This window comes from Argopecten irradians, chromosome 6 (genome assembly GCF_041381155.1).
Source record: "Argopecten irradians isolate NY chromosome 6, Ai_NY, whole genome shotgun sequence".
In the NCBI taxonomy this organism is placed as follows: Eukaryota; Metazoa; Mollusca; class Bivalvia; order Pectinida; family Pectinidae; genus Argopecten; species Argopecten irradians.
In genome coordinates, this window is record NC_091139.1 from 41,951,765 (window position 1) to 42,095,943 (window position 144,179).

The 144,179-nt window shown below is 35.8% G+C and overlaps 6 protein-coding genes and 1 long non-coding RNA gene across 7 annotated transcripts; 4 read left to right on the top strand and 3 right to left on the bottom strand.

The window, feature by feature from the left end:
• Positions 1-15,067: 15,067 nt before the first annotated feature.
• Positions 15,068-18,850, bottom strand: LOC138325932 (uncharacterized protein C6orf62 homolog). Its single transcript, XM_069271955.1, has 4 exons — positions 18,016-18,850; positions 17,075-17,161; positions 16,487-16,576; positions 15,068-15,963 (listed from the first exon to the last, which is right to left on the bottom strand). Exons 1-4 carry the CDS (start codon positions 18,142-18,144, stop codon positions 15,805-15,807), a joined length of 465 nt encoding a protein of 154 aa, XP_069128056.1. The 5' UTR covers positions 18,145-18,850; the 3' UTR covers positions 15,068-15,804.
• A 119-nt stretch (positions 18,851-18,969) lies between these two features.
• LOC138326524 (CXXC motif containing zinc binding protein-like) lies at positions 18,970-31,553 on the top strand. The gene is made up of 6 exons (XM_069272623.1): positions 18,970-19,105; positions 19,747-19,830; positions 20,510-20,566; positions 20,845-20,926; positions 21,281-21,419; positions 30,342-31,553. The coding sequence occupies exons 1-6, from the start codon at positions 19,100-19,102 to the stop codon at positions 30,589-30,591; spliced, it is 618 nt and encodes a 205-aa protein (XP_069128724.1). The 5' UTR covers positions 18,970-19,099; the 3' UTR covers positions 30,592-31,553.
• A 2,765-nt stretch (positions 31,554-34,318) lies between these two features.
• Positions 34,319-73,037, top strand: LOC138326525 (uncharacterized). The gene is made up of 25 exons (XM_069272625.1): positions 34,319-34,846; positions 35,826-35,926; positions 36,930-37,042; positions 37,420-37,505; positions 38,174-38,249; positions 38,554-38,764; positions 41,774-41,924; positions 42,936-43,040; positions 43,141-43,206; positions 60,439-60,554; positions 60,959-61,040; positions 61,312-61,343; positions 61,624-61,715; positions 62,096-62,228; positions 62,862-62,939; positions 63,545-63,678; positions 64,280-64,455; positions 64,784-64,867; positions 65,409-65,572; positions 66,325-66,440; positions 67,037-67,250; positions 67,653-67,806; positions 67,994-68,033; positions 68,690-68,763; positions 71,655-73,037. Exons 3-25 carry the CDS (start codon positions 36,939-36,941, stop codon positions 71,762-71,764), a joined length of 2,598 nt encoding a protein of 865 aa, XP_069128726.1. The 5' UTR covers positions 34,319-34,846; positions 35,826-35,926; positions 36,930-36,938; the 3' UTR covers positions 71,765-73,037.
• A 2,253-nt stretch (positions 73,038-75,290) lies between these two features.
• LOC138326526 (uncharacterized) lies at positions 75,291-81,677 on the bottom strand. The gene is made up of 4 exons (XM_069272626.1): positions 81,634-81,677; positions 79,515-81,376; positions 79,105-79,223; positions 75,291-76,984 (listed from the first exon to the last, which is right to left on the bottom strand). Exons 1-4 carry the CDS (start codon positions 81,675-81,677, stop codon positions 75,359-75,361), a joined length of 3,651 nt encoding a protein of 1,216 aa, XP_069128727.1. The 3' UTR covers positions 75,291-75,358.
• Positions 81,678-86,229: 4,552 nt separating this feature from the next.
• LOC138325934 (uncharacterized) lies at positions 86,230-95,154 on the top strand. The gene is made up of 2 exons (XM_069271957.1): positions 86,230-86,386; positions 93,798-95,154. The coding sequence occupies exon 2, from the start codon at positions 93,825-93,827 to the stop codon at positions 94,809-94,811; it is 987 nt and encodes a 328-aa protein (XP_069128058.1). The 5' UTR covers positions 86,230-86,386; positions 93,798-93,824; the 3' UTR covers positions 94,812-95,154.
• Positions 95,155-95,436: 282 nt separating this feature from the next.
• Positions 95,437-110,615, bottom strand: LOC138325933 (cobalamin binding intrinsic factor-like). Its single transcript, XM_069271956.1, has 10 exons — positions 110,192-110,615; positions 109,881-109,979; positions 107,391-107,583; positions 106,667-106,941; positions 105,496-105,635; positions 101,599-101,668; positions 100,788-100,898; positions 100,041-100,203; positions 96,271-96,392; positions 95,437-95,562 (listed from the first exon to the last, which is right to left on the bottom strand). Exons 1-10 carry the CDS (start codon positions 110,238-110,240, stop codon positions 95,501-95,503), a joined length of 1,284 nt encoding a protein of 427 aa, XP_069128057.1. The 5' UTR covers positions 110,241-110,615; the 3' UTR covers positions 95,437-95,500.
• Positions 100,794-110,121, top strand: LOC138325935 (uncharacterized). The gene is made up of 4 exons (XR_011208842.1): positions 100,794-100,937; positions 101,656-101,713; positions 106,749-106,884; positions 109,904-110,121. It is a non-coding gene; the product is annotated as an uncharacterized lncRNA (long non-coding RNA).
• Positions 110,616-144,179: the final 33,564 nt, after the last annotated feature.

Here is a 144,179-nt window from a genome sequence, read left to right on the forward strand (position 1 = left end):
ATAAATAGAAAGAAGTCGGGAATATGTAATCAATAAATTATTGATAAGAAAATTTACTAAATTACAGATTCTGAACAAGTTCCTCACCAACACTCTGTGATTAAAAGACGTCATCGAATCTGATCAGTATGTCTATAGTGACATAAACAGTGTACACCGTAAAAAGGAAAAAGACGTAAAATCCAACTTCAGGCATCAAACATCTTAGACCAGGAAATTTCAGATGATACAATCAGTGGTAATAATACAGTGCGCAAATGATTTTTTACTATATATTTTAAATGATTCTGCATGGTGTTTTATTTTCTAATTTTAATTTTAATTCCTGTCTGGAAATCAATTGCAAGCGGAAAATCTTCAACGTTTACAACATAAAATCTACTATTGAACATGCATATAAAATATTAAAACCCATTACCTTTCCGAAACGGCGTTTGATTTTTAAAATGTGAATTAAAAATGAATAAATAATTGGTAGAGTCGCAAAAGTTATTAGCTAAACGATGTCAATTTTCTTGGTTTTTAAGATGATTTTTTTTTGTCTCGGAATGGTAGTTAGTCCAGACTACATTGAATATAAAGACTATACATAAAACGTTTCATATCATAAATGAAAAAATTAAAACGCAATTTATATTTTGATAAAGCAGATGGAGTATTTCATCATAAATTTTTATGCCCATGAATACGTAGTAATCTGTAAAGGTAACGAGATGTCCTACACACAATGTAACAGATACAAACATTGTTCAAATTGAGGTGAATATACGTCACGGCAATCTATATAAGATAAGTAGCCGTTCAGTTATGTATATCTTACTGACGTAAGCTGCGTTCAGAAATACTGCTATTGGCAATTAATCACTTAACATTTGTGAAAAATATCTTCCAATGGCAAGTCAATGGTACAACAGTCGTTATGTGTTGGTGATAGTTAGTGTCAGTGATGACGTAACAGAGACTTTGTTGAATGAAAGTCTCAACTTCTATCAATAAATTACAAGTCATGTCAGAAAATTGATTTGGGACAGTATTTTTTTAAAAATTGGTTCAAACATGTATTAATTCAAACCTTAAAGATGCTCCACAGCTGACAAATGGTATTTTTTCATTATCAAAAATAGGAACAGACGATTTAGTATTTTTCTTCAGTTACAAAAGTTAAATACTTTACCTACGGTGGCTTGGAGCGGACATGAAATAAATAAAATTATTGCATGGGAATCCTAATTTTTCTGTACCTATATTTTCAGTGTTTCTGAATGCAAATATGAACATTACTATCTGATAAAAGCTGTAGGCCATCTTGTTTTTCAAAATTGCCGACATAAAAATGTTTATTTTTTCTAATATCTTGAAAACTAATTGCTATAGAACATTGCAATATTTTGGAAACTAATTGATATATAATCACAATGTTTGTTTATACCTATATTTTCAAGATTGCTGAATGCATATGTGAACATTAGTAATGATTGAAACTGTTATCGGCCATCTTGATTTTCTAAATGGCCGTAATAGAAATGTGTGAATTTTAATATCTTCATAATTAATTGATAAAGAATCCTAATTTTTGTTCTAATCCTATATTTCCAGGGTTACTGAATGCAATTATGAACGTTAGTAATTGGTAAAAGTTGTTGTCAGCCGTCTTATTTTTCAAAATGGCCGTCGTAGATATATACACTTTAATTCTAATACCTTAAAATTAATTGATGTAAAATCCTATGTGTATTGACATCAGTGTGTAAACCTATACATGTATATATATATGTATTGACATCAGTGTGTAAACCTATACATGTATATATTATGTATTGAACCATCAGTGTGTAAACTATACATGTATATTATTATGTATTTACATCCGTGTAAAAACCTATACATGTATATATCTATGTATTGACATCAGTGTGTAAACCTATACATGTATATATCTATGTATTGACATCAGTGTGTAAACCTATACATGTATATAGTCTATGTATAGACATCAGTGTGTGTAAACCTACACATGAATGAGTAGTCTATGTAGATGACATTCAGTGTGTAAACCTATACATGTATATATTATGTATTGACGATCAGTGTGTAAACCTATACATGTATATATTATGTATTGACATCAGTGTGTAAACCTACACATGTATATAAAATATGTCTTGACAATCAGTGGTGTAAACCTATACATGTATATATTTATGTATTGACATCAGTGTGTAAACCTATACATGTATATATTATGTATTGACATACAAGTGATGTAAACCTATACATGTAAATATTATGTATAGAGACATCAGTGTGTAAAACCATACCATGTAAATATTATATGACATCATGTGTACATATAGTATCTATGTATTGACATCAGTGTGTTAAACCTACACATGTATATATCTATGTATTGACATCAGTGTGTAAACCAATACATGTATATATACTATTGTATTGACATCAGTGTGTAAACCTATACATGTATATATTATGGTATTGGTGACATCAGTGTGTAAAACCTATTACATGTTATATATATGTATTGACATCAGTTGTGTGTGTAAAACCTATTACATGTAAATTAATATCTATGTATTGACACTCAGTGTGTAAACCTATACATGTATATATCTATGTAGATTGACATCAGTATGTGTAAACCTATACATGTATATATTATGTATTGACATCAGTGTGTAAACCTATACATTGTATATCATTATGTTATTGAACTCATAGTGTAAACCAAACATGTATAAACCTAGTTACATTGTGTATATATCTATGTATTGACATCATGTGTGTAAACCTATAACATGTATATATTATGTATTGACATCAGTGTGTAAACCTATACATGTATATATTATCTATGTATTGACATCAGTGTGTAAACCTATACGATGTATATAGTATGTAAATTGACATCAGTGTGTAAACCTATACACATGTATATATCTATGTATTGACATCAGTGTGTAAACCTATACATGTATATATTATGTATTGACATCAGTGTGTAAACCTATACATGTATATATTATGTATTGACATCAGTGTGTAAACCTATACATGTATATATCTATGTATTGACATCAGTGTGTAAACCTATACATGTATATATTATGTATTGACATCAGTGTGTAAACCTATACATGTATATATTATGTATTGACATCAGTGTGTAAAACTATACTATACATGTATCTGTGTTTAACCATTTATATATCGATGTAATACAGTGTGTAAACCTATACATGTGATATATATTATGTATTGACATCAGTGTGTAAACCTATACATGTATAATATATCTATGTATTGACATCAGTGTGTAAACCTATACATGTATATATTATGTATTGACATCAGTGTGTAAACCTATACATGTATATATCTATGTATTGACATCAGTGTGTAAACCTATACATGTATATATTATGTATTGACATCAGTGTGTAAACCTATACATGTATATATTATGTATTGACATCAGTGTGTAAACCTATACATGTATAATATCTTTGTATTGGGACATCAGTGGGTAAACCTATACATGTATATATTATGTATTGACATCAGTGTGTAAACCTATAACATGTCTATATCTATGTATTTTACATCAGTGTGTAAACCTATACTTGTATATATCTATGTATTGACATCTGTGTGTAAACCTATAACATGTATATATTATGTATTGACCAATCAGTGTGTATTAAGCCTATTACATTGTATATATCTATTATGTATTGACATCTGTGTGTAAACCTATACTATGTATACTATTATGTATTGACGATCAGTGTGTAAACCTATACATGTATAGATACTATGTTACTTGACAATCAGTGTGTAAACCTATTATACCTCATACTTGTATATATCTATGTATTGACATCAGTGTGTAAACCTATACATGTATATATCTATGAATTGACATCAGTGTGTGTAAAACCTATACATGTACTATATCTATGTATTGACATCTGTGTGTAAAACCTATACATGTATAATATTCTATGTATTGACAATCAGTGTGTAAACCTATACATGTATATATTATCTTTTGTATTGACAATCAGTGTGTAAACCTATACATGTATATATTATGTATTGACATCAGTGTGTAAACCTATACATGTATATATATCTATGTATGTGACATCAGTGTGTAAAACCTAATACATGTATATATCCTATGTATTGACACAGTGTGTAAACCTATACATGTATATATATATTATGTATTGTAAACCTACACAGGTATATATTATGTATTTGACATCAGTGTGTAAACCTATACATGTATATATTATGTATTGACATCAGTGTGTAAACCTATACATGTATTATAATCTATTGTATGTATTGACATCAGTGTGTAAACCTATACATGTATATATTATGTATTGACATCAGTGTGTAAACCTATACATGTGTATATACTTATTTGTATTGACATCAGTGTGTAAACCTATACATGTATATATCTAATGTATTGACATCAGTGTGTAAACCTATACATGTATATTTATGTATTGACATCAGTGTGTATAAACCTAGTACATGTAATATATTATGTATGTATCAAGAGTGTAAACCTATACATGTTATATATCTATGTATTGACATCAGTGTGTAAACCTATACATGTATATATCTATGTATTGACATCAGTGTATAAAACCTATACATGTATATATCTATGTATTGACATCAGTGTGTAAACCTATACATGTATATATTATGTATTGACATCAGTGTGTAAACCTATACATGTATATATTATGTATTGACATCAGTGTGTAAACCTATACATGTATATATTATGTATTGACATCAGTGTGTAAACCTATACATGTATATATTATGTATTGGGACATCAGTGTGTAAACCTATACATGTATATATTATGTATTGACATCAGTTGTGTAAACCTATACATGTATATAATATAATATGTATTGACATCAGTGTGTAAACCTATACATGTTATATATATGTATGTATTGACATCATTGTGTAAACCTATACATGTATATATGCTAATGTATTGACATCAGTGTGTAAACCTATACATGTATATATCTATGTATTGACATCAGTGTATAAAACCTATACATTGTATATATTAAGTATTGACATCAGTGTGTAAACCTATACTTTTACATGTATAATATGTATGACTCAGGGTGACATCAGTGTATAAACCAGTAGTAAACTATAACATGTATATATCTATGTATTGACATCATCAGTGTGTGTATAACCTATGACATGTATATATATTATGTATTGACATCAGTAGTGTACATGTAAACAATGTATACAATGTACCTATTACATGTTTATATATTGTTTTGTGTTAAACCTATACATGTATATAATCTATGTATTGACAATCAGTGTGTAAACCATCAGTGTATAAATCCATTATAAACCTATGTATATATCTATGTATTGACATCAGTGTGTAAACCTATACATGTATTAATATCTATGTAATTGACATCAGTGTGTGTAACCTAAACCTATACATGTATATATTATGTATTGACATCAGTGTGTAAACCTATACATGTATATATTACTTCTGTATATTGACATCAGTGTGTAAACCTATACATGTATATATTATGTATTGACATCAGTGTGTAAACCTATACATGTAAATAATAATGTATTGACATCAGTGTGTAAAACCTATACATGTATATATCTATGTATTGACATCAGTGTATAAACCCTATACATGTTATATACTATGTATTGACAATCAGTGTGTAAACCTATACATGTATATAAATTAATGTATTGACATCAGTGTGTAAACCTATACATTGTATATATTATGTATTGACATCAGTGTGTAAACCTATACATGTATATATATATGTATTGAGACATCAGTGTGTAAACCTATACATGTATATATCTTATGTATTGGACATCAGTGTGTAAACCTATACATGTATATATCTATGTATTGACATCAGTGTGTAAACCTATACATGTATAATATTATGTATTGACAACAGTGTCGTAAACCTATACATGTATATATTATGTATTGACATCAGTGTGTAACCATATACATGTATATATTATGTATTGACATCAGTGTTGTAAACCTATACATGTATATATTATGTGATATTGAGACATCAGTGTGTAAACCTATACATGTATATATCTATGTATTGACATCAGTGTGTAAACTATATACATGTATATATATTATGTATTGACATCAGTGTATAAAACCTATACATGTATATATCTATGTATTGACATCAGTGTACTAAAACCTATACATGAATACTATATATCTATTGTATTGACATCAGTGTGTAAACCTATACATGTATATAATCTATGTATTGGACATCAGTGTGTAAACCCGTATACATGTATATATCTATGTATTGACATCAGTGTGTAAACCTATACATGTATATATCTATGTATTGGAACCATCAGTGTAATCATATTATGTATATACATCAGTGTGTATACCATGTATATATTATGTGATTGACATCAGTGTGTAAACCTGTATACACATGTATATATCTATGTATTGACATCAGTGTGTAAACCTATACATGTATATAATTATGTAATGTGACATCCAGTCTAGTGTGTAAACCTATACATGTATATATTTATGTATTGACATCAGTGTTGTAAAACCTATACATGTATATATCTATGTATTGACATCAGTGTGTAAACCTATACATGTATATATCTATGTATTGACATCAGTGTGTAAACCTATACATGTATATATCTATGTATTGACATCATGTGTAACCTTATCCATGTATATATTAATGTATTGACATCAGTGTGTAAACCTATACATTGTATATATTATGTATTGACATCAGTGTGTGTAAACCTATACATTGTATCATATTATTATGTTGACATCAGTGTGTAAACCTAATACATGTATATATCTAATGTATTGACATCAGTGTGTAAACCTACACATGTATATATTATGTATTGACATCAGTGTGTAAACCTACATTACATGTATATATCTAATGTATTGACATCAGTGTGTAAACCTATACATGTATATATTATGTATTGACATCAGTGTGTAAACCTATACATGTTATAATATTATGTATTTGACATCAGTGTATAAACCTATACATAATGTATATATCTATGTATTGACATCAGTGTGTAAAAACTATACATGTATATATCTTATGTATTTGACATCAGTGTGTTAAACCTATACATGTATATATTATGTATTGACATCAGTGTGTAAACCCTATACATGTATATATTATGTATTGACATCAGTGAAATAAGTGTGTAACATGTATATATCAATGTATATACATCAGTGTGTAAATTATACATTTCATGATGTATTTGACATCAGTGTGAGTAAAACTATACATGTATATATCTATGTATTGACATCAGTGTGTAAATAAACCTATACATGTATATCTCGATGTATTGACATCAGTGTGTAAACCTAATACATGTATATATCTATGTATTGACATCAGTGTGTAAACCCTATACAATGTATATATTATGTATTGACATCAGTGTGTAAACCTATACATGTAATATATTATGTATTGACATCAGTGTGTCGTAAAACCTTATACATGTATATATTATATGTAATTGATAGACATCAAGTGTGTATTGACACAGTACATATAATACCTATACATGTATATATAACTAATGTGATTGACATCAGTGTGTAAACCTATACATTATATAACTATGTATAAATGTAAACCTTATGTACATCATGGGTTGTTTCAGTGTGTAAACCTATACATGTATATATATTGGACATCATGTATTGACATCATGTAGGTAAACCATAGTATACATGTATATATCTATGTATTGAGACATCAGTGTGTAAACCTATACATGTATATATTATGTATTGACATCAGTGTGTAAAACATATACATGTATATATCTATGTATTGACAGTCAGTGTGTAAACCTATACATGTATATCTTATGTGTAATTGACAACAGTGTGTAAACCTATACATGTATATATTATGTATTGACATCAGTGTGTATAACCCCTACCCATGTATATATCTATGTATTGACATCAGTGTGTAAACCTATACATGTATATATTATGTAATTGACATCAGTGTGTATAAACCTAATACATGTATATATACTATGTATTGACATCAGTGTGTAAACCTACACATGCTATGATATCTATGTATTGACATCAGTGTGTAAACCTATACACATCAGTGTATAAATTGACATCAGTGTGTAAACTCCTATAAATGTATATGTATGTATTGTATCAGCATCAGTGTGTAAAACCTATACATGTATAATATAATGTATAGTATTAGGACATCAGTGTGTAAAACCTATACATGTATATATTATGTATTGACATCAGTGTGGTAAACCTATACATGTATATATCTATGTATTGTGACATCAGTGTTGTAAAAACCTATACATGTATATATTATGTATTGACATCAGTGTGTTAAACCTATACATGTATATATTATGTATTGACATCAGTGTGTAAACCCTATACTTGTGTATATTATGTATTTGATATCAGTGTAAACCTATACATGTATATATTATGTATTTGACATCAGTAGTGTAAACCTATACATGTATATATCTATGTATTGACACATCAGTGTGTAAAACCCTATACATGTATATATTATGTATTGACATCAGTGTGTAAACCTATACACAGTATATATTATTGTATTGACATCAGTGTGTAAACCTATACATGTATATATCTATGTATTGACATCAGTGTTAAACCTATACATGTATATATTCTATGTATTGACATCAGTGTGTAAACTATATACATGTATATATTATGAATTGACATCAGTGTGTGAAACCTATACATGTATAATATTAATGTATTGACATCAGTGTGTAAAACCTACACATGTATATATATTATTTATGTATTGACATCAGTGTGTAAACCTATTAAACATGTATATATATTATGTATTTGACATCAGTGTAGTAAACCTATACATGTATATATCTATGTATTGACATCAGTGTGTAAACCTATACATGTATATATCTATGTATTGACATCAGTGTATAAACCTATACATGTATATATTATGTATTGACATCAGTGTGTAAACCTATACATGTATAGACTATCTATGTATTGACATCAGTGTGTAAACCTATAACATGTATACAATATTATGTATTGACATCAGTGTGTAAAACCTATACATGTATATATTATGTATTGACATCACATGTGTAAACCTGTATTGACACATGTATATATTATGTATTATGTACATCATCAGTGTGTAAACCTATACATGTATATATCTATGTAATTGACATCAGTGTGTATAAACCTATACATGTATATATCTATGTATTGACATCAGTGTATAAACCTATACATGTATATATTACATGTATTGACATCAGTGGATAGTTGACATCAGAGTGTGTAAACCTATATCTGTGTATATATTATGTATTGACATCAGTGTGTAAACCTATACATGTATATATTATGTATTGAAATCAGTGTGTAAACCTATACATGTATATAGTTATGTATTGACATCAGTGTGTAAACCTACACATGTATATATTATGTATTGACATCAGTGTGTAAACCTATACATGTATATATCTTATGTTATTGGACATCAGTGTGAAAACCTATTACATGTATATATCTATGTATTGACATCAGTGTGAAAACCTATAACATGTAAATATCATGTATTGACATCAGTGTGTAAACCTATGTACAGTGTGTAAACCTATATGTATATTATGTATTGACATCAGTGTGTAAACCTACCCACATGTATATATCAATGTATTGACGACATCAGTGTGTTAAACGTATACACTTGTATATATATTATGTATTGACCATCAGTGTGTAAACCTATACATGTTATATACGTTTATGTATTGACATCAGTGGGTAAAACCTATACATGTAATATCTAGGTATTGACATCATTGTGTAAACCTATACTTTGTATATTTCTATGGTATTGACATCAGTGTGTAAAACCTATACATGTATACTATATATGTGATTGACGATCGAGTGTGTAAACCTATACATGTAATATATTATGTATTGACATCAGTGTGAGTAAAACCTATACATGAATATATATATGTATTGACATCAGTGTGTTAAACCTATACATGTGTATAAATCTATGTATGGACATCAGTGTGTAAACCTATACATGTATATATCTATGTATTGACATCAGTGTGTGAAACCTATACATGTATATATCTATGTATTGACATCAGTGTGTTAAACCTATACATGTATATATCTATGTATTGACATCAGTGTGTAAACCTATACATGTATATATCTATGTATTGACATCAGTGTGTAAACCTATACATGTATATATTATGTATTGACATCAGTGTGTAAACCTATACATGTATATATTATGTATTGACATCAGTGTGTAAACCTATACATGTATATATTATGTATTGACATCAGTGTGTAAAGACCATACACATGTTATATATCTATGTATTTGACATACAGTGTGTAAACCTATACATTGTATATATCCTATGTATTGACATCCAGTGTTGTAAACCTATACATGTATATATCTATGTATTGACATCAGTGTGTAAACCTATACATGTATATTATCTATGTATTGACATCAGTGTGTAAACCTATACATGAATAAATATCTATGAATTATACATCAGTGTGTATAAACCTATACATGTATATTATCTATGAATATGGACATCAGTGTGTAAACCTATACATGTATATATATGTATTGACATCAGTGTGTAAACCTATACATGTATATATTATGGTATTGACATCAGTGTGTAAACCTATACATCGTATATATCTAATGTATTGACATCAGTTGTGTATAAACCTATACATGTATAGTATTATGTATTGACATCAGTGTGTAAACCTATACATGTATAATATTATGAAATTGACATCAGTGTGTAAACCTATTACATTGTGATATATACATGTATTGACCATCATGTGTACCCTAAAACCTATACATGTAATAATATTATGTATTGACATCAGTGTGTGAAAACCTATACATGTATATATCTATGTATTGACCATCAGTGTGTAAACCATATACATGTATATATTATGTATTGCCATACATCAGTGTGTAAACCTATACATGTATATATCCTATGTATGACATCAGTTGTGTAAACCTAATACATGTATATAATCTATGTATTGACATCAGTGTGGTAAACCTATACATTGTATATATTATGTATTGACATCAGTGTGTAAACCTATACATTATATATCTATGTAATTGACATCAGAGTGTGGTAAACCTATACATGTATATCTATGTTATGTATTGATATCAGTGTGTAAACCTATATCACATGTAATACCATCTATGTAATCTGACTCATCAGTGTGTAAACCTATACATGTACATGTCTATATGATGTGTGTAAATTGACATCAGTGTGTGTACCTATACATGTAATACACATGTACTATATGATGTTTTAGTGTGTAAACCTATACATTGTATATATATCTATGTATTGACATCAGTGTGTAAAACCTATACATGCATGTATATATATGTATTGTTTACGATTGACATCAGTGTGTAAACCTATATGTATATATCTATGTATTGTACATCAGTGTTTAAACCTATACATGCTATACCAGTGTAAAGTTATAATGAGTTTTAATTCCCATCATGTAATCTATACATGCATGTACTTTGTATGAATCCATGATGTATATATTTATGTCATACAGAGCCATAAATTGCCATGTATATATATATGTCCTTTCCATTATTGCAATGTGTGCTATGAGGATTAAACATAAATGTTTATTAAATAGCTTATAATGTTATTCATTTCTATTATTAATTTTATTTTTTCAGAAATGAATCATTGTAAAAGTACATGTATATGTTGTTTGAAGTTGCATCAAGTGTAGTAAAGTGTATATTAATATTGAGACACTGTGACTATGACTAATAACTATGAAGATAGTATATCTTAGAGGGTATCAGGTATATAAATGTTTGTACATGTATATTATTATCCCATTCATAAATGTATTACACCAAGTTATTCATGTTGTTCACTCTCTAAATGAAAACTATATTAGAATAGGGTTCCATATAACTAATGAATTTTACATGAAATATCTGTAAAACCTAAGAATTTTAGTAGGTTACCTACTGTATATTTGGACTGTATTGCAGTCTAACTCTTCTTCAGCACATTTGACTGAAGTCAGAAGACCATGGTACAGTTAAATATACCATTACTAGTAATGTGTTATGGAAAATTTGAATTATAATTTCGTATTGTTGGAACTTTTTAACATCAGGCAAAGTCATGAAATAATAGTAATGAAAATGATTAGTCAATTGAAAAACTGGAATTTGGGGATTTAATGACTATAATAGTGTATACATTTCCCTTCCAAACTTGCTGAGAAATAATGGTAACAGATAATAATTCTTAATTTGAATCAGATCTACAGTATATCTGTAGACAATGGTGCGTTAATGACTGGTAATGATTGTTCTCTTTAGGAAGAAGCCTATACATATGAAAGTTCTAAAGAGCTTTTAGAAAAAGATGTTGTACAATTACACGCACCGAGATGGCAGTCTATGAGAAGGGTAAGATTTTACTATAAAGCTTTATTGAAAATAAAATAAAACAATTACATACAGAGATGGCAGTCTACGAGAAGGGTAAGATTTTACTAAACATGCTATTTTTGGGGGAAAAAAATCTGTAAACCAGCTTTCCTTCGTGTGCAATATATTTTTGCGAATTTCATGATCAAGGTAAATTTTTGTGAAAGTTTTTATCCGCGAATTGAATTCTTCCACAATTCTTTGCACTATTAAATTGAAAGGTATTTCCATTCAATTTTAAATCTTTGAAGTTTGATTTCTGTGAAAATGCTATGAAAATGCACTATGGAAATAACTGAATTTGTTAGCTATGAAAGATATTTGGTTTACAATAGTAAGACTGCTTCAGAAGCAATCTAACAACAAGATCATGTGATATTGACATATTCTAATTCTAAAACTAATCAACTTCAACTGTCTACACTGTCACAAACTGTAAAAATCCATCTGTACATTGACGACTGTAATACATGGGTAATAAATAATTGTGTATTTCCCTACAGGATGTTTTGGGATGCACCACAGAAATGGACTTTTTTCTCTGGCCTCGCAGTGACATAGACAAAATAGAGTGTATGCTCTTCTCCAAGTGGAAGGGAGACGAGAGTCCATTCAAACCGATACAGGTATTAAATACTCCAGGTGTTGATGTCTATAAATAGAAGGCAAAATCATGTTACCATGGGAGCAAAATTTTTGTTCATGCGTAAAAGAGTGACAACAATGTTTTGAGAAAACTACTTTTTAAAGTAAAATCATCATTGCTTAAATTGCCATTATAATTTAATAAGTTATTAAAATGAGATAACTGTTAGGGCCCTTTAGCAAAAAAGCAGGTGTGTTTTATACAAATAAGGTAGCCCTATAATCATTTTCATCCTTTGGTTAAAGTTGATGAGAAAAGTTATCATTATGAATAAAATTAAAGCAATTCTTTTGAAATACATTTTTACAATCTATGATTATCACCTATGCTTTTACCATCTCAAATACAAAGGTCACTGTTACTAAGAATAGATTGTTTCACAAATTTTTCGGTTTCAGGACAATAACTTGAGAAAACTTCAACGGATTTTGATCAGATTTCACTCTATCGTAGCATATGAGAAAATACAGCTTGGGATTGAATTTGGGGTCAAAAGGTCAAATACAAAGGTCACTGTTGCTAAACCTAGTTTGTTTCACAAATTTTCATTTCCAGACAATAACTTGAGAACACATAAACAGAATTTGTTCAAATTTCATAGCATTACTAAGCAATAACATTTGCCATAGATTAGAAAATGTAATTGATGGCAGGGGACGTGTGTTGCTTGCAACACTTACATGTAAGCACAGGTGTTCGTTTCTAATATAAGTATAAGTATAATACTGGGTCAAGGTCTATAACTCGGCCGGCCATATAACACTACCCAATTTCAGAAAAAGTATGATTATTATCCAACCGTATAGGATATAATAATAGAAATACTCTCAATCGACAGCCAGATAATTTATCTTTAATTTGGTATATGATACAATATATATCATGCCGTATAAATGTCACTAGGTATCCAGAAACATCGGAAAACAGCCAGATTTCAACTGGTCGGACACTGTGGTGTCCTCCGATAAACACGCTAGGGCTCTAATGGGTAGTTCAAAAACCACTGCATGTCAACACTTCAGCTTCATAGGAATTAAAGTTTGGTAAAAAACAAACTTACCGGTATGTTAGTGTTTATCTATGTACCATCCATTTGCGCAATACAGCCTTTTGAAATTTCCGATTGAAAAAATGTGTGTCTCTAGCCGTCATGTTGATATGTGTAGTGTAGTACATTTGTTTTCTCGGCGTTGATTGGTCAATTAATTTTCGAGAGCCAATCAACGCCGACAAAACAAATCTACTGCACACATACTTACATGGCGGCTAGAGACATAATTTTTTTCAATCGGAAATTTCAAAGGGCTACGTTAGGCAAATGGATGGTATTTATCCAGGGATTTACTAACCGGTAAGTTTGTTTTCTACCAAACTTTCATTCTTATGACGCTGAAGTGTTGACATGCAGTGGTTTTTGAGCTACCCATTAGAGCCCTGGCGTGTTCATCGGAGGACACCACAGTGTCCGACCAGTTGAAATCTGGCTGTTTTCCGATGTTTTTGGATACCTAGTGACATTTATACGGCATGATATATATTGTATCGTATACCAAAATAAAGATAAATTATCTGGCTGTCGATTGAGAGTATTCCTATTATTATATCCTATACGGTTGGTTAATAATCATACTTTTTCTGAAATTGGGTAGTGTTATATGGCCGGCCGAGTTATAGACCTTGACCCAGTATTATACTTATACTTATATTAGAAACGAACACCTGTGCTTACAGTAAGTGTTGCAAGCAACACACGTCCCCTGCCATCAATTACATTTTCTAATGTATGGCAAATGTTATTGCTTAGTAATGCTATGAAGTTTGAACAAATTCTGTTGATGTGTTCTCAAGTTATTGTCTGGCAATGAAAATTTGTGAAACAAACTAGGTTTAGCAACAGTGACCTTTGTATTTGACCTTTTGACCCCAAATTCAATCCCAAGCTGTATTTTCTCATATGCTACGATAGAGTGAAATCTGATCAAAATCCGTTGAAGTTTTCTCAAGTTATTACCTGAAACCGAAAAATTTGTGAAACAATCTATTTTTAGTAACAGTGACCTTTGTATTTGAGATGGTAAAAGCATAGGTGATAATCACAGATTGTAAAAATGTATTTCAAAAGCATTGCTTTAATTTTATTCATAATGATAACTTTTCTCATCAACTTCAACCAAAGGATGAAAATGATTATAGGGCTACCTTATTTGTATAGAACACACCTGCTTTTTTGCCAAAGGGCCCTAACAGTTATCTCATTTTAATAACTTATTAAATTATAATGGCAATTTAAGCAATGATGATTTTACTTTAAAAAGTAGTTTTCTCAAAACATTGTTGTCACTCTTTTACGCATGAACAAAAATTGCTCCCATGGTAACATGATTTTGCCTTCTATTTATAGACATCAACACCTGGAGTATTTAATACCTGTATCGGTTTGAATGGACTCTCGTCTCCCTTCCACTTGGAGAAGAGCATACACTCTATTTTGTCTATGTCGCTGCGAGGCCAAAGAAAAAAGTCCATTTCTGTGGTGCATCCCAAAACATCCTGTAGGGAAATACACAATTATTATTACCCATGTATTACAGTCGTCAATGTACAGATGGATTTTTACAGTTTGTGACAGTGTAGACAGTTGAAGTTGATTAGTTTTAGAATTAGAATATGTCAATATCACATGATCTTGTTGTGAGATTGCTTCTGAAGCAGCCTTACTATTGTAAACCAAATATCTTTCATAGCTAACAAATTCAGTTATTTCCATAGTGCATTTCATAGCATTTTCACAGAAATCAAACTTCAAAGATTTAAAATTGAATGGAAATACCTTTCAATTTAATAGTGCAAGAATTGTGGAAGAATTCAATTCGCAGATAAAAACTTTCACAAAAATTTACCTTGATCATGAAATTTGCAAAAATATATTGCACACAAAGGAAAGCTGGTTTACAGATTTTTTTCCCCCAAAAATAGCATGTTTAGTAAAATCTTACCCTTCTCATAGACTGCCATCTCGGTGTATGTAATTGTTTTATTTTATTTCAATAACGCTTGTATAGTAAAATCTTACCCTTCTCATAGACTGCCATCTCGGTGCGTGTAATTGTACAACATCTTTTTCTAAAAGCTCTTTAGAACTTTCATATGTATAGGCTTCTTCCTAAAGAGAACAATCATTACCAGTCATTAACGCACCATTGTCTACAGATATACTGTAGATCTGATTCAAATTAAGAATTATTATCTGTTACCATTATTTCTCAGCAAGTTTGGAAGGGAAATGTATACACTATTATAGTCATTAAATCCCCAAATTCCAGTTTTTCAATTGACCAATCATTTTCATAACTATTATTTCATGACTTTGCCTGATGTTAAAAAGTTCCAACAATACGAAATTATAATTCAAATTTTCCATAACACATTACTAGTAATGGTATATTTAACTGTACCATGGTCTTCTGACTTCAGTCAAATGTGCTGAAGAAGAGTTAGACTGCAATACAGTCCAAATATACAGTAGGTAACCTACTGTTACTGGTAATGTAAAATTCTTAGTTATATGTAACATTTGAATTCTAATACAGTTTCATAGAGAGTGAACAACATCTCTTGGTGTAATATTGGAATGGGATTAATACAACAAACATTTATATACCTTTACCCCTCTAAGAATACTATCTTCATAGTTATTAGTCATAACTGGTACCACTTCAGCAACTTCAAACAAGGCACAATTCTTCTTCTGAAAAAATAAAATGAATAATCAGAAAATGAATAACATTATTAGCTTTTAATAAACATTTATGTTTTCCTCAATAGCACACAATAATGGAAAGGACTATACATGGCTATTTATGGCTCTGTAGACATTGCATCTGGGATTCTATACAAGTACATGCATGTATTAGATTGAAAGGGAATTAAAACTCTTTAACAACTTTCATGTGAGATTGACTATGTACAATGGATGACCTAAGAGAATTTTCAACTAACATAGACTGACTTTAAAGTGAACATAATAGCTGAAAGCAGAGCTCTTTCTAGGATCAAAAATCAAAATTCAAGTCAAATTTTAGTGTATACGTATTCGTAATTCCCCACACAAAAAAAAATATGAATTCCCCCCTCCCAACCTACATTTTTTTAGGAAAGTTCCCTCCCAACCTACATTTTTTTAGGAAAGTTAAGTTCAAACCTGGCCTATATACAGTCAATACCTGGCAACTGCCTCATGTGTGTTTCCCTGGTAAAAACATAGGTAAAGGGGTAATTGGTAATATATTGTATGTATGTTGGGACATCTTTACTACTAGTCACATAACAGGGAATGGAGGAGAGGGAAAGCGCTGGAACAGTGGGGCTTAACAAATAGTTCAGCTATTTCTATCCCTTTATCCTTCAACATTTTGAGAACCACCCGTCTTAACTACAGCTACATGCAACTATGTAATCCTCCATTTTCATTCTCGAGGCTTCAATATGAACTTTTAGTGGTGGTTACCAACTCATTTGGATACATGTTTGTATATCATAATGTATATGTATACAGATACAGTGTTATAATAGAAATATGCATGTTTGTTTCAATAAAATCACCTTTTCCTTGAAATGGAAAGCAATGTACATCTTGAAATCAAAGTGGTCTGCCAAAGATTCCCTCTTCTTTCTCAATTGATGCCTCAAACGGCTAACAGCAAGATTTTTCCTGTTGTGTGGATCACCCATGATCAATCTAACTTAGTAAGTATTGTATTCAAATTCACATTTTTGTTGTGATAATATAAATAACCAAATGTTGATCCAGTATAAAAGTTTTTTGTGGCAGTTTGTCACTTTCTAAAAATGTTTTCAATCTTTTAGCTTTGCTTGTTCTGTTTATAGCGGAACAGTAAACTACGAACTATCGACAAAATCTCCTCAGACTAAAAGCAAGTCATACGAAATACTTGCCGCCTTTACCATCACTACATACGTGCAACATACAGTTGTAGTTTTACAATTTCATTTTCGCGATAGTTTTCATAATTATCATATTAGAAAGTGGCTGGTTATCGTTATCATCGAAAATCTACATGGTTTTGGTACGGCATATCATCTAAGGGAGCCTTCAGGGGCTATTATAGGAGTCATAGCTATACAAGGAAGTATACGAATTATAATCGACAAGTGGCAGTTTCAGCTGGTCATCACAGCAGGATCCATGTCGGGCGTTCCAATTGGCATTGCGATTTGTTATGTATACACTGAAGATATGGAAGCAAATAGCTTTGTGTGTCCATTATGAGTCAATAACATATTTAGTGAAGCCATCTCGTATCTTCTTTTTCGCAGCACTGCAATGTAAGCACCAGAAACAGGCAGCAGCTTCCAGATGCATCTGTTGCAGGAAAATGGCGAATGCGGTCATATACTTTTCTTATCTCAAAACACACGAGAGTTCAGATAATGTGTGACACGTCGGGTAAACTGAAAGTAAATAAACACAGACGAACAAATCAGTACATTTTAACTTGTATCGATTACTTATTTGGAAAAATCAGTTATCAAAACGTCAAAATTCACACAAATTTAATCGTACAATTTAGAACTAATACACTCCGGGAAAATGGGGAAATGAAATTAAGGGGAGTAACTCTATCTTTATTTATGAACTGAAATACTTTTGATTAAGCTCGGAAGGATGGTGGTAAGCATTCATTGTAGTTCATGTTTTATGAAGACAGTGTAGGCTAAACCAAAAGCGTTGTCATTCATTAACAATTGAACTCAATCTTTGTACATAACGAAGCGATACGCTATCGACATGTTTACTGCAAGTTTAACAAGGATAGGGACATGTGCTTGTACATTTTTGCATCAGTAGAGTGAACTCGATCATAAAAACATATTATGTAATTGCTGTATTAAGAGTTAAAGTCAAAATATGACATTGTTTTCAAATTAATAAAAAATCAGATTCAGCTTTATATCAAATACTGTTATTAAATTCGCACACAATGATTATATATACAGAGTTATTGCCCCTTAATCAAAATTGTTTTTTTTTGGATGCAGTGATATGTATTTGAATAGGTGTCATTATTGTCTTATCAATACATGCCTTGAGACTGTGATTGGAATTATACCATTTAAAATCCCATAATATATAAATAATTTTATGTACACTAAGTAATTACATGTAAGTAAATTGTCACTGAAGATCTAATTGCTTTTTTTTTTGTGAAATAAAAACATGGTAATGTGCAGTTGCATATTTTACACATATCTATTTCATTGCAGTACAAATAAAATATTTAAGGTCTATAATAATATTCTTAATCCTGACAGAAAATTGGTCTTGAGTTAAAGGCAGATTTGGAGTTGGTTACCAATTTGCGACCAGACGGAGAAGATTTTAGATGGTATATCAAAGTAAGTAGCTTATCAGCCAATGATGATTGGTAACAAGCAATTAATATAATCATGTAAATACAGTACCATAAAGTAACAAATCTGTGTGTATGTTATAAATTACCACCAGCCAGCAATTAATATTGTCAATTGTAAGGTTGACAATATAAATGTACATGTGCTTGTAAAATATTACAACATACTATATCAAGAGCAATAAAATCGCTACAAGTCTGCAAGATGTATAAACATTGTATTGTTTGATTTTCAAGACATATTTCAGCAAATTTTGCTCCACCGCTGACAAATTGTATTTTTTCACTATCAAAAACAGGAGCAGACAATTTAGTATTTTTCTTCAGTTTCAAAAGTTACTTTCTTTACGCCATTACCACCATTGAAAAGTTTGAGCTTCTTATTCTACTTTTAAATAATTAATATTGCATCCCGAAAAAAATCCGTGGCACTATATCTTATATGGAATGAAGTCATGATTGCGCATGCACCAAAGGCGAAATAAATTATTTGATGTTATTTTTTGTGTTAATTAGGCATATATATACACGATTAAACACCAATTATTGTTCAAATGATGAATATCATTTATGCTCTGTCGGCAATGGAGCATCTTTAAAAAGAAGGAGTATGATATAATTCATACTGTTTATCACTGAGCCTGGTTTGGTTTGTTTTTTTACAGGTGAAATGTTTCAATTGTGGTGAATGTACAACTGAATATCAGTATCTTTCATTAGCAGTAAGTATTATTATTGTGACTGTGTTCCTCTCAACACACAAACATGTGACATCACCTAACCATACTAATGGCAGTAGAATTTACTTTAAAACTCCTAATTCACCCTCCCTTGATATGGTGCCTCAATAATTCAGGTAATTGTTTTGTGCCATCAATTTATCCCTTCATATACACAGGATGTTTGTCTGGATGTTTTCACCATTCTCAATCAATACTTTCAGGAATACATTTTATATATTAATCAACATATGCAAATTAAAGTTGTTTTTTCCTTATAGGAAAGCTCACCTTTAAAAGGTGGGAGAGGTTCAGCAAGTCTGGTAATGAAGTGTAAATTGTGTGGCAGAGAAAACTCGATAGGTAAATACATGAAAATTAAACTCAACGACCTTCCTCTAGTACTTTCGCCATTTCATGATGGCTCTTCAGGAAAATACATGTATATATATCTATACAGATACAAGGTGCTGCGTTGAAGAAAACATTAATTAGAAATAGACTTTGCATATGTGATTAAATAACAAAGTAACATATTCAGAAATTTCTAAATCACTGGCATAATAAAACAAAACAAAAATCTCCTAATAAAGCTTTCTTATGAATCACAACATATGCATAAATATAAGTGACTTTTAGTCTGTATGAGAATAAATGCTATATATCAACAATTACTTGAAATGAGAATTTTTGTGATCTTTATTTGTTTTGTTTCAGACATAATAGCAGATTCTATAAAACCTTATGACATAGACCACAGTGGAAAGTTCAAAACTATAGTTGTGTTTGATTGTCGAGGCATGGAACCTGTGGACTTCTCTCCTAGAGTAAGCCCAACCGCCATAGATATATACATGTATAGGTTTACACACTGATGTCAATACATAATATATACATGTATAGGTTTACACACTGATGTCAATACATAGATATATACATGTATAGGTTTACACACTGATGTCAATACATAATATATACATGTATAGGTTTACACACTGATGTCAATACATAGATATATACATGTATAGGTTTACACACTGATGTCAATACATAATATATACATGTATAGGTTTACACACTGATGTCAATACATAATATATACATGTATAGGTTTACACACTGATGTCAATACATAATATATACATGTATAGGTTTACACACTGATGTCAATACATAATATATACATGTATAGGTTTACACACTGATGTCAATACATAATATATACATGTATAGGTTTACACACTGATGTCAATACATAATATATACATGTATAGGTTTACACACTGATGTCAATACATAGATATATACATGTATAGGTTTACACACTGATGTCAATACATAGATATATACATGTATAGGTTTACACACTGATGTCAATACATAGATATATACATGTATAGGTTTACACACTGATGTCAATACATAATATATACATGTATAGGTTTACACACTGATGTCAATACATAATATATACATGTATAGGTTTACACACTGATGTCAATACATAATATATACATGTATAGGTTTACACACTGATGTCAATACATAGATATATACATGTATAGGTTTACACACTGATGTCAATACATAATATATACATGTATAGGTTTACACACTGATGTCAATACATAATATATACATGTATAGGTTTACACACTGATGTCAATACATAATATATACATGTATAGGTTTACACACTGATGTCAATACATAATATACATGTATAGGTTTACACACTGATGTCAATACATAATATATACATGTATAGGTTTACACACTGATGTCAATACATAATATATACATGTATAGGTTTTACACACTGATGTCAATACATAATATATACATGTATAGGTTTACACACTGATGTCAATACATAATATATACATGTATAGGTTTACACACTGATGTCAATACATAATATATACATGTATAGGTTTACACACTGATGTCAATACATAATATATACATGTATAGGTTTACACACTGATGTCAATACATAGATATATACATGTATAGGTTTACACACTGATGTCAATACATAATATATACATGTATAGGTTTACACACTGATGTCAATACATAGATATATACATGTATAGGTTTACACATGATGTCAATACATAATATATACATGTATAGGTTTACACACTGATGTCAATACATAGATATATACATGTATAGGTTTACACACTGATGTCAATACATAGATATATACATGTATAGGTTTACACACTGATGTCAATACATAGATATATACATGTATAGGTTTACACACTGATGTCAATACATAGATATATACATGTATAGGTTTACACACTGATGTCAATACATAGATATATACATGTATAGGTTTACACACTGATGTCAATACATAATATATACATGTATAGGTTTACACACTGATGTCAATACATAGATATATACATGTATAGGTTTACACACTGATGTCAATACATAATATATACATGTATAGGTTTACACACTGATGTCAATACATAGATATATACATGTATAGGTTTACACACTGATGTCAATACATAATATATACATGTATAGGTTTACACACTGATGTCAATACATAATATATACATGTATAGGTTTACACACTGATGTCAATACATAATATATACATGTATAGGTTTACACACTATGTCAATGAATAATATATACATGTATAGGTTTACACACTGATGTCAATACATAATATATACATGTATAGGTTTACACACTGATGTCAATACATAATATATACATGTATAGGTTTACACACTGATGTCAATACATAATATATACATGTATAGTTTACACACTGTGTCAATACACACTGATGTAATATTATACATGTATAGGTTTACACACTGATGTCAATACATAGATATATACATGTATAGGTTTACACACTGATGTCAATACATAATATATACATGTATAGGTTTACACACTGATGTCAATACATAATATATACATGTATAGGTTTACACACTGATGTCAATACATAGATATATACATGTATAGGTTTACACACTGATGTCAATACATAGATATATACATGTATAGGTTTACACACTGATGTCAATACATAATATATACATGTATAGGTTTACACACTGATGTCAATACATAATATATACATGTATAGGTTTACACACTGATGTCAATACATAATATATACATGTATAGGTTTACACACTGATGTCAATACATAATATATACATGTATAGGTTTACACACTGATGTCAATACATAATATATACATGTATAGGTTTACACACTGATGTCAATACATAATATATACATGTATAGGTTTACACACTGATGTCAATACATAATATATACATGTATAGGTTTACACACTGATGTCAATACATAATATATACATGTATAGGTTTACACACTGATGTCAATACATAGATATATACATGTATAGGTTTACACACTGATGTCAATACATAGATATATACATGTATAGGTTTACACACTGATGTCAATACATAATATATACATGTATAGGTTTACACACTGATGTCAATACATAATATATACATGTATAGGTTTACACACTGATGTCAATACATAATATATACATGTATAGGTTTACACACTGATGTCAATACATAGATATATACATGTGTATAGGTTTACACACTGATGTCAATACATAATATATACATGTATAGGTTTACACACTGATGTCAATACATAGATATATACATGTATAGGTTTACACACTGATGTCAATACATAGATATATACATGTATAGGTTTACACACTGATGTCAATACATAATATATACATGTATAGGTTTACACACTGATGTCAATACATAGATATATACATGTATAGGTTTACACACTGATGTCAATACATGATATATACATGTATAGGTTTACACACTGATGTCAATACATAGATATATACATGTATAGGTTTACACACTGATGTCAATACATAATATATACATGTAAAGGTTTACACACTGATGTCAATACATAATATATACATGTATAGGTTTACACACTGATGTCAATACATAAATATATACATGTATAGGTTTACACACTGATGTCAATACATAATATATACATGTATAGGTTTACACACTGATGTCAATACATAATATATACATGTATAGGTTTACACACTGATGTCAATACATAATATATACATGTATAGGTTTACACACTGATGTCAATACATAATATATACATGTATAGGTTTACACACTGATGTCAATACATAATATATACATGTATAGGTTTACACACTGATGTCAATACATAATATATACATGTATAGGTTTACACACTGATGTCAATACATAGATATATACATGTATAGGTTTACACACTGATGTCAATACATAATATATACATGTATAGGTTTACACACTGATGTCAATACATAATATATACATGTATAGGTTTACACACTGATGTCAATACATAATATATACATGTATAGGTTTACACACTGATGTCAATACATAGATATATACATGTATAGGTTTACACACTGATGTCAATACATAGATATATACATGTATAGGTTTACACACTGATGTCAATACATAATATATACATGTATAGGTTTACACACTGATGTCAATACATAATATATACATGTATAGGTTTACACACTGATGTCAATACATAATATATACATGTATAGGTTTACACACTGATGTCAATACATAGATATATACATGTATAGGTTTACACACTGATGTCAATACATAATATATACATGTATAGGTTTACACACTGATGTCAATACATATTACATGTATAGGTTTACACACTGATGTCAATACATAGATATTACATGTATAGGTTTACACACTGATGTCAATACATATAGATATACATGTATAGGTTTACACACTGATGTCAATACATAATATATACATGTATAGGTTTACACACTGATGTCAATACATAATATATACATGTATAGGTTTACACACTGATGTCAATACATAATATATACAATGTATAGGGTTTACACACTGATGTCAATACAATAATATATACATGTATAGGTTTACACACTGATGTCAATACATAATATATACATGTATAGGTTTACACACTGATGTCAATACATAATATATATACATGTATAGGTTTACACACTGATGTCAATACATAGATATATACATGTATAGGTTTATACACACTGATGTCAATACATAGATATATACATGTATAGGTTTACACACTGATGTCAATACATAATATATACATGTATAGGTTTACACACTGATGTCAATACATAGATATATACATGTATAGGTTTACACACTGATGTCAATACATAGATATATACATGTATAGGTTTACACACTGATGTCAATACATAATATATACATGTATAGGTTTATACACACTGATGTCAATACATAAATATATACATGTATAGGTTTACACACTGATGTCAATACATAATATATACATGTATAGGTTTACACACTGATGTCAATACATAATATATACATGTATAGGTTTACACACTGATGTCAATACATAATATATACATGTATAGGTTTACACACTGATGTCAATACATAGATATATACATGTATAGGTTTACACACTGATGTCAATACATAATATATACATGTATAGGGTTTACACACTGATGTCCAATACATAATATATACATGTATAGGTTTACACACTGATGTCAATACATAGATATATACATGTATAGGTTTACACACTGATGTCAATACATAATTTATACATGTATAGGTTTACACACTGATGTCAATACATAGATATATACATGTATAGGTTTACACACTGATGTCAATACATAGATATATACATGTATAGGTTTACACACTGATGTCAATACATAGATATATACATGTATAGGTTTACACACTGATGTCATTACATAGATATATACATGTATAGGTTTACACACTGATGTCAATACATAATATATACAATGTATAGGTTTACCACACTGATTCTCAATTCATATATATACATAGTTTATACTCTAGATGTGTCATACTTAGATATCTACATGTATTGGTTTTACACCCCTGATGTAAGGAGGTATTATGGTCTATACATTATAATCTGATTATGGTCTTATACACTGATTGTCTATACATGCTATAGCCATATGTACATGTTAGGTCTTATACACTATGTCTAATCATAGATATATTTCATGAGGAGGTTTTACATTACAATATTACACTGATGTCTTTCTGAGGTAGAGGAGGCTTATTGCCATATGAATACAGTACAATCTCATTATGTCTTTTTGAGGTAGAGGAGGCTTATTGCCCATTCTTATTAGTCTTTTGAAGACATTACAATACTCATTATGTCTTTTCTGAGGTGAGGAGGCTTATTGCCTATATGAACTACAGTACAATCTCATTTATGTCTTTCTGATGGTGAGGAGGCTTTTTGCATATGAGATACAGTACAAATCTCATATATGTCTTTTGAGGTGAGGAGGCTTATTGCCATATGATTGGTACAGTACAATCTCATTATGTCTTTCTGAGGTGAGGAAGAGGCTTAATGGCCATAGGAATACAGTACAATCTCATTATGTCCTTCTGAGGTTGAATACAGTTCAAATTCATTATGTCTTTTTGAGGAGGCTTATTGCCATATGGATACAGTACAATCTCATTATGTAGTCTTTCTGAGGTGAGGAGGCTTATTGCCATATGGAAATACATTCATTATGTCTTTGAGTTTTCTGAGGTAAGGAGGCTTATTGCCATATGAATACAGTACAATCTCATTATGTCAGTTTTTAGGTAAGGAGGCCTATGGAATACATTACAATCTCATTATGTCTTTCTATTGTAAGGAGGCTTATTGCCATATGAATACAGTACAATCTCATTATGTCTTTCTGAGGTAAGGAGGCATATTGCCATATGAATACAGTACAATCTCATTATGTCTTTCTGATTGTAAGGAGGCTTATTGCCATATGGATACAGTACAATCTTATTATGTCTTTCTGAGGTGAGGAGGCTTATTGCCATATGGATACAGTACAATCTTATTATGTCTTTCTGAGGTGAGGAGGCTTATTGCCATCATATGGATACAGTACAATCTTATTATGTCTTTCTGAGGTGAGGAGGCTTATTGCCATATGGATACAGTACAATCTCATTATGTCTTTCTGAGGTAAGGAGGCATATTGCCATATGAATACAGTACAATCTCATTATGTCTTTCTATTGTAAGGAGGCTTATTGCCATATGGATACAGTACAATCTTATTATGTCTTTCTGAGGTGAGGAGGCTTATTGCCATATGGATACAGTACAATCTTATTATGTCTTTCTGAGGTGAGGAGGCTTATTGCTATATGAATACATTACAATCTTATTTTGTCTTTTTGAGGTAAGGAGACTTATTGCCATATGAATACAGTACAATCTCATTATGTCTTTCTGAGGTGAGGAGGCTTATTGCCATATGAATACAGTACAATCTCATTATGTCTTTCTGAGGTGAGGAGGCTTATTGCCATATGAATACAGTACAATCTCATTATGTCTTTCTGAGGTAAGGAGGCTTATTGCCATATGAATACAGTACAATCTCATTATGTCTTTCTGAGGTAAGGAGGCTTATTGCCATATGAATACAGTACAATCTCATTATGTCTTTCTGAGGTAAGGAGGCATATTGTCATATGAATACAGTACAATCTCATTATGTCTTTCTGAGGTAAGGAGGCATATTGCCATATGAATACAGTACAATCTCATGTTCAACACTCACCAGTTATTAAAATTGATCATTTGGATGATACAACTTTGTTACTGGTGTATCCATACTGTGTTTGTTAATGCTAAAATACACAGAAACTGAAATTTGTTTCAGTAAGAGGACTGACTTAGGAAATCTCAGTTTAAGAGCCAAGGTGTAGGTTAACTTCTTCCCAAAATGTGTATTTGTTTTATTTGAGAAATTATGAAAGATGGTGGTCTGGTCTGTTATGGTCTGTTGTATTTCACCACAAAAAAAGAACCCTCCCTCATTATCATAAAGGTACACCTGTATGGTTAGACAAATGAATGCAGGTAATTGCTTTGTGAGACTTGTAGTTACTAGGATTGTTAGCTCACCTGGTCCAAAGGACCGAGGTGAGCTTATGGGATACTCCGGCGTCCGGCGTCCGTCAACAATCGACGTCCGATACTCCGGCGTCCGGCGTCCGTCAACAATCGACTTCTTCTTCATAACCGCTGGTCGGATTTCAACAAAATTTGACTGGTAGCATCCTTATGGGCTACTAACTGAAAATTGTACAAATGATGGGGCTGACCCCCGGGGGCCTGATTGGCGGGGCCAAAAGGGGTCAATTTGGCTATTTCCATATAAACAACTTCTTCTCTGAAACCAAGTATGGGATAGCACCCATAATGCAATGGTAGCATCCTTATAGGGTTGGGATTTAAAATTGTACAAATGATGGGGCTGACCCCCCGGGGGCCTGAGGGGCGGGGTCAAATGGAGTCAATTTGGCTATTTCCATATAAACGACTTCTTCTCTGAAACTAAGCATGAGATAGCACTCATAATGCAATTGTAGTATCGTTATAGGGTGGGGATTCAAAATTGTACAAATGATGGGGCTGACCCCCGGGGGGCCTGAGGGGCGGGGTCAAAAGGGGTCAATTTGGCTATTTCAATATAAACGACTTCTTCTCTGAAACCAAGCATGGTATAGCACCCATAATGCAATGGTAGCATCCTTATAGGGTGGGGATTCAAAATTGTGCAAATGATAGGGCTGACCCCCCCGGGGGCCTGAGGGGCGGGGTCAAAAGGGGTTAATTTGGCTATTTTCATATAAATGACTTCTTCTCTGCAACTAAGCATGGTATAGCACCCATTATGCAATGGTAGCATCCTTACGGGGTGTGGATTCCAAATTGAGCAAATGATGGGGCTTACCCCCTGGGGGCCCTGAGGGGCGGGGTCAAAAGGGGTCATTTTGGCTATTTCCATATAAACGACTTCTTCTCTGAAACTAAGCATGGTATAGCACCCATAATGCAATGGTAGCATCCTTATAGTGTGGGGATTCAAAATTGTGCAAATGATAGGGCTGACCCCCCGGGGGCCTGAGGGGCGGGGTCAAAAGGGGTCATTTTGGCTATTTCCATATAAATGACTTCTTCTCTGCAACTAAGCATGGTATAGCACCCATAATGCAATGGTAGCATTCTTGTAGGCTGGGGATTCCAAATTGAGCAAATGATAGGGCCTGAGGGGCGGGGTCAAAAGTGGTCAATTTCCATATAAATGACTTTTTCTCTGCAACTTAACATGGGATTGCGCTCATAATGCAATGGTTACATCCTTATAGGGTTTGGATTCAAAATTTTGCAAATGATAGGGCTGACCCCCCGGGGGCCTGAAGGGTGGGGTCAAAAGGGGTCAATTTGGCTATTTCCATATAAACGACTTCTTCTCTGCAACTAAGAATGGAAGAGCACTTATAATGCAATGGTAGCATCCTAATAGGGTTGGGATTTGAAATTGTACAAATGATAGGGCTGACCCCTGGGGCCTTAAACGGCAATAGATGCGAGGTCAAAAAGGTCAATTAGGCTACTATTTTCATATAAATTACTTTGTCTCTGAACCTATGTATTGGATAGCATATTTGTATGGTATCAATAGCATCATTGTATGGTTGTGATTCAAAATTAAACTTTGGGAGTCAATTTTGCTTATTTTTCTAATTGTCAGAGTCTTGTGATAATTACTAACAAAAAACCAGGTGAGTGTTACAGGCCCTCTGGGCCTCTTGTTAGTGAGTGTAGTTACTAAGATTGTTAGTGAGTGTTCTAGTCACCAGTCTGATAACATGACCCTGACTACTCATGCTCATGGAATGACTATTAAACCAACCTTTAGTACAGTTTTATTCCATCTTTTTCAGGACTGGGCTGACTATGATGAAAAGCAAAAAGAGGCTGTAGGAGTGTATAATATTGAACACAGGTTTAAAAAGGTTTAGTGGGAAAAGGATCTTAATTAAGGATAAGATAAAGAGTGGCTTCAGTGATTCCTGAATGTTTTTGTGAATGGAAGAAATCTATTGCCTGAATGCATAGGAACAATAATCTTTTTACAATCCAAATTTGAAGCATCATTGATCAGAATTAAGATACAGAGAAATGACATCTTGAAACTCTGAAGTTAATATTAAATGAGTATTCTTGCATTGTAACTGAACTGTTCACAACTAAATAGTGTTTTCTCATCAAATGATAAGACAGCCAGAGCTGTCATTTAGGTCACTGTGTATCATAAGCACAGTTTGTGTACACAGTTTACTTCAAGTTGTCTTTGGGAGCACCAAAATTTGAAAACTACACCAGGATTATTGTTTAAAACAGTGTGTTTGTTGCTTATTATAACCCACACTATAAACAATGTTAAATGTGTTTGTTGGTCATGTTAATCCTTTCTGCGATGGCTTTTTATAACAGAGAGTTTAGATTGAACAACACCAATATTAATGTACTAGCTTTGAAACTTTGTATTGAAGCTAAGAATGGCTAATTTATTATTTATTAATGCGATAGTGCTTTGACTTTACATACATGTATGGAGGCATTTCTCCCAAATTATATGATGTATATGTATCAGTTAATGCAATAAGACAATTTATCAGTTAATCTTTGATCTACATCCTGATCTGTCAGAGTTACTTCCCTTCTTCTCACTCTGTCAGTCGTTTTACCATATCAGGACAGTGAAACATACTAAAACAAGGGCAATGCTGAATTGCACATAACGTTATTTCCTATTTGAAATAATGATTCACTTCAGAAGACTGAACCATAAAAAATTACCTTATTTTGAACAGTGTAATAATGTGATATATTGTTCTTTTTCACGATTTTTTAAAAACATGTTGGCGATCATATTATGTCTTCTTGGTTTAGGAGAATAAAAAAAGTAGCCAATACCTTCTGTGAATGTTCATATTATTTTTCAAATGATAAATTAACAAAAAGTTTCTCCCACTAATTTCACTTTACTCTGAGTATTATCATTTGACATTTCTCTATGGGTTATATAATTACTGACCTACGATTGACCTGTGGTTGACCTGTCATTAACCTGTGACTGACCTATCTTGGATTGACCTGTGATCAATCTTTAGTTGATCATGACTTACATTAACCTTTGACATACTTTGGTGGACCAGTGATTGGTCGACATGTATCACCTGTGTTTGACCTTTGGTGGACCTATCAGTAACCTGTGACTGACCTTTGATTTGCCTGGGATTGACCTTTGGTGGACCTGTGGTTGACCAGTGCATGTGATTAACTTATCAGTTAATTATGAATGACTTTTGATTGACCTGTGATTGACTTTCTGTAATGTACTAGTTATTGTCAGTGGATGCCAACTTGATTCGGCATGACCTCAATTGGTTTATATTGTGATTACATAGTGATTCCATATTGGGATATACATCTAAATCTATGGTGTATTGTTACAACATTATTGAATGATAATCCTCCAATGTAATCAAAATTACAGACGGGGGGGGGGGGGGGGGAGTGTGTGTGTGTAAAAAGCTAGTTCAAGCGTACATCCTGCAAAAGCGCGCTCCCTTAAGCCTTTAGGAGTAAAAATCAACCTTAATATCATTTAAAGAAAAAGTGGCAGCAAATACTCATTGTTACGTTAAAATGGTGAGGTAATGTACATTTGTATATTATAGAACTTTCAGCGTGCTGGCAGTTTATTCCTGAGAAAGGCGTCCTCTAAACGGTCTTTTTGACTTGTCTTTACAGAAGATATGTCACAGTGTATGAACGGAAGTGTATAGTATAATCATTAGTTGCTTTTTGTATCGTCACTTGTGAGTATCGAAGCGGGATGAATGAAAAAGGCATGCAGAACAGGTCGGTAAAACACGAAATATCGGCATTTATTCGTAACTACAAATATGTTTAACATTATAGACGTCTTCATAACATGTATATATAAACAAATTCATGAACATGATTTTGAAAACAATACATCGACTATACAAGTGTCCTCGCAAACAACTATACATCGCCAGTTTAAAACAATGCAAGTGGCTATACAATTTCAACTGATCATCCTACAACTTCAAAATACGATTAAGTAAAAGATGTTGTGTCCATAAAGATGTAAGTTATGTGTTTTATATTGTTGGATTCATTTATAGACCTGTGATAGTGCTAGAAATAATGAAAGACAGACATAATACCTTAAAATAGTGCAAAATATTAGGCGGGTGTCTCAATTCTTCGATGATGAACAGCAGATCAACTCACAAAAAGTGTCTCAAATGTTAATGCTGGTTAACCCTCAACTTTTCATTAGTTACTGGTTGTTCAAATTCTATCCATAACGCCGTTTATAACCGAAGATTACAACAAAAACATATAGAATGAATAAAATTGGCAAAAATTATCCATGATCGATTGTTTCATTTGTCTTAGCAAGTGACCGAGTACCGCTATACAGACTCGCAACTACGAAATTTAATAAAATACTATACACTTCCGTTCATACACTGTGATAGTGGAGCCGTCAACATTAGTCATTACCTCACCGGCGGTATGTTTCAGTGTGATAGCACTATAACAAGGAAACTGTTGGCGTTATCGTTAACGTGTACGATAGTTACCAACAATACAGTCATATCAACACCTTAATGACATGCTCTAATTCACATTTACACACGGTGTGGCATGTCTTTCATTACCAAAGTTATACCGTGTACAATCAGCATTTCTTGATAAATATATAGTTGTAAATATCTAGTGTTTACCGGGTACTTTTTTCCCTTTTAAACGAAGTACCAGGGCGGATAAAAAACAAGCCGAGTTCTCCTTTATTCCTGGAGCATAGCGATACTGTGAGCGGATTTCTATCTACTCGTGTTGATTCCATTTCACAGCCACTCATTTTCGGTCGATTTCTTATCGCCATTGAAACACACGTATAAAAGCGTACACGCAAATAAGTTGGTCATATTAAATACATAGTTACTAGTAACATCGGATAAAAAAATATTCATTTATATAGTTGGTCAATCATATAGATAAGTAATTCCGGTATCCGTTTTTATATTTCTTACGTGACACGACATCTGATCTAGCTGGATTCTTAACTTATCTTGAAATAAATAGAAACTTTTCTTAAATCAGATATCTTATTATATCTCATAGATCTTTATTATTGTCTATTGTTTGGTTGTATCATATCTGATAATTATATGGGACAGATGTGTATATATATGTTTAATGACCAATTTATAATAAGACGAGAACAAGGTGAAAATTCTGCCGGGTTAGCTGGCTTATCTCTCGACAATTCCAACAATTCCTTTCAAGCGATTAAAACGGTATGCATGCACATATATAAAAATACATTTACCTTATTGAAATAATTAACAGATTTTGACCTTGAAGTCCGAATTATTCACCCTATTCAATGTACCGGGTCATATCAAAGACTGTAATCCTCTTTGTCACGGTGTGATGGATATCGCTATGTTTGTCTCGTCCTATGTCACACGCATTGTTTCAATATCCATGTGTGTTTTAGTCTGAATGGTATATATAAACATCATAGTCTGGAATGTATTGAACAACAAATGATGACTCCCACATATTTTTATCAGGGGACTAGATTTTGTTTGTATAGTGCCGCGGTATAAGACTATAAGACTCTTTCATATGTGGATATGAAGGATAGGGATATTCTACTCGAGGGTCACAAAATGTAGTAAAACCCGAGGCTTGCCGAGGGTTTTGCAATATTTTGTGATCCCGAGGGTAGAATATCCCTATCCTTCATATCCACTTATTAAAGAGTATTTTTCTTTCATACCTCGACGTTTTATTGCAATTTTACAACTATTATATCCCGCCATTTTGAAATAAATTCGAAGAAATCCACGGCTGAAAGTCAATTTTTCATACAAAAATTACGTGATATTTTAAACAAAAATTCCGTTGTTTGCATCTTTTATAGTAAAACCAGTTAAATTTGTGAAAAAAATGTTAAAATTTTACCGAGGAAATAGAAATTTTGTTGACGTCGTGACGTCACGAGGCTTTATTGCATGGGTAGCCATGCAATACTGTCTCAGGCGGCATGAGTGTATTGCCCTAGACCAGCCAGTATTACACCCGTAGGTATGAAAGAAAATACATTCTGACGGGAAAACCCCCAGAATCCAAGTAACGTAATGGATAAGCTCTGACGATTAGGTAAGATTGTTTTGCCTATTACGTTTATACTCACACTTATATATATATATATATATATATTTGTGTGTGTGTGCAAATTTTCTTTGTTCACGTAAATTAACATTATAAATATTGATCTCGTTAGGGTATAATTAAACCCCTCATTTATAACCCCCTTATCTTGTACAATGTCTTATTAACAAAGACACACACACACATAACATGCATACTAATACATATGAAACAATACTGTATTTGATAGTAATGACAAACGTTACCATGGCAACTGAAACAGAAAAACGCGGGAATATTTTTGCGACATTTGCTAGGTAACCATGGCAACTATAAATATGATATTTTCTGTTGTAATGTTACACATTAATGAGTTTTGAGATACTCGGATATTACTCCTTCAAATTTGACCAAAATAGTTCAAAAACAAAACAAAAATCTGAAAGGAATGAACCAAGCAAACATATATGGAATTACCTCCCATGAAACCATTTATACTGTTTACATTTATTGACCGCACATACACACATACATACATGTGTGTAATGTATATTGTATGATACTAAAATATGTGTTATACTGTTGAGTCAAAACCTGCTTACCTATGTACCAAGCACACTTGCATTTTGATATCTGATGAACGTAAGCAAGGTTTCGTTATGGGAAAAAAATCCGAGTAATTTGTTTTTTTAATGAAATAAAAAAAAAAATAAAAAAAAAAACAGAATCGGCACGGTAAACAAGCAAGACGTCACGTAAAAACAACTTGTTCTCACCTGTCAATGCCCGAATCAAAAAAACATTGGAATGAATTCTTGTGAAAAAGAAATAATAAAAGTAATGATAGTCGTGGATATATCCAGTATATTTATCTTACTGGTGGCAACAAACTACACACCTATTTGATAATTAAGAGAGCTATTCAAGTGATTGCAGTTTTACTGTAACTAATGATAAGATACCCTTTTATTTTTAACTTATGTTTCAGAGTAGAAGATGTAGAATTGTACACACAAACACCATGAATATGAGCAATAACAATTGCAGAATGGTGTATTTTGGAAAAGGAGAATAAAAATCATCCATTGGGTAAGTCCCGTTTTCATCAGGTGTCATTTTGAAGCGAAGTTCTAGGAACAGATATAACTAAATAAGCAAATCAACGAAGACGACATGATTAAAGATAAAAAATCGACCTTCCTCGCGGGTTCATCTTAGTGTATTTATTGTCTCTTGGCCCAAACCATACTCTTTCCCAACATATATTTGATCACATGTTATATTATTTGCCTACGGAAAGAAGACCCTGCTCTTACATATGCGGATGTTAAGGAAGAGAATGTTCTCCTCGGGGACAAAATTTAATGAAATTAACCGAGATTTACTGAGTGTTTAAATACAAACTGTTAAATTCATATCCACACACGAAAGAATAACTTTCTGTCATACCTAGATGTTATCATTAAAATCACCAAAACCTACAGACGATATACTGCGACTTTGAAAGCTATCCACTGTTAAAAAAACAATCCATGACAGGTAACGACAAAAGAAGGTTACGCAGTTTTTAACACACGATTCTTTATCTTAAAACCAGTCTGCTATTTGAAAATGACGCATTATTGCATTGGCAGCCTCTATCTTACAGCTTCAGACGAGTGTAAATTGCACGAGATAACCAGCACGTCACCATTTAGTATGAGAGAAAAATTGACATTGTGTATTTACATGTTTGGAGTAAAGAGTATCTACTTCATCTCTATTATACTGGAGATGGTAGTAATCAGAATAAGGATTGAGCATAGCCTATCGGCATTCATATGAAAGTAGGGCATTCTTTATTTATAATCTCCCACACGCTTTTACAGGTCAGAAAACAAAATGGAGAAATACTACTTTATGATTTTGCAGAAATTCGTCCTCCAGGAACGTAAAATATTTGGTTCTCAAGAAATTTGTTTTCAAGAAAATCTGCACTATACCACTTCTATTTTCAAAAGGAATACCACTAATATCAAGTGCTGAGTTCCTTAAGTTCGCGTATTTACGATAAAGAATGCACTAAAGAAATGTGATAATTGCATCCATACAGGACTCAAGAATGCCTAAAAACGGTAGGAGGAGAAAAGTGGGCCCTACCAGTACGGGCTTCGATGGAGTGATGGCTATACGGCACCAAAGTAGGGGCCTTCAACATCACAACAGGTAAGGGAATGTAATTTCTTAACCGATGGTTTAGCGTTGTCCCACTACCCTCCCCCAAACCTTTACTTTAACCACCGGTAACGTTTTTGAGCAAACATTTGTTCGCATCAAAATAGTTTGTGTGTTTGTTTTGTTTGTTTAAGTTTAACGGCTCATCGACATCTATGGTCATCTAAGTGCTACACTTAAATGTAAAAAAAAAACCCAAAAAAAACAACAACAACAACAACGACGAAAAACCGGAAAAAAACAGTGATATAACTTTTAAACGTAAAAGGTGAAGTAGGTTTGAAGTATTTAACTTTGTGATTTTTTAAAATAAAAATATTGCATATTCTTTAAGGGACGTGTCTGATTTATTGTGTTATACTTTACAGCATCACCAGTGATCTCTTAGCTGACTTTACGGAACAACCACACTGTGATGTGAGCAAGTACTGTGGCAAACGCTGGGAAGGTTATCGTACGTATTCAGGGCTCAAACATTCCAGATATTATATTTGTTCATTTCTTTGGAATCAGCTTTAATTATGTGAACTAGTTTGATAATCTAACCTATAAGTATTAAGAACTACAGCCGAAATACTTGCTATGTATGCTTGGGGTGACTGTGGTACAGTAGTTACGTTTTCTTTCTTTAAAAAGTATTGCATAGTTATGAGCGGGAGCATTGTTATTTATAGAATACGGACATGTTTAAAACCAGTGGCTGAGCGTCGTTTCTAGTAATACTTTTTTTCCATTTCTTGAGTACTACGTCTTTGTAGTACATTCCTTTTTTTATTCTGATGCTTTTGTCCTTTATCACCGGCACTTTCTTGCGACTCCTTCACCAAAGAAGATTGCATCTCAAAGAACGTTTTGCAATTATTGGGCGTTTGCTGTGTTTAGAGGCAATCACGTAACTTAAAATTCGTCATAGGAGTTAAGTAGCCTTCCGTAAAAACTATAATGCTTTCTTATGAAGATATTTCAAGTTAAGGGATTCCTTAAAGTTAAGGAACGTACTTCTGGACCCAGATCTTATTGCTAACCTTTCTCAAAATAATGAACCCATGTTTAAGCAATGTATTATGTTTATACTCGTACATGTGAAATGTCAACATTAACCATGCTGGTATATATACACAGGTCAGGATACCCAGTCCAAATTTTACGAGGACTCTGACTCCATTTCTAGTTGCTGTCTTCCGAACAGGAACAAGGGGTGAGAAGTTACATATTCTTCATTATAAATTAACCAAAGCTGCCAACCCGTAGAGATTGTTCTGTTCGTAAAGTAAAATACACATAGAATGTTATGTAATTCTTTTCATGATAATTTTAATCATTCCTTTAAAATTATTTAAGTATAATTTTTAGGGACGAAACAATTAATGTTATTTACTTTTCTTTTCAATTAGAAAATGATCCCACAAAAATAATTTGTACTTTATCCTAAAATGTCTTAAGATGTGACTGTCATTGAATTGCTTCGCCTTCATCACTGTGTATTTGACTATTGCTCACAGAAACCAACAGAATTCGACAGAAGACCTTATAGATGAATTCAGATATGAAGACGGGTACTCGTCCGATCTACATAAATTATTTATGCAATCAGACCAAACTAAAAGCCCCGACCAATGTGCAAGGATAGACCTACAATTAGCGGATACACTGATTCATTCTGGCACGAACGTCAATGTCGCCGATATACAAGGCGAAACCGTTCTACACAAGGTACTATATAGTTATGCTATGTTTGTTACGCTATGTGTTTTACTATTATTTTCGAGACCTCCACTCCTTTATTTACTTATCTGAACTGGATAAGAATATAAAGACACTACGTCGAGGAACGTCAAGTTGAAATGTTTTAAGCACTTTCTTAATTGCATCATCGGTTGCCATTTTGAAACTTTTTAGGTCACCTGAGACGAAGTCTCAAGTGACCTATTCTAATCGCCTTTCGTCCGTCGTCATGCGTCGTCCGTCGTATGTCCGTAAACAATTTACATTTTCGACTTCTTCTCCAAAACTGCTGAAGCAATTTCAATGAAATTTTGCACAAACCTCCAAGGCATAAGGCCAATCAAAATTGTGAATTATATGGTCCCCACCCCCCAGGGAGCTATGGGAGGGGCCAAAAGGGGTAAAATTGACTAAAATTTCAAAAATCTTCTTCTCCACTCACATATGTGATGGAATTAAATACTCTTCATAGATAGAAAGGTCCTAAGGTCCTTTACAAAAATTGTGAATAATATGACCCTGGGGTCTCAGGTTTCCCCCTGGGGAGGGGGTTAAGTTTACTATAGTTTATATAGGGAAAACACATTTTTGAGTATTATTTGATCATTTGTAATAGGAAATGAGTCAAATATTGTCAGAATTATCAGTACGAGATGGCCATTGAATCCTATTAACCAATTTTCCATGACTGACCCCCGGGGGCCTTAGGGGCGGGGTCAAAATTGGTCAAATAGGCTATAACTTCAAAAATCTTCTTCTGAAATTTTGGAAATGGTAGAATCACATACTCTTCATAGATGGAAAGGTCTTGAGGTCCTTTACAAAAATTGTGAATTATATGACCCAGGGGTCTCACGTTTCCCCCTGAGGAGGGGGTCAAGTTTACTATAGTTTATATAGGGAAAACACATTTATGAGCATTTTTTGCTCAATTTTCATAGAAAATTAGTCAAACTTGTTTGGAATTATTAGTCTGAGATAAAATTTTAATATCATATCTATATTGGTCCTGGTCAACTCCCTCGGGGCAGAGGGGCGGGGCCAAAAGGGGCAAATAGGCTCAAACTTTAAAAATCTTCTTCTTAAGTACTGGAAATGGTAGAATCAAATACTTTTCATAGATGGACAGGTCTTAAGGTGTTTATGAAAATTGTGAATTATATGACCCTTGGGTCTCAGGTTTCCCCCTGGAGAGGGGGTCAAGATTACTATAGTTTATATAGGGAAAACACATTTTTGAGCATTATTTAGTCATTATAATAGGAAATTAGTCAATTGTAGTCAGAATTATCCTATGTGATGGTCATTGAATCTTATTAACCAATTTTCCATGACTGACCCCCGGGGGCCTTAGGGGCGGGGTCAAAATTGGTCAAATAGGCTATAACTTCAAAAATCTTCTTCTGAAATTTTGGAAATGGTAGAATCACATACTCTTCATAGATGGAAAGGTCTTGAGGTCCTTTACAAAAAATTGTGAATTATATGACCCAGGGGTCTCACGTTTCCCCCTGAGGAGGGGGTCAAGTTTACTATAGTTTATATAGGGAAAACACATTTATGAGCATTTTTTGCTCAATTTTCATAGAAAATTAGTCAAACTTGTTTGGAATTATTAGTCTGAGATAAAATTTTAATATCATATCTATATTGGTCCTGGTCAACTCCCTCGGGGCAGAGGGGCGGGGCCAAAAGGGGCAAATAGGCTCAAACTTTAAAAATCTTCTTCTTAAGTACTGGAAATGGTAGAATCAAATACTTTTCATAGATGGACAGGTCTTAAGGTGTTTATGAAAATTGTGAATTATATGACCCTTGGGTCTCAGGTTTTCCCCTGGAGAGGGGGTCAAGATTACTATAGTTTATATAGGGAAAACACATTTTTGAGCATTATTTAGTCATTATAATAGGAAATTAGTCAATTGTAGTCAGAATTATTCCTATGTGATGGTCATTGAATCTTATTAACAAATTTTCCATGACTGATCCCCAGGGGCCTTGGGGGCGGAGCCAAAACAGGTCAAATAGGCTAAAACTTAAAAAATCTTCTTCTGAAATTCTGGAACTGGTAGAATCAAATACTCTACATTTATGGAAAGGTCTTAAAACCCTTTACAAAAAATGTGAATTATATGACCCTGGGGTCTCATGTTTCCCCCCGGGGAAGGGGTCAGGTTTACTTTAATTTATATAGGAAAAACACATTTATGAACATTATTTGCCTATTTTTCATAGGAAATTAATCAAACTGGGTTAGAATTGTAGCCTGAAATAGCATTTTAACATCATATCCATATTGGTCATGGCCGACCCCCAGGGGCCAGAGGGGCGGAGCCAAAAGGGGTCAAAATGGTAATTTCAAAAATCATCTTTTTGAATTCACAGATTTGATGAAACCAGATACTCTTGATAGATTGGAAGGTCTTAAGGCCCTTTACAAAAAATTGTGAATTTCATGGCCCTGGAATCTCAGATTTTCCCCTGGGGAGGGGGTCAAATTTACACTAGTTTGTATAGGAAAAACACATTTAGGAACATTATTTGCTTAGTTTTCATAGGAAATTAGTCAATCTGGGTTAGAACTATTAGCCTGAGATAGCATTTTAACATCATATCCATATTGGTCCTGGCCGACCTCCAGGGGCCAGAGGGGTGGGGCCAAAAGGGGTCAAAATGGATAACATTTCAAAAATCTTTCTTCTGAATTCACAGATTTGATGGAACCAAATAATCTTCATATATTAAAAAGTAAAATTTATTAAATCACTGACTGACTTCAAGGGCCTGATGGGCCAATATATAGTGTTTATATGCATGTCTTTGTTTCATTCTATATCTGAACTCAGGTGACAGTTAAGGCCCATGGGCCTCTTGTTTTTTTAATTTGTTTTTAATTTTTGCTCCTCCACTTTCTGGAAATCAAGTCCAGAGTCATAAAATTAATGTAATGGATAATTTTCCTGAACATTTGTTATCGGATGTATAATTACCTTTTAGGCTGCGAGGAAATGGCACAAGGATGTGGCGTTATTTCTGATAAACCATGGCGCCGATGTTAATGCTGCGGATGTGAATGGCTGTGTTCCACTACACGTGGCTGCTGCCAACGACTACACGGACATGGTGCATCTTCTCATCAAACATGGCGGTGATTCGTTTTACCTTACTATATTGATACAACACTTTCTATTTATATACCAATCAAAATAATTCGAATTAAGCATTAAAGGGCCTTCTTGGGGGATTTATGGTCCTATAATTCTTCCAGGGCTGCAGACAAATTGAATAACGCGCTATAAGCCCATCTGTAATGTACACTGTAATCGTAATTAGCAAATCAAATTCCTCGCTCTCCCCGTCAGTGGAGCCTCTTCTTGTGACGTCATAAGTACCCCCGACGTCATTTGCGAGAAAAAAAAGTCCATGGAAATAAACATAAAATCATCAGTACACTTCTAACATTTTAATCAATATGATCCATCTTTAGGATGTTCAACATTTTAAAATCTTAACTACATATATTGTTGCGAATAACATAGAAAAAAAATGGGGTTTTATTCCAGTAGCAGGCATGTACGCACAAAACGCGCATTGAGTCATTACGTCATGACGTCGTTCGGAACGACGTCACAATATATGTTTTACACATCAATACCCCAACGGAAGTTATAGCAGAATTGTGATCTCATAAATTCTCTTTTTGGTTGGTAAGGTTATATAGTGCCAGTCCCGAGCACATGGAAATATTGCAAATTAATTTGACATAGCATTGATCTGTTGACAACCTAATAAATTACAAAATGCAAGAGTAAAACACGTTTATAACGAGCATACTTACAACGAATTCATGATTATAACGTTCCAAGTTTCATCCTCCCTCATTATTCCTATACGATATCTGCATTTTGTATATAACGAACTATGTTTATAACAAAGAGATTTTGATGGCTCCACACAGGTTCATTATAACCGTGTTTTAGATATGTATTATGGCATGGACCTAAGACTAACCAAGATTATATTTCTGGTTTCTCGTAACGTCAACAAATGGTTGATCAGAGAATATTATCTACATCAAATAAACATGGTATTCCTACTTGTAGGACTTATTTTTAAGACTTTGATCTGCTTAACAACGAAATTGCTATTTACATTACAGCAAACATAGAGGCTAGAACACTGGGGGACAAACAAACACCACTTTTCTTCGCTGCCAGATATAATTGTTGTTGTGACGTCATAGATTGTTTAATCAATCATGGGTGTAATATGACGAATATTGGATTATAAAGACGATATTTAATCAGGACGATACCAACAGCTAGCGGCCGAACAAGGTGTAAATAGGACGATACCCAATACAGCTAGCGGCCGGATGTATAGATGTACCAATAAAGGACGATACCCAATACAGCTAGCGGCCGAACAAGGTATGTATAGATGTACCATATACAGGACGATACCCAATACAGCTAGCGGCCGAACAAGGTATGTATAGATGTACCATATACAGGACGATACCCAATACAGCTAGCGGCCGAACAAGGTATGTATAGATGTACCATATACAGGACGATACCAATACAGCTAGCGGCCGAACAAGGTATGTATAGATGTACCATATACAGACGAACCAATACAGCTAGCGGCCGAACAAGGTATGTATAGATGTACCATATACAGGACGATACCCAATACAGCTAGCGGCCGAACAAGGTATGTATAGATGTACCATATACAGGACGATACCAATACAGCTAGCGGCCGACAACAGGTATTATAGATGTACCATATACAGGACGATACCCAATACAGCTAGCGGCCGAACAAGGTATGTATAGATGTACCATATACAGGACGATACCCAATACAGCTAGCGGCCGAACAAGGTATGTATAGATGTACATCCCAATACAGCTAGCGGCCGAACAAGGTATGTATAGATGTACCATATACAGGACGATACCCAATACAGCTAGCGGCCGAACAAGGTATGTATAGATGTACCATATACAGGACGATACCCAATACAGCTAGCGGCCGAACAAGGTATGTATAGATGTACCATATACAGGACGATACCCAATACAGCTAGCGGCCGAACAAGGTATGTATAGATGTACCATATACAGGACGATACCCAATACAGCTAGCGGCCGAACAAGGTATGTATAGATGTACCATATACAGGACGATACCCAATACAGCTAGCGGCCGAACAAGGTATGTATAGATGTACCATATACAGGACGATACCCAATACAGCTAGCGGCCGAACAAGGTATGTATAGATGTACATTACCCAATACAGCTAGCGGCCGAACAGGTATGTATAGATGTACCATATACAGGACGATACCCAATACAGCTAGCGGCCGAACAAGGTATGTATAGATGTACCATATACAGGACGATACCCAATACAGCTAGCGGCCGAACAAGGTATGTATAGATGTACATAGTACCAAAAGGACGATACCCAATACAGCTAGCGGCCGAACAAGGTATGTATAGATGTACCAATACAGGACGATACCCAATACAGCTAGCGGCCGAACAAGGTATGTATAGATGTACCATATACAGGACATACCAATAACTAGCGCCGAACAAGATGTATAATGGACGATACCCAATACAGCTAGCGGCCGAACAAGGTATGTATAGATGTACCATATACAGGACGATACCCAATACAGCTAGCGGCCGAACAAGGTATGTATAGATGTACCATATACAGGACGATACCCAATACAGCTAGCGGCCGAACAAGGTATGTATAGATGTACCATATACAGGACGATACCCAATACAGCTAGCGGCCGAACAAGGTATGTATAGATGTACCATTTACTCAATACAGCTAGCGGCCGAACAAGGTATGTATAGATGTACCATATACAGGACGATACCCAATACAGCTAGCGGCCGAACAAGGTATGTATAGATGTACCATATACAGGACGATACCCAATACAGCTAGCGGCCGAACAAGGTATGTATAGATGTACCATACAGGAAGATACCCAATACAGCTAGCGGCCGAACAAGGTATGTATAGATGTACCATATACAGGACGATACCCAATACAGCTAGCGGCCGAACAAGGTATGTATAGATGTACCATATACAGGACGATACCCAATACAGCTAGCGGCCGAACAAGGTATGTATAGATGTACCATATACAGGACGATACCCAATACAGCTAGCGGCCGAACAAGGTATGTATAGATGTACCATATACAGGACGATACCCAATACAGCTAGCGGCCGAACAAGGTATGTATAGATGTACCATATACAGGACGATACCCAATACAGCTAGCGGCCGAACAAGGTATGTATAGATGTACCATATACAGGACGATACCCAATACAGCTAGCGGCCGAACAAGGTATGTATAGATGTACCATATACAGGACGATACCCAATACAGCTAGCGGCCGAACAAGGTATGTATAGATGTACCATATACAGGACGATACCCAATACAGCTAGCGGCCGAACAAGGTATGTATAGATGATACCAATCATACAGGACGATACCCAATACAGCTAGCGGCCGAACAAGGTATGTATAGATGTACCATATACAGGACGATACCCAATACAGCTAGCGGCCGAACAAGGTATGTATAGATGTACCATATACAGGACGATACCCAATACAGCTAGCGGCCGAACAAGGTATGTATAGATGTACCATATACAGGACGATACCCAATACAGCTAGCGGCCGAACAAGGTAGTATATGAGTACCACATACAGTATGTAGATGTACCATATACAGGACGATACCCAATACAGCTAGCGGCCGAACAAGGTATGTATAGATGTACCATATACAGGACGATACCCAATACAGCTAGCGGCCGAACAAGGTATGTATAGATGTACCATATACAGGACGATACCCAATACAGCTAGCGGACGAACAAGGTATGTATAATGTACCATATACAGGACGATACCCAATACAGCTAGCGGCCGAACAAGGTATGTATAGATGTACCATATACAGGACGATACCCAATACAGCTAGCGGCCGAACAAGGTATGTATAGATGTACCATATACAGGACGATACCCAATACAGCTAGCGGCCGAACAAGGTATGTATAGATGTACCATATACAGGACGATACCCAATACAGCTAGCGGCCGAACAAGGTATGTATAGATGTACCATTTACTCAATACAGCTAGCGGCCGAACAAGGTATGTATAGATGTACCATATACAGGACGATACCCAATACAGCTAGCGGCCGAACAAGGTATGTATAGATGTACCATATACAGGACGATACCCAATACAGCTAGCGGCCGAACAAGGTATGTATAGATGTACCATATACAGGACGATACCCAATACAGCTAGCGGCCCGAACAAGGTATGTATAGATGTACCATATACAGGACGATACCCAATACAGCTAGCGGCCGAACAAGGTATGTATAGATGTACCATATACAGGACGATACCCAATACAGCTAGCGGCCGAACAAGGTATGTATAGATGTACCATATACAGGACGATACCCAATACAGCTAGCGGCCGAACGTATAGATGTACCATATACAGACGATACCCAATACAGCTAGCGGCCGAACAAGGTATGTATAGATGTACCATATACAGGACGATACCCAATACAGCTAGCGGCCGAACAAGGTATGTATAGATGTACCATATACAGGACGATACCCAATACAGCTAGCGGCCGAACAAGGTATGTATAGATGTACCATATACAGGACGATACCCAATACAGCTAGCGGCCGAACAAGGTATGTATAGATGTACCATATACAGGACGATACCCAATACAGCTAGCGGCCGAACAAGGTATGTATAGATGTACCATATACAGGACGATACCCAATACAGCTAGCGGCCGAACAAGGTATGTATAGATGTACCATATACAGGACGATACCCAATACAGCTAGCGGCCGAACAAGGTATGTATAGATGTACCATATACAGGACGATACCCAATACAGCTAGCGGCCGAACAAGGTATGTATAGATGTACCATATACAGGACGATACCCAATACAGCTAGCGGCCGAACAAGGTATGTATAGATGTACCATATACAGGACGATACCCAATACAGCTAGCGGCCGAACAAGGTATGTATAGATGTACCATATACAGGACGATACCCAATACAGCTAGCGGCCGAACAAGGTATGTATAGATGTACCATATACAGGACGATACCCAATACAGCTAGCGGCCGAACAAGGTATGTATAGATGTACCATATACAGGACGATACCCAATACAGCTAGCGGCCGAACAAGGTATGTATAGATGTACCATATACAGGACGATACCCAATACAGCTAGCGGCCGAACAAGGTATGTATAGATGTACCATATACAGGACGATACCCAATACAGCTAGCGGCCGAACAAGGTATGTATAGATGTACCATATACAGGACGATACCCAATACAGCTAGCGGCCGAACAAGGTATGTATAGATGTACCATATACAGGACGATACCCAATACAGCTAGCGGCCGAACAAGGTATGTATAGATGTACCATATACAGGACGATACCCAATACAGCTAGCGGCCGAACAAGGTATGTATAGATGTACCATATAGGACGATACCCAATACAGCTAGCGGCCGAACAAGGTATGTATAGATGTACCATATACAGGACGATACCCAATACAGCTAGCGGCCGAACAAGGTATGTATAGATGTACCATATACAGGACGATACCCAATACAGCTAGCGGCCGAACAAGGTATGTATAGATGTACCATATACAGGACGATACCCAATACAGCTAGCGGCCGAACAAGGTATGTATAGATGTACCATATACAGGACGATACCCAATACAGCTAGCGGCCGAACAAGGTATGTATAGATGTACCATATACAGGACGATACCCAATACAGCTAGCGGCCGAACAAGGTATGTATAGATGTACCATATACAGGACGATACCCAATACAGCTAGCGGCCGAACAAGGTATGTATAGATGTACCATATACAGGACGATACCCAATACAGCTAGCGGCCGAACAAGGTATGTATAGATGTACCATATACAGGACGATACCCAATACAGCTAGCGGCCGAACAAGGTATGTATAGATGTACCATATACAGGACGATACCCAATACAGCTAGCGGCCGAACAAGGTATGTATAGATGTACCATATACAGGACGATACCCAATACAGCTAGCGGCCGAACAAGGTATGTATAGATGTACCATATACAGGACGATACCCAATACAGCTAGCGGCCGAACAAGGTATGTATAGATGTACCATATACAGGACGATACCCAATACAGCTAGCGGCCGAACAAGGTATGTATAGATGTACCATATACAGGACGATACCCAATACAGCTAGCGGCCGAACAAGGTATGTATAGATGTACCATATACAGGACGATACCCAATACAGCTAGCGGCCGAACAAGGTATGTATAGATGTACCATATACCCAATACAGCTAGCGGCCGAACAAGGTATGTATAGATGTACCATATACAGGACGATACCCAATACAGCTAGCGGCCGAACAAGGTATGTATAGATGTACCATATACAGGACGATACCCAATACAGCGCTAGCGGCCGAACAAGGTATGTATAGATGTACCATATACAGGACGATACCCAATACAGCTAGCGGCCGAACAAGGTATGTATAGATGTACCATATACAGGACGATACCCAATACAGCTAGCGGCCGAACAAGGTATGTATAGATGTACCATATACAGGACGATACCCAATACAGCTAGCGGCCGAACAAGGTATGTATAGATGTACCATATACAGGACGATACCCAATACAGCTAGCGGCCGAACAAGGTATGTATAGATGTACCATATACAGGACGATACCCAATACAGCTAGCGGCCGAACAAGGTATGTATAGATGTACCATATACAGGACGATACCCAATACAGCTAGCGGCCGAACAAGGTATGTATAGATGTACCATATACAGGACGATACCCAATACAGCTAGCGGCCGAACAAGGTATGTATAGATGTACCATATACAGGACGATACCCAATACAGCTAGCGGCCGAACAAGGTATGTATAGATGTACCATATACAGGACGATACCCAATACAGCTAGCGGCCGAACAAGGTATGTATAGATGTACCATATACAGGACGATACCCAATACAGCTAGCGGCCGAACAAGGTATGTATAGATGTACCATATACAGGACGATACCCAATACAGCTAGCGGCCGAACAAGGTATGTATAGATGTACCATATATACGATACCCAATACAGCTAGCGGCCGAACAAGGTATGTATAGATGTACATAGCGCGACAAGTTGTAAGACGCTATGACATACCATACAGCTAGCGGCCGAACAAGGTATGTATAGATGTACCATATACCCAATACAGCTAGCGGCCGAACAAGGTTTGTATAGAGGCGGCCGAACAAGGTATGTATAGATGTACCATATACAGGACGATACCCAATACAGCTAGCGGCCGAACAAGGTATGTATAGATGTACCATATAGACATACCCAATACAGCTAGCGGCCGAACAAGGTATGTATAGATGTACCATATACAGGACGATACCCAATACAGCTAGCGGCCGAACAAGGTATGTATAGATGTACCATATACAGGACGATACCCAATACAGCTAGCGGCCGAACAAGGTATGTATAGATGTACCATATACAGGACGATACCCAATACAGCTAGCGGCCGAACAAGGTATGTATAGATGTACCATATACAGGACGATACCCAATACAGCTAGCGGCCGAACAAGGTATGTATAGATGTACCATATACAGGACGATACCCAATACAGCTAGCGGCCGAACAAGGTATGTATAGATGTACCATATACAGGACGATACCCAATACAGCTAGCGGCCGAACAAGGTATGTATAGATGTACCACATAAAGGTAAATACCCAATACAGCTAGCGGCCGAACAAGGTATGTATAGATGTACCATATATAGGACGATACCCAATACAGCTAGCGGCCGAACAAGGTATGTATAGATGTACCACATACAGGACGATAACCAATACAGCTAGCGGCCGAACAAGGTATGTATAGATGTACCATATACAGGACGATACCCAATACAGCTAGCGGCCGAACAAGGTATGTATAGATGTACCACATACAGGACGATACCCAATACAGCTAGCGGCCGAACAAGGTATGTATAGATGTACCACATACAGGACGATACCCAATACAGCTAGCGGCCGAACAACAAGGTATGTATAGATGTACCACATACAGGACGATACCCAATACAGCTAGCGGCCGAACAAGGTATGTATAGATGTACCACATACAGGACGATACCCAATACAGCTAGCGGCCGAACAAGGTATGTATAGATGTACCATATACAGGACGATACCCAATACAGCTAGCGGCCGAACAAGGTATGTATAGATGTACCACATACAGGACGATACCCAATACAGCTAGCGGCCGAACAAGGTATGTATAGATGTACCACCCAATACAGTATAGATGTACCATATACAGGACGATACCCAATACAGCTAGCGGCCGAACAAGGTATGTATAGATGTACCATATACAGGACGATACCCAATACAGCTAGCGGCCGAACAAGGTATGTATAGATGTACCATATACAGGATGATATAGATGTACCATATACAGGACGATACCCAATACAGCTAGCGGCCGAACAAGGTATGTATAGATGTACCATATACAGGACGATACCCAATACAGCTAGCGGCCGAACAAGGTATGTATAGATGTACCATATACCCAATACAGCTAGCGGCCGAACAAGGTTTGTATAGAGCGGCCGAACAAGGTATGTATAGATGTACCATATACCCAATACAGCTAGCGGCCGAACAAGGTTTGTATAGAGCGGCCGAACAAGGTATGTATAGATGTACCATATACCCAATACAGCTAGCGGCCGAACAAGGTTTGTATAGAGCGGCCGAACAAGGTATGTATAGATGTACCATATACAGGACGATACCCAATACAGCTAGCGGCCGAACAAGGTATGTATAGATGTACCATATACTCAATACAGCTAGCGGCCGAACAAGGTATGTATAGATGTACCATATACAGGACGATACCCAATACAGCTAGCGGCCGAACAAGGTATGTATAGATGTACCATATACCCAATACAGCTAGCGGCCGAACAAGGTATGTGTTACCGATAAGTAACGGTAATTTAGTAAAATTCCGGTTTCGTCCCGGTACCCGGTCGGTGATTAGTAACGCCGCGGGGTAGTGACGTGTGAATATTATGGGATGGACGGCATGGCGTAACAGGAAAACAACGCTGAGAAGAGTAAAGATGGAGTTTGATAAGCTTCCTAACTATGGGACATAATCGTTGGTGCACAGGTTATTTGTACCTATAAGGCACAAACTGTTGATAACATCTAGTAATGAAGTAACACAGGTAGGCTCGTTATATTTGAATATTGATGTCGGTATTGGCCAAGCATTGTTGGCAGCCTGCGGTATGTACTACCTGGAATGTTACGGCGAACTGTTCAATAAATGTGTGCTTTTAGCGTTACATACCTTGTGCGTTATATATATATGTGTATGCTGTGTAATCACTGGCGACTAATGGTCCACCACATCTGTACAAATAACCTGCATGACCTACGCCTACGTAGTGATGAAAAATAATGTGAAACATTAACAATGAATGACATTTATTTTGAATGAACTGGTATGTTGAATCATATGTAAGCACGCTCGTCAGTGAGATATAGGATTCCCCCACTCACATAGAATTGAACTGTTAATACAAATACTAGCACTGATTACTATTCGTAACAGTGTGTGCTATGGCTATGGAAACAAAATCTAAGGGAGATAACCCTCGTGACACAGAATCGGGTAGGCAAAGGGTACCTAGCACGAAGATAAATTCTGATGATCATATACGCGAACAGCTTTTACATCTGTACAATTCTCGTGCCGGATATGCTGGTTCAGTTACTCGTAAACTGCATAAATTTGACTTGTCAATAAATAACAGTGATATTGACTTAGTATCTCTAGATGGTCATTTGGATAGTCTACAAGATGCATTCAACAAATTCGAAAACATACACCTTCAATTTGTGAACATGGCGGTTGATCATGATAAGGAAAAGGTAGATTCGAGTGAGAGACAGTTTGCTGAAGTGCTACAAAAGGTCCAGGGCGCACACGCAAAATTCCAGATAATAGCGCATCGCGAACATATGGAAACTAATGACCTAGTAAAACCTGAGGATAGTGTTTCTAAAGTATATTCAAAACGTTCGAAGGCTTCATCTGCATCTAGTGCCCTAGCAAAGGCCGCAGCAAAACAAGCCATGCTTGAGGCGAAGGCTGAGTTTATCAACGCAGAAATGGATCTAGAATATCAACAGTTTCAGGTTGAGCAGAAAATGAAAAGACTTAAACTCCAAGCCGATATTCAAGCTGCCAACGCAGAGAGAAACGCATTATCCAAGTACGCGAAATCATGCGACAGCCTAGGTACCGAATACTTTGCCGTTAAGCCAGATATCGCCGAATCAAATATGCTCAACCCTTCCGCACCGACATTCTACCCGGAAACGCGCCACGTCCAGGAAAGTTATTGCGATCAGACATCTGGCGGAGCCCAGCCTCAAGGCTTTAGCACTAGCTCAACTGTTCAACAAGGAAGTCATTACGATCGGACATCGGATGGAATGAGACCTCAAGACTCGAGACAAAGTGTACAAATTCAACAGCAAAGCGAATACGAATTACGATTGCTTGATGCCGTGAGTCTACCTAAGGCCAGCATTGTAACATTTGATGGTAATCCATTGGACTATTGGGTGTTCATAAACTCCCAAGTGTTGGGCTGTCTAGGGTCGGAGATGGTGTAAAGATGAACAGACTGTTCGAATATTGTACTGGAAAAGCTGCTCAAGTTATTAAGCCATGTTTAATGATGAAATCTAACGAAGGCTACAAGCAAGCCAGAAAACTGCTAAAGGAACGGTTCGGGAACAACTTCATGGTGGCCGAAGCCTGGATAAAGCAAATAACTGAAGGAGATCCTATCCGACCAAACAATCCTCAGGGAGTCCGCGATCTGGCTGATGATGTTAAAGCATGTGTGGAGGCACTAAGGGCTATGGACATGCTTGAGGAAATAGATTCTCGTTGTCGTATGGTGAAACTTGTTTGGCGATTACCGTTATACATTCAAGGAAGATGGCGTAAGGAAGCACAGCGAACGGTGGAGATTACAGGGAAATACCCGCACATCGTCAAGTTTACCTCCTTTCTAGAAACAGTTGCTAAGGAACTCTTTGACCCGGTGTTTGGAGTTATTGAACAGAAAGAGCGTAAGGACACGAAGTCAAAATCGAAACCAACAAAACGGGAAAGTACTAGTTTTAGTGTGCAGAGCACTGACAAGTCTTCGAAAACAACCGACAAGTCAACTGATTCTGGCACGAAGGAATATAACTGTTTTATATGCAGTGGTAATCATCAGATGAGCACCTGCAAAAGGTTTCTTGACATGACACCAGCAAAACGGCTAGACGTTGTGAAGGAACATAAACTGTGTTTTAACTGTCTGAACTATAGCAACCACTCTGCCAAGTTCTGCAAACAATCATCCAAGTGTAATATAGACAATTGTAAGATGAGACACTCAAAGTTGCTTCATACCTCATTTCTGGTGAAAAAGGTCACAAAAGTCAGAAACACAATCTCAACATTATGTCAACATGTTACCGACTTCTGAAAATAAGGTAGAAGCTAACAGTAGCGCATGCGGAGGGCTCGAAAATGGAACCTCGAAAGTGTCACTTCCTATTGTAACTGTCCTTGTTCGAGGTAAAGGCCAAAGCGACTTTGTAAGAACCAATGCATTATTGGATCCTGGCAGCAACAAGACTTTCTGTTCAGTTGAACTGGTGAACCAGCTTGGAATTAGTGGTCAACCTGCTTCTCTCAATTTGAAAACTCTTAATGACGGCAAGGACATGCTGGTAGAAGAAGTATGTCTAGAGGTAATGAGCACTGTGGGCAAACGTAAATGTCGCGAGATACTCTGTTTACCAAAAGTTTACGCCTTAAATGACTTTCCGGAATTACAAGGCAGTGTAGCAACATCGGCGGATGTGTATAGGTGGAACCACTTGAATGACGTCTCAGTGCCACACAGGCAAAATGTAAGTCTGCTCATCGGTCAAGATGTTCCCAAAGGATTGATGCCTATTGAAGTACGCCGCGGCAAGGATGGAGAGCCTTACGCTATAAAGACAGTGCTTGGATGGACTATTAATGGCCCGCTTGGTAACATTAGTGAGGACCTGCATATGGCATCAGCATGTCATTTTGTCTATGGCAAGTCAGATTCCGACATTAGTCTGGAGGCGAGAGTGGAACGGTTTTGGTCGATTGATACAGGCCAGGTCTTAGCAGGGAGCGTGCCAGAGTTGTCGGTCGACGATAGGAGAGTTTTGAAAGTATGGAATGACACCATTAAGCTAAATGAAGGACATTATGAGCTCAGCATTGCGTTTACTGACGAATGTCCCAACTTACCAGACAACAAATCATTGGCATTGAAACGGCTTCTTTACCTGAAGAAACGCCTATCTAAAGATACTGATCTACACAAGAGATATACTGAAGAGGTCAACAAACTATTTGATAAAGGCTACGCTGAATGTATTCCATCAACCTGCAATACGGAAGAAGGGAAATTATGGTATCTGCCCCACCATGCTGTTTCTAATCCTAACAAGCCCGACAAGCTTAGAGTCGTCTTCGATTGTGCCGCTGAATGTAAGAACACCTCGCTAAATAAGAACGTATCGCAAGGACCGGATTTGGCAAACAAGTTGCTTGGCGTTCTGCTAAGGTTTCGCGAGCGTAACATTGCGCTTATGGCAGACATTGAAGCAATGTTCTACCAAGTGAAAGTTCCTCCTCAGGACCGCGACGTGTTGAGGTTTCTGTGGTGGCAGAACGGGGACTTGACCCAAGAACCTACAGTATATCGAATGACTGTGCATCCTTTCGGAGGTGTTTGGAGTCCAAGTTGTACGAACTTTGCTTTGAGGCATACCGCTGAGGCAAATGCTGCATCCTTTGATCCCGAGACTGTACACACCGTGTTGAACAACTTTTACGTTGATGACTGTCTTAAGTCAGTTGATGGTGAGGAACGCGCAATAAAGCTTGTTCGTGAACTGATACATATCACCTCATTAGGAGGTTTTCGACTGACCAAGTGGGTGTCAAACAACGATGCAGTAATGGAAACTGTTCCATTAGGAGAACGAGTCTCGGAAAGGCGCAATATCGAATTGCATTGTGGATCATTGCCCATCGAAAGAGCACTTGGCGTTTTATGGAATATCGAATCCGACACTCTGGGAATCAAAATTGGAGAGAAAGATACAAACTACACAAGACGAAGCGTCCTAAGTGTTACTAGTTCTGTATATGATCCATTAGGTTTCGTCTGTCCATTCGTTCTTCAAGCGAAAAAGATTCTTCAGACAGAGTGTAGGATGAACAAAGACTGGGATGACGACTTGGAGGACAAAAGTAAGAAGTCTTGGTCAAAGTGGTTAAATGAGTTGCCGAAGCTCAAGGAGTTTGAGATGGATCGTTGTCTCGTGCCAGATAGTTTCAGCTATGCAGAAAGATTAGAACTACATCATTTCTGTGATGCGTCCCAGGAAGCTTATGGAGCGGTTTCTTACCTTCGTGTGGTAAACTGCAACCAGGAAATTCATTGTGCGTTTCTTCTTGGAAAGTCTCGGCTTGCTCCTATAAGGAAAATGACTATACCGCGACTGGAACTTTCGGCTGCCGTGCTGGCAGTACGCGTCAGTAGTATTTTAGGCGACGAACTGGGTCTTAGAATTGACAGAAACGTGTTCTGGTCAGATAGTATGATTGTTCTACAATACATCAAGAACAAGAAGAGACGTTTCCACACATTTGTTGCAAATCGCGTCGCGATCATACATGATGGATCTTCGCCTGAGAGTTGGAGACACGTTGACGGAAGTCTGAACCCCGCTGACGACGCTTCTAGAGGGCTGAACGTCTCAGAAATGGTTGCAAAGAAACGGTGGAAACAGGGGCCGGATTTCCTGTGGCAGGATGAGTCTGAATGGCCAGAACTTCCGACATGCTCAGATATCTCTCCCGATGATACGGAAGTTCGCGCTGAAGCTAAGTCTTGTGCTGTTGAAACGACAGTAGCGGATGGCCCAATAGGTAGATTTTTGACACACTACTCATCATGGCACCGTCTAAAGAAGGCTGTAGTTTGGCTTTTGAAGTACAAGGATTATCTTCGTAAGAAAACCGTAACAGGCTGTATTTCTGTGGAGGATCTCAGGGACGCCGAGATTGTGATATTTCGATACATGCAGCAACAAACGTTTGGCGAAGAACTGTCTGTTTTGAAATCTAGTCGAGGAAAGATTAGTAAAAAGAGCCGTATATATGCACTAGAGCCAGCCTTGGAACGTGATGGCCTTCTTCATGTAGGTGGAAGATTGTTATCTGCTCCTATTGCAGACTCCGCGCAGCATCCTGTAATTCTTCCAAGAGATCATTACGTCACTAAACTCATTGTTCGACATACCCATGAGATCGAGAGCAGACATTCTGGAAGGGAACATGTGCTCTCTGTTCTGAGGCAAAGGTATTGGATCCCAAAATGTCGTCCATTGATAAATGCCATCCTACGTAATTGCGTGACTTGCACAAGACTAAGAGCAGTGTCAGGATCTCAAAAAATGGCAGGACTTCCCCCTGATCGAGTACGTCCTGGTCAGGCACCATTCACATCTGTAGGAATAGACTGTTTCGGACCTTTTTACGTGAAAAGGGGCCGGAGCCAGGAAAAGAGATATGGATGTATCTTTACGTGTCTAGCAATGCGTGCGGTGCATATTGAAAAGCTACATTCCCTTGAAGCAGATTCCTTTATCAACGCGTTAATACGCTTCATGTCTCGACGGGGAGTTCCGGAACTTATTAGGTCAGACAACGGAACAAACTTTGTTGGCGGAGAAAAGGAGCTGAGAACTTCTATAAGACAGTGCACAGAACATGTAAACACAAAGGAATACCTTCTGTTACGGAACATCAAATGGGAATTTAACCCTCCAGCAGCTTCGCATATGGGCGGAGTATGGGAAAGACAAATACGCTCCGTGAGAAAGGTTCTTAATGTCATCTTGCGCAATCAGGTTCTTGATGATGAACGCTTGGACACCGTATTCTGTGAGGCGGAATCTATTGTTAATACGCGTCCTCTTACATATGTATCCGACAACCCAAATGACTTGGAGCCACTTACACCTAATCACTTGTTGCTGCTTCGCCCAAACAACGTAGTTCCATTGGGGATATTCAAACAGCAGGACCGTTACGGACGGCGTTGGAAGCAAGCGCAATATTTAGCTGACCAGTTCTGGGAAAGATGGCTCGCGGAGTATCTTCCAACGTTGCAGCTTCGGAAAAAGTGGAAAACCGAAAAGGAGAACTTTCGTATTGGAGACATCGTATTAGTGATGGACGAGTCTACACATCGTACGAACTGGCCTCTTGGCCGCGTGGTGGAGACATTTCCGGGAAAGGATGGTCTCGTTCGGAGTGTTAAACTAAAAACGAAGTCGACCGTTCTTATTCGTCCGGTACATAAGTTGTGCCACTTGGAGCTTTCCAGAACATAGACCACAACCGCTATTTGGTTGAACTTTCTGGTACTAACATTGAACATTTATCTTGTTAAGTTAAAGGACATGGAGATTTGCAACGTATGGGGTTAAAAGCCATAATAATGCTTCCCATTCGGGAGTGTACGACGTGCTCTGCTCTGCAAATCTTTTCATTCTTTTTGGATTTTATTTCTTGTATACTAAAAATAAGTAATTGTAGTATTATGTATGTATAGTATTTTGTTTGAAATGCTCATTGTTATAGTACTCGCATTTAGGGGCCGGTATGTTACCGATAAGTAACGGTAATTTAGTAAAATTCCGGTTTCGTCCCGGTACCCGGTCGGTGATTAGTAACGCCGCGGGGTAGTGACGTGTGAATATTATGGGATGGACGGCATGGCGTAACAGGAAAACAACGCTGAGAAGAGTAAAGATGGAGTTTGATAAGCTTCCTAACTATGGGACATAATCGTTGGTGCACAGGTTATTTGTACCTATAAGGCACAAACTGTTGATAACATCTAGTAATGAAGTAACACAGGTAGGCTCGTTATATTTGAATATTGATGTCGGTATTGGCCAAGCATTGTTGGCAGCCTGCGGTATGTACTACCTGGAATGTTACGGCGAACTGTTCAATAAATGTGTGCTTTTAGCGTTACATACCTTGTGCGTTATATATATGTGTATGCTGTGTAATCACTGGCGACTAATGGTCCACCACAGTATGTATAGATGTACCATATACAGGACGATACCCAATACAGCTAGCGGCCGAACAAGGTATGTATAGATGTACCAGATACAGGACGATACCCAATACAGCTAGCGGCCGAACAAGGTATGTATAGATGTACCATATACAGGACGATACCCAATACAGCTAGCGGCCGAACAAGGTATGTATAGATGTACCATATACAGGACGATACCCAATACAGCTAGCGGCCGAACAAGGTATGTATAGATGTACCATATACAGGACGATACCCAATACAGCTAGCGGCCGAACAAGGTATGTATAGATGTACCATATTACCCAATACAGCTAGCGGCCGAACAAGGTATGTATAGATGTACCATATACAGGACGATACCCAATACAGCTAGCGGCCGAACAAGGTATGTATAGATGTACCACATACAGGACGATACCCAATACAGCTAGCGGCCGAACAAGGTATGTATAGATCTACCATATACAGGACGATACCCAATACAGCTAGCGGCCGAACAAGGTATGTATAGATGTACCATATACTCAATACAGCTAGCGGCCGAACAAGGTATGTATAGATGTACCATATACAGGACGATACCCAATACAGCTAGCGGCCGAACAAGGTATGTATAGATGTACCATATACCCAATACAGCTAGCGGCCGAACAAGGTATGTATAGAGCGGCCGAACAAGGTATGTATAGATGTACCATATACAGGACGATACCCAATACAGCTAGCGGCCGAACAAGGTATGTATAGATGTACCATATACCCAATACAGCTAGCGGCCGAACAAGGTATGTATAGAGCGGCCGAACAAGGTATGTATAGATGTACCATATACAGGACGATACCCAATACAGCTAGCGGCCGAACAAGGTATGTATAGATGTACCATATACTCAATACAGCTAGCGGCCGAACAAGGTATGTATAGAGCGGCCGAACAAGGTATGTATAGATCTACCATATACAGGACGATACCCAATACAGCTAGCGCCGAACAAGGTATGTAAGATGTACCAATACAGGACGATACCAAACAGCTAGCGGCCGAACAAGGTATGTATAGATGTACCACATACAGGACGATACCCAATACAGCTAGCGGCCGAACAAGGTATGTATAGATGTACCACATACAGGACGATACCCAATACAGCTAGCGGCCGAACAAGGTATGTATAGATGTACCATATACTCAATACAGCTAGCGGCCGAACAAGGTATGTATAGATGTACCATATACAGGACGATAACCAATACAGCTAGCGGCCGAACAAGGTATGTATAGATGTACCATATACTCAATACAGCTAGCGGCCGAACAAGGTATGTATAGATGTACCATATACAGGACGATACCCAATACAGCTAGCGGCCGAACAAGGTATGTATAGATGTACCATATACCCAATACAGCTAGCGGCCGAACAAGGTATGTATAGAGCGGCCGAACAAGGTATGTATAGATCTACCATATACAGGACGATACCCAATACAGCTAGCGGCCGAACAAGGTATGTATAGATGTACCATATACTCAATACAGCTAGCGGCCGAACAAGGTATGTATAGAGCGGCCGAACAAGGTATGTATAGATCTACCATATACAGGACGATACCCAATACAGCTAGCGGCCGAACAAGGTATGTATAGATGTACCATTTACTCAATACAGCTAGCGGCCGAACAAGGTACCATATACCCAATACAGCTAGCGGCCGAATAAGGTTTGTATAGAGCGGCCGAACAAGGTATGTATAGATCTACCATATACAGGACGATACCCAATACAGCTAGCGGCCGAACAAGGTATGGATAGATGTACCATATACCCAATACAGCTAGCGGCCGAACAAGGTATGTATAGATGTACCATATACCCAATACAGCTAGCGGCCGAACAAGGTATGTATAGATTAACATATAAAGCCATTATCATATGGCTTTGAACACTTCAACAATGCCAATTTTACAATTTTCCGTCGACGTTAACTCTTTCTTTTCAGACAGAAGCTTGGCTACACGTTTACTATTGAAAATACATCATTATAACTATAATTTGATCGGCTGTTTTCAGACAGAAGCTTAGCTACACGTTTACTATTGAAAATACATCATTATAACTATAATTTGATCGGCTTTTTTTCAGACAGAAGCTTAGCTACACGTTTACTACTAAAGCGAGGCGCACGTGCGTGGATGAACCGGAACAATGTACCCGGATATGGGACGATCGGGTGGATGATAATCAATATGCCCACCGTAGTGAGTCCTGTACTTGTCATATAGATCTCTTACATCCTACTAATGTTATCCAATTTCTGCTACTAATCCCACATGTCTGCCTAGTGAATTTATATATTTTCTACATACATAATGTACTTTTCTACTCGTATCGCCATGATCATCATCGATGCTTCATGGGTTACAATTACTGTCGTTATATTTCATAACTGAAGTGCCTTTAGTTTTAATTTGTTATGAAATATTTCAGGGGTGGATATACCGACAGTAATAGTCACTCCTGAAGTATCCAGAATGCGCCAGATTACATATTCCATGGAGCTTAATTCAGTCCATAACACTGTTGAATTCTTTTTTTTTTTGTATGTTTTGTTTGCAAATTTCTGACATTATTTAAACTTAAACGTTGTCAGTAACACTTATAGGCGTATGAAGCCCTGACTGCCTATCATACGACAGCTCGAACGCACCGAAGTCAGAGCTTCTACCTATACCCACTAATGGCAGGTAAGTTGTCAAAACTATTATCCGTGCCTAATAATGGTAGGTTAGTCATCAAAACTATATGTGAGCCTTCATAATATCATCGGTACCAATTATTTTTTTAAAATTCTCAAAATTCTATTTCATAACCTCCCTACACAATTTAATGTGCCACATGAATGACTCTACTATGACGTCATGATAAGCGAGTTATTCATATTTTTGTTCATAGAAAAATGAAAAACTCATTGGAATACAGCCTACGCAAATGTATATTGTTTTATGTTTATTTCAGATGAAAAGAAAGAAACGTTTATCGATTTGCCTGTAAGTCTGCTTTGCGAAACTGAAATAACACAGAAATATAATTTGTTAGCGATAAATACATAATGATAAATGGATATTTTATCTGTTTTATAGCTACTCATCATAAAACATGCTACCCTTAAAACTGTTTCCCTGTGTATTAGTTATTTATTATAAAGCTGTTTTCCTGTGTATTAGTTATTTATTATAAAGCTGTTTCCCTATGTATTAGTAAATTGTCATTGAACGATATCCCTGTGTTACAGATCTACTCATTATAAAGCTGTTTCCCTGTTTGTAGCTACAAGTCGCAGTCAACAAACACCAGTACAACTTACTGTCACACCCTGTCTTCTCAACTCTAATTGGCTACATGTGGGATCAATACGCTAAGTAAGGCTACATTCTGTTCCTAAAAGTGGTTTTCAGGCAGGTGTATTTCGATGTGAATCCTCTACCTAAGTCGGTGGCACCCCAGTTTGGATTTGTCCGCCAAGTGTTACCATTATATATTACATTTGTTATGTGTTTGAGCTGAGTAATATTAGGAAAGAATCTTCACAGTTGTTTTTATACTTTCATCACCGTGGTCACAAAAAAAAAACCCAATAAAAAACATGAAAAAACGAAGAAAGATAAAAATTATAAAAATAGCTGATAATAGATCCATTGAAATATCGTTGACAATTTATCACATATGACATTTGATAGTCGGAGTTAAGCATATCATTTTAAATACAACCTGAAATAACTACTATATTATATTTATACAGACAGCGGGCCATACTGTGGTTCCTGTACAACATGTTCTACGTTGTTGTCTGGTCACTGATCGGGGTACTGATTCCTTACGAGCAGAAATACCACTATGACTTACCCAGTCAGTCGTGGAGAATCGTTCTGCATGTAAGTACGAGGGTACTAGCGAATTATTCAGTAACTATGTAGTGTATAATGCTGTCCACTGGTAGTATAACCGACGAGACATTTATACTGTTACATATCTTAAACCTATTGTAATGAAATACAACACACACACACACACACACACTCTCTCTCACACACACACACACACACACACACACAAACACACACACACAAAAAAAACCACACACAAACAAAAAAAAACTAGTCAGTTCTGAAAAAATAACCATACATGTATGACAAAATATTCGATGTCCAGCTATGGAATAACTATTCTTAGCGAATCGCTCCCAAATTAAAAATGTAACTGTATACTATTTTATGATGGTACAAATATAGTTTGGGACGAATGTTGTCTAATTGAAACATTACGCTTGGCCAAAGATTATAATTTATGTTTTAGGCCTATGTCACTTTAAATTTAACACGCGTATTTGTGTTTTAGGCCTATATCACTTAAAATGCAACACGCGTATTTGTGTTTTAGGCCTATATCACTTTAAATTTAACACGCGTATTTGTGTTTTAGGCCTATATCACTTTAATTTAGCACGCGTATTTGTGTTTTAGGCCTATATCACTTTAAATGTAAAACGTGTATTTGTGTTTTACAAGATCATCGGTATTGGTCTCACCATTTGGGAAATCATAGCAGAAATCCTAGAATATCGTAGATCGATTACCAAAAATGACGTAAGTAGATTGTGTGTACCTTCTATTTATAGACTCACGCGTTGTTAACTACTGTAAACAAACTTATTTACGTAGTGACTTTGTTTTTCGTTTTATATTTTTGCGGATGTGGATTTGGCGTTTTCTTATCACCCACGAAATACGCGACATTTGATCGCACGCGGAGATAAGTTGGTATTAGTACAATTCCATAGAGATACAGGTTGGTTCTGGCTAATTGTCGCGTGTTCAAAACATCATGGAAAATAATGAATTAAGTTTAGTTGTCATTTTCTATAGCGATGTCATGGCATCATTCCAGTGATTAACACGAGGGAAAAAAATCTAGAATAGCACACATTTTAAAATAAACGTTGCATAAACTTTATTTTTTGACTGGCTGAATGTGATTTATACTGAATTAGTCACTGCTCATTCACTTTATTTCCCAAAATATTCCATAAACATTTTGCTTCAAAATTGGTACCATAGTGTAATAAAATTATTTTCGCAGCTTTGATTATGTGTCATGTTTTCAATCATTACCTGGAATTATCCTTTTTGTATTTGTTATATACATGTACTTGATACACTCTTCGTACCGTGACACTACATTAACATTTCAGAAATGGAAGAAGTTCAGAGCGCGCGAACTGTACGCGGACATGAAACACTGCATTGACGTCTTTGACAAGCAATTTTTACAAGATGAGTTACATGAACTTGAGAAGCAAATCCCTCGATACTTCAAAGACTTCTGGTTGGTGTCATCTTCAGTCAACGGAATGTGTTTCACATATATTATGGAAAGAAGTGATACATGTAAACTTTCAAAAAAAAAATTTTCTGAGCCACAAAATTGTGCTGTTTGTTTAACGTTTCTTTTGTATCACATTAACTAATTTTTAATTATGTAGTGTTGATGAACCAAGTAAGTTTGACGTAAGGCAAAAGAAATAACTATGTAGCTGGTAAACTTTTCGTGGAAATCGGTATTTCACAGGACATTGATAAGATTGATAAATCATTTGTACACGATTTCACGGAACATTGGTTTAGTCGCGCAAAATTTTATACGCGAAATGACAAGATTCGATAAATCATTTGTACTCGATTTCACGGAACAAACATTGGTTTAGTCGCGCAAAATATAAACGTGATTAATACGAAATTGATAAATCATTTGTACTCTAACTGCCATATCTCTGAGATTTTTTAACAGAAATATAACCGTCTATATTGTGTATAATATATACTATATGTAATATCTTATTATATTCAGTATCTAGATTCTACAGATATATGCATCCATGATTATTCTTGTCGTTGTTATAAAATTAAATACTTCCACTTTTTAACAGGAATGTTTTTGACTGGGTGTGTTACGGTATGCAGGGTATATGTATGATATCACACCTGGCTGACGTCATCAGTCACAATGAGGTATCTGCCAGATTCCACATCGACTTCATGGCACTTACCCTCATATTTCTCTGGTTACGACTGGCCAAATGCGCGAGACCTTTTACAAAACTCGGTAAATATTGGAGAAAACAGAGTTCCCACTTTATTACCAACAATTGTTAAAACAAATGATACTTGTTATTGAAAATGTCGTTTTACCTATCGTTTTTTTAGAATTACAAGAAATCAACGTTAATTAGAATCTTGATTTTTTTTGTGTAATGAACATCATGTATTAATTGTGTATATTGTGAATTAAGGTCGCTTGACGAGAAATTCAAGTCAATTAGAACATGAATTTTATCAAACTACCCGGTGTGGAATGTATGTGTTTCACATGTTATATTTATAATGGGTTGATACGTGAACTGACTGACTTATCATTGTGTTTTATCATAAAGGTCCACTTATTGTAATCCTGGCCAAGGTGATTGAAGATTTCCTCCTGTTCGTTTGTCTGTACTTACAGTTCTTCCTTCCATTTGGTATGTCTATCGGTCAATGAATGTATGTGTAGATATTAGTAGTAATTTGTATTTTGATTCTATTTGCTATTTGTCTTACATATGTCAGCCAGTGAATGTTTAATGGTGATAACGTCACGTTTGTGTTTTAGAAGATTAATGTTCACATATATATTTTTGTGGTAATAATAATATTTCACACTCTTTGCGCCAGCCATTTTGCGCCAAATTATGATCGCGCTATTTCGGTTTCTGTATAACGTTAGCAACTGTTGTGTTTGTTCGAGTTAATTACTGCACATACATGTTAAAAATCAATGTTGCTTTAATATTTGCACCAAAATAAGACCGTTCACAGTTATAATGACCGTATTTCATAGTGACAGGTTTTTATCATCCTCGGTTACATGTGGCACTATATCGCTTTCGATAGCGCGACGTACACCTGGGACAGTGGACGGTTTGTTAACATGGTTAATGAAGAAAATGCTAAAAAAAGAAGTTCTTTCCAAACGATGCTTGATTAAAGGTTGATATATGATATTGTTTCCTCTTGTTTAAGTGTGTGCCTACTGGATGATATTTGGCGGTGAGAAAGTGACGTATGAGACGAGATACAAAGATAACAATACTGCTGAGTACGTTACTGTTGACGGCTACACAAGATTTAATGATGTCTTCTTCAGCCTTTTTAGGATAACACTTGTGGATGACTATGACTACCAAGTAAGTGTTTAACTTTATCAAGGAAGTGTTTTACTTAACCAAGTAAGTGTTTTATCTTACCAAGTAAGTGTTTAATTTTACCAAGTAAGTGTCTTATTTTACCAAGTAAGTGTTTTATTTTACCAAGTAATTGTTTTTTTACCAAGTAATTTTTTTTACCTAGTAATTGCTTTTTTACCAAATAAGTGTTTTATTTTACCAAGTAACTATTAAATAATGTTTATTTTGTTGTGTTTTATTCGTAACTATTAAAGCGTGATATGTACTTAAATGACAAACTTTTAAACTATAAGTAAAGTATGAGATTGTAATATGAACACTAGGAAGAAACACAAATATTATCGCGCGGTTACAAGCAACCAAAAAATCACACGCACACACATTTTAAGATTTTTCTGCTCTATCGTTCTGAAATTTAAGAGTTTTTAAAGTATTAAACATAATCTTGTATTTAGCAAATTTACCATATCTAACTTGATTTTGACGTAAGTCGTGACGTCATGACTACGCATTTACGTAACTACAGGAAGTATACACGATGAACAATGGGTCTTGCTCCTTTAGTGTTTTGACACACACAATTTTAATGTTCAAATCTCTCTTAAAATAAAGGGCTTTCTAATTATCTGATTATACGTTCTTTGCTAACTGATGTATTTTATGACGCTTGTCTATAAACTTGCATTTTGCTGCTCACCAACCCTTGTAAAATTAGGAACACGTATATTATACTAAGACATTTTGTTTCCTAGACGATGAAGACGGTTGATCCTATAATGACCGACATCCTAGTCGGTTCCTGGCTAACCCTTTCAGCCGTTGTTTGCCTCAACCTATTCATCGCTCTCCTCTCAGACTCATTTCAAAGGTAACAGTTCTACGCTTTTATGGTTGGACAGGCAAATTTCGAGTCTACTAATGATTTTTGTTCTCCGAAAAAGAAGCAAATGATGTTTTAAAACTGATTTCTGCCGATTTGAGGCTCGTCTATAATTTGTAAAATATGCATGTCGTCTCTCACCGTTTTGAAAATCTGTGACCAACAATTTAATAACAATGATTTAGACGTCAGACAATCTATTGTGTCATGGTTTCGCAGTTATTCCCGTTAAAGCTTTTTTGTCTGCGTGTTAGGTCCTGATATGGTCCATACTGTGTCTATGCTCTTAATTCCGGTTAAAAGTATATATGTATTGTTATTCCTAGTTAAGAGCATATATAGTATGTTAAAAATCCAGTTTTAATGTATTTATTCCAGACTATTTTGTACTTATTCCTTATATACTGTAATGCCATTTAAAGGGTGCCTGACTCTGACAGTACCTGTCAGTACTTATTCCTTATATACTGTAATGCCTTTGAAGGGTACCTGACGCTGACAGTACCTGTCAGTACTTATTCCTTGTATACTGTAATGCCATATGAAGGGTGCCTGACTCTGACAATACCTGTTCTCCTTTACAGAGTATACGATAACGCCCATAGTATCGCTCGGATGCAGAAGGCCATTGTATGTTTGGTGGACTGGGACCTGCTCAGTGACAGTAAACGGAAGGAGATCATCAACGACCTCAAGGAGAGATGTAATCCTCTACTTCAGTCCTACGACGACGACGATAAAGACGACCAAACAGACGGCAATGAAATTGAAATGCAGAGGGCCGTAATACAGCTTCGGGTAAAGTGATACCTATATATTTAAATAGAAATGTTCTCATCTAGGTTCGGGTCAAAGTGTCTGTTAATTTTGTGTACCGGCTATTGATCCAGAGTCATTTGGGGATAGGCAATATGCATGTATATGTAGAAAAAGGCTGGAATACTCGAAGAAATACCACCGACATACGGTCTTTTTTGATAATTGCCCCATGTTGGATTTGAACACGCAGTCCAGAGGATTCGGTCATCGCCTGACCGCTTCACCATACCTAGATACAAGTAACCACATATATGTTTTAAAGGTTTCCATAGGGTACGTGCTATAATTTCTTCCTACGTTAAAAATGTATCGCAGAAATTGGGATTCAAATATCTTAATTTTTAGTACATCTTATTATAAAAAATCCTTTTCATGTTGCAGGAAATCACAAAAATCCAAAAGCAAAATCAAGAAGAGTTAGTGGAAAGATTGGACCATGATATTAACAAAATTGAAAAAGACATATATGAAATGAAGAATATTGTAGCATTATTATATTCCGCATTACAACATCAGGGACCTTCTAACCAATCAGGTACACACTACATTATGTCTTTGATATGAAAAATTAGTAGATGATTATGCAAATTGTAGGCTTATTAATTCGTTTTTCAATGATGTTGAAACGATGATTTGAAAGATAAAATGACATGGCTTATAATGAAATCATCACATTTTAAATAATTTTATTTTAAATACCAATTGTATTTGTATCATTGCAGGATCAGGTGGTTTTACTCCAACTGATATTCCAGGATTAAGGTATTTTCATAAACCCCTTACAAATAAAGCATGGAGTACGCTGGAATCTGTTTGTTTCTCTGTCTGTTTGTAGGAAAATCCTAAACAACTAGAACCGTTTATTGAAAATGGGGACCATGTCGAGATATGCATACAAGGTTTTTTTGTTTTTAGGACAAATACTCCTAAACTACTGGGTTAATTTCATTTTGCTAAAATTTGGTTGACATGGTAATCGGATCACTATACATAAGTTTTGTAAAATGATCTTGTAGAGTTATTTTATGTGGTGCCAGCTTAGATCTACGTGTTCCTGATTGTTAGTAGTTTATGTAAAGATTTTCGCATTGCTGTCAGTGTCAAGTGAATCAAATTTTTATATGTTGATGTATGTCAGCTGTCGTAACCAGCGGTATTTGTTGACTCATTTACTTTAAAAAACATTTGCAACAGCTATTAAAATTAAATTGATTAAAACATTTTCTATTGTTATAAGAATAATTGTTATAAGTCAAGTTTCTCCGTGTTCTGTCGCAAGATTATATCGGCCCTTCACTATCAACATTAGTGTAACTTTATAATGGGGAAGTGTCTTTTAGAAGCTAATGTGATTGATGTAAACTTGTCGAATGTAACTTAACACACGTTTTCTTATCTGTCCCTTTTCTATTTATAAGATCGACATCCAAAAAGAAAAAGAAGAAGCGGAAGACGTCTTCAAGAGAGGACATGGATGAATGGGATGTCACAGGTTTGCAACCCATTCATACATATATAGATTGTTAGGTTGTCCATTCTTATGTAAGCAAAGCAATATTCAATTTGTTAAGAATGTAACATGCTGCGATGTTGTCGTTTATTGCGCATATTTGTATCAAGTAGATAGGGGATATTGGCCTTGAATTAGGTAGGGGGATATTGGCCGTTATTTAGGTAGGGAGATCTTGGCCGTCATTTAAGTAGGGGGATTTTGGCTGTCATTTAGGTAGGGGGATCTTGGCTGTCATTTAGGTAAGGGGGTTTTGGTCTTCATTTAGGTAGGGAGATCTTGGCTGTAATTTAGGAAGGGAGATCTTGGCCGTCATTTAGGTAGGGAGATCTTGGCTGTGATTTAGGTAGGGAGATCTTGGCTGTGATTTAGGTAAGGAGATCATGGCTGTGATTTAGGTAGGGGGATCTTTCCTATTATTTAGGTAGGGAGATCTTTGCCATGATTTAGGTAGGGGATCTTGGTCGTCATTTAAGTAGGGAGATGTTGGCCGTGATTTAGGTAGGGGGATCTTGGCTGTGGAACTTTTGCTTTGATCTTGGTAGGGAGATCTCGGCTGTGATTTAGGTAGTGAGATCTTGCAGTCAATTAGACAGAGAGATCTTGGTTATGATTTAGGGGGATCTTCGCAGTGATTTAGGTAGGGGGATCTTGGCCGTCATTTAGGTAGGGAGATCTTGGATGTCATTTAGGTAGGGAGATCTTGGTCTTCATTTAGGTAGGGAGATCTTAGCCGTCATTTAGGTAGGGAGATCTTGGCCGTGATGTAGTTAGGGAGATCTTAGCCGTGATGTAGTTAGGGAGATCTTAGCCGTGATTTAGGTATGGAGATCTTAGCCATGATTTAGGTAGGGGGATCTCGGCCGTCATCTAGGTAAGGGGATCTTGGTCTTCATTTAGGTAGGGAGATCTTGGCCGTCATTTAGGTAGGGAGATATTAGCCGTCATTTAGGTAGGGAGATCTTGGAAGTGATGTAGTTAGGGAGATCTTGGCCGTGATTTAGGTATTGAGATCTTAGCCATGATTTAGGTAGGGGATCTTTCCTATGATTTAGGTAGGGGGATCTTGAATGTGATTTAGGCAGGGGGATCTTTGCTATGATTTAGGTAGGGGGATCTTTGCTATGATTTAGGTAGGGAGATCTTTGTCATGATTTAGGTAGGGAGATTTTGACTGTGATTTAGGTAGGGTGATCTTGACTGTGATTTAGGTAGGGAGATCTTAGCCGTGATTTAGGTAGGGAGATTTTGACTGTGATTTAGGTAGGGGGATCTTTGCTATGATATAGGTAGGGAAATCTAAGCCGTGATTTAGGTAGGGGATCTTGACTGTGATTTAGGTAGGGGATCTTGACTGTGATTTAGGTAGGGAGATCTTTGTCATGATTTAGGTAGGGGGATTTTGGCTATGATTTAGGTAGGGAGATCTTAGCTATGATTTAGGTAGGGAGATCTTGGCCGTCATTAAGGTAGGGAGATCTTAGCTGTGATTTAGGTAGGGGATCTTGGCTGTTGTTTAGGTAGGGGGATCTTGACCGTGATTTAGGTAGGGGGATCTTGGCTGTGATTTAGGTAGGGGGATCTTTGCTATGATTTAGGTAGGGAGATTTTGGCTGTGATTTAGGTAGGGAGGATCTTGGCCGTGATTCAGGTAGGGGGATCTTGGCCGTGATTTAGGTAGGGAGATCTTAGCCGTGATTTAGGTAGGGGGATCTTAGCCGTGATTGAGATAGGGGGATCTTGGCTGTGATTTAGGTAGGGAGATCTTGGCTGTGATTTAGGTAGGGGGATCTTGGCTATGATTTAGGTAGGGGGATCTTGGCCGTGAATTAGGTAGGGGGATATTGGCTGTGATTTAGGTTGGGGGATCTTTGCTATGATTTAGGTAGGGAGATCATGGCTGTGATTTCGGTAGGGGGATCTTTGCTATGATTTATGTAGGGAGATCATAGCCAGTATTTAGGTAGGGGGATCTTGGCCGTGATTTAGGTAGGGAGATCTTAGCCGTTATTTAGGTAGGGAGATCTTTGCTATGATTTAGGTAGGGAGATTTTGGCTGTGATTTAGGTAGGGGGGATCATGGCCGTGATTTAGGTAGCGGGATCTCGGCCATGATTTAGGTAGTGGGATCTCGGTCATGATTTAGGTGGGGGGATCTCGGCCATGATTTAGGTAGCGGGATCTCGGCCATGATTTAGGTAGCGGGATCTCGGCCATGATTTAGGTAGCGGGATCTCGGCCATGATTTAGGTAGCGGGATCTCGCCATGATTTAGGTAGCGGGATCTCGGCCATGATTTAGGTAGCGGGAGGTTATAGCGGATCTCGGCATGTAGGTAGCGGGATCTCGGCCATGATTTAGGTAGCGGGATCTCGGCCATGATTTAGGTAGCGGATTGATCTCGGCCATGATTTAGATGGGGGGGATCTCGGCCATGATTTAGGTAGCGGGATCTCGGCCATGATTTAGGTAGCGGGATCTCGGCCATGATTGAGGTAGCGGGATCTCGGCCATGATTTAGGTAGCGGGATCTCGGCCATGATTTAGGTAGGGGGGATCTTGGTTGTGATTCAGGTAGGGGATCTTGGCCATCATTTAGGTGGGGGATCTCGGCCATGATTTAGGTAGCGGGATCTCGGCCATGATTGAGGTAGCGGGATCTCGGCCATGATTTAGGTAGTGGGATCTCGGTCATGATTGAGGTAGCGGGATCTTGGCCGTGATTTAGGTAGCGGGACCTTGGCCGTGATTTAGGTAGGGGGATCTCGGCTATGATTTAGGTATGTAGCCAAAAACAAATTACATGTATTCGGATTCCATTACCAAGTCTAATTAGTACTTAATTGACATAATTTCCCTTCTTATTTCGACAGCTACAGGCAAAAGTGACCAATATCAGCCGACAATGTCGTTGTCTTTTACGAGCCAGAACAAAGTAGCTGACATATCGTCATTAAACATGGACGATGATGAAAATGTGTGACACAGTTGTGATAATATTAAGACCTCATATAACTCAACATGCTTTACGTGAAGAATGTTATTAAAAGCTAGTACAAGCAATGTCATAGCAAACAGTTATTGTCTAAGAGATGCTAAACATTTCCGAACACATCGCCTGTGTAAATATATAGTGTAAGTACGAGGAAACGCACATAAAAACAAAACTCATCTCGTTACACATCAATTGAACCATCAGACTATTGATACATATGAGCGAAAAAAAGTGTGTTTGTCACAAAGCCAACCAAAAATAGTAACTATAATTTAATTTATTTCTCTGGTGTACGATTCTCCATTTGTCTATATTATAATGAAATCCTTGATTATGTTTTTAAATATTTTTTGACAGATGAAGATTATTGACGTTTCAATGCAATGTTTGTTGTTTGTCTCTAGTAATCATATTTTTATAACAAGTGCCATATTTCATCATTGTATCATTTATATACAACAATATTCGCCCAATGTTAACATGCTGATGCTTCGCAGAGATTGAATCAGTTGATCAGAAATTATTAAATTTTATGTATGGTTTTACAAATGATAGTCGAAGATTTTGTTTACACTCTTTAATGTAGATCGAAACCTTTTCAATACACTTTCAAACATCATATTGATATAAGCCGCTTCTATACAAGCATGTGTCCTTCTGCAAGGTACACAAGAATGTACCTCGTTAATGAATGTATTAAGTGAACGTGTGTTTGTCCTTTTGGTATAATGTATAATATTGTACCTGGTATAGCAGCGGCAAGAATTTCACTTATAAGGAGATACAATACGAATATACCACAGCCTCCCAAAACAAACATTTATAAAAAAAAACACATTGACCACAGGGTACGGCATCTTGATTAGGTCACCTAGTACTTAAAAATAGTCTAATAAATGAAAATGTTTATGAAATTTACTGTCTACAGTATATCATGTTGTGTGCATGTCATCTATAAACATTAAAAAATAAACATTGATGTTATCCTTGTCTATTTATATACATTTTATTATTTGTACATTTAATTTTATAAGCTGCTATTGATAGGATTTTTAAGCATGACTTACGGTAGCTGCTTCCAGAAAACCAACGAAACATAAAATATAACTGTAGTATGGTAAAAGGTGATAAAGATAGATAGTGAACATTTATCAAAACGTATACCCAGTAAATTATGTCCTACCAGTCCAATACATGTATACATTTTAAACTTTGTTTTGTTTAGTGTATTTATATGAATTAAATATATTTATTCAAAGTCTTTAAGTGTTTTGTTATTGATTATTGTCTCTGTAATTTATAATATCAGTAATGACAATCTCCTCCCAGTAAATTGTACAAATCTGCTTTATACAAACTCGTGAGGGGATAATGTCTGATTGTTGGATTACATTTTGCATTTTTTCACATTGATATCAAGTATCCTCGTCCTTGTGATATTTTTGAATACGCTACTCGGGTAATATAACCTTGGGCGCTTTGCATTGGCTGGGTATTCATTGTGACGTCATATCATGACGTCAATGGCGTCAGTAAACAATGACATTGAGATTCATGGAAATGTGGGTTGTTCTAAGGTATTTGTGCTCATTTCATATTAGATTTTAGGAAGGGGCCGCGGTGGCCGAGTGGTTAAGATGTCCCGACATATTACCACAAGCCCTCCACCTCTGGGATGCGAGTTCGAATCCCATGTGGGGCAGTTGCCAGGTACTGACCGCTGGTCGGTGGTTTTTCTCCGGGTACTCCGGCTTTCCTCCACCAACAAACCTGGAACGTCCTTTAATGACCCTGGCTGTTAATAGGTATTTGTGCTCATTTCATATTAGATTTTAGGAAATGAACTCTCATTTCAGATTCTATATGTCTCTTTAACCAGTATTGAAGGAAACTCTTCTTTGGAATTTTTTTTTATAAACTATGTTGTCCTTATTTACCACCGATATCTCATCATTCAAAATAAATATTCATCTTATAGGGCATCATGCATCCAGAAAATGATAAAAATAAAAGGCATGAAGGGCCTGAGAGGCATAGCGTATTGAAATGATAATTACATAAACACGCCCGATATCCACGGCATTGTTTGTTCAGTGAGGACAGAATGTGAATTTTCGATGAAGTGTGAATTAAAGATCAGATATGCATGATAGATGTCGGAGCCTTTCGAAGCAATGTAGATTTGTCATTGCAAAATATTTCATGACTCTCGATTTATTGTAGAAAAAATAATATTATTTTCACGTGTATAAATTTTGTGACTTCTGGGTTATTTTTTGAAAGTCATTGTTTTGAATCGTAATTCCAAGTCAGCTGGTAAGTTATTGTACACAATTCATGTACATTGAAGCTTTAGAGAAGCCAACATTCATGATGACAACCCGAAGTGCGTTCTGATATACATAGAATGTGGTAACCAAGCCGACCTTATTACAATTTACCCTGATAACAGTATTTAGTGAAACGAAAATTGTCTGCTAATGATACTATGGGGTTAACACCGTATACAAGACATTTTCCGTCTGCTAGCGTAGTAAAAATATCTATATAAGCTACAGAAAACTAAATTTCGTAGCGAATGGATAACCTTCATTGACTAAGAATATAGAGAAAACTCCAGGCTCTTCCTATTCGTCTTAGTAAATGCACCACGACGATCCCAAAGAGGCACTACACCTCAAAAAACTACTTCTTTATATTTATAATCGTCGCTTAACAAGGTATCGATATATTTAATAATGATCAAACAATTAAGGACAGTATCGATTGGATACAGTGTAGATCACATCAAAGGGTTTCTATCGGATGTCTCAGTAACACACCGTTCTCTCACACACTCACAATAGGGCATTATCGATCCAAGACACATGATACACTCTTAATCAACTAATTATATCAAATTCAGTGTAAGAACACAGAGTTTCTGATTATTTCTTCAATATTTAATTGTTACGACGTTTCAATGGTTCTGTCAGTACACTGTTTTTTTTGTTTGATTAATTAACGTCCAATTAACAGCCAGGGTCATGTAAGGACGGCCTCCCATGTATGCAGTATGTAGCGTGTTTGTAGTGTAAGGTGAGTGTTTTGGGAGACTGCGGTATACTAGTGTTATATCCTCTTGTACAATCAAACAAACTTGGCACACAAAGTAACACTCTATTGTTTACGATTGGATTGGAAGTGTTTAAATCGGTGATTTCTATTGTTTAACGTATCCAGGAGAGGGTTTTATAATGAAGATATTATTATCGTAAATGAAGAAAGAGTCCCATAATGAAGATATTATTATCGTAAATGAAGAAAGAGTCCCATAATGGCCTGAAAACCCGACGTTACCGCGATTTAACACTAGACATCGACCTTACGAAACGATCGGGAAAAATAATCCCTTGGAAAAACAATGAAATCGTACGTTTAAAAGTATTTTATTTTATCGAGTAATCTGGAAAATTGATAATTAGCATTGATGTCATTTTTTTCTAATTTCATAAATAAAGACTCAGTCGGCAAATGTCACCTATTAGTCGGTCTACAAATAACTGTAAATAATATCGAAATTCATCAGTTGTATCATTCAGTTCAAATAGAATTGGTCTCAGTTTCCTCAGATCGATTTGAATATTTCGTTGAAGGTCTTGATTGAAATTTCGTCTTACAGAAAAGTTTTCTGTAGAGTTTCAATACCCTTTGATTACACACAAAGCTGAAGAACACGAACAGACCCTGGCAGCCCGTCAGAATAGTGACAATGAAACTGAAGGCAGAAAGCGGGAATAAGGTATCTACAATGATAAGGATCCACGTGACTCCGGTGATGGTAAACAACTTTAGGTAGATAACGACATCCAGACGGTGGTCTTTCGTACTATCCACCTTAGGTGTAGCTTTGATCTTAATGGCGACTACGACAAACAGAAGCATATTGATAACACATATGGTTATAACAGGCGCGAGGAACGCTGCATAGAATGAAATAGGCTTAGAAATGAAACATATATCTCCGCCATACCCGATATCTGCTAAACCGGAAGTGACGTCATCGCCAGCAGAAATGACGTATGTCGTGATAATGTTAGCTGCAATGACTAACATAGGTATTCCATATGAGTATAACATGTATAATGCTATTCGTTTCCGGATATTCCTGGACCTACCCGTCAAAGTGTTGATAGCAAATACACTATACATATGATATGAGCAAACATTCATACAGGTGAATGTGACCAACCAGAAATAGTGAGTAAGGACACCCACGGACATGCATAAAGTAGGATTTGATGTCCTCTCCAATCCAAACTGGAAAAGTCCCTGTGAGAAAAACATCGCAAAAACCAGATTCATATTGTTGACCCCAGGGACAGAACGCAAGGTTCGGAATAAAGAATACGTTATAAGTGTCAAGAAGAGACAGAACAGAGAGATGACGGTGCAAGCTAATGTTGTTATAGACAGTACGTCTCGGAGTGGATCATGGCTGGGTCTGGCCATGTATTCAGATATGATGTCATCATAGTCATCCAAACAAACATGCACTTTATCATCGGGCATGCGCACATATTTGTCCTGATGAAACTTCCTGGAACTATATTTCACAGAGAGTTCTCGAGTCTCCAGTTGTATATTGTATTCGTCCCGATCCAGTACCACGTGACGACAAATTATGATATCCGACACGAGAGTCGCCCGGATGTCGGATAAAGCTTCCCACAATTTGTTCTGATATTGTGATTTCTGGTAGCAGAAATCGTCGAAATTCGAACCGTGAGCAGACGGTAGAAAATACGCTTCGTTGGAAGGTCTGGACCTAAATGATACATTCGATATCATCAAATCATCTTTTGTTAGGTTTAACAAAGCGATTTCGGAAGGAAGTCTCTCGATAACGTCTAAAATGATAAAGGTTGTTTGAACCATAAGATGATACGCGATAGGAGATGTCATATTTAGAACACTACAAGAAACGTTGGACATGATGTGAAAAGATTCTACGTGAATTCCCTTAAAATCAAGTTTGGTTTCTATTTCTGATAAAATCTCCTCTCTTGCGTCAGTAAACAAATCTTTGGCCTGATCGGCCGTACTTATGGTTCCCTCCATGGACAATGCCATTGTATACTTGAGGCGTGTTGTCGTCCGTAGGAGAGGGATACACTCGTCTCCTGAAACGATCTTACCGGGGTAGCAGGCTAAGAGACGAGGGCGGGACTGAAACAAAGAAAGGTGTTCATTTAGTTCTCGATTGCTATAACAGATTGATAGAAAGTTGACATATGCTAAAAAGTTCCCCTATGGAACAACATATCATTGTATGATTTGATCTTATGAATATATGGCATCATTCTATCAATATTTGATTTGTGACCTGTGTCGTAATACACGAGAGAAAATTTACAAACCGCCAGGGTCTACAACACCGAGAGTTTCAATGCCTCGTGCCATTTGTCGGCAGACACGAGACACAACACTATATATACAGAATCCAAAATAAGTAAATTTGGTTATTTGCAAAACGCAAACTTAAGATATTGTACATTTATTTTTTGAATGTGATATTGTCAGAAATATTCTGAACATTTGTTCTGTACATATATTTAAAACCATTCTTGGATCTAATGAAGACATACATGCTGACATTAAATGTTGTGATTTTGGGATTTCAAGCTAACGATAATCTGTCAGTTCTTCTCAATACCACATTATTGTCCTTCAAATGGTCGATTAAGTATGACAAAATAGAAATTGCTGTTGATCATATATATAGGAAAGTCCAATACATATTTCTAAGTAATTTAGAAATGTTTATAAAGTCAAATAAAAAGAAAATTATATCAATAAATTATGTTCAGAATATTTCAGATAAATTAAAGAATTGAGGAATTAGCTACAGAATGCGAGGATGAATTAAGAATGAATATATTAATGAATAATATCAAGAATGAGAAACTATAAGTGAATGATTGGAAGGTTAGAGAGAATATAGGGAAATGAATGTTGAATGAAAGCCCTCTTGCAAGAGGACAATTATGTACGGATGCTGAATCCAGGGTCCCAACCCTGGCAGTCATCTAAGCTTATCGTGTTTGGGGAATAAAGTATTGTTGTTGTTTTTATTACAGTGAAGATATATGTCGCTATTTCGCTGGGAAACATAATACGACCTGCGATATGAATATTTACGTTTTATTTACTTAAGTTGTTCAGAAGGTGTAATGGGTCTGCTCTGGGTTTATCTAATGACATTTTTTTGCAATAATTTCCCCACTGGTACCCCTTACACAAATGGAATCTTCATCAACACGTATCCAATCAACACACGTAAATCATTTTGGCTAACCAATCAAAGTGAACAGATTATTTATAACCATGTGAAATCCTAACAACATGGCAGGCAAAGCGACCGATTATAACCATCAAAAATTATATAATAATTTCACCAAATAAAACAATGATCGATGTAAATCAAATATATATATCACCGGGTCAAATAATGATGAAATCGATTGATATAGTGATAAAAGAAAATAATATCATAATAAATAAAATAAAATAATGGTAGAAGCAAATGATATAACGGTCAAATCAAATCAAATATTGATAAAATGATACCATATATTGATAAGACCAAATCATATAATGACAAACCATATGATATAATGAAAACACAAATTCATATAGTATATTTGAACCACACGATACAGTTTTGGCGTCCCATATTCACCTGTGAACTAATGAGTTTTATACACTGTTGAATAAGACAGGAAATGTCGTTGCATAATGAAGACAGATATCGGACGACATTTTTTGAACATTCCCTTTGTTTATAAATCATGGTTTATATAGGTCACGGTGTGTAACAAATAAATGTGTATGTGTTAAGTCACCAAAACTCCATAAACGTTCATTGCTGTTTAAAATAATCTTTTCATAAAGTTTATTATAACATTTATGATTTTAATTGAATTACATTTGACATGTCCTTCGTTGTTTGTCAACAAAGTACAATATTAATCAATATGACATATGATACGATTCAGTAAGCAGTAATGCATAACTAATATTATCAGAATTTATATGATTTATATATAATTTTCCGCCTTCTTTTATTTTAATATCAAAGCTTTCATCACCAAAAGAAAAATAAAATGTTATAGGAATGGTAATATTAGAAATAAAATGTTATAGGAAGGGTAAACATAATGTCAATGTTGTTAACATATTGAAAATAATATATATATAAATATAAATAATATGACAATAGGGAGATTTGATAATAAATTTGGACTTACTTCAAGCAAAGTCCCCTTACTTTCCCAACTTAAACATACCGTGATTGGGTCGAATACGTGAGAACCATTGACTTCCACTTCACCTGTTACCAACTTGCTGACAAATGGACTAAACAGATGATCTTGTAGAATCACTCCTCCAACGTCAGATCTCCAATCTTTATGGGATAAATAAAAATCATACATCTGAAACATAATGGGTCTTGGCATTGGGATTTTGGAATCATCTATACTACAATATTTGCAGAAAATGTTCTTCGCGGGATGCATTCCCGTCACTTCCGGTGCATCTAGGCATGCGCCTGATATATCAGTGCCATATATTTCATGCTCAGAGCTTGCGCAACTTCGAATGACTTCCGTCGAATTTACTGTTATCGTTGGATTGCATATAAAACAAAATGTATTTCTGTAAAAATCGTATTGATTTTCAAGCGAGGAATATTCACAGGCCCATTGGATGTCTTCATCGGATTCTTCCCACCCTCCGGTAGTGTTGCATTGTTTAGACAGTTTAGAGACGTAGAAATCTCTACAAGATTTATCTTGTTCAATCTCAGAGTTTGTTATCTCAATATCGCATCTATGTCTCTTTGCAGCGTCAACGATATCGTAAAACGTGGCATGAAACTGTAAATTTAAGTCTGTTTTACACTGGATGTCAACAGACCACGGCAAATAGCCATATGCGGCGTTTGTGACGTAGCCCGTGTTAGATAAGTCATTGTCCTGGTTACAGAGAAAACAATCAAAGCTTTTGTAAAGTAAACCAAGTCCTCCTACAACGGGCAACGTGGAGTATATATCGTCCTCTGAATATCGGCATCTAGTTTGGAAGACGTCAGTCCAAGAGGATTTATAACATCCGTCAATCAAATAATGGCTGGGTCCTTCTGTTGCTAGGAGAGGTCTTTGACAGGACAGAGGGAATTCGAGGACAAGGTCAAGGCAACATTCCAAGGCGACATCGAAAAAGCACGAAGGACTGCACGAACATTGGGACTGGCCGACAATGTAAGGTGTGACGTTTTTCTGACAGTAGCGGTAATGACCTGTTACACTGTAGTCGTATAGCAAGAGCTTCGTCACATTGACAGACCAATCAGAGAGCTTCGTCACATTGACGGACCAATCAGCGGTGTCCTCGTCTTCTGGGATGTTGTCTTTATTCTCGGAGTCAGTTAGTGTGTTATAAAATTCAAGATTGTATGAATCAATTGAAAATGAATAAAGAAAGACAGGCTTGCCATTTTCATACAACCGGTTCTGTGACATCTCGTTAATATACACATCCATGTATAGTGTTGTGTGGCTGTTATTCCTATTGCAAATAAAACAAAATACGTTTTTGTAAGGGCCGGTGGTTTTTGATTGGTCGTGAGAACGACACGCGTGTTCTATTGCTTCTGAACGTATATCCCACAATCCTGTGACGTTACATGTTGTTATAATGTCATGACCTTCAAAATGAGGAGGGTTACACATAAAACAGAATATGTTGTCATAGAAACCATACCCAACTTCGTACTCTGAGTTACAAGCCATATCGATATCGTGGTCATATGTAGCCCAGGTACCGGTCCTGTTGCATTTTGAGATCTCTCTGGTACCAACGTAGTCTTCGACACAGTAATTAATGTCCTCGTCTACGGTACCAAACCCCACACCACACCCAAACCAATCAGCTTTCTCGAGAATATCGTCAAAAGTGGAAAGGAAATTAAAGTCTGTAAACTCGGGACAGTACACGGACAAACTCCAATCGTTGTAATCGAACACGCCATTACATTCAGCACAGAATCTGTTTTTAAATGTTTGTCTGTAGTGTTTCGACGTTACAAGCGGATACTCGACATGGCCAGGTTTAAAAATTATTTCAGTTGCTGTACACTGTTTTGTGAGGTTTTTGTCCGTGTTTATCGGACATGAATTGATAATGAACACCTTATCCGGGGGAAATGGTAGTCCCAGATTGACGAACGGACTCACACAAACCGGAAGTGGTAAAGTGAAAATAACATCAACGCAACAGTTACCGTTTATCATACAGTCTCGGTCACATTTACAAGCTCCACAGATGTCAAGATGGCGTGTTCTGATGTCTTTAGATTCGAACCCTATTTTTTCTGGATGGCAGAAATAGTCCGCGCCACATAATAGAAAATATTCATACAATAGATTTGTAGCATTGTAAATATGTGTTTCTTTCCTATCCTCCGGAACAGGATCTTTTACTGACATGGAATGCGTCCAACCGACACAAATGTAGAACACAATCATCCAATAGTACATCGTCAGCATGGCGGAACACCTGGGAAGTATAAATATACATATTTTTACAAATACGTTACATACATATATTGTCATATATTCAACAACACACAAGCAGCTATCGGTTACGTTAACAACATAAGTGGCTATCCTGATCCAACACAGTCATTTTTGATAAAAAAAATGCTGAATTCTGTACATCGTGGTACGTACCAGGCTGACAATCGTTTGCCTATAACACCGGAAATCATTGCGAAACTGGTTGCTTCTTTGCGATATACTACATCCTCAGCTTACCAGTTCCAGCTACTGAAAGCTATGAATGTTTTGGCTTCATGCATTTTTACGAGTAGGCGAAATGACACTGAACAAATCAAAGGGCAATATCCTACAATTTGCGGATATAATGTTTTCCAAAAATCAGTATGGTGAGATGTTTCACATTAGCTACAGTACAAAAAAACATTTGTCAAGGTCATATTTAACCCAATAGGATGGAGATAGACCTTTGTACTTCAAATGATGGCATCCATGGAATTACCTTTTCTTTTATTTGATCGATGGTATTTATGATAGTTACTTTCTTATGTCCATCGCAACAATCGTGTTTTAAATCCTAAAGATGCTACACCGCTGACGAATGATATTTTTTCCATCAAAAAAGTGGCAGATTCATATCTTTCTTCTGTGACAAAAGTTATTTACTTTACACCATTACCTAATTAAGATAAAGATATTAAAAATAATGAATTGTGTCCCGAAAAAAGTCCATGGTACTATGCCATATACATGTATGATTGCGCATCCGCCAAAACCAAACGTTATTATATTATATCAATTTATTTGTGTTAATTAGACATACATTTACATGAGTAAACACCAATTATTGTTCAAATTATATGTATTGTTTATGCTCTGTCAGTAGTGGAGCATCTTTTAACTGTCGCAAACGAAAATGGATCGAAGTATTTTTTACATATTTTACATTCTACATACTAATGGTATCACCTATCATATCTAACACAAAAAATGTTTTACTTTTTACGAGTTAAACTTTCATTGAACACAATTAATGTTTCCTTCGAATCTTACCACTTGTTTTACTGGAATGACAATACCTTATCAGCGGAGCTCCTCGGTATGTCGCTATATACCCATCCACGCCCTGCACGCTATACGGATAGTGGCGCTAGTTTATCTTATATATGTGTGATTACTGATACCTCAATCAATAAAGATATTGTATTAGTATAGACGAAATATCAGTTAAAGAAATAAGAGAGAATTTGATCGATGATTTACCTCTGTGTTTTATGATTTAAATAAAGACACGAGTCTCTAATTACCAGAGAGTATTGTCACACGTCGATGTGGAGGTGATTGGTTAGTAAATAACATGAGAGGTTTAACAAGAACTAGTAGTCTAAGAATTAAATTCGAAGAACGTGAGACGCTTGATGAGTTGTAATGGTCTGTGAATAGGATATTATCATCTAAAAGCGTGGGAAAAGCAATAATGGTATCGTTATTACCGGTCTTGTGATTGACACATCTATGAAATAGTCATTGTGGAGGATATTTATGAATTTTGTTTCCAACAATAAAGGCATGGTAATAACACAGTATAAAAAACATAGAAAAATGTAATTCGATCAGTATCTTATTTGATGTCCAATCAAATATTTAAAAACTTTGTTTTCAACAAATAAGGTATAAATGGTAATAACACAGCATTAAAAAACCCAGAAAAATGTAATTCAATCAAAATGTTCCATCACAGGATCGATATAACAATTACTGAAGTGAAACATACATAGCGTTCTCATTTCCTCGAAATAATGCATAATGCATAATCAAAAATCATAATTTCCTTTCATATCATTCCATTTTATTTTTTGTAATCTAATTAATAATTTTATTACTATTAGTTAGAATTATTGAAAACTCGTTTACGTGGGTAGTTTACATAGCTTTATTAATGTATAAGCATCGATGTATTTATGGCATACAAGGCTTCATTAATATCTGTCATTTAAACACAAGTCGGACATATTTAATCTTCACCATTACGTTTTGAAAGAAAATTATAACAAAAAGCTGCAAGAGGATACTGAAATGTAGACTCTTTGTTTATAAGGGAATGCGATGTTATTCAATCTAAATATCTGATATATTTCAAATTCATATGTATACCATATATGTCTTGTTATAATTTATAGCGCGCATTAGAATAATCATTTAAAGGTGTTGCTCTTTGTTTATAAGGGAATGCTATTTGGGAACCATTTGCACCACCTATGACAAGCGGTCACGTTAAAAACAATTAAATATCGAGCTGAGGGAACTTTTAAATATTTGTCTGAGAGGAGACATCCAAAAGCCAAACATTGTTTTTGTCTTTGTCACAAGGAATGTAACAGGAGATTGGAGTTAGCAGCAGGTTCTTTTTCTTCTTGCATGTATCGGTTTAGAATTCGCCGAACTCTAACTTCAGCCCCCTAAATGGAACAATGTATGAGTAAACACGAGTTTCTATGAGGTATATCTAACTTCAAATGTAATTATCTTGTCACTGACACTTAACCCAAGTTACACCCAATTCCCATATTGCATTATAATAAAAATCGAGATGAAGTTGAAACTTTTTAATTATTTCCTAGTAACGGCCTTGGTTAGATGGTTGATTATGTGAAAAGCCCCTTTAAAAGCAAGGGTCATTCATGGACGGTTTTTTCTGGTTATTGAGATGAGTGTGATGCCGATTAAGTCGGAGATGCATCATACCCGAGTTATGTTGCCATGTAATTGTGTGATTCCTACCCACTTTATAATGCAGCTCAATGAAGCAAATTAAGGAGGACACCAAATAGCAAACTCAATCCGGAAATATACTGACAAAGTCCACTATCACCTGTTAAACAATTAGCAGTTTGTGCACCTTATCATAGAGACCAAAGCAACTGGGGGCTAAAATAATGAGGTACCGATGGAGACCTTATGAATAAAATTAAAACTTGGACAAGGAGGTGTAGAAAAAAAAATATATAAAAATAATTCGCCTTTGTACAATTTTAATGCTCATCTTGCTCAACAAACACTTCTTAATTTCTATTCCTCAGCTGATAGTTTACTCAGGGTTGTGCCCCCTGGTCTAACGCTGTTTACTGTATTGAAGTTTTTTTAGGTATTAGAGAGAACGATAACGGTTTCGTTTGTTGGAAAGTTGGGTTGTACACTCCAGTGAGGTAGTACTTGGAAAGTTGGGTTGTACACTCCAGTGAGGTAGTACTTGGAAAGTTGGGTTGTACACTCCAGTGAGGTAGTACTTGGAAAGTTGGGTTGTACACTCCAGTGAGGTAGTACTTGGAAAGTTGGGTTGTACACTCCAGTGAGGTAGTACTTGGAAAGTTGGGTTGTACACTCCAGTGAGGTAGTACTTGGAAAGTTGGGTTGTACACTCCAGTGAGGTAGTACTTGGAAAGTTGGGTTGTACACTCCAGTGAGGTAGTACTTGGAAAGTTGGGTTGTACACTCCAGTGAGGTAGTACTTGGAAAGTTGGGTTGTACACTCCAGTGAGGTAGTACTTGGAAAGTTGGGTTGTACACTCCAGTGAGGTAGTACTTGGAAAGTTGGGTTGTACACTCCAGTGAGGTAGTACTTGGAAAGTTGGGTTGTACACTCCAGTGAGGTAGTACTTGGAAAGTTGGGTTGTACACTCCAGTGAGGTAGTACTTGGAAAGTTGGGTTGTACACTCCAGTGAGGTAGTACTTGGAAAGTTGGGTTGTACACTCCAGTGAGGTAGTTGTACTTGGTAAAGTTGGGTTGTACACTCCAGTGAGGTAGTACTTGGAAAGTTGGGTTGTACACTCCAGTGAGGTAGTACTTGGAAAGTTGGGTTGTACACTCCAGTGAGGTAGTACTTGGAAAGTTGGGTTGTACACTCCAGTGAGGTAGTACTTGGAAAGTTGGGTTGTACACTCCAGTGAGGTAGTACTTGGAAAGTTGGGTTGTACACTCCAGTGAGGTAGTACTTGGAAAGTTGGGTTGTACACTCCAGTGAGGTAGTACTTGGAAAGTTGGGTTGTACACTCCAGTGAGGTAGTACTTGGAAAGTTGGGTTGTACACTCCAGTGAGGTAGTACTTGGAAAGTTGGGTTGTACACTCCAGTGAGGTAGTACTTGGAAAGTTGGGTTGTACACTCCAGTGAGGTAGTACTTGGAAAGTTGGGTTGTACACTCCAGTGAGGTAGTACTTGGAAAGTTGGGTTGTACACTCCAGTGAGGTAGTACTTGGAAAGTTGGGTTGTACACTCCAGTGAGGTAGTACTTGGAAAGTTGGGTTGTACACTCCAGTGAGGTAGTACTTGGAAAGTTGGGTTGTACACTCCAGTGAGGTAGTACTTGGAAAGTTGGGTTGTACACTCCAGTGAGGTAGTACTTGGAAAGTTGGGTTGTACACTCCAGTGAGGTAGTACTTGGAAAGTTGGGTTGTACACTCCAGTGAGGTAGTACTTGGAAAGTTGGGTTGTACACTCCAGTGAGGTAGTACTTGGAAAGTTGGGTTGTACACTCCAGTGAGGTAGTACTTTGAATATGGCGATAATTACAACAGGCCAACAACACGATTATGCTGCTGATTTATAAACAAAACTTGGAATCAATATACATACAACTTATCACATGCAGGGGACTGTCCTTTAAAGACATGTTTAAAGAACATCAAGCAAAAAAATAACAAAAAATATTGTATTTGTTGTTTAAGACTTTAATAAAACATGAGATATTTTATCATATATCCATTTATTGCACATCATTAACTAAGGACTTCCATATACATTGTATACGTGCTACCTGGTGAATACTGTTTCTATATATAGATGTTTATATCACCATATCTCCAACTACTAAGGTCGTTATTCAACTGGAACATGATATGAATTGATGCTACATCAAAGTACAATTCGATAAACTGCACAGCGATCAGTGTGACTGGGTCTACTATATCGGGTCAACCTCCTGAGACCGGACAAGAGGATTCACCGACCAGGGTAAGTACTTACTGTACCACCGGTAGGATGCTTCACTGTCCAGTTACATGTTTTACCTGTGTAGTATTTCACAAGGTAACCTTCGTGCCACGCCACATATACAAACCTAGGATTTACTATTATGGATTTTATGCAATCACTAGCTTTTAAATATTTGACCTCTTTTTGGCATTCCAATGATGTTTGACTGCCCAGTATCATGTTATTACTCGTTATCTGTATACTAATTAACTTGTAAACCTATTTAATCTGTCCAATAGCATATTACTCGTTACCTGTATAATAATTCACTTGTAAACCTACTAAATCTGCCCAATAGCATATTACTCGTTACCTGTATAATAATTCACTGGTTAACCTACAAAATCTGTCCAATAGCATGCTATTACTCGTTACCTGTATAATAATTCACTTGTAAACCTACTAAATCTGTCCAATAGCATATTGATCGTTACCCGTATAATAATTCACTGGAAATGTTTGAAATTTTGAACATAGGTTTCGAACATAATGTTTAAAAGAGATACTTTATATTTTTAGTGTACAAGAACCGGAAGTAGATAAACTACTTCCGTTAAAACTCAGTTCGGTTACAAATCTTCTATAGAAGTACCCTATCTTTTGGGGTTTTAGATTAAATATTTTTTTCTTAATGCGCTAATTAATGAGAACATATCATTTTAATAGAAATATAATAGTTTGCATCCTTTAATTATCATTATATGAGGCATATAAGGTTAAATGATTTTTCTTGAAAAAAATCTACCCCACAGTAATTTGTCTTTTAGATGACAACTTTATCCGTCATGGATTTTTTTGTTTTGAAATTTTGAACATAGTTTTCTAACATTATATGCTAGAGAGTTACCAAATATTTTTGGTGTACAAGAACTGGATGTGGGTATACCATTTTGGTGAAAATTTGATATTGCTGAAAATAGACATCCAAATATCTTAGGTATCTTACAGGTTCTCTGTCATAGTACTACAAAAAACACCTGGGTTTTGTTAAATTGGTTCGTGGGCAAAATTAAATGGTAGGTATAAGATGTCCAAACTAGTAAACCTACAAAATCTGTCCAATAGCACATTACTTGTTACCTGTATAACAATTCACTATTAAACCTACAAAATCTGTCCAATAGCATATTACTCGTTACCTGAATAATAATTCACTGGTTAACCAACAAAATATGTTCAATAGCACGCTATTGCTCGTTACCTGTATAATAATTCACTTATAAACCTACAAAATCTGTCCAATAGCGCGCTATTACTCGTTACCTGTATAATAATTCACTGGTTAACCTACAAAATCTGTTCAATAGCACGCTATTGCTCGTTACCTGTATAATAATTCACTTATAAACCTACAAAATCTGTCCAATAGCATGCTATTACTCGGTACCTGTATAATAATTCACTGGTTAACCAACAAAATATGTTCAATAGCACGCTATTGCTCGTTACCTGTATAATAATTCACTTATAAACCTACAAAATCTGTCCAATAGCGCGCTATTACTCGTTACCTGTATAATAATTCACTTGTAAACCTACTTAATCTGTCCAAGAGCATATTACTCGTTATCCTCGATACTCCAGGGGTTCCGATCACTTACGATCTCTACACCCCTGGACTATTTCATAGTGAACTTGAAGGCAGCTCAGCTGAAAATATTTGACCAATCACAGACCAGCAAAAATTTCCTTTGAAGACTACAGAGAGAGCGACGCCCAACTCCAAAGCCACATAGTCAACCACAGTGTACCGTTATACGGTTCTTTTGATGTACATCAAAGGACTAAATTACCTGTTCTGTTCTGTTGCCTCCAGTTTTACGATGAGATAGTCCAGGGGTGTAGAGATCGTAAGTGATCGGAACCCCTGGAGTATCGAGGATGATTACTCGTTACCCGTATCATAATTCATTGGCAAACCTACTAAATCTGACTAATAGCATGATTTTACTCGTTATCTGTATACAAATTTACTAGTAAACCTATAAAAAATTTCCAATAGCATATTACTCGTTACCTGTATAATAATTCACTAGTAAACCTACTAAATCTGTATAATAGTATATTACTCGTTACCTGTACAAAAACTCACTGGTAAACCTACTAAATATGTCCAATAGCATATTACTCGTTACCTGTATAATAATTCACTATCAAACCTACTAAATCTGTCTAATAGTATATTACTCGTTACCTGTACAAAAACTCACTGGTAAACCTACTAAATCTGTCTAATAGTATATTACTCGTTACCTGTACAAAAACTCACTGGTAAACCTACTAAATCTGTCCAATAGTATATTTCTCGTTACCTGTATAATAATTCACCATTAAACCTACTAAATCTGTCTAATAGTATATTACTCGTTACCTGTATAATAATTCACTGGTAAACCTACTAAATCTGTCCAATAGTATATTACTCGTTACCTGTATAATAATTCACCATTAAACCTACTAAATCTGTCCAATAGTATATTACTCGTTACCTGTATGATAATTCACCATTAAACCTACTAAATCTGTCCAATAGTATATTACTCGTTACCTGTATAATAATTCACCATTAAACCTACTAAATCTGTCCAATAGTATATTACTCGTTACCCGTATGATACACATTAAATACTAAATAATTCACCATTAAACCATTAAACTACTAAATCTGTCCAATAGTATATTACTCGTTACCTGTATAATAATTCACCATTAAACCTACTAAATCTGTCCAATAGTATATTACTCGTTACCTGTATAATAATTCACCATTAAACCTACTAAATCTGTCCAATAGTATATTACTCGTTACCTGTATAATAATTCACCATTAAACCTACTAAATCTGTCCAATAGTATATTACTCGTTACCCGTATAATAATTCACTGGTAAACCTACTAAATCTGTCCAATAGTATATTTCTCGTTACCTGTATAATAATTCACCATTAAACCTACTAAATCTGTCTAATAGTATATTACTCGTTACCTGTATGATAATTCACCATTAAACCTACTTATTCTGTCCAATAGTATATTTCTCGTTACCTGTATAATAATTCACCATTAAACCTACTAAATCTGTCCAATAGTATATTTCTCGTTACCTGTATCATAATTCACTGGTAAACCTACTAAATCTGTCCAATAGTATATTTCTCGTTACCTGTATAATAATTCACCATTAAACCTACTAAATCTGTCTAATAGTATATTACTCGTTACCTGTATAATAATTCACCATTAAACCTACTAAATCTGTCCAATAGTATATTTCTCGTTACCTGTATCATAATTCACCATTAAACCTACTAAATCTGTCCAATAGTATATTACTCGTTACCCGTATAATAATTCACCATTAAACCTACTAAATCTGTATAATAGTATATTACTCGTTACCTGTACAAAAACTCACTGGTAAACCTACTAAATCTGTCCAATAGTATATTACTCGTTACCTGTATAATAATTCACCATTAAACCTACAAAATCTGTCCAATAGCATGCTATTACTCGGTACCTGTATAATAATTCACTGGTTAACCAACAAAATCTGTTCAATAGCACGCTATTGCTCGTTACCTGTATACTAATTCACTTATAAACCTACAAAATCTGTCCAATAGCATGCTATTACTCGTTACCTGTATAATAATTCACTTGTAAACCTACTTAATCTGTCCAAGAGCATATTACTCGTCATCCTCGATACTCCAGGGGTTCCGATCACTTACGATCTCTACACCCCTGGACTATCTCATAGTGAAATTGAAGGCAGCTCAGCTGAAAATATTTGACCAATCACAGACCAGCAAAAATTTCCTTTGAAGACTACAGAGAGAGCGACGCCCAACTTCAAAGCCACATAGTCAACCACAGTGTACCGTTATACGGTTCTTTTGATGTACATCAAAGGACTAAATTACCTGTTCTGTTCTGTTGCCTCCAGTTTTACGATGAGATAGTCCAGGGGTGTAGAGATCGTAAGTGATCGGAACCCCTGGAGTATCGAGGATGAATTACTCGTTACCCGTATCATAATTCATTGGCAAACCTACTAAATCTGACCAATAGCATGATTTTACTCGTTACCTGTATACAAATTTACTAGTAAACCTATTAAATTTTTCCAATAGCATATTACTCGTTACCTGTATAATAATTCACTAGTAAACCTACTAAATCTGTATAATAGTATATTACTCGTTACCTGTACAAAAACTCACTGGTAAACCTACTAAATATGTCCAATAGCATATTACTCGATACCTGTATAATAATTCACTATCAAACCTACTAAATCTGTCCAATAGTATATTACTCGTTACCTGTACAAAAACTCACTGGTAAACCTACTAAATATGTCCAATAGCATATTACTCGTTACCTGTATAATAATTCACCATTAAACCTACTAATCTGTCTAATAGTATATTACTCGTTACCTGTACAAAAACTCACTGGTAAACCTACTAAATCTGTCCAATAGTATATTTCTCGTTACCTGTATAATAATTCACCATTAAACCTACTTATTCTGTCCAATAGTATATTACTCGTTACCTGTATAATAATTCACTATCAAACCTACTAAATCTGTCCAATAGTATATTACTCGTTACCTGTATAATAATTCACCATTAAACCTACTTATTCTGTCCAATAGTATATTACTCGTTACCTGTATAATAATTCACTATCAAACCTACTAAATCTGTCCAATAGTATATTACTCGTTACCTGTATGATAATTCACCATTAAACCTACTAAATCTGTCCAAAAGTATATTACTCGTTACCTGTATAATAATTCACCATTAAACCTACTAAATCTGTCCAATAGTATATTACTCGTTACCCGTATGATAATTCACCATTAAACCTACTAAATCTGTCCAATAGTATATTACTCGTTACCCGTATGATAATTCACCATTAAACCTACTAAATCTGTCCAATAGTATATTACTCGTTACCTGTATAAATAATTCACCATTAAACCTACTAAATCTGTCCAATAGTATATTACTCGTTACCTGTATGATAATTCACCATTAAACCTACTAAATCTGTCCAATAGTATATTACTCGTTACCTGTATAATAATTCACCATTAAACCTACTAAATCTGTCCAATAGTATATTACTCGTTACCCGTATGATAATTCACCATTAAACCTACTAAATCTGTCCAATAGTATATTACTCGTTACCCGTATGATAATTCACCATTAAACCTACTAAATCTGTCCAATAGTATATTACTCGTTACCTGTATAATAATTCACCATTAAACCTACTAAATCTGTCCAATAGTATATTTACTCGTTACCCGTATAATAATTCACCATTAAACCTACTAAATCTGTCCAATAGTATATTACTCGTTACCTGTATAATAATTCACCATTAAACCTACTAAATCTGTCCAATAGTATATTACTCGTTACCTGTATAATAATTCACCATTAAACCTACTAAATCTGTCCAATAGTATATTACTCGTTACCTGTATAATAATTCACCATTAAACCTACTAAATCTGTCCAATAGTATATTACTCGTTACCTGTATGATAATTCACCATTAAACCTACTAAATCTGTCCAATAGTATATTACTCGTTACCTGTATAATAATTCACCATTAAACCTACTAAATCTGTATAATAGTATATTACTCGTTACCTGTACAAAAATTCACCATTAAACCTACTAAATCTGTCCAATAGTATATTACTCGTTACCTGTATAATAATTCACCATTAAACCTACTAAATCTGTCCAATAGTATATTACTCGTTACCTGTATAATAATTCACCATTAAACCTACTAAATCTGTCCAATAGTATATTACTCGTTACCTGTATAATAATTCACCATTAAACCTACTAAATCTGTATAATAGTATATTACTCGTTACCTGTACAAAAACTCACTGGTAAACCTACTAAATCTGTCCAATAGTATATTACTCGTTACCTGTATAATAATTCACCATTAAACCTACTAAATCTGTCCAATAGTATATTACTCGTTACCTGTATAATAATTCACTATAAACCTACTAAATCTGTCCAATAGTATATTACTCGTTACCTGTATAATAATTCACCATTAAACCTACTAAATCTGTCCAATAGTATATTACTCGTTACCTGTATGATAATTCACCATTAAACCTACTATCTGTCCAATAGTATATTACTCGTTACCGTATGATAATTCACTGGTAAACCTACTAAATCTGTCCAATATATATATTACTCGTTACCTGTACAAAAACTCACTGGTAAACCTACTAAATCTGTCCAATAGTATATTTCTCGTTACCTGTATAATAATTCACCATTAAACCTACTAAATCTGTCTAATAGTATATTACTCGTTACCTGTACAAAAACTCACTGGTAAACCTACTAAATCTGTCCAATAGTATATTTCTCGTTACCTGTACAAAAATTCACTGGTAAACCTACTAAATCTGTCCAATAGTATATTTCTCGTTACCTGTATGATAATTCACCATTAAACCTACTTATTCTGTCCAATAGTATATTTCTCGTTACCTGTATAATAATTCACCATTAAACCTACTAAATCTGTCCAATAGTATATTTCTCGTTACCTGTATCATAATTCACTGGTAAACCTACAAAATCTGTATACTAGTGTTTTATTAAGTCAGGATGTACTGGTTAATATTAATCACCAAATGTGGCCTATATTCTCATTCACTATCGGTGTATTTACACCTACCTTTTGTTTAGCTTGTAAACGTCATGTATGTTATTGTTGTTGGTGGCATAGATTTTGAAGGTCAGTGTAAAAACGACTGACAGTTTTCTTTGGCCACATCTTGTGGGTTTAATACCTGGAACGTAGTTATCTAAATGTCGGTCACCAGTAGGACCTTTGATCCTATATCGGACTCTATTTCTATCTAAATCACTATTTATACTTTATTTCATCTGCAGAGTAAATAAATTAATACCATATGTAGGCTTTTATCAATCCGTTGAGTTTCCTCGTATGATAACGCTAACAGTACACCTCGTTAAATGTTACTTAATCTGATGTACTCTCTCGTCATCTCTCCATTCTAAAGGTATCACACAGATTGGGTAGAAACGAATTCGTTGATATTGAAAAAAGGAGCGATACCTCAACGTCTTCAGTAATTGTTAAGGGCCAGATTAGAAAATGGGCTGAATACGTGAAATTTAATGTATAAGGCATTATACGGAACATAAACGTCTAAAACAATGCGTAAGATATCTTTAACGTTTGTAAGTATATATTTATCTTTAGACTTTGTGACTTCAGATTATACCTGACATGTGTACCGTGTTGGTGTACTGTCGATTTCAAATAAGATTTTACATTTACAGGAAATCTAGACAGAGTTTGATTCGAAAATGTCCTTTAAGTTACCAATAGTGGACCTATCGAAGGCTCGCACTGACCGCGAGGCCTTAGCCAAGGTGATCGTGGATGCCTTGGAAAATACTGGCTTTCTCTTCATAGACAACATCGAGGGCCTAGACTTTGACCTCTGGTATCAGTGTTGTGAGTGGTTCTTTAAACAGCCAGAGGAATGCAAGAAAAAGCTATTAAGGAACTTTTGGAATCCAGAAAGCAAAAATGTTTATCGTGGCTATTTCCCAGTTCTACCCAATGAACCCAGTAGGAAGGAAGGGTTTGAGTTTGCGCGCGATGTCCCCCCAAACGATCCTACAGTCAAACCGAATAATTGGTTCTACGAGAACTCTGTTTGGCCTGAAGAAGACGGTTCATTTCCATTCAAAGCTAACATGAGGTCGCTATATGAAAAACTACACGAAACGGCCCTAGAGATTCTTCGTCTCACGGCGATAGGACTTGGTATTGAAGAAGATATCTTCACTCCGCTGTTTTCTGATAAGCCATGCACGACGTATCGGATCATGCATTATCCCCCTTGGGAAGGTTCTCCGCCTGATAACGCCAAGATTGAGGATGGTAAGGTAGTCATAACGCCAGAACACACAGATACTAACTTCCTCACACTGTTGGCCACATTTCACTACAAAGGACTCGAGGTCAAGATGCCAGATGGCACCTGGGCGGAAGTCGATCCTCGTCCAAAAAGCCTCGTTATGAATATAGGTGACACTTTCTCCAGAATGATGGGAGGGAGGTTGAAAGCCACTGCTCATCGCGTCATAGACATCGGTGTAGATAGATATACATCACCTTTCTTCTTTACGCCCGGTTATGACGCCGATATCGGCATTAACTTCATGTCCAAGGCGACAGGCCAGGGCCCTGATCACGTGTTCGAAAGATACGGCCCATGGGTGTTGAATGTTATCAAACATGTCAAAAAATACTTCGAATATCGGGTTTTACCAGATATCGAGTGATGGATATGTTAGGTCCGTGCATGATGAATGAAAATGATAGCAAGTTCAATGTACAGTGAACGACAAAACTGAGCATCAATATTTGTGTTGAAGGATGTTTATTTTTATCCTATAATTCATCTATAAATAAATGCTCCTACTGCACGGCTTCATTAGTGGTTATGATACCAAGGATTTTGTAGCTGAGCAAATTTGTGTAAATCCTATAATGCTGCAAGTGTGTTTATGTATTTTCATAAGATATGTTTGTAGTATCCTTCAATCCATTGCGGCTATATTGTTTATGTATTTTCTTTTATGTATCTAATTGAAATTATTAAAAACACAACGTGCACTTGCATTACCTCAAATGTGTTTATTGTATTGGCTTACTTTCCTTCAAATCATTCATACTCAGTTAAACAGTCATAACATTTTTATGTGTCGCACAATTATTATGACAATGCAACTATATACAAATAAGATAACCTTTTACAAAATGAAATATATCTATATATTTGAACTAGTACAATGGCCTAGAGTGGCATGCTAAGTTTCAGCCGTTACTATACACCCTATATGGTTTATTGTATCAAAGACATGACGACAAAGACATTACTACTATAAAGTACAACAGAAACAAGTCTTCAAGTATACATTTATTTTACAGTATTTATAATTTGAGGATAACAAGGCTATATTTTACAAACTCAGAACTTAGTTAAGCGTAAGGTAAAACTGTCTCCGTCTTTGGGTTTAGTCCTGCTCAAACCTGAAATATATACAAAATAAATGAGGGATTTGAGAATCTTGATAATATTTCAAACTATGAGGTAAGGAAATACTTAATTTCTCATACCCACGGGTGTCATACTAGTTGGTCAGATGCAATAAACTCGTGTTGTCCGAGGCTGTGTTAATGGTTACCTATGTAATAAAGCCTCGTGACATTACGGCGTCAACAAAATATCTATTTTCTTGGTAAAGTGTTAAAATATATTTTAATAAACTAGGCTGGTTTTACTATAAAACAATTAAACAATTGAAAATATGTTGCAATTTTCATGTATAAGAACTTGATTTGCAGTCACTTTTTTGTCGAACTTTCTACACAATAGCGGGATATCATAGTTGTAAAATTGCAATAAAATATCGAGATATAAGAGAAAAATACTCTCTCATATGTGGTTATGAAGGATAGGGATATTCTACCCTCGGAATCACAGAATGTTTTAAAACCCTCGTGTTTAAACATTTTGTGACCCTCGGATAGAATATCCCTATCCTTCATATCAACACATGACAGAGCCTTATTTTACATTTAACATATACTGGGTATAAATACAAATGTATATCATATACGTACAGGTAATACTTAATCGTGTAAAGGAATTACAGAAAATCCTCTTGTAGCTAGACAAAAGCATTTTATCGTTTAAATGTGGTTTAAGATATTCGACCGTACTGTCTTGACATTTACCGGTAGATAAAGGGGTGCCTTTCCGGTCCTCTATCCTCCAGAACATCTTATTTCCAATATCCTGTTCTATTCCGTTGATGGAGTTAATGGAGCGTCCAAACGACGTCTGGGTGGATTTAAACCTAAAACAGTAACACAATCAGTGTACTAGGTGAGATTTAATCACAGGTTGACTACCAACATTCCACGTAAAGTTTAAGATTCAGTTCAGCTGCATAAGATACTGTATAGAAAGTCAGTTAGACGTTACTTTCAATGAGTCATACATGCGTTTTTATTGATAAGATCTTGTGGAAATCTACATTTTTATGTTTTCATTAAAGCCCCATTATGTTTTGGAGTGAAAAAATATCGTCATAAAGTACCAAACTTTGCTGATTAGTAGAACATATATCCTTATGAAAATATCCGCTAATAAAAAATGCGCAACATTTCCATGTTTTTAAAAAAACAATAGAAAACCCCTCTTCGGAGAGGGGGAAATCCGTAGTTCCGCCCCAGAGCCAAAACAATCTAGTATGCATGCGTAGGCACAAAAAAGTGGAATTTCCCTAACAAACTTCAACATCGTGCATGGCGAACGCACTGAAGACTCGCCAAATACGTGTCAGCGAACACACATGGGTCCGTTCTTCACCACGTGCACGTTCCTTCAAACAACGACAATTTAGCGGTCAAGTTGCATTGCTCGATCTCGATCGACTGCACGTTACGATCCCGGCCACGGATTTCACGCATGGACTTACAAATACATGATGTACATGCATGTATTTACATGTAGTTTCTATATAAAACTAGGCTAAAACTATTCAAAAAGTGTTTGTTCTTGAATGGAAAGCAAGCAATTAACAAAATCATAATTACAATGGTATTTGCGGATCTTATGTATTTTGTAATAAAGATTTATAGATGCCTATAGGGTCTAATCTAGCTTTATTGAAATGTACATCAAAACTGAACACATAAAACCGAACACACGTACGTTTGTGTTACCTGATGAGGCATCCCACGGGATGACTCGCCAAACTCGTAAACAAATGTAAGTAAACACAAACACGCCATGTCGTTACCTGCTATATAGATATTACACTTTGCTTCTTTTTATAACAATACAGCGATGTATACATACATACATACGAAGTCTGGAAAGCCTACATGTTCTACTCCATCGAAGACCGGTCGCGAACATGTACATGAAACTTAGACCAGTGTTTGAGACAACAGGGTCAACGACGATATCGGCATTATCGGATATATCAATGACAAGATATCATGATCATGAATTACTAACTGAGTACAATCCACATTGTAGCATAAGATTATTATCATGAACTTTGTAATAACTACATGCAAACACATATATACATAATATATGTTTATGCTACATGTAAAGATACATGTATATGAACCACAGGTGTTTGGCTCTATAAACTTTTTGTTTTCTCTCTCTATATATATATACATGTACAAATGTATATGTAATACTGTGTCAATATATAAAGAGAGAAAAATGTCTATAGAGCCAAACACCAGTGCATGAACCACATGAAGGCCAATGTGATTCATTTTTATTTCATAATTCATTGCATGCACGGGACAGTAAAAGGAATGCATGTACAAAATGTAAAATAGTTTGGTTTGATTGAATAGAACTAAGAAATGGAGTATAAAAACAGTCCGTTAATGATTTCTATACATTTCATCAAGCGAAGAAGATCTGGAGGAAAAGTATACCAAAACAGCTAAAGATAACCTGGATCAGTCCTTCATTAAAAGAAGAGAAAATGGGGAAAATATCCGTTTAAATAAGACTGGTAAAGTCCTAGCAGGCATTACGAACTTATTTTTTCTCACATATTTCATTAGCGCATAAACTTTTAGACTTGCTCCATAAATCGAACTTTTCCTGTGAAAACAAATGGGCTGAATGCTAATAAACATAATTCACGTTCAGCGAAGAGAAATTTCAGTTTCAATTCCCTTTTACTTTTTACTACGTACATGTAAGAATTACGTACCGACGGCAAATGATAGTCCACCAGGTAGTATCAAGGGTCAAAATAATATATGTTGTGTCTTTTTAATGATGAAACTCCAATTGTCTGACAATATTTATATCCCCTTAGTTCACTCTAATATATACTGACGTTTGTACTAATATAAATGCGAGTCTTTGATTAGTTAATTCGCTCCGTGTACATAAAATTGTTGGCCTATATTTAAAAATGCCCATACGATAATTAAGACTCATGCACCTGGTAATCACTACTTGATGTATATACACGCATACTCTGATGAAATGTATAATTATCCTTTTATAAATACACGAAACGTAATCGAGAAACATTTAATCAGTTAATTATACAGAAATGAAATCTCGACAGGTATTGCATGGTATGTATGCACTATCACATATTTCATAGGCGAATAACGTTATAAAATACCCAAAGAATAAATAGAAAGCAGTTATAATACATGTATATAGTAATTAAGCTATTAGTCCACCTCTTTACGTATGTTCTAATTATTAAGTATTAAGATAAACTGTGCTCTCTTTACTCTCAAATTATGAATAAATTAGTAGTATCATGGTATTTATTTATCTATATATAGTTTTGGATTAATACTGTATTTATCTCAAATTATTACACGAGAGGAAAGAAAATCAATCGATGATCACCAAAATTGACACGGCCACGTGTATATATTTGTACGATAAAATACCCCATATGGTGCCCCATGTATGCATTTCACTATTTGCATCCACTATTTTGCGATTATACGTATTTTGTATTAAGCTTTATATAAACTATATGTAACCTTTGACAGGACACATTTATAATCTGTGAAATCTAATATGTATCATATACTAAAACAATTATAGAACATTGTATTGCTCACCGTTTCCTCAAAACTGCCCTCTGTCTCGGCCATGCTTGTTTTGTTTACTATATCCGGGTATCGAACATATACGTATACACGAGGTATTTTTAACTATGCAAATCAACCCGTTCTATTTTAAGAATTCTTTGCTAATTGATTATTGCGTAATTATCTTCATTGGAAAGAAACCAAATGAAGAACCTTTCATAAAGGATGTTTATGTATATTTTAGCCAAGTTTGATGAAAGCATAATGGGACTTTAATATTGCATTTTTTCAAATGTCATATTGGAAACAATATTCCATTCAGTGATCTAAAATGCACTTTTATCAAAATTGTTTTGTTGTGACACAAAGGTCCCATAAGATTGTTTTCCAAAACCCAAGAAAATAAAGTACATGTATGGCCTTGATGGAAATAAGAAATATTTAAACAACTTTGAAAAAATTAAAATTATTTAAAAATAAATATAAAAACTGAAATCTGATTGAAATAGAGATCCTTATAACCACTCCGTTCAGTAGAGGATATGACAACATCCCATAAGGGTTCATGTTCGAACGAACTTTATACCATGTATCAATTGACAACGCCATTTCGCCCCAACATACATAAACGATACACTTTCTTGTGCTTTTATGGCGATATGACTAAGTACGCGGAAATAATTCTGACAGATTTTCAAACTATTTCGTATTCCTGAAATACATTTGTACTTTAATTTTTCGGAACCAGTATGGAAGTCTAAGTGAAAAAGTAGTTTTATCGTGTTCTATTATTCCCCGAGAAAAAAAGAAAACCATTTTATCAGTGGACTGAAACCAGAGAAGGCGTTGGATGAATCACATGCTACAACATAATTTCGCATAAAGCAACCTTGAAATACCTAAATCTCTTGGATTTTTTCGCCAGGATTTGTAGAGTGGTGTAGAGGTCTGATTCCTGTGTCGTTGTTACGTTCCAGCTGTTTGTTTTATTTCGGATCAGATCATCCACCACCTGGATCCCCACGATGATCTTCGGGGCCTCCTTTGAAGGTAGGATTTCAGCTGTACAGAATTTTACATATATCAATAAGAATTTTGGGTAAAAGTTCAATATTGATTGATAAAATCGTTCTGGATCGGAAACGATCCGAGTCAAATAGATAATGTTGGAGTCCTAAGGAATTAAAAACACAATTCCTTTAGATATGTTTATTAACGTAACTTTTGGGGAAAATAAATCTCTTTAGATTTGAAATCCAGATGCTCAACACAAACAGTTAATTACTGTGGATAATGTTGAACTATTTTAATTAAAAAGGAAAACAAAAACAAAAAAACTATTTAAAAAATAACGTGTCAATTACTGAAGAACATATAGAATTAATGATGTTTTAATCAATAAGTGTCAATATTCTAAAATAATATAAAAGTTTTAGGACTGTGAACCTGAAAACTAGAAAATAAAAATGGTAACGTGATTTCGTGTCCACATTATGTTCAGAGCGTATCTACCTTTATAGAATGATATACAAGAACATGTAGCTAATAGGAATGGCTTAACATTAAATAGTATGAAAAGCTGATAAAATTCAGGTATGAACCAAACTGGTGTAAGTTGTTTTCTGATTCTGTATGTCTGATTCTACCTTCGCTCGGGCACACGACTTTACTGGCATCTAGAAAGGACTTTTTGGCTAGAGCCGGTAACACGTGAGAGGCGGCACCAGGGAGTTCCAGTAAGGTAGTACTCAGAATCGCTGGAACGAAAACGATACACAGCCAATAACACGTAAGATGTAGGTCCCCGTGTATATACGCTCAATTTTACTGCACACATATACTTATTTGTCTGGCTTATGCAAATTATGAATATTGCGTTGATGCCAAAGTACCTCAGGTAAAATGTGTATTATGAGTTTGAAATAATTCTGAGAATTTAAATCATAAGTTTTCCTTAGTAATTATACAAACGACTAAGATAATCGAGGTTTGAGTAAGATCTAGGAGATTGAAGATTACAGCAAACTTTAATTTATTCATGGTATACTGAACGTTTCTGTTAAATGTTATACACAATTGAAACGCATCAAACATTAATATTGCTTTAACAACTGTAATGAGCCTGTCATTAAGCCTGCAGAAATCTACTTCCGCGGTGCTAGGACATGTAAATTTATAGAAAAGCGCGATATTATCTCAGAATGAATTTTGAACTGAAATCTCAAAATGTAAATAAGCACATTTCAATATATTCCTCTCTCAAATGTTTGAGGAATCAAGAGTGATGTTGATGTGATGATGGTGGTGATAAAAACCCCCTTTATACAAAGACGGGGCTAAACTTGCGCCAACATATAACCCGGTAGTTAAAGATCCCTCTAATTTTCCGTTTAACTCCACCATCCACATCTTTGTATAAATCTAATGAAATGAGAGAAAGGTTTTTTAACAGTATACCTTGTCGAAGGTCAGAACGTAACATGTCGATGATGTCGTCCACTTTCTCCGTTTTAGCTGCTGTCAGCGCCTAGGTCAGTAAAGGTTAATACGGGGTCAACAAAGGTCAACAGAGGTAAGCAGAATGATCATCAAAATAGATACACCTGACCTCGATTTCCCGAAAAAAAGTGCAGACTGAGGTAAAATATCTATGACTTTTTATTTAAGTTTGTTTCGAGAAATCGGGGCCAGTACACCAATGATATCCAACTAGGAATGTTTATCCGACGCTAGTTTGACATTGATTACTGTATGTCCGTACAAAGTTAGATAAAGGTAACATACCAATACGTTTTACTTCTTTGATATACATTGTTTACTCAATATCACAGTTATGATATAGAATACGCCTAGGTAATTGTGATGATTGACAACGGATTCTAAACTGCAGAAAATCAGAATGTTTATCCATAAAGTTATCTAATTTTCAGCTTTAGATCGAAATCAGACTGATAATATATTCACTCGCCTCTGAATACTGTAAACCATCTTAGTGTCAACGAGGTGCACAATTTCGCGTTATTTTTGAACGCAATTTCAAATGTTTCGCGCATTATTACATAAACGCATATATGATCGCGACTACAATTGTATATGCATTAGTGAATATGTTGGAAATAATAAAAACACCCATAATAAGATTTCGTCAACAGCAATTAGTTTTGAAACATTTTGCTTTTATTGTTACTTACAAAATAAATACTGAGGGTCAGAGGACAGAACCTTCAGGAACGCCTGTACTTATTTTCTGTTACAGACGATTTGCTGTTTCACCTATTGTCTTCTGTTACTAGCATTATCACCTAACAATTGTTTACTCAATCAATAGGTACTGTGGCTAATTTTTGAATGTCGTCTTTTCGGGGCAAAAAGAGAAAATCTAACAAATCTTAAATTGCGTCTTTTCGTCTTTTCAAAAACAAACGTTAAATATCGTCTTTATGGGAAAGACAAAAATTAACAAACCTTAAATTACGTGTTTTTCGACCCGAAATTTAAGGTTTATTAATTTTTGTCTTTTCGGGGCGAAAAGAGAGAAACTAAGGTTTGTAAATTTCGTCTTTTCGGGTCGAAAAGACGAAATAGCACAAATCAGCCACCGTACATAGGTTTTATATACATTGTATTTTGTAACTTTACTCGTAAATACTAAATAGACATCTATAGATATCATTCCTTATGTCCGTAAATATGCTGGTTAATAACTTTATTGTGAGTATGTATTTTGTAAATGTTTTAAATAATTTGTGATAATTAAATAATAGAAAATGTACTCCTTGTTGACCAATATGGATATTGTACATTAACCTAGATGACGAGCGCTTACTCTGATGTGAATGACATTTGATTTAGGGCTTTCTCATTAGCTTTTCCAAACGCTAAATTTATGTTATACATTTTTTCAACTTGATATTGCTATCAATACAACACTTAAATAAAGAAATCCAAAATGCTGAAAGATAGGGTAATTAAAATGTCATTGCCGTGCATTGTTTGTCATAGTTTGAAACCGGACATTTTAACTGTCGATCTTGACCAACCTCGGATGAGTCGAATACCCCGTATTCCTCGAACTATTGACCTGGTCCCCTGCAGTTCGAGTTATAGGGGTTTTACTGTATATCACAAAAACTTTAACATGTTGGATTGGTACTAGGTGATAGTGTACTGAATTTGCCTACACCGGAATAACGTGATTAAATGTTTGCCTTACGGATATATTACACATGTATGGTTGATAAATCCACACATTAAAGACAATATCATTCCTACATTCTGTTCCAAACGTTTTTGACAAGACAAACGCGAAACTTACATATATATCTTCACCGATTGTATATGCTGGATTATCAATTACGTACTTCATCATATCCCACGACAATGATTTATGACTTTGACCCATAAACTTCCAACTTATAACACGGCGATGTCACAAACGCACCTACAATGACTTATTATTATGCAAAAACTACAAAATGAAAGAGTAATACTGAAATTAATAACGTTAAGGTTACATGCAAGGCTTCTGGTGATATTTCATAACATGTCCCGTTTTGAACTTTCGTGTCATAATTAATCGTCCTGCTTTTGAACATTATTAATCATCCAAATTATGTTGTTTTAATGATAGATTTAGAATTTCTATTTGCGTTAACAACTAAAAGATGTTGTCTTTTAGGTAACCGAGCTCGTGCAGTATCACCCAGTATCACCCAGTATCACCAATTTTTTCAGGATTGTATGAGTTGTGTAATTAAAATGGTAAATAGGTGGGAAACAGAATTATGCCATTATGACAAAATGCAGTTTTATAATAAATGCGTTACATGAACCAAATGGCTTAAATTAAAATATATACCATTTGGGGTAAAAAAACCTGGAATAAAGTATTTACAACGAACAAACCTAACTTATCGCACTGTTACATGTAAAAAGTCGGACACCGCCGATCATTTTGGTAACAGTCATTTTTATTGATATGAATCTACGACCACAGACGCAATTGTTAAGGACAAAAAAGTCAAACAATGCTCTGGTAAAAAGTAATTTTTTCTGATGACTATCTTTTTCTCATTTGGATTGTTGGAAAAAAAATATGGTGTTGTGCTTGATTTTAGGCTGTTGTGAATCAAAGATAATCATTGGACGCAAATCTTGATTTTTACTGGAATTTCACTGTTTTGATCATACACCAGACGCATTATTGTCTGATAAGTATGAATATTCGCATATTTGACAAAAAACAATGCTTTCCTTTAGGAAATAATATTATCACAATGTCAACCCAATTTTTTGCTCAGGCTAGTGTATATACAGGTCGGGACGATCACTACTTAAATAAATAAACAACAATTACGTAACTATCTACTGATCCATAATACTTGTCCAATCGACTTTTCTAATTTTTGCAGTTTAAAGTGGTTTCAGTTTCTAAGACCATCATAAAAATAGGGGATCAGTGTGCTTGATGTTTTGTCCTGTTACTTTTGTTATTCTTCAGCATTCCATTAACTACATTAAATGTAATAATAAAAACCAATAGATTATAATTTCACACTAAAGATTTCATCATAGTAAATTTGAATTGATTTACAGCATTTTTTTTTCAAAACGGCCACAAAATTGGTCATTTCTTAAAATTCGTGTATACAAATTGTACAAACAATAGAGTTAAATTTTTGACAGATTTATTATATGGTAATTTGCTACATAAAAATCTCTTGAGTAATGTTGAAACGATACTTCAACGAGACTGAAACCTCACTAGACCAGATCCTTAAAGTTTTACTTTGACTGAAGTTAGTGCTATTTGTTTTGAGAAATCGAGGCCTGAATGATGAACATCATTCCTAAAGGATATGAAGCATTTTGTTTTACCGATTTTTATAGATTACTCTAGCTTTACAAAATATTTTCCTTAAAACTATACGAAACCGCATGTTTTAAAATTTTTAAAGAATTATCTAACACGACAAATATTATCAGATACAGCCTGATAATGTTTGTTATTGAATTAAAAGTAATGTAAAATTTACTGTGTGTACTAATTACAAGTTGAATAAAAGTCTTTTGACGTGCATAGAGTCAATATGGAATCGTACAGGAGATGGGTGCTGTATAAACCAACGCCGTCTGAATATTGAGGCAATTAGTATTACCTCATTAGATTTCATGCTTTTGAGAACTTTCATGAACTTTGAGTAATCACGAGAGCATTGCTAAATTACCTATAATAATTATAATTCCAATAGGTTTCAATATTGACTCAAGGAAACCGTTTCCAGTGTGGAAATGTCACTTGAAGGTGTTGAAATCATTAACATAAAATATATCACGTATCAGCTGTGACATTACCTGCACGACAAGACCCTTCGTAAATTCATTGTACTGTGACATGTTGACTTTCATTTCATTTACGATGAACTCCTCCGCAGCCGTTTTAGCCTCTAGTTCCTTTAGACAGGTGGTGGCCATGAGTATCATGGAGGCTTCATCTGTAAAATCAGGAAAAGGATAGCTTAATCCTCTTATTTATACCTATTTGCCTTTACTTGTGACTTCTACTATATAAACTAACCAAGGCAAAGTGAAGTTTATGACGGTATAACTGACACCCAAAACTTGACTATAATGACGTCACTAATGTTGACGTGGTGACGTCAACTGATCACCGTCAAAACGGCTGTTGCATCTTGTGGATAAATTCGCTGTTACTGAATGGTTTCCCTGGTCTAGCTTAAACAATGTTGATAATGCAGAGACCCTAAAATGAGTTGATAATGTAAATATAAGCATTAAACTATCTTCTTATGGCATCTATGATATGACGTGAAGTGATTAATCGATAAGAGACAGCACAACATAATTTTTATTACGTTAGTTAATCAAACAAACAAACAAACTGTTCTATCACGCCTGATGTTCAATGTGTATGATAAAAACATCATACACATAAAAAAGAATTAAAAGAAAAAATCGGATAGAAGTTTTGAGTTATCCCGACAGAAAACTTGTTCCATATATTTTGGTTGAATTTTACACTCTTTTATATAGTTATACGTGCCGTATATTCCATACTCACGAATGAAAAAAAGCTTTAAAGAGTTTTTCATCACCTAAAGCTTACAACATTTTGAGAATAACAATACTTAAAAATGCATAAATTTTAGTTTCACAATTTCAAATAAATACTGAAAATAGTTGTTGGCATTACTGCCAAATATCATTATATTAACATTTTTATTTCAGTGAAATGAGTAGATACATACAGACCTCGAAGCCAGGTTGTGGTCTACAATTTTATTTTACATTTATACAGTGTTATAAGTATAATTAGTAAAGTGATTTCTGCATGGATGTGTTCATCTAATCACTCATAAGGCATAAAACAAGAAGTTTGCAGTGCATAAATTCTGTGGTGTAACTAATGTTGATAAGGCATTATTTTTTCTGTCCTTATGAATATGATTTTCAATAGAATCGACAATAGAAGAACACTTATTCAATTAAAACCCCGTTTACTTACCTACTCCGAATTTGTACTCCCCAGGGTGGTCGGTGAGTATTGCCAGCGACGAGTTACCTATGGGTTTATTGTTATTACACAGTGCTATGACAATCCAGGACAGAGCAAACCTGTTATTCCTGAAGGTGGGCTCGGATAACTTTAGATGCCCTGCCAGAGGTCTGAGAAGATTGTTGCGGTAGAATTTGGACGGATTTTGGCATATCAGCTGCAAGGCGGTAACATACTGTGCTAATTTCCCTTCTGCCCATTTCTTATCTTTAAACCTTTTGTCTCTGACAAGTGAAAAATAATATGAGAAAAATTGTAATACTATCTTTAAATAAGATAGTAGAAATTAGAAACACAAAATAACAGCGCAAGAATTAAAAAAAAATATCAAATATAAAAAATAACTTTTGTTTTACTAAATGTTATGACTGGAAAATATGCATAGGTAACAGGCTATCAAAATAGTATCTCTAAGAGAAAGGCAACATATAATTGGTCTCAAAAATAAGAAACATTCTCACATTATGAATCTCGACTTAAAGACATATCTTGACACAACAAATACAGCCAAACCTGTCTAAAGACCACCCAACGGAAAAGAAAATAAGGGCATGATATTGGTCTTTATGCACAAGTCAAATAGTATTGAAATGGGTCATTTGGGACTTCACAAAAGTGGTCTTATCGACCAGGTGGTGTTAATACAGAGGTTTTCGTGTATATAGATCCTTACACTGTGATTTGAGCTAGGATCTCCACTTCCATGGCCTTTATAGAAATGTATGTAGCTGCATTGTCTTTCTGATACCAGCGTTTGTTTGCTAGTGTAAGGCCTAAAATGGCCTCAGCATTGGTTCTTGGAGCCCACTCCCCCTCCGAACGAGCTCTGAGAAGTTGGTATGATCCAGTCTGAATAGCGGCTAAATCTGCATTAAAACAGGACAAAATCTTGCTCATATGTAGAAGCGAGTTCAGAAACACTATTGAAGTGTTTGTTTTTTTAATTGCTGGTTAATGTAAGTTTGTGAGGAATTCTTATTTAGAAGTGTTATATATACCTTACAAAAAAACGATAATGTATGCACTTTTGTGTTATGTTAAAGGGATAGTTCAGCGTAAAAATGCAGTAAAATTTGCACATATATCGGAAACAAACCAGATGTAACAGAACTTGGAGTATTTATTATTACTATTGATATATCAGAAAAGCCCACTGTGGTGAATTGTGTGTGAAACATTCAAACTCGCTCGCTGTTCGCCATTACACTTTGTGTTCGGACGTCTTGTACTTGTATGCCGAATCCTAACCGGTACCAGTGGTGAAAAGCATTTTATGTCTAGAACTATTTAAATCGCTCTTACATAAGTGTGTTTACCTTAATAGGTGCATGCAAATGTTTTTATCAACTTCTTGGAGGTTTTGCTTTGCATTTGTTTACATAACGTGGCATCGGTACGTCTATGGATACAACATATATATTGTACCTGGATTATTGTATCGCCACACGCTTTGAAATTTCAATTAAAATAGAATGTCATGGAATTTGTCAACATAATTTGTTTTATGTTTCATAAGGAATGTATAACAATACATTTATGCCATATTTTGCTTAGTGGTTATGTAACAGAATTAGCCTCACTGAATTGTCCCTTTAATGCGCTATAATTACAGATGTATAACATGTTATGGGATGCCATAACGTTGATGCTATTAGTATATGAATATAAACAACGTGTGTTATAAAAATGTTTTGGCATGGACTTAGACAAATGGTTTCCGTAATTGCAAATTACTTAAGTATAAAAGCATTAATAAACATTTGCTGTGTACGTAATGTTGTGTAAACACGGAGCTCCTGTGTCAACAGAACAGACATGTCACTACTGATTCATAAAACCCACGGACAACATGGCTAAATGTTCTGTGATATTCAGAGGATAGCGTGTGTGATATATTGGCGACAGCCATCTACATAAGGCCCGAATTAACTAAAACATTATAAACCCTGATTATGTAGATTAGGTAGACTCCGGACATAACGACAATCTGCTAATGACAATGTGAAATGCATTGTCTGGTTATGTCATATGTTAGTCAACATAATTATCCGCGATATTTCAACATATAAGGTAAACAATCCCATCAAAGCACATTACATCCTATAAAATATCAGTTTTATTATTTCTTATATAAAATGTAAAATAACAAACCCCTGATTGTTAGTGTTGTCTATATGCGGTATATGTAATTGTTCAGGCACATTGCACACTCCCAAAGGTAACCTGATCACCCCCAAAGCATACATTCATTTCTCAAGTGCTGTCTACATTCCAACAGGATGCACCGACTTGGTTCATTCGTTGAAATTCTCCACGGTGACATAATTGTGAGGTTTAAACCTCATGCATAAATACATTATTTTGAACAAGTGAAATAATTGTGAATTGATAAGCGTATAGAAGTTCATGAGGTTTTTTTTTATATCTTGTGAACTTTTTTTTAAATTATTTCTAAAATACAACAAGGATATAACTTACCTAAATATTGCTTGTTCTACTCTGTTTGATTTGCTTTATTTTTATAGAATTCAATAGTTTTGTTCCTTACTGAACAGTTGTTACACTAGATTAATAGGAGCGTAACAAGGTGCGGCCAGACCGGATTCGAACACGAGACCTGCGACCATTAGAACTACCGATTACGATAGCTGGTCGCGGACGATCAGCATGATCCAGTTTCGTTACAAATAGGACTTTTTATATGTGTATATACTTCTTGATAATAATTTGTTGTTATGTCATAATTTTATTTCAAACCAAAATATCACTTGTAGTACGAGTGGCGTTGTATCTGTAGTTACATATCTTACTTAAATATCGTTTATTGTTGTAGAACGTGTGACTATGTCTCAATAATTTCATTTCTTACCTAAATATCATTTGTTTTTGTAGTACGTGTGACTATGACTCTATAATTTAATTTCATGCCTAAATATCGTTTGTTTTTGTAGTACGTGTGACTATGACTCTATAAATTAATTTCTTACCTAATATCATTTGTTTTTGTAGCACAAGTGACTATGTCTCTATAATTTCATTTCTTACCTAAATATCGTTTGTTGTTGTTGTATAAGTGAAGATTGTTCTATAATTTAATTTCTTACCTAAATATCATTTGTTATTGTAGCACAAGTGACTATGTCTCTATTATTTAATTTCTTACCTAAATATTGTTTGTTGTTGTAGTATGAGTGACGACGATTGTAGAATGGCACGGCTCGATGTTTCGTATTGGCACTAGCCCTATTGCCAAATGCTGCTACTGAAAACAGAATACAAACTGCAATGCTTTCATGTTATTACAAAGTTTATCTTAATTCATGTTTTATACAATACAAACTTGTTAATAAACAGAATCAATATATTTGCTTATGCTTTCCCATTAGACCATAGAACAGAAAAGAAATTTGACACCTCAAAGTCAATTGATTTCATTGAAAGATTGTCATTATAATTAGTGAAAATGACACCTACCTCCGCCGATAACATGTAGAGCTATCAAAAATAAGTTAAATCCATCCATGTTATGAGGAATATTCACTGATCCTATCTCTATATTATAGTCCTCGCAGCCGACTTAGGTGTACCTGTACAGTTTGTACGGTTTCTCTTAATGTCACTGTCTTCCTACTCGACGAATTGTGTAGCGCCTTATGTATGCGTTTGACGGTTACACGTAATGCTGTAGACGCAGTGCAATGTTCTTCTGTTAATCACATCCAACGCGAAAAACGGGCGAATCTTAAACCTTCTTTGACCTTTCATCTTAATGCATCATCGCTATATCATGGTTCAATGTTTGGATGCGTTGTCTTTGTGTATGGACATTATCTACCTTTTACCTGGCCCGCCTACATATCCAGTAAACCGCTTCTGGTAGTGAACTACAGAGTGAGTTGTTACAAAATTTGTTCTAAAGCATTTTTTAGAGAAAAAAAAAACAATTTTGTAGAAACCGTGACTATAGGCAACAGACGCGGGACATAATGGAAAAAAATCGCATTTATTTTAATAAAGAAAAGTGGATAGAATTTGGATAAGATACCAAACCAATCCTTAATATAACACGGATAAAATGTTCGCAAACAAAACGATGACCATCAAAATCGTCATAATAACCAACAGTATTTACTGTTTCAATAATTATTTTACCAATATAGCATGTCAATATGTAACTCAAGCTTGTGATTACAACTCCTCAGATCTTTTTGTAAAGCTTAAGGAACTCACACAAAACAAATAAGTTGACAAAATCTGTTCACATTCCACTCGAAGATAATATTTTTATCTAATTTAGATTTCAGCAAAGCCACACGGCTTGATAATATAAGCGCAAAATTTTAAAAATTATTTTGCTAAGGCTATTTCACCAGTTGTCTGTAAATTACTAAATATATGCATGGACACAAGTTGTTTCCCTCAAAACTGAAAATACGCCAAAGTAAACCCTATTTTTTTTAAAAAGGGTAAGAAAGAAGTGACCAGTTTCGATACTGTTTGTTTTATCCAAGTGTTTAGATAAAAAAAACATATACATACTCATTTTTATAGCTTTTTGACTGAAAATAATTTAATTACAGATAGCCAGTCTGGTTTCAGACCCAAATGTTCTTGCCAGTCAACACTTACCAACAAAACGAATTCGTGGTTTGATGCAATTAATAAAGGAATGCTTTCTGGTGTACTATTTGTAGACTTTCGTAAAGCTTTCGATCTTGTTAATCACCAAATTTTACTTTAAAAAAACTTGAATTGTATGGTAATTCATCAAGGACAGCATTTTTTTTCAAAAGTGATCATGGCGGGAGATTTCAAGTTTTAAAATTAAAAAAAATACACTAAGTGATTCTCTCCCTCTAACAGTGGGGATCCCTCAGGAATCAATATTTGGATCAATTGATGTTTATTTTATACGTGAATAATCTCCCTTAGTAACCAACCACAGTGATATGTATATGTAGGCAGATGATACTGCAGCTCAAAATCATGCAATATATATTGATATTGTAAATACAAACCTAAACGAGTACGCCAAGTCAATGTCCTCATTGTGGATGTTTGTTTGTTTGTTTGATTATTTTAACGTCCTATTAACAGCCAGGGTCATGTAAGGACGACCTTCCATGTATGCAGTGTGTAGCATGTGTGAAGTGCGAGGTGCGTGTAAATAAAATATGTATAAATACTGAGAAAACAAAAGCTATGCTTGTTTCCGTCTCACAGATGAAAAGTTAACTAAAAGAGAAAATGTGTGTTATCATTAATGATGTAAATAATGACAATGTAACAAATGACAACTCTTTGGAGTTCAATGGATGATTGTATAACAAGGGATTATCAGTTCTCTTAATATATGTAGAAAAATATTCTGTCAAATTTTTCAAATGAAAAAATTAAGACCAAATTTAAGTCAGACCTCTTGTATCACTTTTTTTAACTGTTTTATTAATCCCCATTACTGTGCCAGAGTATGGATAACAGCACGAAGAAGAATGTTACTAAGTTGGAGCGGCTTCAGAAGAGAGCTGCCAGAATTCTTTTAAATTGTGATTTTTGAACACCTTCGTCAGAAATGTTTCAAAATAAATTGCTGCCTTTAAGCAAACGAATTTTACACACTCAGTCTGTTTTAATGTGCAATATTCTTAACAATCTAGCTCCACAAAATTTGAACTGTTTTTTTCGTATATCTGATATCCACAGCAGACGTACTAGATTTTCAAACTCGAATATTTTTGTTATTTACCAAATCATTGTACATTTAAACTATATTTTAAATATAAATGAGCTTATGTTTGGAACATTTTACCAGACCTCATAAGAAATTGCACATCTCATTTATCTTTTAAGAACGCAGCAAAGGATTTTTTTATGGAATAACTCTTTATTCGACCTGTAGATGTATTTTATATCCTCTTCATATATGCCAGATTTTTCATAAATGAATATGGATATTCCTTTATCCTGTAAATCTTGCATATCATATATTTATGTTGACCATGTGTAACACCACGTATTATTATTTTTGTTATTTGGTAAACAGTAATATTTGGACCTAGGGAATGTTGGGGGCAGGATCTAACAGAAAAAAAACGTGTAACTCTCTCTTTTGCTGTCAAAATTGGCAAAGTTATATAATTTGTTTGTACGTAAATTATAAAGAAACCGATTTCGGTTAGGACGTGATAAAATGAAGGATTTTTTGTTCATTATCTAAAACATTTTCCTGCGAAACCCGAGTAGATCCTTTTGTAGTCGGACGGTTGTCTTTGGCACTTGGTTTATATGGGCAAGAAGAACAATATAACAGTTTGAACAAGTTTTTCTTATTTATAATGTTTTGTTATTATAGTTAGCTATAGAAACACTATTTTTGTATAAAATTAAACTGCGGGCTGTGGAGATAGGTTTTTTTATTATTAATTATGTACAAATCGCAAATAAATCAAATGTTATTTTTTCAGAACTGGAGATCAATTTCTTAATCACATACTGTTTATGATTGTTTGTTCATCTATACCTTGTAAAATTAAAGCGTTTTTACAAACAAAATTGTAAACTTGGTTCAGATACATGTTTGAACGCATGCAGATTAGAATATTCGCTAGTACATGTAAAACGTATAGGACATTTCACGCGCAAGAGAATTGTTTAGTTATCTCACAAATTAAATTCATAACGCTTATACACTACAATTTGGTAGCATTTCATCGCTTATATCTACTTCTTGCAATAAAATACAATTAAAAGTCTATGATTAAGCACCTATTAGCAAATGACGTCAGCAAACGCAAATACCAGAACATCCAACAAACATGAAGTTCTTTCTGTCATCATTAACCACATGCATATGGATTGTTTTCGACATTTATTAAAAACATTTTGTTGCAGAATTGCTATTTGTTGAGAAATATCACAAAATAACTTTGCTCAACAACCTATATATATTTCAAAACTAGCTGTTAACGCGCAAAAATGCTCATTATTCCATAGTGATAAGGCATTTTGTATGGTACGTTTAATAGCGGGTATCATTTGTATTCAATAGCTCAATACATATAGTGCTGAAATGTTATATTTATAATTAAATAATCAAGTATTAAAATTATTTCATATAAAGAAAAAAATATCGATATATTTCGATAAAAACCAGTAACAGGTATGTCCCTGTATCTGTACAATGACTTTATGTAAATTGCAGTACATAGTCTCATATTTTTCATTGGTGTCTTCTTACGATATATGGACGAAACAGAATGTAAATATAATACAATACACAGAAGATAATGACTTCTCAGTAATGCTATAATGGCTGATCTTTTTTTATGAATGAGACATTTATGTAAAAGTTTCTGTCCTTAATGTAAATATAGAGAAACATACTAAAGCTGTCCGGAAAAGAAGTTAAGTATACAGCGCTTGCTAAACATCAACAGAAGAAGGATGAAGTTACCTTTATTTCCATTATATTAACATATTTCTAAATTGTCAACAAAATGTAAGAACATAGATTCAAACCCTTAAAATACGTTTCGAAAATAAATTTCATGATTGAAAAATGCCCTGTTGCGACCATGATGTAATATTGCTAAAAATAGACCTTGCCTCACTAGGACCTTTAAACGACAAAACGGGTCCACGAATTTTCTCAAATTTTCACCATATTTACTTCAGGTAATGAGCCAACTTCTAAGAAAATATTTTGGTGCGTTTAAACTGGAAGTGGGTGAATCCCCTTTGTTAATAATTGACATGGCCGAAAAAAGCAACCAAATTTTTTTCATTTTCTGTCTTAAAAATGTAGCCAAAATTTTATTTGTTTCATTTTGTCTACATATTTGTGATCATATAATGTAATTATTTATACTCTTCAGAAAATAATACAGTTTAACGACGTAAAACATGATTTTGATACGGTTTTGAATAAAAAAGGGAACCCTGTCTTACACTTCTACAGGGCAATTTTAATTTTAATTCTAACAATTATTTAAAACCATATGAAATGGTGTTGAATTGATTATGATAAAAAAGAAAAGCATTGGAAGACTTTCCGTTTTACGATTCCAAAAATAGCTAACTGCGAAATATAAGGTTTTTATCAGCATTCAAGTCCTGCATCTACTAAATTGGCCAAGTTAATATTCATTCTGTGATTTCTGTTTCATAGAAGGGGAGACAACTATTGATATTGTATAAGACTATAAATACAAATAGCACTTAGTATTGGCTCTGCTATAATAAATAATCTTATCAAGCATTGTGTTAATACTAATTATATCAAATAAAATATTTTTTGTTTGTTTAACATCAATTATAAAGACCAGCTAGATATTTTCATGCATCGATTATTTCAATAGTTTGTGTTAATCAAAATTACATTAAACATCAAAATATATTTACTTCTTGCCTGAAGTACAACCAAAGGACCTGTGTAAGAACTTACGTGATTCTGGCGTTCTATCAGTCTCCCATTGTGCATTGGTGGATATAACATTTTCTTTCATACCTACGGGTGTAATACTGACTGGTCTAGGGCAATACACTCATGTCGCCTGAGACTGTATTGCATGGCTACCCATGCAATAAAGCCTCGTGACGTCACGGCGTCAACAAAAATTATATTTCTTCGGTAAAATTTAAACATTTTTTTTTCACAATCTTGACTGGTTTTACAATAAAGATGCAAACAATGGAATTTTTGTTGAAAACATCACGTATTTTTTCATATATAAAAAATTGTTTTTCAGCCGTGGATTTCTTTGAATTTATTTCAAAATGGAGGGATAATACAGTTGTAAAATTGCAATAAAACGTCGAGGTATGAAAGAAAAATACTCTTTCATAAGTAGATATGAAAATGTTGCAAAACCCTCGGCAAGCCTCGGGTTTTACTACATTTTCTGACCCTCTGGTACAATATCCATATCCTTCATATCCACATATGAAAGAGTCTTATAGTCTAATGTAGCTTATATTCAGTCTCATGTTTCGGTGATTTCAAACTGTCCGGTCATCAAATCATTTGTTTCAAAAGATTCTAGTAATCAAGCATGCTGGCGACATGGATTGAATGAAATTGGTGTATTTGAATAATTATTTTGTAGACGGTTTTGTAAATCAACGTTTAATGTGGTTTTATTCTGGTCAGATGACAAGTTATTGAGAAAATACAAATAATCTTGAAATACATGTAAATATTTTGTTTTTATCATTTTCTTATTTTACTGCAATTAAACATCTCATCAATTTATATAGAGTATGTATAAAATAAACTGAGTACTATGATAATACTTAATCTAACTGAAGGATTGTCGTAATCATTAATGTAAAGATGCTCCACCGCCGACGAATACTATTTGTTCACTATCAAAAAGGAGCAGACAAATTATTATTTTTCTTCAGTTACAAAAGTCACTTACTTAACACCATTACCACCATTGAAAAGTTTGAATTTCTTATCTTAATTCAATATAAAAATATTAAAAATAATTAATTGCATACCGAAAAAATCCATGACACTACGCCCTATATGGAATTAAGTACTTATTGCGCATTCACCAAAAGAGAATTATCATTTATTTTATATACATTTTTGTGTTTGTTAGACACATATAAACACGATTGTACATAAGTTATTATTCAAATGATGGTTTATGCTCTGTCGGCGGTGGAGCATCTTTAAGGTAAACGAATATAAAGCATTAAAATTCATATGGATTTACCTATAATCTATGAATAAAAAAAATATAATCTACAGAAGTATATTTACTGCCGCAACAAGCAATGACAAATAAACAGCATATTCTCCAATTGTCGTTGCTATAGTAGAGCCTGCAAATAAAAAAAGACATTTGAAATTACACGAATGAAAATATGTTAATTTATCATATATGATCTATGTAAGTGTACTTTATGGCAACCTACCGGGGCTAAAACATAAAGGAATAGATAAGGTATGATATTATAAAGCTCTTTCAAAATGTCGGTATTATGTACTATTGTTTACGCAATATGGATATTTCAGTAAGCGATATATCATTAATCACTATCATAAATTGATCATCAGCTTAAACTAAAGTTAAAAAAAGGTAAAAGGACTAAATTAATCTGACTAGAGAAACATTCAACAGATGAACGCTCACCGCCGTTATTTCCAAAACTGTCGGTATCACAGAAACCGGAAGTACATGTTGAAGATTCTACAGATGTTTCTGTAGGGTTTGCTGTGGAAGTCGCTATTGTTTGTGATGTTACTCTAGGGGATGCTGTTGTGTCTGACACTGAGTTAGATGTCTGTATAGATGTACTTGGTGCTTGGACAGGAGCTGTTGTGTCTGACACTGGGGTAGATGTGTGTACAGATGTAATTGATGTCTCAGTGGGAGCTGGTGTTGTGTTTGACACTGGGGTAGATGTTTGTACAGATGTAATTGATGTATCAGTGGGAGCTGGTGTTGTGTTTGACACTGGGGTAGATGTTTGTACAGATGTAATTGATGTCTCAGTGGGAGCTGGTGTTGAGTTTGACACTGGTGTAGATGTTTGTACAGATGAACTTGATGTCTCAGTGGGAGCTGGTGTTGAGTTTGACACTGGTGTAGATGTTTGTACAGATGTACTTGATGTCTCAGTGGGAGCTGGTGTTGAGTTTGACACTGGTGTAGATGTTTGTACAGATGTAATTGATGTTTTAGAGGGAGTTGTTGCTGAGTCTGACACTGGGGTAGATGTTTGTACAGATGAACTTGATGTCTCAGTGGGAGCTGGTGTTGAGTTTGACACTGGTGTAGATGTTTGTACAGATGAACTTGATGTCTCAGTGGAAGCTGGTGTTGAGTTTGACACTGGTGTAGATGTTTGTACAGATGAACTTGATGTCTCAGTGGGAGCTGGTGTTGAGTTTGACACTTGTGTTGATGTTTGTACAGATGAACTTGATGTCTCAGTGGAGCTGGTGTGGATGTGAGTTTGACACTGTGTGTAGATTTTGTTAGATGTATTGATACTTGATGTTTTAGAGGGAGTTGTTGCTGAGTCTGACACTGGTGTAGATGTTTGTACAGATGAACTTGATGTCTCAGTGGGAGCTGGTGTTGAGTTTGACACTTGTGTAGATGTTTGTACAGATGAACTTGATGTCTCAGTAGGAGCTGGTGTTGAGTTTGACACTGGTGTAGATGTTTGTACAGATGTAATTGATGTTTTAGAGGGAGTTGTTGCTGAGTCTGACACTTGGGTAGATGTTTGTACAGATGAACTTGATGTCTCAGTGAGAGCTGGTGTTGACTTTGACACTGGTGTAGATGTTTGTACAGATGAACTTGATGTCTCAGTGAGAGCTGGTGTTGACTTTGACACTGGTGTAGATGTTTGTATAGATGTACTTGATGTCTCAGTGGAAGCTGGTGTTGAGTTTGACACTTGTGTAGATGTTTGTACAGATGAACTTGATGTCTCAGTGGGAGCTGGTGTTGAGTTTGACACTTGTGTAGATGTTTGTACAGATGTACTTGATGTACTTGATGTTTTAGAGGGAGTTGTTGCTGAGTCTGACATTTGTGTAGATGTTTGTACAGATGAACTTGATGTCTCAGTAGGAGCTGGTGTTGAGTTTGACACTTGTGTAGATGTTTGTACAGATGAACTTGATGTCTCAGTGGAAGCTGGTGTTGAGTTTGACACTTGTGTAGATGTTTGTACAGATGTAATTGATGTTTTAGAGGGAGTTGTTGCTGAGTCTGACACTGGGGTAGATGTTTGTACAGATGAACTTGATGTTTAAGAGGGAGTTGTTGCTGAGTCTGACACTGGGGTAGATGTTTGTACAGATGAACTTGATGTCTCAGTGAGAGCTGGTGTTGACTTTGACACTGGTGTAGATGTTTGTATAGATGTACTTGATGTCTCAGTGGAAGCTGGTGTTGAGTTTGACACTTGTGTAGATGTTTGTACAGATGAACTTGATGTCTCAGTGGGAGCTGGTGTTGAATTTGACACTTATGTAGATGTTTGTACAGATGTAATTGATGTTTTAGAGGGAGTTGTTGCTGAGTCTGACATTTGTGTAGATGTTTGTACAGATGAACTTGATGTCTCAGTGAGAGCTGGTGTTGAGTTTGACACTGGTGTAGATGTTTGTACAGATGAACTTGATGTCTCAGTGGAAGCTGGTGTTGAGTTTGACACTGGTGTAGATGTTTGTACAGATGTAATTGATGTCTCAGTGGGAGCTGGTGTTGAGTTTGACACTGGTGTAGATGTTTGTACAGATGAACTTGATGTCTCAGTGGGAGCTGGTGTTGACTTTGACACTGGTGTAGATGTTTGTACAGATGTAATTGATGTCTCAGTGGGAGCTGGTGTTGAGTTTGACACTTGTGTAGATGTTTGTACAGATGAACTTGATGTTTCAGAGGGAGCTGGTGTTGAGTTTGACACTGGTGTAGATGTTTGTACAGATGAACTTGATGTCTCAGTGGGAGCTGGTGTTGAGTTTGACACTGGTGTGTAGATGTTTGTACAGATGAACTTGATGTCTCAGTGAGAGCTGGTGTTGAGTTTGACACTTGTGTAGATGTTTGTACAGATGAACTTGATGTCTCAGTGGAAGCTGGTGTTGAGTTTGACACCGGTGTAGATGTTTGTACAGATGAACTTGATGTCTCGTGGGAGCTGGTGTTGAGTTTGACACTTGTGTAGATGTTTGTACAGATGTACTTGATGTCTCAGAGGGAGCTGGTGTTGAGTTTGACACTGGTGTAGATGTTTGTACAGATGTACTTGATGTCTCAGTGGGAGCTGGTGTTGAGTTTGACACTGGTGTAGATGTTTGTACAGATGAACTTGATGTCTCAGTGAGAGCTGGTGTTGACTTTGACACTGGTGTAGATGTTTGTACAGATGAACTTGATGTCTCAGTAGGAGCTGGTGTTGAGTTTGACACTGGTGTAGATGTTTGTATAGATGTACTTGATGTACTTGATGTTTTAGAGGGAGTTGTTGCTGAGTCTGACATTTGTGTAGATGTTTGTACAGATGAACTTGATGTCTCAGTAGGAGCTGGTGTTGAGTGTGACACTGGTGTAGATGTTTGTACAGATGAACTTGATGTCTCAGAGGGAGCTGGTGTTGAGTCTGACACTGGTGTAGATGTTTGTACAGATGAAATTGATGTCTCAGTAGGAGCTGGTGTTGAGTGTGACACTGGCGTAGATGTTTGTATAGATGTACTTTCATCTATACTACTGATGTTTCAGTAGTTGCTGTTGCAACCGACTGTACGGTTGACGAGGATGTCGATACGAGCGTTATAGGGGAATATATGGTCACGACAGAAGAAGAGGATGTCGACGGTATAGTGGTCACTACGCTAGATGCAGACATAAAGCTGATGGTTTGCTCTGATGATGATGGATGCGATTCGGTAATCGATGTAAAGCGATCAGAAACAGCACCACTTGATAAATTAGAGTGCGCTGTCTGTGATGTAGGAGAACCTGGAATAGGATGTAAAAGGTCAATTAAATGTTAACGACTTGATGATATTTGCATCATCGATTGACAAGATAGAATATGAATATCACCCTGTTATAATTACCACAGCTTGGGAAGACTATCTGATGGGTAATCACTGTTTCACCAGTTTGTCTAACCGTTGGTGTTGTTGTTGGTGCCCGAGTGGTCGGAGGCATGGCGGCGGGATAGTTACAGTTTGTTTTGGATTCGTCCCATAGAAGTCCTTGAGAGCAGCAATACCGGAAGTCAACCCCAGTGGATGAACACTGATAGTAGCAGTCAGGAGCGCATGGATCAGGAAGGAACTGATATGGCGGACAAACACTGTGGTCTAAAAAAGAAATGTGGTTGGTTACTTACGACATGCCGGGTGGTACTGTATTAGATTTGGAGGTGCTTACGACAGGTGGGGTCGTACTGTATAAGATGTGGGTGGTTAATACGACAGACTGGGTCGTACTGTATGAGATGTGGGGCTACTTACGACAGACTTGGTCGTACTGTATAAGATGTGGGGCTACTTACGACAGACTGGGTCGTACTGTATAAGGTGTGTGGTTACTTACGACAGGCCGGGTCGTACTGTATAAGATGTGGGTGGTTACAATCCTTTATATAATCGTCCCACAAACTTCCAGCAGCACAACAGACGTGGTGGGCAATACCATGGGCACAGTTGTAGTAGCACTGGGGATCACACTGGTCAGCGAGGAACTCTCCGTGAGTACAAGACGTAGGGACTGAAACATCATATATATAGTTAGTACTGGTCAGCGAGGAACTCTCCGTGAGTACAAGACGTAGGGACTGAAACAGATACATCATATATATAGTTAGTTTTGGTTAGCGAGGAATTCTCCGTGTGTACAGGACGTAGGGACTGAAACAGAAAACCATATAAATATAGTAAGTACTGGTCAGCGAGGAACTCTCCACGAGTACAGGACGTAGGGACTGAAACAGATACACCATATATATATGTAACGGGAGGGGTGAACTCACGCGTGCACCCGCTCCGCGCACATGTGTGTACTGATCAACCCAGGTTCGAATTGAGTTATGATGTTAAGTACGGTATTGGCTATTAGAAGAATGAACAAAGGCGTTTAAATACTGATATTGACGTTTATTACATAGACATAAACAAACTGACGTTTATTACATAGACATAAACAAACAAAAGTAAACAATTACCGCAGCGGTTCGACTACACATACATATTGACATGGCACTCTACACATGACGTACACAAATACTCTTTGAGACCGTCCCCCCCCCAACCCTCATACCGCTACATTCCTATAAACCCCCATGCATATAAAGCTTATCAACGACCACCCACCATAGTTATACCTAAATAAGAGAGGGAAAGAAATGTGACCGTCGGCTCACGAAGTCAATCGTAATAGCGGCGAACATACCTGCAAACACGGCGTGATAAATAAGTTCCGAGCACACAAATCCGAATAACCGTCCAATCAGAAGACCGAATCGAACGTACCTGACTAAATAATCTCGGACCCAAAGTACTCTCATTGGTAAACGAGGAAAGCGTGCAAAGTGTCGCAAGTCACCAGACAGAACAGGCGGCAAGTGCTAACTTTGGCTATAATTTGCATTACAATAATCTTAAACATCGCGAGACATATGCCTAACAACGAGAGGTAAACAAATAGGAAACGAACTGACAGAAATTTAAGAAACTAAAACCAATCCCGTTACACACCTCCCTTCTTTGAAAGGACCGAAGGTCAACCTAGGCCTTAAGAAGTCAGAAGCAGAAGACCGACGTAAAAATGTCTCTAGAGTACGGGCTACGAACAAGGTAAGTATTAACAATACGATAAAACATTTATAACAACTGCACCATAAGATTTAAACACAAATTACTGAAACAATAACAATAAACCAACTTCCGAAATATAATAACAACGATGCCAAATATCATATGATATCTCAACTTAGTTAACATCAGTCATAGCAACCTAAGGATTCAGAAGGCCTACCAGCTCCCATAAACACTGAACTGCCTGAACCGCTAAATGTATGCTAGTGATGTAGATATCTATATAAATCCACTTAATATCAAGGCATCAAATTCTAAATAACAGTGAAATATCAACAATATTAAACCAGCTTTATGAAGCCATAATCCACCACCACTATAGACAGCTGTAGAAATCTATGATCATCATCCAATTTCTGATAACTAAACTGGAATCTACAACTATCAACTAGAAACAAGTATAACAAAATATAATGATGAGCCACTACCATCATCCAACTATATACACAATCACCCATGGGCAGTTACGAGTATAACAACAACATAAATAAATTGTCAACAGCAATACAGGCATGTATATATAGAGTGCCACGTTTGATATACATCTGTAACATATAACCTAGTATATATACATTTAATTATCATAGCGAAATACAGACATTAATTGTCTGAACTAAATATTATCTTAACCACTGTTATCCTATATCCATTGATGTTTAAATGTCCAGTAATGGATAATTTTCTGGAAATTATAAAACTCAGAGCAAGGTGAGAGTATTAAAACCAAAATATGGTATAAAATAGACAGATATGATACTTTCTGATAAATTCACATAAAATTTTAGATTTTTTTTATTTTATTTTAACACACGCGAAATGTTGATAACCTGAAAATAAAAATACGGACAGTTCAGTCTATTCCACCATCTCACAGTTAGCACAGGCTTCTTAGAATTCCACAAACATCCTATATGTTGAAATAAACACTTATTATAATATTACAAACACTAACTGAATTTTCCTTTCAGAGGACACTTATCTTGAAACTCATCGAAACATTTATCCTCCGCGGATAGAGGCACCAACTCCCTCGAGTTCCCTCTGGCCTTGACCCTAACAAACCCCTCGGGCTGTCCATTCCTCTCCTGTAGGACTACCTCCTCGTCACGGGTTTGGTATACCAGGGGAGGGGTGATGTCATGGTCGAGCCGGTAGAGTGCTGCCGCTCTCGCCCTGGCCTGTCGGACCCTCTCCCGATAGGCGGCGGCCCTCGCACTGACCGGTGCAACGGGCATCAGCGCGTCCCCGGGCGATACATACTGGGTATTGGGGACCAGCTCACTTTTCTCAACTATATCCTTCATAGACGTCTGTGCCTCCTCCTTGGACTTCCCATGCTGCCGAGATAAATGTCGCTGTACCTGATGGGACTTTGGACTCTTGAAGCAACACAATCCACACTGGTACATGACCACTTCCGGAGAGTGTCGCTTCTTCCAGTGAAGCTTTAGGGCCTTCATGGTGGTATAGACTCTGGAGGTGCAGTTGGGGCCTGGACATGGCATGCCCCCCTCCCTCCAAACAGGGCGGATATCCGCATCTACACTCTGCAACTCAGTGTCACTGACGTCTAGTGTAAGGTAATCCATTGTTCTGCTAACAGGCAAAATTCGAGTTTAGAATATATTACCAGAATACATGAAATGTATGTTGTAAAACAAGCTTAAAGTACAAACTTGAAGAGTTATTATTTTGAAGTTACAAATTAGAACAGGTATTAAATAATGACATAATACCTTATAACAATACAGTTTATATATATTATACAGTGTAAGTCAAATTTTGAAAATTTATTATCCTAATCCTCCACTCCTCCCCCTTCTTAAAAAGAATATAATTTATTGGGGAGAAAATATTATTTTTGGTTTAATCGCTCTCCCTGCTCTGGTTTTTACAGGGGTCTTTACATGACCAGCCCCTGTGTCCTGTTGTTGAGTGTTCTGTCCATTAACAGGTGACCCACTGTCATGGTGTACTGCTGGACCTGAAACATCATCGTCGTCCAGGATTGAGTCGTCTCCCCTAGGTGTTGGGTCGCAGTCTGCTGGGGCGCTGCTGGTTTCGGGAACAGGTTCTCCAAGGTATGGCTTGGCATGATCTACATGTATAGTTACAGGACGCCGTTCTGGTGTTTTCTGTACTTCGTAAGTAAGGTCTGAAAGTTTATGCACCACTTTATATGGCCCTGACCAACCTGTACCTAATTTGTTTTGTAAACTAGGGGGATACCATCTCCAAATCAGGTCGCCTATGTTGTAACTACGTGCCTTTAATCCCTTATCATAGAAGTTTTTCTGTCGCTCAGCTGCAGATCCTAATCTAACTTTTACTGAACTAAATATCTCCCTCATTGTTGTCTGTAACCAATCTACGTACAGGTTGTGACACCCTTTATCTTCCCCTGGAGGCCCACCAACCACAATGTCTAGGGGTAGATTAGTTTCCCTCCCCAACATAACCAAATTAGGACTACAGCCAGTACTGACGTGGGGTGTAGCTCGGTATGCGGCCAATACATAGGGTAGGTGATCATCCCAATCATCGAGGTTATCATTTACGTACATTGACAGCATCTGGATCAGTGTTCTATTCAACCGCTCTACCAACCCGTCGGACTGGGGGTGAAAGGGAGTGGTCCTTGATTTTTGAATCCCCAAATAACTACAGACTAAGCTAAATAACTCGCTTTCAAACTCTGGTCCCCGATCAGTGTGGATTTGTTTTGGTGCCCCAAATCTAGCTATAAACTCTGTACACAGCTTATCTGCCACAGTCAATGCTGTGTGGTCAGCTACAGCATAGCCCTCAACCCATTTGGTAAAGTAATCACACACTACTATCACATAGCTATTCCCATTCCTAGTTTGTCTTAATCCACCAAGGATATCTATAGCTATACGATCCAGGGGCTGGGAGACTTGATCTAATGTAGAACGTAATGGAGATTTCCCTAATCCCGGACCAGGTTTACGTCTGGCACATGAAATACAAACCCTACACCATCGTCTGACATCTTCGGTAAGCCCTGGCCAGTAGAACCGGTTTTGTACCTGAGCTGTTGTTTTTTCCCTACCAAGCAAGGTGTCCCCCTAACCGATCATTATGTAGGTGTTTCATAACATTTGTACGAATGTTGGCTGGCGCAACTATCCTAAACTTATCCTGAGGAGCGCTAGGTTCCTGTACACACAATAACCCATCTCGGAAAACGAGCATATCCCACAGCTGACAATAGACTCGGACCTCGTATGGAAAGCCAGCCATCTGTTTCCTGCTTGGTTTATGTGTTAGTTGGGTTTTCAGACTCCTAACTTTATGGATATGTTCATCGTTTTCCTGCCATTCCTGTAGTTGTTTGGTTCCCCAGCTGTCAACCCAGTTACTTTCCTGTACCTGATTAACAATACCTATATTTTCCTGCTCTACCCCCACTCCATCACACAGTCTCCTGTCTTTGTGGAGGTCCCTAACAGAGCCCTCCCCGCTATGTTTTTCTATACTGGGTGAACAATCGGGACAGTCCTTCCTCCTGCATGAACGATGAGGTATCCGAGACAAGCTGTCTGCGTTCTGATGTGCGGACCCCGGTCGATGCTGGATTTCACAATCGTACATATCTATCACAGCAAGCCATCTCGCAAGTATTCCATCTGGGTCCCTAAAGTTTTTGAGCCATATGAGGGATGCATGGTCAGTCCTCACAAGGAACTTTCTACCATAGAGATAGTGCTTAAAATGTCTCAGTAGTGTGACGACGGCCAGTAACTCTCGGTTCGTTGTGCAATAGTTCCTCTGTGAACGGTTAAGTGACTTGCTTGCATAGGCAATCACTTTTTCATCCCCATTCTGCAGCTGAGATAGGACTCCCCCTATTCCTGTAGCGCTCGCATCACAATCTAGTATAAACTTGTCACCAGGGGTTGGGTAGGCGAGTATAGGTGCTTTAGTTAGATGAGACTTGATTTTCTCGAATACTTCTTCACATTTTGAATTCCACATGAATTTTTGATTTTTGCAGGTCAGCTTCGTCAAAGGGGAGACAATCGAGGAAAAGTCCGGAATGAAACGCCTATAATAGCCTGCGAGGCCTAGAAAACTACGGATTTCAGGGACATTTGATGGTTGTGGCCATTCTTGGACAGCTTTAATCTTTCCCGGATTACAACTTATACCATTCTCAGATACAATGTGTCCTAGATATTCAACGGAAGTTTGGAACAGACTACATTTCTTAGCTTTGAGTGATAGCTTGGCTCCCCTCAAACAATTAAAGACTTCCCTAAGATTGGTCAGTGCAGAATGAAATGAGGTTCCATAGACAATGACATCGTCTAAGTAACAAAGACAACGAGAATATTCCATATGACCAAAAACACGCGACATCATGCGAGAAAATGTCGCTGGCGCGTTACTCAAGCCAAATGGCATGACTCTAAACTGAAATAAACCCTTGTGGGTAGCAAAAGCTGTTTTTGGTTTATCTTCCTCACTCATACTGCACTGCCAATAGCCACTGGCAAGATCCAGTGTGCTAAACCATTTCGCACCATGTAATGCATCAAGGGCATCATCTATATAGGGTAGGGGATAAGCATCTTTCCTGGTGATATCATTAAGTTTCCGATAATCCACACAGAACCTGATTGACCCATCTTTCTTTGTGACTAACACAACAGGGGCTGCCCATGGACTGTTACTAGGCTCTATTATATTCCCTTTTAACATCTTCTCTAATTCTTCCTCTACTATCTTTTTCTGAGAGAGAGTTACACGTCTGGGGGGTATTTTAATTGGTCTAGCCTGCCCTGTATCTATATTGTGTTCAACAATCCCTGTTTGACTTAACATCTCCCCCGGGGCAGCGAAAATATCTTGATATTCATTTACCAAGTTTTCTACCTCACCCTGCTCTTGTTTAGTTAACTTGTCAGATGTTCTATCTACTACATTTTGTAAATGGGGAGGTAAATTGGGAGATTTGTCCGGTATGTTAACACTCTCGTCAAGGACTTTATCTACTGCCTCTACTCTACCCACATAGGTATTTTCTAGGATAGTAACAGGTTGTCCAGTTAAATTTAATATGGAAAGAGGTATTGATTTGCCTTCTTCAGGGGCGACAACTGTTTTAGCTAGCAGTAATTGTTTGTTAGTGATAAATTTAACAGGTTCTACTACCCCAACTCCACCATCCAAATGGCCCTCTACTCGCCCTGGAAAACACATCTCAGAGTTTTGAGGTATAGTCACTGTTTCACATACACGAACTCTAGCACATTGTGGCTTGACATGGGAGGATACGGGTACCTTACGACCACCTAACCGTAATGTCTGAGTACCAAAACTAATCTCACCATTATGTGCTGTGAGGAAATCTATCCCTATTATGCCTGCATGCTCTATTTTTGCAATGATAGTGTTCTGTTTTACAGTGTGACCACCTATTCTAAATTCCATGATGCTAGCACCTAAAACATCAAGGTTATCCCCAGAGGCTGTTGCTAACCGTAATCTACTGTTGTTTAACACAGGTTTATTCTTCAACTCTGTAAAGACCCTATCTGATATAATGGTAACAGAAGATCCGGAATCTAGCAAAAAGCTTATTTGTTTACCTCCTACGCTAGCCTCAACATATAAACTCGGTTGTACCATGTTTAGATATACCACTGGCCCTTTCTCAACCTCAATTTCCTTCCCAAGGACTGGACCTCCGGGCCCGAGCCCAGCCCTGACTAGTTTTCCTGGATGGGGTTAGGTTTATCATCATCTCCCCCCTTCCTATTTGGGCATGTATAGGTGATATGACCCAGCTCCCCACATATGAAGCATACTTTCTTTGACATGTCAATTCTCCCTTGTTTACGGTAAGTAGGGGCCTTCGCCTGACATTGTTCCATCTTTTGTTCTAACTTAGCTATCTGCTCCATCATCCAGGACTTAAAATCATCCCCCTTTGTACTATCTACTAGGGTCTCTACTTCTTTATTGACAGCACAGACCTGGGGTGTGGGGTTTAAGTCCCATTGTTGTGTTGGTTTTTTAGGAAGTCTACCATGTTTATTGCTAAACGCCTCAAATTCGATAGCGTTACTCACTGCTTCCTCTAATGTTTTAGGATGACTGAATTGGACATATCGCTTAACCTCCATACTACCAAGCCCCTCAATAAACTGCTCTATCGAGTTACTTTCTCTACTAGTTGCTGGCTCATCAGGATAGGCCTGTGAAGCTAGGGACCTAAGAGCACTCCCATATTCCTCAAGAGTTTCGTCCCCTTGCCTACACCTGCCTCTGAATACCTGTTTATGGGCATACTCCCTACCTGGAGGTGAAAATCTTGCCTTGAGACATTTCTTAAGTTCCCCATAATCATTGAGCTGTGTTATGGTAAGTTCCCTAAGTACCTTTAGAGCAGGACCCCTTAAGCATGCACTTAAATTAAAGGCTCTATCATACTCTCCCCAGCCATTGTAGGCCGCTACGGTCTCGAAATGTACCATAAAATCCTGGAAATCAGTATCCCCTTTTCCATCAAAGGTCATAACCTTTTCTTTTTTCCCACTCAACTGTATCCTTTCTGGACCCTGGGAATACCTTGACTGAGTTTCTGCACTAGGTATAGGTCTATAGGATTGACTTGGATATGGAGGAGGGGAAGGCCCTATCCCTGCAGGGTTACTGGTAGTTTGAGGGAATAGTTCTGATTGGATATTTCCCATTAGTGCACCCCGGTCAACCCTTTGTTCCTCAACAGGTGTATCTCTGACCCCTGGATTATGTTCTACCCTCCTGTTACTTGGAAGCCTAGTGTATTGCTGGCTAGTGTGTGTAGAACCACTATATTGTAGGGGTTGCGTAAACATAGACCTACTAGTCCCTGCCTGACTATCTGTAATAGGGGTCCCTGGGGGAATAACAGGAGTACTAGTACTTGTACTGTTCTCTACTTTCCTATTTGCTTGCCCACTATACTGGGAGGAATTACTGTAACTCTGCCGAAATTCTTCCCTAGGCACCCTATTGGAAGGTGTGGTTACTCTATGCATGGCCAGAAATTCCTCAATCTTTTCCCTATGAGTAGGAGAAATACCTATCTCATCCTGACCTGGGGCAACAGTAATAGTCTCAATACCAAATTTATTCTGCCCATTAGTAGGAGAGGTGTAATGACTAGCCTGGTTAGGGGCTGGAGTACTAGTTATCCAGTGATTTATCCTGAAAATGTCTGGGGACTCCTGAGAGAAAGATACAGACTTTCCCATGCCCTTTCCTATTACCCTACCAGAGTCTAATGACTTATACATATTGTAAGTGGACTCTCCTGGTGTTTCAGGTATAACCAAATTGAATTGGGCACGCCCACCGTCACCGTGTAATACAGTCTCTGGTGTGTCATGTACCAAAACTCTAGTTTCTAGCTCCTGTCCTAGCCCGGAGTTTATTCTAACAGTTTCCTGTCTCTGTACCCTACCAGGAACCATCGACAATTCTACAGGGTAACAATCCTCCCCTAGCTCTTCCTCACGGTCTACAATTTCTATGCTGGGACTATGGGCCGGTACATAATTAGGTGGGGTTGTTGGAACTACTACGTTACCTACTCTACTCTGCTCAGAACTCTTTCTTCTAAACTTATCCTTTAGACTGTTTAGGACCCTATCCATGTTTACAGTTTATTTAATACCTTGATACAACTTCAAAATAGCCAATATCCTGGTCCCACGCACCAATTTGTAACGGGAGGGGTGAACTCACGCGTGCACCCGCTCCGCGCACATGTGTGTACTGATCAACCCAGGTTCGAATTGAGTTATGATGTTAAGTACGGTATTGGCTATTAGAAGAATGAACAAAGGCGTTTAAATACTGATATTGACGTTTATTACATAGACATAAACAAACTGACGTTTATTAGATAGACATAAACAAACAAAAGTAAACAATTACCGCAGCGGTTCGACTACACATACATATTGACATGGCACTCTACACATGACGTACACAAATACTCTTTGAGACCGTCCCCCCAACCCTCATACCGCTACATTCCTATAAACCCCCATGCATATAAAGCTTATCAACGACCACCCACCATAGTTATACCTAAATAAGAGAGGGAAAGAAATGTGACCGTCGGCTCACGAAGTCAATCGTAATAGCGGCGAACATACCTGCAAACACGGCGTGATAAATAAGTTCCGAGCACACAAATCCGAATAACCGTCCAATCAGAAGACCGAATCGAACGTACCTGACTAAATAATCTCGGACCCAAAGTACTCTCATTGGTAAACGAGGAAAGCGTGCAAAGTGTCGCAAGTCACCAGACAGAACAGGCGGCAAGTGCTAACTTTGGCTATAATTTGCATTACAATAATCTTAAACATCGCGAGACATATACCTAACAACGAGAGGTAAACAAATAGGAAACGAACTGACAGAAATTTAAGAAACTAAAACCAATCCCGTTACATATATATAGTTAGTACTGGTCAGCGAGGAACTCTCCGTGAGTACAGGACGTATGGACTGAAACAGACACACCTTACATATAGTTAGTACTGGTCAGCGAGCAACTCTCCGTGAGTACAGGACGTAGGGACTGAAACATATAATCATATATATAGTTAGTACTGGTCAGCGAGGAACTCTTCGTGAGTACAGGACGTAGGGGCTGAAACAGATAACCATATATATAGTTAGTACTGGTCAGCGATGAACTCTCCGTGAGTAGAAGTCGTAGAAATTGAAACAGATTTCCTGTTCCGGTGGTGTCCGACACAAGGTGAATTTCTTGGGAAATTATGTGGAATTCTTGAATGGACTAACATTCGTATTTAACATCAGAGTGATAACTATGAACTGATTTGTATTTTGTGTGCTATCCGCGGACCCAGTGGATGAATTTACCATACCATTTTCACCATGCCTAAATTTGACAAATCCCATAGTTCTGATGCAGGGAAATAAAATAAAGCACCGAACACTGTATCTTCACCTCTTTCCCAACAATAAGCTAAATGTCCGCGCACTGACGATGAACAAGTCAATGATATATTTGACACCGTGTCCACCATTGATGACAGCACCATTATGGCTAAATTCGTGTCGAGACAACTATCCAATGAAATCTTGGTACAATCCATACAAGAATTCCTTGACATACCTACTCTCGTAGCCTCATCAGTTCAACCTCATATGAATAAAATTGACATGATGACTCACAGAATTGACGATCTTGAGCAGTACAGCAGGAGGAGTTGCCTGAAGGTCAACAAGAAGACACTGAACACTTAATAATTTACATCTACAAAATCCAGGCATTCCAAATGATATCATTGTACGATTTAACTCCTACAGAGCTAGGGAATCAGTATACAGGGCACGTTTTGCTCTACGATCACAGCATGATAATACTCCTTCTGGACGACGCATGTTTATCAACGAGGCGATCACTAGCCAACGGGCCTTCGTTTTCCGTGATGCAAGACTATTAGTAAAGCAAGGTCTAGACCTCAAGGTTGGCACCAGTGATTGTTCTATCCTAGTGACTGACAAAAACAATCGTAAACATAAATTCAAGCCTCTCAGATGATTTCTATATTTCAAAATGCATCTTATGCTTCAGTTTCCTCGTCTATTCCGAACAGTGGTGGAGCGTCAACAAACACTACCAACACAATAAACAAACTTCACATGTCTGTAATTCGTGACATATCTGGTACTCCTGTATCCGCTAGTAAAAAGCTGGCTATTGACTGATCTACTTGATTGTGGTCCTCGCATGCTGCACTTCCAAAATATAATCTTAAATTGTACCCAAAACACTTGAACTATGTCTTCAGCTGTCATTCGCCTTTATCAAGCGGTCGACTATCATCTTCATATTGAAAGTGTTATCTGGAACATTTCTGACTTATTACATACTCGAAATTCTTGATTGAACTAATGTCAACTTACATATTTTTTTCTTATATTTTGTCTTCTAGTTTTGGGGGTTATGTTAATTGCCTGTGTATATAATGTACTTTATGCTTGTAACCTCAAGTGAGAGCTAATGTCTAAGTGAGTAATTATATTACTCACATCTTGTTTTATATGTTTCTATGTTACCATGTTATCACCTAACATCACTTTTCATTTATCATAGAGATGAAATTAATCCATTCATTATTAAAAGATAACAATACTTTGTACTCTAAATATATAAGAGTTACTTCCCATTACTTGTTTTGCAACAATCATGGCTGATGATTTCATTCTTGCCACTACACTCTCCAGGTCGAGATTTATCCTCTCCCAGCTGTTTACAATCGTGTACATATGTTGATGACCACTCTGTGTTGGTAAATCACTGTTGTAAAATTTCTTTTTTCTTTACCTGTTTTTGATGTTTTGTTATTGATGTCTCGATCTTGTCAAACTTTTATGCAAGGAAAGAATGTATTTTGTGTGAAAGTGTATAAGCATGATTTTGCAGCTAGTGACAATCATCTATTCATTGTTAATATTAATTATGAATTAGTTATTCATTATTCATGTATCATGCTTTATGGTGATATAATCTAAACCCTGGTCCTATCAATTCTGAGCCTAGCCTTAACTTAAAAGATATCTCAATTCTACATATGAATATTCGTTCTATTAGAAATGAAATTGAACTACTTGAATCAGAATTTACAGAATATGGCATTCTTTGTTTTACTAAATCTCACCTTAGTAAAGACATTCATAATGACTCATTACATTTATCCTTCCCATCCCAACATCTTCAGATGCGACAAAGCTGATAGACCAGGTGTTGGAATTATTATTGATACAAAAATATAATATATAAGTCGATAGAATGAGTGATATTGAACATAATGAACTTGGAAATTTAGTACTACTGCATTTATAGGCTTCTGACTTTTGACTACTGGAGAAAACTTGATAAACTTATTGACAATCTTATTAATAAAATTATTTATCTAGTTATAACTGGTGATTTCACCTTGCCAGAATGTTTACTAAATATCATCTTAATAATACTGTAGTATCTCCTACACGCATTGAAAATACCACCTCAACCTGTTTTTTATGTAAATAATCCAGTTGTACAAAATGTAGACATTTTATCTCTACTATGTAGAGACCATTGCCTTATTGTTATTAATTTGAGTTTTAAAATTCTCAAAGCTAAATCTTTTAAAAAAATAATTTATAAAGTTAAAGATGCTAGATTGGACTTGGTAAATCAAAGTCTTCAAGATGAAGACTGGAAATCAATTATATGTGAAAATAATAATATTAATGAAGTAAATGGTCTGATCAATCACTAATAAAATTAAAGCGCCTACTGATATCCATGTATCATCTAAAACCATCAGAATATGTCTAAATGATAAGCCTTGGATGACAAACACAATCAGCTCTATGCTGAGGGTAAAAAACCGGTTATTTAGAAATGCTAAAAACACCGATAAGGAAAGTGATTGGTCTGAATTTAGAAATAAACGTAATGAAACTATTGATCTTATTAGGAATGCCAATTCTGACTATCAAAAAAAATCCAGAATTCTTTAGTAGATACATCGGCATCTCCAGATAAACTGTGGCGAATAGCTAAATCCTTAAGTGGTATATCTAATTCCAAAAATACTTCTCACCCCCTGCGAGTCAATAGTAACACGCTCTTACATTCAGTAGACAAACCTGAAGCTCTTAACGTTTTTTTCACTTCAATCTCAAACTCCACTGACATTACCAATGATACTTTAGAGACTGAATTACCCCCCTTGAGCCATCTAAATTTTGATGATATTAATATATTACAGAAGATGTACATGTACGTCATCAACTGTCAATTATAAACTCTAATAAACCAGCAGGACTGGACAATCTATCACCTATCATTGTAAAAATATAATGCCCTCACTCGTTAAACCCCTTCACTTACTCTAGATAAAACTTCAATTTCCTGGAAATATTGTGATATTTATGCTATATATAAAGGTAAAGGAGCAATGGAGAATCCACTTAATTATCGCCCAATCGCCGTTACGTCTTGTTTTATAAAACTTTTATAATTGTGTTTAAGTATATATTTAATCACTTAAGTAAAAATAGGTCAACACCGGTCAAGATTTCAGCAAGGAAACTCAACCGTAAACCAGTTACTTTCTTTATATAATATTGTTGCAAAAAAACAATTAGATGAAGGAAAAGATATTAGAATGGTATTTTGTGATTTATGTAAAGCATTTGATAGAGTATGGCATAAAGGGTTATTATATAAACTTTAATGTTTGGAGTTAAAGGGAATTTATATAACAGGTTTCAGAGCTACTTGTCTGATAGGAAACAAAGAGCAATTTATGAAGTCTATTCTTCCAACTACACATCCGTAACTGCAGGTGTACCTCAAGGTTCTATTCTGGTCCCATTTCTTTTTTAGTCTTCATTAATGATATAACTAATGAAATTCATATTAATGCTAAACTTTTTTGCAGATGATAATCACTTAATAAAATTTAGAAGATAATGTTGATGTCCCATGCTAGGATCTCAATAATGATTTAGATGCTATTAATAAATGGGTCTGGAAAATTAATTTTAATCCTAAAACTGTCTCGTTAATAATTACAAGAAAAAATAGAATCCATCCCTCATTTATTTTTAATAATCAAATTATAGATGAATTAGATTATAAATGAATTAAATTGTCACAAGCATCTTGGTCTCTTATTTTACTCTAAAGGTTCATGGAATAATCATATTGAAGACATTTATGATAAATCGTTTAAAAGATTTAATATGCTAAGAACTCTTAAACATAAGGTTGATAGAAACACATTAAAGGCCCACTACCTTTCCGAAACGGCTTTTAATTTTTAAAATAGGAATGTAAAACGAGATCAATAATTTTGTAGAGTCGCAGAAGTTATTAACTATACGTTTACTAGCACACTTATCATCACCTTCAGAACTGTTTAATTAGAATAAATAAAATGTTATTTTCATAACGCGGGTCGTTTTATGTTTCCCGCCGTGGTCCTAAATGCCGCGCGGTAGTTGACTATCACTGCGCCACACGGCAAAACAGCGAAATGAATCTCCACTGTTATCGTACATTAGACAGGAAATCTTGCATATGTTTGGTGTTGTAACCTCATCTTAAGCCATCGATATATATTTTCTTTTGGTATTAATGTTTTTAAGAAACCTTTAAATTTTGCTCCGGAAAAGTAGTGGGCCTTTAATAAAACTATATTGTTCTTATGTAAGACCGATATTTGAATTTGAAGATATTGTTTGGAGTAACTGTACTGATAATGAATCTTAATTACTTGACTCTGTTCAAATTGAAGTAATGGCATTAATTACAGGATTGCAAATTAGAAAATCTTTATTCTGAAACAGGTTTGGAACTTCTATTTTCTAGACGATACAAACATAAACTCATTTTAATGTACAAAATATTAAATCATATGACACCCATATACTTATATGACATAGTCGCACCATTGATTAATGATGATGTTCCACTTCATAATCTAATGCACCATAGTTTCTTTAATATTTCTCGTTTTACATCAAATCTTTTCGGTAAAGCTATTTTCCTGATGTCATGCTAATATGGACCTCACTTGATACTGATATAACTTTAGCGCGATTATAAGTTATATTTAAATGAAAATCATATAATGCAAATATGTATTTCTCTTCTTATTACTCCTACATTCTTAAAATGTAAGCCTAGAAAACTGAATATCATTCTTTGTCAGTTGAGGAATAATGCCAGTGATCTTAACTATGATAAATGTACTGATCACTTAATTCTGATCCATCATGCTCAAGTGGCTATCAAATTGAAGGCTCTACCCATTACGTTTTCTTCTGCCCCATTTATAGAAATTTAATCGATGGCATTCACACCTAAGTTTTTTCTATAAGTACAGATTTACTTACTTCTGGAGATATTGATTTACCCGTACATGTAGATATAAATTTATTTTAAAGTTATATGTGCCGTATTTTTCATACTCACGAATCAAGATGAGCTTTTAATATGTTATTCATCACCAAAAGTTACTAACTTTTTGAAAAGTACAGTACTTTCAATGCATAGGTTTTAAATCTACATGTACAAATAAGAGTTGAAAATGATTTTTGGCAGTACTGCCAAAAATCATTTATTTACATCAATAGAGAAGTGAAATGAGTACATACGGTCAGACCATGTGTGGTCTACAATTTCATTTCACATTTTGACAGTGTTATTAGTAATTGTAAAGTGATTTCTGCAGATATGTTTCCATCTAAACATATTTAAGGCATAAAAACAACAATTTTACAGTACAAAATTTCTGTGTTATAACTTACGTTTATAAGTCATCTGAAGCCATTTGAATGATTTTTACATATTTATTCATCAAACCTTATGGTTTTTGATAGATTAACGATGAAAAAATAGAATGTCAAAATTTTCGCCAAGTTACGGCACATATAATTTTAAACTAAGTCACTCAATATATTTGGCCAACGAAACGTTTTTGATGATGTAGTATAAAGGTCATCTGGACGTGACCCCTTATGGGATATTGTCAGATCCTCTTATCCAACGTAGTGATAATAAGGATCTGTATTTAATCAGATTGATGATATTTTCAATCTCTCTATGTAAGATTTCATGCTATTCAAATTTATCAAAATACTTGTACATTTTAATGCATTTGTTATCTGATGTTATCTACAATAATTCATATATAGATAAATATACATATATACAAATTCAGTCTTCATCACTAATTATGATCTTATACTTCTGTCTTAGTCACTAGCCTACTGGAATGAAAGTAGAATGAATGAGTGTTTGCGTGAGCAGTTAATAAACTAAAAGTATCCTTATACTTTAAGAAACACTTTCCCACCACTTTAAAGTGAACAGTCGGGCAAGTATGGCTAAAGTCGGACAAAATGGTTTGAATGTATCCGGTATAATTTCCTGTGAAATAGAAAAATGAAATCTCTCGTCAAAATCTGTCTGCGTACGAAGAAATTAATTTAAAGTATAGGAATCCTAAAACGTCCTCCCGGCTGACTATGTCCGTGGTTACATTTCCACGCAGCCTCGCTTTCAATGCTGTCAACTTTTCTTTATTTCAATGGTCAGAATTGGGAAACGTAAGCAGAACTTGACCGTCGTATTAATATGTGAGAACTTTTGGAATGCCAATGAACGCATTTAGACTGGTTTTCTTTGCCCGACTATTCACTTTAAGAAGCTGGAACAACTTAGATGCCAATGTTAAATCCTTACCTTTTTTCTTCCTTTAGACTAGCTCTTTCCCAACCTATTTCTACTAGTCTACCATGTTATTTTAATTATGGAGAAAGAAAATTTAATATTATACATACTAAATAATGACATCAGTGTAGTTCTCTTAAAGATGACCTTTTCCGTGTAAATTTGGCACCAAATTATATTTGTATTAATGGTGGCTACACTTGTGAAAATGCTAATCTTTTCTTTTTTTAATGTCAAAATTATGATGCTGCCCTTACAGATACAGCATGTATACTCCAAGTTTTAAATTATTTAAATATACAAGTAAATTTAAATTCATTACTTTACGGAAATGAAAACTTGGCTTTGGAAGTAAATTGTCATGTATTTGAACTTGTACAATCATTTATAAAGTCCAGCAGAAGATTTTGAACATTACATAATTTTATAATATATAGTATATCTTGTTATTATATGCTCTGATGAATTCAATAATTATTTATACCAAAACTGAATTTTGATAAAAAAAAAAAAAAAAAAACATGGAGTAGGAGAGTACTGACTCCGATAGGTAAAGTTTTCCTGATAAAATCCTAAATGATATCTCATTTTAACCATTTATTTACAGCATTACCAAATCCTGATGATCAGTTTATAAATAAACTAAATACTATTCTTTTAAAAAAAATTTTGAACAGTAAAAATGACAAGGTACAGTCATCAAAAATTACTGTGAAGGGGGCCTCAAAATGGTAAATATAAGGTGATTTATAGATGCGTTGAAATTGGGGTGGATTAGAAGATTACTCAAAAAGTCAGGCAAATGGCAAATTATTTTAAAAACAAACATTGATTTTAATATGCTTTCACACTGTGGTCCTGATTTTGTAGGGCTATGTAAAACCCGTTTTAAAAATAAATTCTGGAAAGATGTTTCTAGCATGGACACATCCTCGATACTCCAGGGCTTCCGATCACTTACGATCTCTACACCCCTGGACTATCTCATAGTGAAATTGAAGGCAGCTCAGCGGAAAACATTTGACCAATCACAGGCTAGCAAAGATTTCCTTTGAAGACTACAAGATTTCAAGATTTTCAAGATTTTTTATTTACTCATGACATATGTACATATGCAACAAGAGGTCAAAAGGAACAAAAATAATAATTATAAAAATGAAAATAAAGAAGGAAATAATAGATGGACACAGTCAGCAATAGGCAAATTTAAATACATTGAAACCAACAATTCTATTTTTCCTTATATAGTTTAAAGAAGCTTAATTACTCTCTGAATAAAACTACTTACTTTACTTCATAGAGCTGTATTGCATATAGTAAACATTCCTTTCATTTTGTGATAATTATGATTAGTAAAGTAGTATCTTGGCATATAAATTTCTCGTAATGCTACAACAGATTCATGATTACATACATATAGATAGTGGTACTCATCTCCAACACAATTTGTACAGAGAGGACATAACCTTTCCTCGCGAGGGATGTTGTTCCATCTGCCTGTCTCTATAGGGAATTTTAAATTAGAAGTTCTAAATTTACACAGATATTTACGTTGGTTATGATTCAGTTTCAAAAGGTATGGTTCAAAATTGAATTGAGACTTAAAAAAAGAATACATTTGTCCTCGCGAGGAACTGTCAATTTCATGATACCATTTTTGAATAAATTGATCTTGTAGTCTTTGTTTAATAATTCTTTTAAGATAATTTCTATTAACTAGAGAGAGCGAAGCCTAACATCAAAGTCACACAGTCAACCACAGTGTACCGTTATACGGCTCTTTTGATGTACATCAAATAACTAAATTACCTGTTCTATTCTGTTGCCTCCAGTTTTACTATGAGATAGTCCAGGGGTGTAGAGATCGTAAGTGATCGGAAGCCCTGGAGTATCGAGGATGGCATGGACAAGGTTTAATCTTAAGGATGATATTATAAATACACAGAAAAGGAACATCAGGAAATTTCCTCTGTGGTATAATGTTAATTTGACTATTGGTGGTAAAACTGTTTTTATAAGGCTTGGTTCAAGAAAAACATTACTGTAGTAAATGACTTAGTTAAGAATAGTGACACACTTACTTTTTACAGCTTTGATGAATTCATACAAATTTATCAGCTTAATACATTTTTTTAGAATATCGTTGTTTATTATCTGGCTGAATGAAGCGGACTCAGAAAAATGTCAGATAGAATATCCTTTTATTCCTACTAATATCGAATATTTCATGAGGAATGTATAAGGCTCAAAAGATCTGTACAATATAATGATAAAAATATTACTCCTACAGGGAGGAGAAAATGGGAAGACTTAGTTCAGTTAAATCATTTGAAATGGGTTGATATTTATAAATTCCCTTTACAGTAACGAGAAATTCTAAGCTTCAATGGTTTCAAAATAGATTAATACATCATTTCTTGACCACAAATTCTTCAATGTTTTAAATAGGATTGTCTGCCTCGCCTCTCTGTCCTCTCTGTAATCTTGAACAAGAAACAATAATTCACATTATGTGGGAATGTCAAGAAGTGCAGAATGTTTTTACAAAGTTTGGAAACTCTCTTCGACGCACTTATTATTCCATTTTCCTTTAATAAAGAAAAAATTCTCTTTGGTTTAATTTCGCAAAATCTCAATCAGATTTCATACAAAATAGACAATGTAATTCTCATTTTGATTAAATACTATATATATAAGTGTAGATGTCTCAATAAAAGATTCAATCCATATGTAGCAATCACGGAAATCAATGAATACTATAATACTCAGAACTATATAATTAATAGCCAAGGTGAACAAGAGCTGCAGATTTTTAAAAATGAATGGAAAAATGGATGACTCTGGTACAGCTAGCTGATTAAAGTTATCAATATATATATATATATCGATTTTTTTTACCCATGCAAAAAAATTCAAATCTTATAATAATTGGTATAATAATTATCTTATAATCTTTAAAATATTGCTCTTGCTAACCCAGCCGCACTTCCGCTCCTAGCATCCCCCCCGATCCCCCCCTTTTTTACCCACCTTTCCCGAAGTCCCTGTTTCCCAAACTTCTCTCGCTCTGTTTCTTCAACTCTTTCTTCTTCTATGTTTGTTTGTTATTGTGTCTTATGTGTAAGTTTGTATGGTTGTATGAAAATGGGTGTGTATGTATGTAATCTATAAGTCATGGTATGCGTCTGTGCGCGTAACTTAGTCTATAAATGTATATGAGAGTTAAACTACTTATTAGTGGAGGGAATTACTCATGTATTATAATGCATACAGATTAAACTTTATAATGGCCTACTCCTTTTTTGGCGATATAGTTAATTTCAAATTTATATGTCTCAATGTAAAACAAATTACATGCATAATATGTGTTAGGAATTAAAGTTGTATCTTCTTTATATGTTATATAACTGTCTGATAAAAATTTGGAAAAATAAAAGAAATACAAAAAAATATTTATACCTATTGTATGTATGTCATCACCTGTAAAAAATTCAGTTGATTGGAAAAGGCTTCTTAAGTTGAAATAGCTTGTGCCTAATCCATTTGTCCTTTTATGACAATAAAATATGTTTAAAGTCAAAAGTAAAAAAAAACTAAAATAATATTCTATTTAATTGAATTATATACACCACTATGGAGAAGACTTATATAGGCCTTGCCTGTTATCTCATCCATTTATATATATATCATAGGGTCAAATTAATGTACATGTGTATTTTTCTATGTTGTGCCGTAAAGTCTGTTTATGTGCGTTACTGTTTACAGTCAGTGTACTTGTTTACATTTACATTTACATGTGTTTGTCTAAATATAGTGTGTCCAGTCTATAAACTGTTCGTCCAGTTGTGTTCGAGTATGCAAGTGTGTGGATAGCATGCATGTGATCGGGTGTGTCTGTGAGTGCGTATATAAAATGTGACATACGAGTAGAGCGTGCTGTTAGCCAGGAAGGACGGCACTTAGAGCACCTTGCGAGGTCAGTCCTTTAAGACATATTTTTACCACTACCAGGCATTGTTTCACACTATATGGAGACATTATAGAAGAAGGTATGTACCTATGATATTTATCTATCACGCACGGTGTACAATTCACTCTCTAGCTGTCTATATTTGGTATGCTATAATCTGGCTTGTTTATTTGCAGGTTTTTTTCCTTCTGACCACTTATAACATGTGATGAAGTACAGTGCACTCCCGTAACGAATAAATAGCGGAAGAAACATCCACGAGTTGTTGTATCTATCCGTGACATGTATTTTCATATAATACTATTTGTTGAAATGGAAATGAAACAGATACATCCCGTATATAGTTTGATTTCAACTCTCTATTTACATTTTGGTAGTAATGCTTAAGAGGGCCCAAATGTTTTAAATACTGAAACTGCTTAACAAAATATATTTAGCATAGATACTGTAGTAAACCATGGGATATTGAAAGTTCCACATTGAAAATTTACCCCGATATGAACTATCTTACCGTCACATTTCGGTGATATTGTTGTTAGCACTGTAATTGTCTTCTGGCAGTTTTCTGAAGCATCGTTCCATGTGTAGCCAGATTGACAACAGTGGTGTGTGTTCCCTCCAGAACAACACTGGAACACACACGACGCGTTAAACAACGAGGGAAGTACTTGTCCGTCCGGGCAATGCTGGGGCTCTGTTAAAATCGGAAAATATCAGTATCATGTCTATCAAAACAAATGGAAGACGTCGAAAGTAGAGGGGATTGTGTTATAATATCTGTCAAAGACTACACCATAAGTCTTGAAGGGTAGCAGACAATAACTAAGACCGGGGCAAAAAAAGTCAATGTCATCAAAAGTTTTTAAAAAATCGCGTGAAACTCACAGGAAGAAATATTACTTGAGTGGAGAACACAATAACATATGCCTAATAGATTTGATAATTTATCCTATAATTAGGTCAGGATTAAAATTTGACGATCGTTCGTGCATTACGATAACTTCAGAATATTTCCCTACTTTTAAAACAACAAAATTGAAATTCGAAAGGGATAATGAAAACGATTAAATTGAATAATCCCAATTCTAAGATGTCCAACCCTCAGCAAGCCTATGTCACAAAGGGATGATGGAAATGATTAAATGGATTAATCCCAATTCTAAGATTTCCAACCCTCAGCCTATGTCACATCCCGAGGTAGGGAATCATGACTTTTCTCCAAAATACAAGAGATGAGCCAAAATGTGTTAGTTTCAAAACACGTATTTCCAACAGCAAGACAAAATTGATGACGTATTTGACAATGTCACTTGCGTTTACATGGTATGAATTTATGACGTCACGTATTTGTTTTGTAAGTACTTCCGATTCACAAAGTTAAGCGCGTGCTTAATATAATATAAGAACAATGTAGCCTTTTAGTTATTATTTGGAAGCCATAGAAAGAGAAAGCTTTAGAAGGTCTTATTATATTTCTTTACTCCTTATCAATCAAACACTTACCACAGGGATCGAGAGATGGATTAGGCGATGTATTGGGCTTGTATGGCGTTGTCGTCACGAATGAGTCCGTGACTTGTGACGTCATACTGGATGTAATAATACAGATATGTTCAATTAAATTCGTCGTAAGGATTCAAATCATCGATATTAAATAGTTTTTCAACAAAAAATATGCAAATATTCCCAATGTCAGTATTATATGGTATGATATATGATAATTCAATCTATCAAAGCCCCAAATGTCCTAAAGATATTTAACATTACTATACAAAAACCCAAAGCATCGGATTAGGACTCTTCTTCTGTAAGTACATTGGAATGGAACACTGCTGTCCCGTGTGGTTGTACACTCGTCTGAGATGTAACTATATTGGCTGTGGCTGGTGTTGTAGTAGTGGGGGGTATTGCGGCGGGATAGTTACAGTTTGTGATGGGTTCGTCCCATAGAAGTCCTTGAGAGCAGCAATACCGAGTCAACCCCAGTGGATGAACACTGATAGTAGCAGCAGGAGCGCATGGATCAGGAAGGAACTGATATGGCGGACAAACACTGTGGTCTGTAAGCAGAAAACAATAATTGTTTCGATCTTTGAACTACTGTACACTGTATAAGATGTGGGTGGTTACAATCCTTTATATAATCGTCCCACAAACTTCCAGCAGCACAACAGACGTGGTGGGCAATACCATGGGCACAGTTGTAGTAGCACTGCGGATCGCACTGGTCAGCGAGGAACTCTCCGTGAGTACAAGACGTAGGGACTGAAACTATATAGTTAGTACTGGTCAGCGAGGAACTCTCCGTGAGTACAAGACGTGGGGACTGAAACAGATACACCATATATATAGTTAGTGCTTGTCAGCGAGGAACTCTCCGTGAGTACAGGGCGTAGGGACTGAAATAGACACACCATATATATATAGTTAGTACTTGTCAGCGAGGAACTCTCCGTGAGTATAGGACGTAGGGACTGACATAGACACACCATATATATATAGTCAGTACTGGTCAGCGAGGAACTCTCCGTGAGTACAGGACGTAGGGACTGACATAGACACACCATATATATATATATAGTCAGTACTGGTCAGCGAGGAACTCTCCGTGAGTACAGACGACGTAGGGACTGACATAGACACACCATATATATATATATAGTTAGTACCGGTCAGCGAGGAACTCTCCGTGAGTACAGGACGTAGGGACTGACATAGACACACCATATATATATAGTCAGTACTGGTCAGCGAGGAACTCTCCGTGAGTATAGGACGTAGGGACTGACATAGACACACCATATATATATAGTTAATACTGGTCAGCGAGGAGGAACTC

Excerpts from the sequence above, each read along its gene's own strand:
- LOC138326524 (XM_069272623.1), top strand. Across the intron at positions 20,927-21,280 it reads TGGCAGAGAAAACTCGATAG|ACATAATAGCAGATTCTATA; the intron begins GTAAATACATGA and ends GTTTTGTTTCAG. Across the intron at positions 21,420-30,341 it reads ACCGCCATAGATATATACAT|AAAAAACCAGGTGAGTGTTA; the intron begins GTATAGGTTTAC and ends ATAATTACTAAC.
- LOC138326526 (XM_069272626.1), bottom strand. The coding sequence starts at position 81,677 with ATGCATGAAGCCAAAACATTCATAGCTTTCAGTAGCTGGAACTG. Across the intron at positions 81,377-81,633 it reads GCTTTCAGTAGCTGGAACTG|GTGTTCCGCCATGCTGACGA; the intron begins GTAAGCTGAGGA and ends TATACTTCCCAG. Across the intron at positions 76,985-79,104 it reads ACGTATTCGACCCAATCACG|TCCCGCCCTCGTCTCTTAGC; the intron begins GTATGTTTAAGT and ends TCTTTGTTTCAG.
- LOC138325933 (XM_069271956.1), bottom strand. The coding sequence starts at position 110,240 with ATGGATGGATTTAACTTATTTTTGATAGCTCTACATGTTATCGGCGGA. Across the intron at positions 107,584-109,880 it reads CAACAACAAACAATATTTAG|ATTTAGCCGCTATTCAGACT; the intron begins GTAAGAAATTAA and ends GTTTTAATGCAG. Across the intron at positions 96,393-100,040 it reads AAAAAATCCAAGAGATTTAG|GTTTAAATCCACCCAGACGT; the intron begins GTATTTCAAGGT and ends TTACTGTTTTAG.
- LOC138326525 (XM_069272625.1), top strand. The coding sequence starts at position 36,939 with ATGCCTAAAAACGGTAGGAGGAGAAAAGTGGGCCCTACCAGTACGGGC. Across the intron at positions 62,229-62,861 it reads CGTGGAGAATCGTTCTGCAT|ATCATCGGTATTGGTCTCAC; the intron begins GTAAGTACGAGG and ends GTGTTTTACAAG. Across the intron at positions 67,807-67,993 it reads GGGACCTTCTAACCAATCAG|GATCAGGTGGTTTTACTCCA; the intron begins GTACACACTACA and ends GTATCATTGCAG.
- LOC138325932 (XM_069271955.1), bottom strand. The coding sequence starts at position 18,144 with ATGGGTGATCCACACAACAGGAAAAATCTTGCTGTTAGCCGTTTGAGG. Across the intron at positions 17,162-18,015 it reads CTTTCCATTTCAAGGAAAAG|AAGAAGAATTGTGCCTTGTT; the intron begins GTGATTTTATTG and ends TTATTTTTTCAG. Across the intron at positions 16,577-17,074 it reads GTATTCTTAGAGGGGTAAAG|GAAGAAGCCTATACATATGA; the intron begins GTATATAAATGT and ends TGTTCTCTTTAG.
- LOC138325934 (XM_069271957.1), top strand. The coding sequence starts at position 93,825 with ATGTCCTTTAAGTTACCAATAGTGGACCTATCGAAGGCTCGCACTGAC.